Genomic DNA, 140,079 nt, shown 5'->3' with positions numbered 1-140,079 from the left:
TAACGTTCGTCCACCATCTTATGAGTTTTCCATTACCAAATACAAAGCGAACACCTAAATTAGCGCAGTCTCAATTCCACCATACGTGGAGGAAGTTATCATATAATAATCTCGATGCTCTTTCTCTCTCCCTCTCTCGGGGTTGAGTTTCCTGATCTGGCATTTTAACTTTTTTATCGTGTCCTTCTGGTCTCTTGCAAAAACAGAGACATCCAAGAATGATTGCTTAAAATCATGTAATTTTTCTGAAATAAAACTCTACACTCTACACTTGTTATACACGCAGAGTAGTTTCAATTTCTCTGCTTTCTTTGCATTTTTTCTTTTTTTTTCCCTTCTTTTGTACCAGCCAGCACGGGCTCACTGTTGGAATGATACCATACCAGCAAAAGAAGCATGGCAACACCTGTGATCTATTATTTTTCAACTTGTTTGACTGTGTCTGTACCCATAATATATTATTCGTTTTAGCTTTAAAAAAAAAGCAGCAGCAGCAGCAGCAGCCTGGCGGCACCAGTGAAGTAGCAGAGCAGAGGGTTATAAATGTTGTCAACTTAGAGATTTTATTTAACTTTATTTTATTTTTAGAGGGACAGAATGAAGAAAAGAAGCAAAACTAAAAAGAGACTTTGTTAAGGAATTTATCAAATTACGATGGCTTCTTCAGAATTCATGTATACTGGTTGATGCTTTCAGGATTCTGAGTGTGCATACAATTGCAACAATATGAAGGAAACTAATTTTATGACCATAAGATTATTATGTATACAGTAGAGCTGGTTAATTAGGACTCGGCTAAACCTGGGTCAAATTTCGAGCCAACTTTGAATTGGCTCGGATTAGGCAAATAGTTTGGAATGGAACAAGTAATAACCCATCCATCTAGGGATAAATACAATATTGAACCATGCATACATGATATACACAATAAGGAGTGATTATTTTAGGGATTGTCCCTCCAACCACATGACACACCTAAATCATTGAAGCAGATTTAGTATTACAGAGTCATGATTGAAGAAATTAATGGAGAGTTTTCCTTATAAATTTTTAATTTGATATGTAAAATTAAAAAAAAGCCCTTCTATCAGCTCAAGTTTAATCCTAGTTCACTGACTGCTTCTTAATCGGGTCCAGAAAAGAGCGCATGCTGGAGTCATCCGGCAGTAAAATGGTCGTATATTTTAATCCACCGTTTGATCGCCCACCGCACATCTCTCAAAGCGCTCCGACTTTCATCCGCCTGCGAGACGGTGGATGATCCTACGGTGGAGCGCCCCCGAACCGAGACGAGCAGCTACCGCGGAGCAGGGGGTCTCTTTCGTTTTCATCAGACCAGACCAGGCTCAAATTTTAAGGCCTCACCAGCTTCTAAGCCAGTTTCGGAATTACCAAAAAAAATATGGCCCAATCCGATGTTAAGGGAAAATACATAAGAAAATAAAATGAAAATATCACATACAATACAAAATTGTTATATATTTTATCCCCTAGTCTATTAAATATCTGATGATCCGTATGAGTGTGTGTTTAGTTCCACAATTGATTATTTGTTACATAGATCTTGAATACTTATATAGGATCAAAAAATTCAAATAATACTTTCCGATTAGCCATTTTAGATGAAATTCTATATTTACCCAGCTCATAACCTATGTGCACTAGACAACACTGCAGTATAAATCCATTAGGACTGACCATAGACCGATCGTGGTACTTGTAATTAGATGAACGTCAGAACTTAAATTGAAAAAATATATAAGGACCTGTACGGGCATGTGTTTAGTTTTACATCGGTTATTCACTAAATTGAAGAAATTAAAGAGATCTCCGGTTACAATAAAAGCAACAAAAAATTGAAAATTTCAACTACCATTTTGGGTCATTATTTTTTATAACTGATAATCTAATGCCTGAAGTTGTTTTTTTTTATAAAAAAGGGACAACTGGCATATTTTCCATCTGCAAAGGCCATTATTTTGTATATATTGCAGCAGCAAGCACCCAGTATAAACTCACATCCCAGCACACATCATGGCTGAGATGTAAACCTCAGCCATGTCGCATGCGCAAGCATGGCTCCTATGATTTGCTCATAAGAAGAAGAAAAAGAAGAAGAAGAAGAAGAAGAGTCTTCAAATAAATTCACTTTGTATATGCCATTAAAGCAAACATAACAAACTTTAAGTTCCATATGGATTTCATTTTTTAACAGAAATATGCCTGAAAAATGTAACATACCAAGCCTACAGACTGATGCATTCATCAGCCAAGCCGATACCCTGTCGCTAAAGATCTGCTAGGTATGTCCACAGTTTAGTCAGGATGTTATTTCACGAGAATAACTTCGACATACACAGAATCTACAAGTTTCCATGGTATAAAAGTCAGATCATATTCCAGTTCCATGGTGATATCTTTGGGTATAATTTGTTTAGTAAGAAAATAGAGCGTTCACAGAGTTTGTGCTTTGCATGCCCACCAACAAAGAGACATCATCATGAGTGAAAGAACACAGGAACATCATTCATTTTCATTTTATTTTGTTATAGAAAGAAAAACAGAGAGAAGAAGCTTGACTCTGAGTGTACATAAATCTACCAATCTTTCCTTCCCTTCATCATTGCAGCTCAATGATGGCAGGGAAGGGCTTCTAATGCCTTCAGTTTACAATATTCATGACTCTGAAGGCCAGACCCACCAGGCCACCAATGCAGGCCCCTACACCATGATTCTAAAGCTGGATGTAGCGTAGGGCAGCGGTTGCACGCATACATGCGAGTGATTGCATGCACACGCACGCACAAACGAGCGTGCATGGGCAAACAGAGGCATGCAGGCACAAGCGCACATCATGTGTTCAGGTGAGACCTGAATTGAAGTGCTAAGAATCGCTTTGCATAAAAGAATAAGATTTTGAGTTAACTAGGTAAAATAGCAACCATCAGAAACCACTGAAAAATTCAAATCACCAAATTATGAACAAAATCACTGTAACAATGTCCACCTGGTCCAGGCCGTTTCATCATTTAGACCCCGCTGCGTGTTCTAACATCATCAGCAAATGATAGCATGATATTTGTACCATTACACCTTAGGTACGCCTTTTAATCCACACAAAATAAAGTTTAGGCCATGGATCATGAACTCAAAGATACAAGATGCAAATAGCTAAAGCTGGTTTATATAGGATATGGTATTTAGATTTGCATCTGAATAATTTTATCTATGAAAATTAATTAGAAGAAATCTGCAGTTGTCATTAGCACACAGGAAGCAGTGCCCAAAACCATAGCAGTTACAGCAAGACAAACCATATTGGTTACAGCAAGGCAATCATCTACATGTATAAAAATGACAGGGACAGTTTGCAAGGGATAAAGAGACTGACTCAACCTAATAAACATTATGTCCCTAGGAAATCATTGGAAGTTAAATAAAAGTTTCACACGATGTGTAACAAGCTGTAAGGTATAAGAGAGCACTTTGGATGATCCCTTACATCTTTCCAGAAGGGGCCTTGCAGACAATTGTTTCACTTGTTTTAGCTGTAGGATGAAAACGCAGCTAGCTCCGACTCTTGCACTTTTCCATGACTCTAGGGGCTGCAAGCAGACAGACGCATAAACCATTAAATATAAGATATAATATATTAATGAAATCTAATATGATGTTAGGAATGGATGCTCTAAATATTGCATTTTTCAGTTCTTGTTACTGGACATTTAAGAAATAATTAATATATATAAAAAAAAAAAACAAGAGTACAAATATCCCAGGAATAGCTGGAATAACTTATGCAGTACTGTAATAATGAAATCTAAATAACAAATGTTAGATACAGCTATCATAAATACATGAGGACTATATGCATACAGATCATAGAAATCCTTTTAGTTCACAATGATGCATTTTTTTCTAGTTAGCTCATAATTATGTCTTTAGTTAAAGATTGAATAATACAACAACAGAACAATCACCGAATGGTTCATAATTATGCCTGAGGAACTCCACATTCGGGTAATGATGCTTGCCCCACAATACATTAAAAGTAAGAACCTTACATAAAGTATGTCATATTAACATCATTTCATATGTTATTGTTGCTGCAAATCATCATTACAGACAGAACCACTAGTTTATGCCTATTTTGCTAATTGGTCAGATCAGGAGATATGTACCATCATCAGTTGGATGAGCAACATGTTGGAAGATGCGGTACATCTATGATGTTAAAGATAAAGTTTAACTGTGCGGTCGATTAACCAAGTACAAGCAGTGCAGATGCAAGAATCAGTAAAAATATAGGAATGCTATTCACATTTGTATGTACCAATTCCAATTGCTTCTGAGCCTTTCATGATCCTGAGCCTCCTACAAGTGTCGATGAACATACTGCAATTGCCAATGAATAAATAACTGCTTGTCAGATTAATGTAACACCATAATTAAAGACCATCTAGCAGAAATGGATCAGAACAAACAGATAAAGTAGAAAGAAGTAGAAAACCAAATATCCATGTTTCCCATGAAGATACCACACGACAATAAATTAAAAGTATATATATAAAGAAATTTATTCAAGCTGGAGAAGCACATGGTACATCCCTTCAGAAAAAAATTTAAAAAATAAATAAAAATAAAAACAATGTCGGAATAGTCTTAACACGATATTACCTCTATGAATTACAAATGAAATTGATCGAAGCTAAGGTCAACATTGAGGATCTCAGTTAACAAAGGATTCAGTACAAGTAAACTACTGGAACACTTAAATGATTCACACTGAATTTGTTTCAATGATGCTGATTAGTTTAAAACAGCTCAATCATGTTGTTTTATATATGGGTAAGATTTGGTTTACTTTCTACTATCTTGATGGTTAGGGTCCTTTTTACATGCTCACTTACTAACACTATTGTGCCATAAAGACAGATTGGGGGACATAATCAAAAATCACAATTTTCTTATAACAGTGAAAAGCCAACTACTACATCTTTATGACCTTTCCTTCTTCATTGTAACTAGAAAATTCATAAAGTTGCTGAAGATTGTTCTTACTTCCATGGAACATCACCAACAAGCATCCAATCACCATCCTTGTCTTCATATGTAAGGACATATTCAGATCCTTGGAGAAGATCCATCATCCGGCTCTCACCTAGTCCATCTCTGCCGGGTATTCCATGTGAACCGCACTGGCCTAGAATGCCACAAAATAAAAGAAAAGTAAACCCATCCTTGCACAGACACTTGCAGAAGCTACAAAATAATATTAAGGACAATGACAATTTTTACTTCTCATGTGGGACAACCTTGGGTTGTTTAAAGAATATGATGAGATAAACAAAAGCAAAACCACAGGATATTTTGTTATGAAAGCTTCCCTGAAAAGTCTTCAACATCCACATTGAATAAAGGGAAATCAAAATAAAAATGATGTTGAAGCAATATTTTCATAATGTTCTGAATATCCTCTCATCTGAAGAACGATAAATTGAAAAAGAATGCTAAGATTTAACCTCCTGTTATGGAGGTGAGCTCTTTTCCTTGAGTATTCCTTCATAAACCTAACCTGAAAGGTACAAACCGCTATAATCCTATAGACAACATAAGGGAAAGGCTCTAAGAGATTTTAAAAAAAACAAAGAAATCAAATTTTCACAGTAGCTCAACTATATTACTCTCATGCAATAATCTACAAGCCCTTAGAGATATCAAAAGTAATGGAGACAGTAAAGCAATCAAAGTGTACCTTCATGTCTCATCAAGTGCATGTAGGAAAAAAAATAGAAAAAAGTAAATAAAGAAGAGTATAGCCAACATAATGATTTATATGCAAGAATTTTTCATTTCCAATTAGCATGACTTCTCAGTAGGAGGCTGCCATCATGATTAAAAAAAGAGAGAAGAGAGAAAAGAAAGAGGAGAGAGTGGGAGGGCAGGAGTGGAAGAGACCTTATGTGTGTGTGTGTGTGTGTGTGTTTTGAAGCGATAGAAGGGGGGTTTTCCGAATGAGCCTAACATGCCAAACAATGCAAAATGTTCCCCACAATTAAGAAGAGAAACTAAAAAAATTGAAAATTAACACAGGCCTACCAATGGTAAAACAGCTGAACATCTTCTCCAGTGCCGATGAAAACTCCTTATAGTTGGAATATGTTTTGAGGTCAACTTTTCTGAGATACGGGGCTCCATCCATGCTAACCTTGACATAAAGGCAACCTGTCCCTGGTTTTCCTTCAGTATCTTCTTTATTCTTCGATGGGTTTGAAGCCATTGTATTCTTTCGGTAACTACGGATTGGGGGCCAACCCACTACCTGTGCCCTGTTGGATATCATTTTTCTTAGAACAACAGCAATCTGGAGACTACCCAATTGTTAATACAATAATATATCTACACATAATGTTCATGAAGAAAACAAGTTCCATGCTTCAGGAGGAACAAGAAAAGGAGGCGGTGAAATGGAAAAAAAAACGGTCTAGGTTAATTTACATTGTATCCACATATTAGCAAGCATGAAAATTTTGTTGCAAGAACATAGCGCATGCATCTATGTTCAATCCATGAATTCCACACATTAAGAACAGAGAATCAATTAAGAAATTGAGAGCCAACAGGAGAAATGACATATTTAAATTAAGCAAAAAATTGAAAAGACAGTTTTTCAGAATCATGGTGGTGGATCTGTGAAAAAAAAAACAAATCTAATTCAATCTACACCAGAAACATCATAATAAAATAATAGTGAGGATTAAAAAAAAAGCTTTAGAGAAACCACAACATTGGTGTTTTAAAATAGCCACCATGGGAAAGGGCAACTGCATCGAATATAACAAATTCAGAAGAAATCAGCAGTTACAATCAATCATTTCTTTATTTTACAGCAACGACAACCACACATCTCCCAATCCATAAGCAACAAGACTGAAAAATAACAAAAATAACCAGAAATTTTGAATGAATACCTATTCTATCTCTTATTTCCGTCTCTTTTTCTGTGGATTAATCCACCAAAAAGATTAGCAACAAATCAATGCGAAACGGCCATGCTATTAAGAAATACTAGAGCAGTTGTACTAATATATATTCATCAAAACCACCGTAAAATAAGAGATTGCCTCAAAACTTAAATAGGTAATTACCATTTTTCCTTTTTTTCATTGCAATGAAAAAAATCGCAAGGAGATAACCTCAAAACTTAAAAGTAAAAAAAAAAAAAAAAGGTAAGATAACTTTACAACTCACCACTTACTCTCCCCATTGTGAAATTACCCAAGAAGCTAAGAACAGTCAAAAGAACTTACTTCGCAGCAGGGGCGACTCCAGCCCCCGAAGCCAGAGCCTTCTTTTCCTGACCCGCTGCTGCCGCCGCCCCGTTGACATCCTTCACCGAGCCCGCCGGCCCCGAATGCTTTCCGACGCCGTTCTCCCCCCGAGGCGAGAACAAGTTGCCGCCTTTCCCCAACTCCACCTCAGATCCACTCCCTCCGGAGATCATCCACTTGCCGGAACCGTCAATGGCGTCCGAGAACCCCCTCTTCGCGCCGGAGACGAGGCTTTTGGGGAGTCCAAGTGTCAGGCCGGGGCCGTCCTCCCGCTCGGGGGACTGAGATCCCGGGAGACCCAAGCGGAGCTCGGTCTCTTTAATATTGAGCGCCGGCGGGCGGGCTCCGAGCTTGGGGTCGTCCTCAGCGGAGAGGGAGGAAGACGAAGAGGAAAGCCTGTCGGAGCTCTCCATGGAGGAGAGCTCCGAGAGGCCAATATAGTCGTGCTCCAAGCGCGATGTCATGAAAGCTTGCCCGCGGGTTTCCAAGAGGAATTCCGGCGAACAGAAAGCGGACAGTGCGGCGTGACGGAGAACCAATATAAAGGGAAGAAGAGTGGAGGAGGAGAACCAGAAGGCAAGGAAAAAAAGTTGGTGCTCCAAGGGATGACAGAGAGAGAAGCCTTTAATATAGTTGTTTTTGCGGTAAGGATAGTGAGAAAGCTTTGATTTTTTTTATTTTTTTGATTGTTTTTTCTGGTTTAGTTCTATTGGCTAACGATGTTTTGTAGAGGGGAATAAAATAGTATAGGGAAGTGAGGGTTTTAGAGAGGGAAATTGGAAGGGAGGAGACCGACTCTTTTTTGTACAATTTAATTAATTTTTGGGGATTGGTTGATGGAAAATGTCTACCCGTTTGGGGGCAAACCTACCGACAGGGGACTGAAAGTTCCCGACAGCGTTTCTGATAACGTTCCTTCAGTTCATAAATTTCTAATTCTTTAATGTTAGTATAGCGGCTAAATATCTACTTTTTTTTCAACGGTGCACCCTCTGTGTGAGTCTATACTTGAAGTTTGTGTATATATACCAAGGCATTTATATTTTGTTTTCATTATTTTGGGTGCAAAAAGGGTCCAGCCCAATTTTTATATATATATATATATATATATATATATATATATATATATATATATATATATATATATATATATATATATATATATATGTCTCCCTTGTGTTTCTTTATAACAATCCAGAACCTTATCTAAACTGGCCAGCCGAAAAGTATTATTTGGATTTCTTGATCCTGTATAACTACCCAAAATCTATCTAGCAAATAACCGATGTGAGATTAAACACACGCTCGGACAGGTGCTCACATACTCCCTCCATTCAAGCCCTGACGTCCTCATCAGGCTAAGAGTTCAAATCCATTCAAATCTAATCACAAATACCACGATCGGCCCGTAATCATCTTCAATGGATCCATATTGCAGTGTCCCCTAGTCTGCATAAATTATGGGCTAGATCCGCTCTGATACCATTTGTAACAACTCAAAATCTCACCCAACATGGCTAGCCAGAAGGTATTATTTAGGTTTCTTGATTCTGTATAAGTATCCAAAATCTATCCACGAAATAACTGATGCGGGACTAAACACACACCCGTACAGATCCTCACAATATCATTTTTATAGGTTGAAAAATACCATGTAGCACCACTCAATTCCCTGCTCTAATGGGAGTGAATGGCGATACTTACCTCTTTCTTTGTATTGTACAAATCTTGAAGTTGGGTGAGATAAAAAACTAATTAATAATCAAAAAATATTATTCGATAAAAAAAGTTAAAGAATCGACAAGAAAATTACTATTGCTAAACATATGATCAAGATCATATACGATAGAATATTATTCTTAATTAATCATGATCAGATAAAGAAAGCAAAGTTAGATGTATAAAGTTGTATCACAACAACAAAAAAATATTTATAAAAGCATGAATAAAAATTAATACACCATCATTATCTAATTCTTGATCATTTTTTTCTACCGTAGCTCTGAAAAAATATTTCACGAAATAGTAAATAAAAAATAGGATAAAGAAGAGAACCGAGACACAATCGTTCGTTTGTTCCTCAATTAGCAAAATTGAAAACTATTTCTATTAAGCAACACATATGTTCAATAAGAATTCAAGAAAAGAAAGAAATAGGGCGTCATCTTTGGGCGTCTTTCCCTCTCTCTGCTTTGGCCTTTGGGCGTGAGGCGACGACACAGCTTTCCAATCCTTGTCCAACCACGCCTGAATCATCCGTCATTATTGTGTTCCGCAGCGGTCAGCCCCCGCATCGAACGGCTCGCCATCCATGCAATGCCAAGGATCTCCCTCAGTATCCAACCATCCAGACCAAGCCATCCCATGAAACACCAAACACCATTCCGTTCCAGTATCTCCAAGCCAAGCAACCACAATCACACGACTTTCGCTTGCTCTCCGGCAGCCTACAGGAAGTATCCCGTGTGCTCGGTGTTCGGGACAGACATCTGGTCCGCTGTAAGATACGGTGGAATCATGATCCGGACGGCATGGATCCATGCGTGTCATGAGCTCGGCGACAATGGGCGGTGTTTCGCGCCGGAGTTGACGGCAACCGTCGATGGGCTTTTGACTGCCCGTCCATCAGGAACTGCCGGTGACCCACCGGAAGATGAAAGAAGACCATCCACATCAACCATCACAATCGCTAGTTTTTATAACAGTGCATCGAGATGAGCATTTAATAAATAAAATCTGAAAAAATGAGCGGTTCTGAAGCCATGCGGGAGACAATTTCTCTGTAAGAGGGTTGATGATTCGTTTATCCCAATTTTTTTTATTTTATAAATACCCTCTAAAATATCAAATTTTATATAAATATTCTTTCAAATTTAATATATATATATATACCTCTTAAAATACTTATTTTTGATTTTTTTTTTATTTTTGCATATATATCCATGCCGGCTAGCATCATTGAAAAATTAACAATTTTAAATTAAAATAACTAAAATATTTTTAATAAATAAATATATAAAAAATATTAATTAAACAATTAAGATGGAAGGCAAAAAAAATAATTTCAAAATTTTACTTTATTTTATTTTTAATTAAAATAAATATGATTTTTATTAATAATGCTAGATTTATATAAAATAATGTTTTATAAGAATAAAAAATAAATATAAATTTTACAAAGATAACATAAATTTAAATTTTTGAAAGAATATTTATATTAAAAAAAATGAATCGTCACTGATATCATATAAGATGGAGTACATAGGCTTGACCGATTCAATCATATCCCAAACTATTTTGAAATCCAGGATCATACATGATACACATTCATACTTAATCATATATAAACATGTATATCAAAGCACGATTTACTGGTTGCACGCACGCATGCGAAAGATCTTGATGGTCGTGTGAAAGCCCTAATCCTACATCCACACGGCAAAGGAGGATGCGAAGTTCGTGGGAAAATGGTCGGCCTTTCATTAAAGTCCCGTCCGCACGAGTGGGTGGTTTAGGTATATGTCAATCCTATTCGCAACATTTAACGCCAAACCTCGTAAAGTGCGACTCATGAATTGCCCAACTGCCAATAGTTAGGCCCTTTATTTGGCTGAGTTAATTGAGATTGACGTGTACTTATTTGTTTTTAGTCCACGTAGATTTAAAATTCTATTTTCATCCTTTAATTTTGGTGAATACTTTGTATTTAATATCTGTTATTGTGCAGACTTACATATAATTATATACAAAACACACCGACATAGTTTGTGGGGTTAAAAGGACATAGTTTGTGGGGTTAAACATAAAATGACGATCAAATGACTCATGATTTATGTGGGAAAAAAACTGATATTTATTAAAGCGTTGTATCTGAGCCAAAATTATTATCCCATTGATGAGAAGTAATGGGATCTACTTGTCTTGATATCAAACAAGATGGCCCATGGAATGGACTTAACTCAAAACGTTGTCTTCAGTTCAATGCAAGACAAGTAGGTGGCTCCCTACGTCCACTTATGAGCAAAATAATAGAGATGGATTCCCTCGTGCGGTGTCAAAGACTGGGAAAGAGCGGTATGTGGCCGCTGTAGCCTTCAGTGGACCAGCTTGTCGAGTTCCATCCGTGCAGCGAGGACCCATTGGAGCCCCACGGAATAAAGCTCCGTTTGGGATAGAGTCAAAAGCTTCGGCCTTATCTCTATTAGCGGCGTAGCCGGGCGGTATAGCTCACTGTTCTACACTTCTGCTAGCTTTAAGATGTGAAAGAAGTACAGTTTTCTTTGGGCTGGGGGTCTTAGGTGACTGAGACAGTCGCCTAAGGCTTGAGCTGGCCCTGATATCTAAGCAAGGCGGAAAAATTTGCACATATTGACTGTTTCTTTGCACTCGACATAGATTATTTTAATCATTATGAGTATATTTGGACAAAATCTAACGACGATGTGTTTCAAAAAGCTGAATCATATGCCGAATTTTTAAATTTTATAACTTGGTATATTCAATTGAGATGATATATATTTTTTTTTAAATTAGATAATTTTTTAAAATCTATGGCATAGCACGATCCTCTAAGAAGGCCTTGCAGGTGGTGATCAAATCTAAATTTCATCGCTTGAGCTTCGAAATAGACGGATTAAACTAAAAATTTTATTTTCAATAAAAACTTTCATCGCACGTATCTCTCAATTAAGAAAGAATTAGGTGGAGCAATAGAAAGCACAATTGATGTAGAAATACAGATTTTTCTTAAAATTTTAGCTTTTTCGTATTTTCTTTACTGGTCATATCTATTTCTGAAAAGTTGTTGAGAGAAATCCGATTCAAATTTGCAAAAATGGATTTTACTATTATAAATTAAGAGTATGTAATATCAATTTTACTATTTTTTTAAAAAAAATTGAGACATTGGAGTTTACCGGATTAAGAATTTTTTTTTCTCCCAGCCATATCAATGATATCAGTAAAAATTACAGGAATTTGATACCCAAAACCGCTTTCAATTATTGCACCCACTGCACTGACCTCACCCAAGCAAAGCAACAAAGATATCCCTCTATTCCATTCCGTACCCTGAGATGGAGATTCCCTCAAGAGTATTATCGTCATTTTACCGCTAAGGATGCTACGGCTGATGTTAAGGTTCAGAATGCCATCTACTGGTGTCTTGAATCGTCCAAGTCACCCATTTTAGATGGCTATTTGGTTGTCTATAAATTTTAGATAAAGGATAACATAATACTAAACAAATTTCTCATCAGCATCTTGCTAAATAAATTTCATTTACGGCACTAGTTTTGGTTATATGAGTTGAAAATGCAAGAGTAATAGTGAGTGTCCATGGCTTAATTAAGGCATAAGAATCTTGCAAATTCAACTAGAAAGATGCTAATGGTCACCCATCCCCTCGTAGCTTGGTTTAATAGTCCTATGTGGGAGTTGGTGATTGGATAAATAGTTCTTGGAACCCAAACTATGATAGTCCTATGTGGGAGTTGGTGATTGCCACCTAAAGCTAGGGAGTCATTTAATAAAATATTTTTGTAATGATGATAGGAATTGTATAAATCATTTCACAAGAGCCCTCAATGCCTAGGAAATCAGGCTATTTGCTTGTTAATTTACTAGTTTTAAATTTTCATAGGATTCTTATTTGAGGGTGGCCCAGAAAGGCTAGAAAATATGACATTGCCTACCCATACAGGTTTATATTTGAGAGAGAGAGAGAGAGAGAGAGAGAGAGAGAGAGAGAGAGAGAGGAGGGGGGCCATATAGGTTTAGCCAGACACACCCAAATCAAAAATATATTTATAAAATCTATATCTGAATGGTAAGACAACTAAAACTATATATCCATGCTCAATAGTGGACCAAACAAAAAGTTTGGTACCGGATTAGGTTTGGAATGCAAATCCAATTTATAACATGTTATTTCATTACACTTTTACGCTAGTTCTTTAAATAATCTAATATACCTAAAATACTATCTCATGAACTGTGAAATATAGCAAAATAAAATATATAAATTATATCCATAAAGGGGAATCCATTTAACTATGACTTTTGTTATCTAGGTATTGATGCAATGTAAAGATGGAAAGAATGAAAAGATCCTAAATAACCAAACTATATATAAATAATAAATATATCGAATATATTAAAAGGACTATAACAAATAATATGGTTTCGTGGAACAATATAGGTTATAATTTCACTTTTTTCTACTTGAAAAAGGTATGTATGTAAAGTATGTATGTGAATAAATGCATATAATGGATTAGTTTTTTCGATTTTCAGGTATAGTTCTGCCTAAATCCAAACCAAAACTAATAAGATTTCCAAAACCAAACCTTATAGCTTATCGAGTTTGTTTTTCAAACCCAGACCAAACGTTTCAGGTTGGCTTTGAATTCGGTTGGCTTATTTTCGGCCTCCATTGACACTCCTAGCTATGAGGCAATTTTCTTTTATAAAAAATTTATCAAGACCTGTTTTGCGGACAAAATTTCAGCAACAATTTACTTTTTGAATTAACATATACCATGGGGAGGTTGGTCAAGTAGATCATGCAAAATTTAGTGCATCAGTTGGCTGAGCTTCTGAGTGCATCAACTTGTTAGGCAAGGCTAACCACTTGATTGATGGATTCATTCCATTGTGGTTACCATGATTAGTCCATTCATGAGAGGATTTAGGCAGATGTGGTTCCAAGAGGGAAGCTATTAAGTGGCCAATCTAGGCCGGTAGGGCCCTCTTTGGAGGTTGTTTGCATGGCAGGACGATCAGCAGTCCCTTCATCAAGCTAGCCTCCATACCCATAATGTCAGAACGCAACTCACCATTTCCATTGAAAAATTACAATAACTTTGCTAAAAAAATCAAACATTTACAATAACATCTTCATATGTACTATAATAATAGTGACAACAATTCAAGTGAATGTCATTAAAATACCAAATAGTTCAGTTAGTAAAGTCTCAGGGAATTTTTGTTATGAATTGGCACTACTTAAATTAAACAAGTTGTATGATTACCAGCAAATATTACTTTCCAGATTCAAGGTTTGTTTCAGGATTTGATTTAATGAAACTAGGCAAGGCAAAAAAAACTCCTCAAGTTACAAAGAAATAATTGCTGATATTTTATGATACACAAAGGAAAAAATTGCATACATGTTCTGCATTGACATATAGTTTTGCTAGGTAGAAATTTCCAAATTATGGATAAATTTGTTGGTAATTCAAAAGGAATTTTAATGTGCAAAGCAAATTAAATGCAGTGATTATGGATCCATATACTAGTGCACTAATAAAAATATGGTTCATTCATGAGTTGCAAATTGTTAATGGAAATCATAATTATCTTAGTTCATGGATATTTTGGTTTTTTAGAAATTATAAAATTGAATGACCAGCCAATCACCTTTGGTCTAGAAAAACTTTTATATTAGCCAAAATTTAAACTTGGTCAAGTCAAGAGAAAAAAAAATGTAAATTGGTTTTATTGAGTGCTTGCTTCAATAGTGTCATCTCTTGCTACTAGGATAAGGGGATGGGGAGTCGATTCCTATCTGAGTCAGTTATCGAGAGATGGGTCTTGGTTCCTATCTGAGTCAATTTTTTTTTGTCTGATGCAACTTGGTTTGTATCGAGATATGAGACTTGGTTTGTGGTTGGATTGATCTGCTATTGAGCTGGTGGATCTGGTCTAACCAATAATTTCTCTAAGGCTTTTGTCTGCTGGCATGAGATGATAGGTTTTGGGCCTGTGTGTGTGTGTTGTGTTAAAGGGACCCAACCATCATGTAAAGTGAATAAAAGCAAACCCTTTTGATGTGTGGGGCTGAAGTAATATATACACCCTGAGAGAGGGGAGTGAAAGTTAGAGGTAGCTCGAAGAGGCAGAGACACAATCACTTCGCTTGGACACTAGAAAAAAGGTGAAGAAGTGGTGGTAGGCCTTCATTTAGTTTTCCCAGTGGAAACCATTGATTGGAATCAGAACTAGAACACCAAAAGGATCCACCACCAAAAGCTTTAGAAAGTGAAGATATGATAGCCAAGTGCGAAGGCATTAAGACTGGTCCAAAATTCTCGGATGCGCAATAAGGTTAAAAGTGCCTCCCATTATCACGACATACGATATATCACATCGCTTCCCATATAAAAATTTTTGCTCAAATTAATCTTCTACTTAGGCTACCACTCAAACAGCCGAAAAACCCACAAGAAGCTTTGCCACAACCAATTTTGCATATCGACTAGATGAATTCTTTTTTGCCGCTCATTCCTATAACGAGCTACATTTGCAAGTCAGGATCTTCTACGGTTGGTGTTTTGCACTGCATAGAGCATGTACACTCCTCGATATCCCCTATATCATTCCATCGCAAAGTTCTTCTGTACCTTCTCTATTGGGTTGTCTTCTTTCTCTTGACATCGCTAATCGTGCTCATGCAAGATTAGTGTGAGCAGCCGACGTACCAAAAAAAAAAAAAAAAAAAACGATGACGACGTGCTCTATATTAGCATGCAACTCGACACGAGTTTCCATCTTCACGATCAGATGCCATGGAGGTCATCAAGAAATGTATAGATCTTTGCGATACAAAACACACACACCGTAGCGAACCCCCTGCATTTACCGCCACGGCCTCCAAAAACCTCTTAGGGCAGGAACATGAGAAAGGTGCCTCAAATATAGTTGGCCACTTATTTGATCCACCATTTCCTCCACCGAGCAGTTCACTTGCTCGCCACACCTCCTAATTGATAACATGTCCCCATGTCTCCGTCCATCGATCCAGCAAGATCCAAAGATCAATCCTGCCGGCAAGTAGTTGGTTGAGACCTGAAATCGGCAGCAGCCACCTGAAAGAAACCTGACATACAGGCCCTGAGCGGCGCGGCCGCAACAGGGAAGCACATAAAGAGAGCTCATTGATATCTTCCAACAGTTTATGACGAAGAAGATATTGCGGTAAGAGTGGTTTCAGCGTCCAGGAAATCAAGAGCTTTGGTCAATGGCGCGTCTCCATCTTCGGACTTCTTCAGTCAGCAGAAAGCAAGTCCTGGGTGCTGCGTGAGTCGTCGTGTGGGCCGCAGAGAGTAGAGACTGCCTTCGCCTCCATCGCGGCATGTGCGCTGTTCTACTACTTTTCAGTGATTCCTGGCTCGCGCTTTTCTTTGCTCCCATGTGTTCTTGCCAGTGTCACCCTCCAATTCCAACATCAATGTGGAGACAAACACATAAAGATCCACCACACAAGGTTGGCTTGCTGTCAATACTGATCAGCAGACAAACTCCTGAAAGATTCTACCAAAAAAAGAGGGTCACGCAGCCACTGGTGAAACGCAGAGGTGTACAGTGTAAAAAGCCACTGAAGGTGGACATCATCTCCATGCTTTTTCTCTCCTCCCAGTTCTGTTTATTCCAAGGGGAATGCTGCAAAAGATAGAAGGCAATCAGCGCGACGATGCTGATGAAACCTTCAAGGCCAAGCATGTCTTCCGAAAAGCCAATGAGGCTATGAATTGGATGACTGCTTACATGGCCAGTCACTCCGGGATGCCCTGTGGGCTGGAGACAGTGAGGTACGTCGAGCACTTCGGAATATTTTGTTTTCTGACTTTATTACGTGCATTCATACTCATCAAGTATGAATCCATCCGCTCTAGCAAAAAAAAAAAAAAAAAAAAAGATAGAATAGTTTTGTGATGGAGCTGTTCAGGAGAGATGGAGAACTCTTTTAAGTGGAAATAATTTGGAGATTTGTCATGGTTATGCTTTCTACCTTTCTTTTCCTTATGGGTGTAAATGTCTTTTACATGAAGGGATGTTCCTTTCTAGCTTCCAATCTAAGATATGCTATACTTATGTTTTTGATACAGGAAAAAAAAAGTGGCACATCTTGGATTGGAAGCTAGAAAGGAACATCCCTTCATGTAAAAGACATTTACGTACGTATGTTTAAAAGTAAATTGTCATTTGATTCCAGGTTTCTTTATATTTCCACTGTTCCATCAATTTCTTTGGGATGGATGGCAACTTGTAGTGGGTTGTAAACAGAAAGTGTAAATATTTATGTTTAACAGTAGACGTGTTTTTTTTTTTGGCTTAGAACTCATATTACATAAATCTGATAAGAGTACAACCATGAAAATCAAAAAGTAAAATGTCTCCGAATGCTATAGGTATATGGGTCTCAGAAGACCAGAGAAGTCCTCCCGAATGATCTGTCACATACGCTGTCATTCAATCCACTGCGCCATTCGTCTTCTGATAAGCATGCCTTACTATATATAAAGATTGAACAACTACCAGTAAGATGCTAGATGTTCTGAATCAGGGAGTTTGGCCTCACATCACTAGTCCATCTTTGGATTTAACTACTCACTATAGCAGAGTTGCCCTCCAACATTATGGTATTTGCCCTCAAGGAACTCCGCACGTGGCTAAGGCCAACCAAAGCAACCTTTAGCTCTATCCCAGAAACAGAACAAGTGAATAACTGACACCCACCCCACAACAACCAATCTAAAATCAGGGCTTCTAATGATGAAGCCACCACCAACTCTTTTCTACCCTCCAACACGCACCCGTCAAAGTATATCTTAAGAAAGCTTGAGGGTAAAGACTCTCAAGTGATAAATACTAAGTAAGATGCCATAGGAGCAAAAGCAGAGCCCCAAGTATCCCGAACTATCAAAAAAACTTTCGAATGGCCAAAGTGGAAAATCCCGATAGCCTGTGCCCTTGCCCTCTCCAAAACTAGCGTTGGAAAAAAAATATTACAGTTATCATGTGCCAAGGGGGGTAAAACTCTCTTTAGGTTTACTTACAAATGCCACCAGATCACCTTTAGGGGTGTTCCAAACTTCGAACTAAATAAAGTATTATTTGATATGTTTAATCGCTTTCCCATGGGTCGATATGTCCGAGTGGTTAAGGAGACAGACTCGAAATCTGTTGGGCTCTGCCTGCGCAGGTTCGAATCCTGCTGTCGACGAATTTATTTATTCATTTTTTACAATATAAACCTCTACGTCATATTAACTATTGCGAAGGGTTCTTAGGGAAAAAATTTTAATATCTCTGTCTTTTTACACAGTAATCTGATATTTATACTTAATTATACTTGTAGTTATGTGAAAATTCTGACAAATCAGAATTGTTTACATTAAAAACCTTTAAGTATTATATTATATGTTTGAATCCTGCTGCCAACAAAATTGCTTTTATTTTTTGCAACTTGCCTACTTAAGGCATTCGCATGGAAAAAAAAGTCCAGGATCTCATTCTTATAACAATCTAGACCTCTAAGTAATATTTACCATGGCGGAGGGTTATCAGCAAAAAGTGCTAATATTTCTGTCTTTATATAGATTAATCCGATATATTTGCTTATATATATATATATATGGAGTAATGTGAAAGTTCTGGTACATCAGAATTTTTCAAATTAAGATTGGGTGTTAAAGGCAATAATCTCTAGTGTCTCTTTATTTATTCATTTTTTACAATATAAACCTCTACGTCATATTAACTATTGCGAAGGGTTCTTAGGGAAAAAATTTTAATATCTCTGTCTTTTTACACAGTAATCTGATATTTATACTTAATTATACTTGTAGTTATGTGAAAATTCTGACAAATCAGAATTGTTTACATTAAAAACCTTTAAGTATTATATTATATGTTTGAATCCTGCTGCCAACAAAATTGCTTTTATTTTTTGCAACTTGCCTACTTAAGGCATTCGCATGGAAAAAAAAAGTCCAGGATCTCATTCTTATAACAATCTAGACCTCTAAGTAATATTTACCATGGCGGAGGGTTATCAGCAAAAAGTGCTAATATTTCTGTCTTTATATAGATTAATCCGATATATTTGCTTATATATATATATATATATATGGAGTAATGTGAAAGTTCTGGTACATCAGAATTTTTCAAATTAAGATTGGGTGTTAAAGGCAATAATCTCTAGTGTCTCTAGTAATATGTCTTATTTGACTGGGGTTCTTGTGCAAAAGCCTAACACCCCTGTTCTTTCTACAGATTAATGCTACAATTAATATTAATCATAGAGCTTCACACACGAAAAACCTAACATCTCTTTTTTACTTTTATAATTTAGCCCTCTAAATAACCTAGTAAAAAGATGTTTTTGCACACAAATTTTCATACTTGAGCTTTATTTTGTATTTGGAAACGTTAGACCCATTTGGCAAAACTTTTGGAGAGTCGGAAAATATTTTTTTTGACCCTCCAAAGATATTTTTGGATGGTATGATGGTATTTAATAAAAAATCTGATCGCTCTCTTACAAAGCTAAAAGAACAACCTAGTTGAAGAAGTACTATTTTGGAGTTTTTCCAAAAGTACTTACTAGGAGATAGGGGTGGAAGTTGGCTGGGTTAGGCTAAGCCATTCTTCTACCCAAACTTGGTCAGAATTTTTTTTCAAGCTCCGGGCTGGACTTCGGCTGAAATTTTTTTGGATAATCCAAGCCCGAGCCCAACTTAAGCCTAGGCCTGGGTCTGACCTAAACTAGATTGGGCCGACTCAAATTATCTCTTTGGGTCAAAAATAGATTTGCCCCAAACCTGATTGAAATTTACTATTTTATAATATTGCTTTACATGTAAATGAGCTAGCTAAAAATTGGGCGCTCTTCTATAACACAAGTAAATGATACATAATACATTATTCTCAGCTAAAACCATTTTAATTTATCTTTTACTACCTCAATATTCTCTAAATAACAATATACAAGAACAAATTGATTTGAGATTGAATTCGGGCTCCATTTTGGGCTTTGATCAAACTCAGGCTCAAGCCGGTCCAGTAACATATCGGAGCCCAGTCTGAAATATACATTTAAGTTCAAACCTACTTTGAACTCTTTCCGACCTAGAATGAAGCCCGACTCAAAGTTGGCCCAGCTCAAGCCCATTTCTACATCTACTGGTCGGAAAGTTGTTTTAACTTCACGGAATTTTGGTGATAGCGAAAATACCCATAAACAAATATATACTTAATATATATATATATATATATAATATGATGCTAAAAATATATTATATTATGGTATGTTATTAATCTTGAAGTAGTGGCCCGGACGTTTCATTTATTTACACCCAACTCCTGCCTCGGTTACTATTCTTTCGGCTGGCGCAACCGAACCCTAACCTCGGCCCTCCCCTCTCCCACTCCGTCTTCGTCGAGGAGAACACCGGAAAACCCTGACCCTAACCCTAGCCGGCTAAACCTTAACCGTAGTCTCAGGAGGGGGAAAAAAATCAAAGAAAGATGCCGAATCTGGAGTGCCGGATGTACGAGGCCAAGTACCCGGAGGTGGACATGGCGGTGATGATCCAGGTGAAGCACATCGCGGACATGGGGGCGTACGTGTCCCTCCTGGAGTACAACAACATCGAGGGCATGATCCTGTTCTCCGAGCTCTCCCGCCGCCGCATCCGCAGCGTCTCCAGCCTCATCAAGGTTGGCCGCCAGGAGCCGGTCATGGTCCTCCGCGTCGACCGGGAGAAGGGCTACATCGACCTCAGCAAGCGCCGCGTCTCCGAGGAGGACATCCACACGTGCGAGGAGCGGTACAACAAGTCCAAGCTCGTCCACTCCATCATGCGCCACGTCGCCGAGACCATGGACCTCGACCTCGAGGACCTCTACATCCATGTCGGCTGGCCCCTCTACCGCAAGTACGGCCACGCCTTCGAGGTCAGCTTGCTTGTCCCTCACTTCTTGAACCCTGATGATAATGAATAAGATCCGCTCTTCCTCTTTTCTCCGATGTTTTATGAAGTAAAAACCGTTTTTTTCTCATCTTGGATGTATTCTATGGAAGAAAGATCGGATTTTTTCGTTTTTTTTTCAGGCGTTCAAGTTGATCGTGACGAACCCTGAATCGGTTCTTGATTCTCTTACTCGAGAAGTGAAGGAAGCCGGTCCGGATGGGCAGGAGGTGATTGCTAGTTGCTTAAAGTTTGGAACTTTTTGTGCTGATTTTAATGTTCATAAGGCTTAATTGGGCAGATTGACTGCAGGTGACTAAGGTGGTGCCGGCGATGACGCCGGAGGTTAAGGATTGTTTGGTCAAGAACATTAGGAGAAGGATGACCCCGCAACCATTGAAGATACGAGCTGATGTGGAGATGAAATGCTTCCAATTTGATGGGGTTCTTCACATTAAGGTTCCCTAATCGGGTTTTTTTTATTTCTCTTAATGTTTCTTCTACTTGTGGCGCCCTTTTTTTCCCTTTGATCTAGTGTCTTGTATTATATTTATGCTTCTTGACTTGTATGCTTGTTCAATTGCTTCGCAGGAAGCTATGAAGAAGGCGGAAGCTGCAGGCAATGATGACTGCCCGGTGAAGATAAAGCTGGTTGCGCCTCCACTTTATGTCCTCACCACTCAAACTCTTGACAAGGTTGGCATTGCTGTTTTCTTTGATTTAGTTTTTTTTTTGTTGCTTTCTTACAATTTTTAGATTGCTATTTAGGCTGCAATTTCTTAGAAGTTGGATCTTAGTTGCTTCGAGGTTTATGGTCCAAAAGGGTCAGGGAAAGACTGGTTGGAGAAAATATTAGATAGTGCTAGAGAAACACAAACATCATGCAAAAAGATATGAAGTTCGTATGTAAGCCTCCACTTTTCCTTTCGCTGTCAGCTTACTTGTGTGCTACATGTTGTCTCTGATAGAAACAAAAAGAGAGTCAAGTATCAGCTGTTAACTTTGGGCATGAGATATTTCTGTCAAGAAAACGTTCCTGATTTTTTCATGTTGGACTCAATTTAGATTATTCAGAAATATCAGTTGAGCAGACTCAAATCTAGTTTCCATGTTTATAAAAATCAATAAATTTTGGAAGTATTGGGATCTGGTTTAGCCTAGACACTAAATTGTCATAGTTCCTGAAGGCCGTTTTTTTAATTGCAAAATTTCTTAGTTATTTAGGAGTGCATGATGGAAGTATTTATGCACAAACTACTTGCTTTCTGTTTTGTTCCATGATCCAAAACACAGGAGGTGTACTAGAGCTATTTAATAGGATGATTTTAAGGTGAAACTGTTCTTTATTGTTTGATATGTGAGTATTACAACGTGAATGAAAACTTTGTAGATAGAACAGGTTGGCTACCCATGTTTCTGTTGAATGTTCAATGTGATCGTATGTTGGGGTTGCTTATTATTGTAAATGCAATGCATCCTTGTTTTGTATCATGCCATGATGTTATGCTAATTTATGTCCTTCCATTTTCACAAAGTTCAGACAATCTTGTATATTAGTAACTATGTAATTACTATGTCTTCTCAGGCTCGATATGTCAACATTAGCATCCTAAGTTGGGTTGACTTTTGAAACAAAGATTCAGACCTAGCGTCATATCCTTTAGCAAATAGAGCTTTTCATGCTCATTGCTGCGCAGAACCAGATGCATCTTTCGAATTCTTGGTGTGACATGAGTTTAGGTCTGCAAACATGAGGATTAAATGATTAAAGTTGTAAGGTTTTAAAGGACTCAGTTTTAGTGGATAAATCCATTTTGAGAAGTGGTTGTACTTGTCTGGAACATGTTTCAGAAATTTTATTTGGCTTTAAGCCTGACAGAGATGGATTAGAGGGTCATTTAAATTCCCAAATTGTTGGGAAAATATGTCATAATGCATTGATAAATTTTATAGAACGAACAAGTTGAGTATGAAGGGCACTATTAGATGAATGTAAAGAATGCAGTAAAGAAGAGCATTAACTTGAGGAGAATAAATGTTGAATCCACATTATAAAAACTAAAATAATATTCAGTGCTTCGATCATGCTCATAGCAACCTCAGAATGAGTTTTAAATTAAATGAGCTGAAGGTTCCATCTAATCTGTGATAAATAAGTCTCTCAAACAAGGCTTTTTTTGGGATATCACATTTTCTTAAGACCATCTAGGGGCAATGGGGTATAATTTAGACCGTGTCTATCTGATTTCCGGGATTCTAATGATTTGCACAGCATTCAGTGGTTTAGGAACATGGGATTCCAATGCTTTAAAAGATGTTCAATGAAGGGGTGAAGATAGGAAATGGATGCTTAAACCCAAAGTGTTGAAAAATCAAAAAGGAAGTTAAAAAGAAAAGATTCAGTAACATTGTTGAATTGCATAAGTTGGAGGTAGAGTGAAACCTATGGTGGATGTAAAAGAGAGAATATGTTGAACCAACATAAAGCAGGATGAAATGGTGATTTTTGGGATGCTAAATAAATCTATTATTGGCAAAGGATCTGGAGTTTGTGATTTCTGTCAGGGTAATAAACAAAAAACCCATGTTAAAAATTGTAGCATCTTAAAGAATGCTTTAACCCCCAGTAAACATGGATTGAGGATATCTTTTGCAATACAGAGAGATAGGAATAGACAAGCATGTGATCAATAAATTACCAGTTGCCTCTTGTGGTTCTTACAGGGTCTTTACCTAGTTGTTTTCAACAATGTGAATGTGCTTGATTTTTAATTCTTTGTCAAAGACAGGATTTGTGATGGCTGAGGGAGATCTAGTCCATGTGAAGTTTAAAGAATCCTTTTCTCTCTTCATGTTTTTAAATATTTGTGTATTATCTTTCACCTTATTGTCACAACATTGAACCCAACGTTTTGGCGGATGAGTCAAATCTAATCACGTGTTTGTTCATGCCATGTGATCTCTTGCTTTGACTTGGTTTAATGTTGATGGAGGACTGCATGGTGGCTTCCTTTAGGCGTTTATCTATGATCGATCTTTTTTTTGTCTTTTTTTCTTATGACTTCTTGAGTTTGCTCCACATGAAATGCTCACCATGCAAGAGACTATAAGAGCAAAACATTTTAGCTTTATATTGAAATATTAATCTGTCTTCCACAAATTTCAATGTCCTCAGAAAATCTTTCTGATGCAGTGACTGAGTTAAAAATCTTTGATTTCTAATTATTTATCAATATATGCAATATGATTCCTTACTTTGATATTCTGTTTCTAAAATTTTGGTTTCTTGCTTCTTACCATGTGAATTTTGTGGAATATGCTCCATGTTGTTGTACTCATGATATCAAATGGTGAAACGGGCCTTCACTTGATAATTTTGAGACAGCAAGCCAGAAAAACATGGAAGCCTATTTTGAGAACAATTTCTTGGGAAAGGAAGTCATTTGCAAACTCTTGATGGCTGATATATTTTGAAGATCATCGAAGTTCTGTTTTTTGTGGCTATATATTCCTTCGTATATGTCAAATTCCATTGTCTGATTTTAAGGCTTTTTTTGATGACTATTTGATTACTTTTCCTTAAAAGAATGAGGTGCATAAAACAAGGTAAAACTGCTGCCTATTGATGAGGTAGTGACATTTTCAGTGGCAGCTCCATTGAACTATGGTTTTTCCCTTGTCAACAAATTAATCAGAAGTTGCCAACTTACCAAGCTGGGAGGCTGGCTACCCACTGTTTTGCAGCTCATTACTCCAGGCGTTTTATACCAAAAAGGAGAAAAATAGACAAATTTATCAGAAATGCTAATGGTCTTATACATCATTTCATTCAACACCTGTAGGCTAAAAAAAATGAATGAATTGAGTCCTACACATTAAAGAATAGGCGTGCATTGTCAACTAGCTTTTTACCGACATCAGTAACTAGCTTTTTACTGACATCAGTTCCAAGATGCATAAAACTAGTTCCAACAGCATTTTTGATTAGTTATTGGATATGCTCCTTGAGAAATCTTTAATTTGCTTGCCAAGTTGTTCTGAATTTTTCAAGGTAGGATGACAATAGTATTCAAGTTCCGTAGTGCTTATAAAGTCTTGGTGAGCTCACGTGGATATCCATGGCTGGTAAATATGTAGCAACAAAATAGGGTAAATAAGTAACAAAATAGATTCAAATGAAGATAAATATTTGGATCATCTCAGTTATTTTGGAATAAAAATGTGTTTAGGTTAAAGTGAATGTGCATAGGTTAATTGCCTTCCAAGATTCAAAGGTAGGGGTGATTGGAGAACTCACGTGAATTAAGCAAGGTGCTTTCTACCAACCTCATTATCAATGCTCTCATGAACTGCAATTATAAATCCATGATCAGTGAAGCTTTATGAAAAGCCCAAAAGATTTAATTCATACTTTCAATCCAAAACATGGGCACATACACTGAGGGATTCTAAACACAAAATGCTCCAAATTTTACAATACAAGTTTTCTTAGTTTGCTTTATTTTTCCATTGTTTTCTTATTTATTTTTTCTGGCTTCCTTGATCAAAACTCCAAAATGTGGGCAACAATTGTCAATACCACTGAAATTAGCAAAATTGACGGTCTCACGCCCGAAACCTGAAGTTGAAGATGAGTTTTCAGACCTTTGTGACCCTGCTCTTGTTGCAATCCATGTCTAATTTCCTATATCTATCTTCTTTTAAACAAGTAGATGTATAATGTGTAATTATAGGCAGAGACCTGAAACATATCCATTTGTGCTCTTATTTATCTCATTATATTTTTGATGGGCAGGAACAAGGAATAACAATTCTAAATAATGCTATCAAGGCATGCACTGAAGAAATAGACCGTCACAAGGGTAAACTCATAGTGAAGGAGGCACCAAGAGCTGTGAGTATTAATTTTCTGCTAAATAATTTCTTGTTACTTTTCTCCTCCACATCCCTAGGGAAAATTTTTCCTTTTATATATGTACATATACTATCAGTATATCTTTGTTTTTGTGTGTGTGTGTGTGTGTGTATGTATATATGTACTGCTAAAGATGCGTTTCCTATGCTACTATATTATCTTTGGGAGCATGGTCCAATTCTAGTGGTAAACACCATACCAATTCCCATAATGGTATTTGCTAGATTGACCATCAGTTTTTATTTTTTGCCCTCCTCCACCCCCTTGTCTCCTTTGTGACAAGTTTGACGAGGTTTGAGCCTCTTTTCTCATGTACTTGGACTGTTTACCATTGTGGCATTTATATTGGGACTTTCATTCTTGTGTAGGTGAGCGAACGGGATGATAATCTACTTGCAGAACATATGGCAAAACTGCGATCTGCTAATGAAGAAGTTGATGGCGATGATTCAGAAGAGGAGGAAGACACAGGAATGGGAGATGTGGATTTGGACAAATCGGGTATTGGTTTAACAGAATAAAAATCTGGCAATTGGATTAATATTTTTAACTATCCCTTTTTTTTATGGGGGGGGGGGGGGGGGGGGGGCATATCATTTATTGTGAGCGAAACAGTCTGCGATTAGGTCCTTTTATGTCAAACAATCTAAAATGGAATGCTGCCTCCTGCCTCAAGTTTTCTTGGAGGATAATGGCCGTTGTATCGTGGTTTTGCAGTTTTGATGTTGTCTGAAATTATTTGTTGGTACTAAAATGAGGAGATCCAATGTATGACCTCTTTCACTGTTTACAATGAGTTTTTCGTGGCTCCAGTGTGATGAACTGTAAAAAATCTAAATGCTGTGCCCTTTTCCTTTGGCTTTTGTCGCCTGCATCATGCTTTCATACTTCAAAATCAGATTGGCTGGTGTTAATTGCCCGGTAAATGTGCGGAAGTCATGCTATAGATCAGTTTTGTGGACCTGGCAGCTTGGATCAAACCATTTCAGGGATGAGGTTTCAGGTCTGCTCTTGTGCTGCAGTTCAACCCCGAGTCAACCGTGAGGTATTCCAAAACCCTTTCACCCTCATTATTCCTCATCGCCTCTTCTAATCCTCCTTTTATACCAGAGAGAGTTGACATTTTAGTTTCGGTAACCTGAGTTGCTTGATGCACTCTCTTCCCTTCTATGAAGCCAGATACTCGTGGAGAGTATAATCTGTCTATTGTGATGGGAACATGCAAACCATGGATCTAATTAGGTAGGTTCAGATATCAGTCTTTTTAGCCTGACAATAATATTATTTTATTACAGTACTGATGATTGTGTTTGGACGACAGAGATGAACGCACACATCATCCATGAACAAATTGCCAACTTTGTATTTTTGATACACTGATTTTACTATGAACTTGAACCCATCATGGCCATGAAGATCAAATGAATATCATCTCCTGGAGTACATGAGAAGCATGGGGGTTGTAAGAGCATTTGTATTTCTCAGGGGCACAATGGTTCTTTCAGAGAATCCAACATCCACCACAATTAGCGATCCTCCTCAGAAGAAGTTGACAATGGATTGTCTTAGTACAAGTTATGTATTCGAGGACTTGAGGGAATAGAGGTGTTAAAAATGGAGATTAAAGAGAGATATGATTATCTGCAGAGCTAAAACCTCAACCAGCTATGTAATAATATGTTCTTGCAATGCTTGAGAAATGAGAAGCCCAAAAGGGTCATGGTATCAAAGATATTAGAGATTTCTTTTGACATCAAAAAGAACCCATAATTAAGAGTGTTGGAGATCGTGGATTAACTTAAGAGCTTGACTGCTTGCAAAGATGATATTCATGACAAGCATCTCTCATCCTTGGTGTAGGTGTTAAAGCAAGTGTTCTGTTTTGAAATAAGAAATGATAACAATAAATAGTTTCTTTCCTCCATTCTTTGGCTTAAATTGATGTTTACTGCAATTCATTTTAGTCAAGAAGATGCACTAGGGGTCATCTGTAATCCTTTCCAAGGTTCATGTCTCTAACCTTCCTCTCCGTAGCCTCATGTTTTGCCGTGGTCGTAGCAAAGGATCATTTGGCTTTACGGCACCCTGTTGGGGAAAGGGCAGAAGATAATATCCCATGCAAATATTTAATGTAAGCATGTGGACTTGTACGGCATTCATTGCTGAAGTTGTGTGCTTTAACTGAGAAAAATTAGCAAAGTATTGTCTGAAGCTACGGAGACTTTGTCAGCAATCCAAGCCAATTTATGTTGCTGCTATTATGTTACCTGTTCCCTAGGTTGTCCCAATCTTCCAACCCCTCCTTAGCTAATAAATGAAATTTCTTTGGTGGTCACAGTGGGAGTGGGAAGGAGGTACACAAATTTAGTTAACCCTACGACTCTGGCATGGAATTGTAGTGCCCAAGGACCTCTTTACCTCACTAAGAACGGCCACGCAGAGAGCAAAAAATTATTCTATCCATGGACCTCGTAGTAAGTGACACAAGCTAAAGTTTCTTTTGATTACATTAAGGGGTTTTATTTCAGCAACTACCGTTCATTCTATCGATACTTTCGTTTCAGTGGCTAAATATTTTCTTGCATGGTAATAATCTCATCATAAATTTCTATGAAGGATGGAATTGTTCTCACTACATCTTTTTCTTCACCAAGCAATTCCAGAGTACTTCCTAGTCTTTACTTGTGAAGGTGGAAATGTGAATTGAGTCACTTCAATATTATTCGCACGGCACTCAGATTCTTTTCAGTCTTCTAAACATACAATACATTTTCAGAATGGAATGAGCACTTTATGCTTCTGTCAATCTAATCGGTGACGTTTAGTTAACCAGAATCTGTGCCATGCCAACTTAATTTTGAACTAATGATGCCCGGAAAAGGGTGTAATGTGGTTGGATGCTTTGTCTAGAATTGCAGGTTTCTACCTTCCCAAGAACATCAAAGTATAAGTTTCGTAGCAAACTTTTATTTTCTAAGAATTGAGTGCAAATCACTCCATCCAACAATACCTTCCTAGTATCCTTCTCTCTCTTTCGGTGTTGTCGTCTCCCTCTGGCTTTTGAGCCAATGGTGCCCAACTTAGACCTTCTCCTCCTTGCCCTTCTCCATGGCTCTGTAGTCTTCTGCATCCTTTTGCTTAGTATTTTCCTTCTCCTAACATTCCTCTTGCTTGCATCCTCTCTTGTTCTCTTCATGATCACATCTATTGATGCTTATGAAACTCTCCATTCAGCTTCATGGCTTATTCATGCCTTCAAGGCCAACTTGCAGTTGGGAGTGGTGCTTATTCTCTGCATGGTGATTAGCCGAATCATCGATTCTCTGTTGGTTCTAAGGCCCTGGCTTGAGCCGGTTTCTTTAAAAGCTAAGCTGTGGGCTCGTCGCAGTCTTGATCATGCCAAGAACCTGATTTTGGAGTGGAGGTGGCACCTCTGAATGGATGCATTGCAACTGAACCTGGGAAGAAGCAAGAGCATGCCATTCGGATTAAGTACTTGTCTGAAAGGATTCGAAGGCATGGTCGCAAGTCCAGAACTCAAGAAATTGGATGGAACAGCGAGCCTACTTCGTGTTCATTGTTGTTAGAGTTGTTTTTTTTCTTTCTTTTTCCTTCCTTCCTTCCTTTCTCCTTTTCTTTTGTAAGGATACATGATACGAAGATCCATCAGATCAACACATTTCAGTAACTACATCATCAAAGAGAGCAAATTAAAGTGAGTTGAAATAAAATTCCTTTGGAAAATTCTAAAGCTTGTAACTTCATAGAGTCCTTCGCTTGTATTGCTATGGAAATGGTGATAGCTGTCCCTTCTCTCTATGTGGCCCACAACACATTCCTTTTCTAACATCCATGCGTAGATTTTGCAGTCCCCAACAATTTCGAATCATAAAAACTAAGTAATGACTTCTTGAGGATAAATATCAATTCGCCGCATGCTCATTTTGAAGTTAAACAGAAAAACAGCATCTGTTATAAATGTTGTTCCATTTCTCCTTAGTTTATGAGAGGAGTAAGGAGAAATGTAGCAGAATCTGTACAAATTGCCTTGTTTTAAGATTAAGATAGGGAAAATGGGGCCAGTTATCGCACCCCAAAGCTCATGAATCACAGGTCCTTTCAGGCTTGGATGGCTCTCAGCTGAAAGGATTCAGTCATGTCTCTCAGTTTGGGCTTTCACCCATATGGGCCACTTGAGTGCTGGTTGCTTGGCATTTTCTACTCTCCTGTTTTGAGAAATATATTCGCATGGGTGAGGATCAAGTGAGGCTTTTACCAGCTTGAAATCCTAAGGGCACGTTTGGTATCATTGCTGTTTTTTATTGTTGTTTCTCTGCAGATTAGTAAAATGTCGCATGGAAATTGATTTCAAGATAGTTTTTGCAGAAAATAGATGCTACTTTTTACTTTTATTTGCACTCTGTTTTGAAGCCAATAAATCCTTGATTCCAAAAGCTCTACAGAATTTACAAACAATTTAAAGAAACAAAACAGTTTCATCATACATGTCCTTCAGCCTAGTTTACTTTTCTTATCGGATTTTCGACAAGGAAAACAGAAAACATAAGCAATATGAAACGGACCCTCAGCCCCTAAGATCTTTTGAGAATAGCAGAAACCATTTAAAATTTCAAAGGTAATTTTGCTAATAAGACTGCAGTCAAGTGGCTGCCGCCTTCTTAGATTAAGAGGAGGTTCCATGTCTCAACCTTAGGAGGTGTTTTTTAGGTGTTCGACAAAAGCTTCCTCTTTCTACGTATTTTGTAATGTTCGACATCCATGATAAAGGTGACGAGTGCTACCCGGTGCAGGTTCCCTCTCCATAATATTCAGGTTCTCAATCGCCATTATCGCATGCTTGAGAGGTCGCAATCCAGAAGCAACAGCTAGCTATTGGTAGGAAGACAGACTATGCTGGTGGAGGCCGGTGTGGGCCAAGTTAGCAAGACTCGCCCGCGGCGGAGGCCGGTGTGGGCCAAGTTGCAATCGAACGCCGGAGGAGTGTTTGAGATGGTCGGTTTGAAGACCATGGTTAAGCCTTCACTATCACTTGCGGGTTTTAGTGAGATGGTAGCGCCTACGGTCCTAACAGTGGTATTAGAGCCAACGACACGAGTTCGATTCCCAGGATAAGCGATTAAAAAAAAAGAAGAAAAACTCCCTTGCTGTAGGGTGGGAATTGTTGGCGAAGGTCGGTGTGGGCTGAGTCAGCAGGGCTTGCTTGCTGGGAGGGATTGTTGGTGGAGGCCGGTGTGGGCCAGGTCAGCAAGGCTCGCCTACGGCGGAGTTCAGTATGGGCGAAGTCGCAATCGAATGCCGGGGGGGCACTTGGGATGGTCAGTTTAAAGACTATGGTTAAGCCTTCACTATCACTTGCAGGTTTTAGTGAGATGGCAGTGCCTACGGTTCTAACAGACTGCTTCGCGTGTAAATAGCCCAGTGAAGCTGCAGAGTTCTACCGCCCTCATGGTGTGCATTTGTTGCCATGAGGTGACTTGCATGTATGTTAATGGCTTCAAGATCGAAATATAGCAGGAAACTACCAAGTCCACCGTTAATAGCCTAATTTGTGCCGGCTTATATGTATTCGACGTATCCTTCGTGGCTAAGAAATTAAGGGTCGCATCATATTCCTCTCTTCATGCATTAAATTAAGCCATTGTAATTCTAATCTCGATCAGTTCATGCCATTAATCCAGCTCTTTCTTCTCCTTGATCGGGTCGAAGTCTTGGAGCCACATGGCGCTAAGATTAAATGGCAGGGACAATTTATTGGGGTCGACCCTCTTCGTAGATTTTTTACTTCTTTTTTTCTTTTAGATTTTTGAGAATTGCACTTCTTGTAGAATTCTAATCATGATCTTAGCAAGTTTGGAGGAAATAAAGCCTAGAGTGTTATTAATATCTCTGCCATCTACTGCACACGTAGATCAACGTACGTGTTCGATTTAGCTTGATGAATAAAACCCAATAAGATCGATCCGAGACCCAAGGACTGAAACAACCGAACAACAGTGCATAAAAGCAGGAAAAAGATTAAAGCAAGAACAGGAGATCAGGAAGAGTTATTTGATTTTAGTAGCAGCCCTCTGCAACGAGGTCAATATAGCACTCAAGTGCTAGAAAACGAAATGCTTTTTGGCCAATACCAAAGGTGTCATCTGACTTCGAACTCTCCCTGTTCTACTAGAAAGATGAGCATGCGCTCTTGTTTTTGGTGAGAAAGTGGACCAACTACGAATAGGTTCGGTGAGAAGGCCGTAAGAAGCTTGTACTCACTTCCCCAGAGTTGATTAAAATTATGTAGAGGGGACCTATGCCACTTTAGATAAGATTTATCTACGATGAAAGACTTCTTTGACTTAGAATTCTAAATTTTCTTCTCATTGTCTTACTTCCATATTGTTATTCGAGTGGGATATTCTCTCTCTCTCTCTCCCCCTATATAATTCATATCACATCAATTTATATGACTTGACGCTTGGACACTTCATGTTTCAAGGTGAGTTACAAGCAAGAGAATGAAGTATTAGAATAGGTAGCATCTCAACTTGCATGACATTTACAGTCATAAGAAAATTTGTTGATCAGTGTCTCTCGACCAGAAGTGGTACTAGAAAAAGTCCCACTCGTAGGACATCAATGCCACGACAAGGGGAAGTTCAGCCCTGACAACTGACTTAAGAATGAAAATAGAGAGACTGGAGATCAGTTTTTCATGTGCCAAAGCAGGGTGGCTTCTTATCAGGAAGGCTTTTAATATGTTCCAAGCCAATTCCAAGCAATGCCATGCAAGGTTCATCAAAATGAAATGTTTATTTTGTAACATTGAAGAGAGAAAAATACAACCACATGGGACAAGATAGCAGTTGTGCAGGCAGACCAATTCAAATAGGATTGAAATAGCTCTTGGACCTACTAGGTGGTGTCACAAATGAAAAAGATGCAAATTGTTGTCCAAGAGACCAGACGAGGTGGGATGAGGCTTGATGTGTACTTGTATGTCACTGTTTGCACTTGTGGTACATTTCATATATGAGAATTCGTGCGGGCATATATTTAGTCCTACGTTAGTTATTTGCTGGGTAGATCTTAGATGCTTATACGGATTAAAGAATCTAAATAATATTTTCCGACTAGCCATTTTGGATGAGATTTTGGGTTGTTACACCATGTCCTGCATGCTACGACATCCAACAGATATTATGAATTCAATGCCCTACATGTTGCATGTGAGGCAATTAGATGTGTCATTCAAACCTTTTTTGAAAATGGAAGATGTGGTGCATATTGTAGCTGTTTTGATAATAAGTGTTCATGATTAGAACCTCAACCATGCATGAGTTCAACTTATTTTTTCTTTTAGAGTATATTATAATTTTAGTCCTCCAAGCTTCAACAATGTTCGTAAATTGTTCTTATAGTTTAAAAATCTTTAATTAGATTCCTTGATTTTCAAGTGTAATTTAACGTAGGGCATTGTAGTCGTCCAATTCTGGAAGGACCCACTGATGACCCTGTTAGGAGAAAAATGGATTACCCAAAAAATGTGGATATATCGCCGGCACGTGATGACGAGTGCAACGACAACAATCCTCAGGGTGCCCAACCTCAAGGCGCTCGACTTCAAAGTGCCCGACCTCGAGATGCCCGACCTCAGAGCTCGCAGCCTTACAGCCTTAGTCTTAAATTAAGCTGAGTCCGATCGACCTTAAGCCCCAACAGAGACCCAGTCAAAGGATGAAGCAGACCCCTCTACTCCGAAATCAAATCCTTCTCCTCCTCATCCGGAATCCAATCCCGAAATTTCCGCCCCAGCGACTGTCAACGATTAAATGCGCACGATCTCAACGGACCTCCAGCCAGCCCAAAATCTCGGGCCATTCACGGTAACTCATTAATTCACACGATTACGTCAAATCATTACGGTAACTCATTAATTCTTACAGTCACGTCCAGTTACAGGTAATACTTGCATCCCTCTTATAAAAGGGGATTCTTCCTTTTAAGAGAGGAGGATTTTTCTCTCACGCATTCTCTCTTTTCTCCACAAAAAACCTCTCTAACTTAAGCATTTGAGGGCCAATGCCGAAACCTCCGGCCACCGGCTTCTTGCAGGTCCTCCGGAGAGTGTAGCCCATTGCCGCATCCCCTGCGAGAGCTCCTCCTCTTTGGGCTGCAGTCACCCCCGGGCCCAGTTTCCAGCAGCACACCCAATCCCCCCGGTCCTCCTCCTCCACCACCTCCTACTCCTCCTCGGCCTCTTCTCTGTCTGCAGAGACGACAAGCCAGCTCCCTCCTCCTCCTCCTCCTCCTCCTCCTCCTCCTCGATGTCTTCCACGTTTGTAGTGCCTTCTCCCCTTCTTCTTCTCCTCCTCCTCGACTTCTTCCCTATCTTCGATGCCTAGCCCCCTCCTCCTCCATCCTCAGAGATGACCGAGCTGCTCCTCCCTCCTCCTCCTTCTCCTCCTCTACCTCGGCGACGACCAAGGCTCCCCTCCCCTTCCCTTGGCGACCATCGAGCCCCCTGGTGATGACCAAAGCCCTCCTCCTCCGCGTGCGGTCCTTCTCCCTCCAATCTGCTTTTGCCGTGGTGCTACGTCGGCTCCGACGAGCTCTCGCCCTTCCTCTGCCGTTGAACCCATTGTCGCCTTCTCCCGATCGAGATTGCAGTGGCATAGTCTTCCTCCTCCTCCTCTCTCTATCTCTTATGATCCCATCGGTGGTGGCCATGCATGATGAGCAGCGATGACGTCGGCGAGGGGTTCTAACCCTAGAAGAACCCTAAGTTCGAGGCCGATGAGGGAGAAAGGTCCATTGCAAAAGTACCTAAACTTTGAGATAATTACTAGACCTGCCACCTTTTTTTAATTCCAAGTCATCCACCTTGAATTGGATGGTTAGGGATAGGGCAGTGGTAAAAAGACCAAAATGGCCCTCGAAGCACCATGGCAAAACTCAACAAAAATTTTCCATTCTGCCCCATCATTACCCATATGCCAAAAATCGAAGGACTTAATCAGAGGTTCTTAAACTATAAGGACTATTTAAAATTTTTTGTGAAACTTGAAGGATCAAAAACATATTTGCCTCCCGGTCAAACTTGCAATCACACAACCTTCCTCCTCTTCTCTCTATCTCTTGTCATGCCGGCAGCAATGATGGTGAGGAGCGGCAATGCCGGCGAGGGGCCAGACCCTAGAAGATTCCCAAGTTTGCTGAGGAGGGAAAAAGGTCCCCCAAAAAAAAAACTAAACTTTGAAATAATTACTGGACCTGCCACCCTATAAGCCGTCCATGTTGAATTGGAAGGCTAGAGATAGGGCAGCAATAAAAAAAATAAAATGCCCTTCAAAGTACCATAGAAAAATTTAACAAAAATTTTCAATTTTGCCATATCATTACCCATATGCTGAAAATCGAGAGACTAAATCAAAGGTTTTTAAATTACAAGGACTATTTAAAAATATTTGTGAAACTTGAAGAAGCCAAAAACATAATTTATGCTATGTGGGTGATAATGTGGCATACGGGTGCTGACGGACAATTTTGAACGGAAAATTCTACTAAATATGCATTGGGTGCATGTCACATCATCATTTATATAACAATTCAGGACCTTACTCAAAATAGCTAGCCGAAAGATCTTACTTGGATTTCTTAGTCCCGTATAAGTACCCAAGATATTCTGGGCGAATAACCAATGGAGGACTAAATACATGCCTGCACGGGTCCTCACAATTTATATACCACATCATTAAAACTATTATTTCATTTATTATAATATATTATCATATGTATGCTAAAATTAGTGCCGGTAAGGAAAATAACATTACGTGTGCATCATATGCAATTTACCGATGTTGGAAATTGGTCGGAATTGGCTGGAAGGACCACATTAAATCACACTTGAAAATTGATAGATCTAATTAGAAAATTTTAAACTATAAGGGTCATTTAGAGATATTAGTGAAATTTGGAAGATTAAAAGCACAATTTATCTTTTATTTTAATATTTTAATTTACTCATAAAATTGAAAAAAATAGAGAAAAAGACTGACATATGTTTATGAGCATCGGTGAAATGCTAGGGTACAATGACCCTAGGATCAAAGCACTACTTTTATCCTTAGTAGGCATAACTGATTCTTGTTTCGCATTTTCTCGATCTAGAAAGCAGTTATGCCTACTAAGGATAAAAGTAGTGCTTTGATCCTCTCTCTCTCTCTCTCTCTCTCACACACACACACACACACACACACACGCACACACGCACACACGCACACAGAGTACAATACAATATGGAACCACCATTCCTACGTGTCCATGTCCATGCCCATGGAAGATAAGAATAAACTGTGACATGGATGACTCAGAACGACGCATGCATGATGCATGCAACAAAATTAGCTTGCACGTAAGAATAAGTATCATACGGTCACAATTTTTTTTTTTCTGGGCTGTATAAGATCATATATAATATAGGTAAATAAGTGTCTACAAGTAATGGTGCAATGGAACGATAGAATGGACTCGTGCTAGTCTTTGGGTGCAGGAACCACGCACTGGTCGGCTACTCTATGGAGGGCCACTTACATTGCACCGTTCCTCTCATGCAAACGGCTGGAGGGCCACCTGCATTGCACCGTTCCTCTCTTGCAAACGGCCAGGGCTCCGGGCCCCACAACTCCCTCCAATTGGAATCCCTTCTTTTCTTTTCTTTTTTTTTCTCCTTTTTTTGAACTTCTCTTTTTCCTTTATTATTATCTTTTAATTCATTCCTCTCGCCTCTCCGGCTTTTTGCGCTCTCTCACTTCCTTTTTGCACGTGTGGCGACACGGGTGGCTGACCCTCCGCACTACCCTGTCTTTTTATTTCTTTTCTTTTTCTTTTAGCAAAAAAGAGTCAGCTCTCATATGGCTAACTCTTTTGAAAAGATCCCGGGAGAAGAAAGAATTATATGATATATTCCAAAACTTGTTATTTTTTTACTGTTTTTGAGTGAATTCGTATCCAACATGTATAAGACATTCGCTTCAGTAAAAAGAAAAAAAAAAAGATTCAGCTCACAACGAGGTCTCAAATTTTAGCTACGTCCATATATATCACTAAGAGGGATCATCTCTTAAACTATTATTTCAGTAAAGGTAATGGATCTTATCTATCCAATCTAGCCTAATCGAGTTTATTTGTACTCAAAATATTCACTATTATAGTTATCATTATCAGATATATTTACGAAGAAAATAATGAAAAAAATTGAGATATCTTTTTTTTTAAAAATGCGTTAATAAAATGAAACACCATTCTTGATATGATAGACATTAGCATGCAGATTTCTAATGTAACCTACTTCACAGAAAAGATGAACTCAGGTTGTTATTGCCTTGTATGCTCCTTGTTCATCTTAATTTTTGGTTGGCATACTAAATTTTGTTGAAGTTTTCATAAAAGATGTTGCTGAATCCATTACCTACGTCGCTTTCTTAGGTGCATCAGTCAATTTTCTCTAAGAAAGAACATGCACCCATCCGATAACCTTTTAAAAATCAAAAAAAGGATGTCCTCTCTTTAGCTAATTAGCTTTTTAATTGATTATATTTTCACGTGGTCCTAATGTGGAACACAAGTATGGGGACCCTTGACATGCTTAGAAGAGAAGCATTCTAGTTAGGTTTTATGAGCCTAGCCTGTTAGACATCGAAAAATAGCTAAAGTTCTAATATACTCGAATGACGAATCGCATGACTACCATACTTGATGTGGAGAAGCACATCAAGAAATCCCAAGTTTATTAAGTAAATAATGCAGTGACCTTAATCTTGGGTGGATTCTTCTATTAGAAATATGATTGTTAGTTAGTCCTTATGCTCTTACGAACGTGGATTAAAGAGACATAATATCCATTACCTCCTTGCGAATTGCAACAACTCATGTGAATCACCTTGACAAACTCAGACTGGTCCTGAATGGCAATACTCTTGCTTAATAATATGGGTTTGTGCTTATAAGCATTTCCCTAGTTTGGACATGATAAATGCACCGCAGGAGTACTATAATATTGCATGGTTTAAACTTGATATTAACACTGTAACAACCCAGGACCTCACCCAAAATGGCTAGTCGGAAGGTATTATTTGGGTTCCTTGATCCTGTATAAATACCCAAGATCTACCCAGCAAATAACCGATGTGGGACTAAACACACGCCCACACGGGTCCTCACAAACACATTAACTTTTGTTGGTTTAGGCTAATAGAAGACTAGGCATGGAGGACAGGAACTTGAATTGCAAGTTAATTTAGCCATGCACTTGATGGTGAAAGTGAAATTTATTGTGATAGAAGGGTAGAAAAGTTCATTTACTTGAATGGTAGAGGAGATTGATTTCATTGCGGTGAGAAGGGGGAGGAATTAGGAATTATAAGGGGAAGAAGATGAATACGGTCATCGATTTGAGATTAAGAGAATCTTAAGAGCTCAAAGATGGAGGAGGTTGGAGAACATGAACATGAGATTAAGGGTGAGGAAAAGAAGACCATTTATCCATTTGTCTGATAGAATCATTTATCTTAATCAAGAAACAAATTTGGTGGGGAGGGGCATGTGGGCGCCACTCACAGGCAGAAAGACAGAGATAGAGATAGAGATAGAGATAGAGAGTTCATTATTAGTTAGATTAGTGGAAAACATGAAGGCGTAATTAAAGAAGGTTGCAACGCAAACCATGTATTATTGCTGACAGATAAACAATCAATTTTCTTGGAAAGCTTGACAACAACTACCATCTCCATCAATGTTAAACTGTCGGATATATAACTCGCAATTTTGTCATTAGAGTACATGGACAAGCACTACAACCAAACCAGCAAACTGACCAACCAAAGAAGAAAGGCAGGCTCACCGATCCTTCAGTCTTCTGATTACATCCAAAAAAAAAAAAATCTTTACTTCAGCAAAACTCTGCTTTTCAGAAAAGAAGGAAAAGAAAGAAAAGAAAAAATCACAACAATCTAAAAGCCATATGTTTGTCAATTTAATGCTTTAAGTTTATGCGCGCGCGCGCCCACACACAAAACTCTTATGATTCTTTCTAGACCATTTGGAGAGCTTGTGTTGGATAAAGAGTTTTTTGTGTTTACATTCTTGTGCTTTATTCTACTATCAGACTAAACTTCAGAAGTCAACATTGCTGATGATTTTTGCTTAACACTGTTTCTGTCTGGGCTTGTTGTGCACACAGTGGCCCTTGGTTACTAATTATATGGATTAATGGTTTGTTAGTGTGTTTCATCATATCATTACTCATATTATATTATATTGCTTGTCTTCGAAAACAAAATTACAAATCTAGTGAAAAAGTCGAAATTATAGTGGTTGTAACTGCTCAATTGTTCCCTAGTGCATCATGCTTGCTTGATATTGATACCGATTGTTTCGATTACCATATGAGCCAGACAAAAAAGCAAATAATTAAGTTAAGCTAGTGAAATTTACTTTCGCGCAGCATGTCGGTAGGTACAGCCATAATTGGCTATAATTGCCCAAGTTGCAAAAGGTTTAGGTATCTACCAGAAGTTTTGCATGTGAATGCACATAAGAATCCACATTACATACATTAGATGAATGACTACTAGGACAACAAACTCCATAATTGTTGCTTCAAGTTTTCCAGGTCCATACAAATTTCTAGGTTATTTGCCTTCCATAGAGTTGAGGGCATAGTGTGGGGCTCTCTTGCAAGGACATGGAGAAATGATAATTTACAATAAATCCTAAGTGTTTGGTCAAACTACTCTACCAATAAAATCTTTGAGGATTCAGCTAACTTTTCTTGCATATAAAATAATTATGCAAACCCACATCCTTTGTGGCTGTACTAATGCTTGAGAAAAGAGACCACGCACCATGGTATCGGTAGGGCTAAGTAGGGTTTTTGCAGGAACTACTGATGGTGGTTTATAAAGCGAAGAAGCTTGTAGAGGAGCCATTATATCTATATCTATATATTTATATAGATATAGATATATTGTAATTTGAGGAACCTAATGAGCAAGCAAGCAATGAACGGTGAAAAAGATGGCATTATGCTCTTCTTTGCGGAAAGTTGGCAGTGCTAGTTTCTAGAAATGAATAAGAACTAACCATTTGATTTTCTAGTTTTGCTATATAACGTGATGCTTGAAAACATGTCAGGACTTCACGGTCTCGCATATCAGTAGGTCACGAGCATCCAGGGATTTGTGTTGGTGGTCAGAAGTAATCTCAGCAGTGATTCCTACGAATTTTTTACCATGACTTGGGGAATAGTTTACCATACTTGATACCTTTGGGCTTTGGTGCCGATCACTCCTTCAGTCCTTCCCTGTCTACGTGCTGGCTTTTAGCCCCATATATAAAGAAAAGGAAAGACTCCTTGCTAAAGAGTGATCAGAATCCCTTTCAATAATCGAGAGGCTTTTGAGAGAAAAGACATTAGAAAGTAAAGGAAGAAAAGGAAAAAACAAAGCGAAAGCCAAGGCAAAGGTGAGGAGCCTAGCTTGGAGACTGGTAGCAACTAGCAAAGGAAAAATAAAAGGAAAAGGAACTCTGCTTCATGGTATCGTCCGATCGAATATGCTAATTAGTAGTCACAGCATAGAGAGCAAAGGGAATAAGGAAAAGAAAAGAGGAGAGCAAAGGAGGAAGGAAAGAAATGAGTAATGTTTGCATGACGAAAAGAAAAGAGGAGAGCAACGGAGGAAGGCAAGAAATGAGTAATGTTTGATTTAATGAAATAACCGTGTAACATTTTAGGATCCCACTCAAAGTAGCTAGTCAGAAGTATCTAAGATCTACTCAGCCGCCACGATCGGTCTGTGATAAGTCCTAATGAATCTGTGCCGCAGTATCCTCCAGTCTACATTATGAACCGGATATGTTCTGATGCTATTTATAACAACTCAGAATTTCATCTATAATGGCTAACCGTAAAATATTTTTTAAAATTTTTTAGTCATATATAAGTACCTAAGATCTACTCAGCGAATAATCGATATGGAACTAAATATATATCTGTATGGAGCCTCGCAAACTATGAGTCCTGCATTCATTTTTAATTCTCAAAGTAACTGGGAAAGGGGATCGAGGTGGAGAGAGAGAGAGAGACAAGTGCTACATAATATGGTGTGGAATATGACAGTCGCAGAAGAAGACAAGGGAGAGGGCGTCTTTAGGCTGGAAGGAGTTGCAGTAAAAAGGGGTTGAAAAAAAAAGAGAGGATAAGAGTTGTTGGTGGCGAAGATTTTAAGCGGTGCATGGACCCAAAACACTCACTCCCAAAAGAATCTTGGTCCTCTCTCATAACGCACTTCTGGATCGACCCTTCGGCGCTTTGTTTATGGGCCCATGGGTACAAAAAGCTAAGGGGATTTGTGACTAAAGTTGTGCCCTTGTAGTTGTTATGCTCGCTTATTAGTATAAAAATAGCAATTTCTACCATGATGTTCCTTGTTCACCTACAGTCAATTATTAGACCTTGGTTTTGAGTTCTACAATTATTTTTTGAGGATAGACTTTTAAAACCATAGAACACATCAAATCCATCATCAGAATGATTAGTATTAGCCAACATGCATGAGATAACTAAGAGATTCATTTTCATTAGATAAGAGTATAGTGCCGAAACATGTCGGATGAAATGGCATGGTTCTGGAAGACCGATATATTCAAATACTTATACATCAATTAAAGGGTCATCCTCCCTTGGATGGCTTTCTCAGATTTTTTTTTTTTTTTTTGAAAAAAAAATTCTCGAACGGTGCATGGTAGGTTTTGAACCTATTTTTGCTGCAAGGATGAATGTAATAGTTGATAGACTTTTGAGGCTTTGTGGTTGGAGTGATGATGTGCATAACGGTCCTCTTGAAACTTGTCATACTCCAATTATGAATATAATACTCTGCCATGTATAGACCTCAGCCTCATAGTGGCCCTAAACCTAATTTTGCTTAAGGTAGGAGGGCTAGGATACTTATATGTATTTCTCTAACATAGAAATATAAGCGACCTAATTATTGCACATAGCTGATATAACACTAACTGACACAGCCAGGGGTAGGTGAAGAAACTGTTTTTTTTTAGATAATGGCTTATAAATTTTTTTTTTTGGAAAATGCTTTATAAATCACTTATTTAAAATAGTTGAATATGAAATATGTATTTTGGGAAAATGGCCTATATATATATTTCTCTTTGGAAATATTTGTGAAATATTGATTGTATAAATCTTATCTTTGTTAACTAAATTATTTTATGTTATGCATGTATAGTTTGTTAAAAGTTTCTGTTGTACCTACTTGATCCCTCTGATTATATATAGTTACTTACTAGGTTGTGAACTCATTGTTTATCTCTCTTTTTTAGAGTCAAGAGTCAAGACTAAAGAGCTGGCAGGTAGTGCTTGGAGTGTAAGTTTAGAGAGAGACTCATGAACCTAGTGAGGACCCAACCCCACTGCTTTCGCTTTTGCTTTTGGAACCTCCTCCTAAGAATGTTATTTTGTACAACTTGTTAAATCAAGGAGAATTAGTTGTTTTGTTGGTCAGTAGTAGATTTGTTTTAATATTTAGCTTATGGCATAGTGGTTTTATCTTGGATGGTTTACAATTATTATACTGACAGGTTGTGGCTTTGCATGCTTGTGGGGATAAGCTCTATGTGTGTGCAGAGAATTACCACATCCCTTGGCTTATGCAATTTAATCAAGAGTGTGACAATAATGTTTGATATCAAATTTTAAGTAATTTAAATCGTTTTCTCAAAAAGATCAAGTTATTTTTTTAGTGGATAATTTAGTTCTTATTTTTTTAATATTTTGATTGAAAAATAAATTTTTAGATCAGTAGTCGTTATAATTGTCCTGTCTCATCGAAAAGTCTATGCCATTGCTGAACTTGTTTTTCGACTTACTAATATGTATGTTGGTTGTAGCATGAACCTCAAAATCAAGTGTTGGCCAAAGTGAGAATACTTTCAAAGCTTCATATTTGATCTATTCCAACTCATGGAAAGTGTAGCTTATGGTCAAAAGTATGACTTGCTAACTTTATGTGCTTGTAATGGAAAGAGAAAGAATATGGAAATTCTGAGCATAGTGCAAGCACTTACATGTTTCAAAATATGATAATAATGTAATTTTGAAAAATCAAAAAAAAACGAGAAAGTGTTTGCTCTAAGAAGGCATATAAAAAAGATTCAATAAGCTACCACTGGAGAAGAACAAAGAAATCAGATTAGCCATCCTAGAAACAGTGAACTTCTCATAGTACCATGGACTATGGACCGATATTTCCCACCATTTAGACTGTACAAAATTATCTTCTTTTTTATATAATTAAGACTTTATATATATCAAACTAAATATATACGAATGCGATGTGGCCTCATAGTCATAAGTTTTTGGTTGTTGAATAAGATTTTTTTTCCTCCAAGTTTATTCTTTTAATTCACTAGTGATTTATTCTTTTCAACTTTGACAGAGTGGTCAGCAGCACAAATTTCCTTGGAACTCATGGGTGATGCCAATGTTATAAGAAGGTTTTTTTTTCCATTTAGTAATTAACCGATGAGTGATATAACTTATCCTGAGTTGTTGGGATTCTACGACGTAAAAAATCAAACTGCAATCTGTCATTTAACGGCATTACCTATGTCTGAATCCTCTACAATATATGACTGCATGAGAACATCTACCAATATCATGCTACTATAACTAAGATGAAGCTTTTGTTGATGACAAGGCCTTGGCGTACTTCATAGTTAATCTACTGACATTAATTATCATGAGCCTTGGAAACACCCCATCAACTGCTTCTACTTAAAAAAAAAGTCAAGATCTCAGCTTCTTGGATACCTGAATACATATGCTTCAGTATTTGGAAAGATGTAATCAGTGGCCTTCCACCTTTTCGGAACAGAATTAAGTTTGTCCTTGGAAATGGATTAAATGTGCCCTTTTGGAAAGATGCCTGAATCCCTGATGCTCCTCTTTGTGTTACTTTTCCTAACCACTTTCAGGCCTGCCATCTAAAATCTAGAACTGTGTCCAAATTTTATTCTAGGAAGTCTAATTCTTGGAATTTCAGAGACCATTCTCATTTATCTCCATGTCGTTTTGAATAGTTTTCAGGTTGGAAACAACTTGGACAGCATCCATTGGCAATTGACTCCTTTGGATGATTTCACTATTTCTATCTATGTGATGACCCGTGCGGGTGTGTGTTTAGTCTCACATTGGTTATTTGTTGGGTATATCTTGAGTACTTATATTGGATCAAGGAATCCAAATAATACTTTCCGGCTAGCTTTTTTGGGTAAGGTCCTAGGTTGTGACAAATGATATCCGAACGGACCCGGCTATGGCCTATGTGGACTAGAGTATAATGCAGCACGGGTATGTTTGAGCTAACTACGACCTGATCATGGTGTTTGTGATTAAATTTGAATGAATTTGAATTATTAGGGATGCCGGGGCTTAAATGGAGGAAGTATGTGATGATCCGTGCGGACGTGTATTTAGTCTCACATCAGTTATTCGTTGGATGGATTTTGGATACTTATATTGGATCAAGAAATCTAAATAATACCTTTCGGCTAGCCTTTTTGGATGAGGTCCTGGGTTGTAACAATGTATCACTTACTTAATACCAAGGGCATCAAATGAGAACTAGCCTGAAAAATCAGAATCCCCTTAACAGTAAGTGTTGCCTTTGGCTTCGTCTTCTCAATAAACTCAATACAAGAGAAAATCTCTGAAACAAAATTGGTATCTACTTGGGTGGGTGCCCCTTGTGCGATGATCTGGTTAAATCTATTAAACAATCGCTCTCTTTCCCTTCAACATTTCTAATAAATTCTGATAAGTAATATGGGCCTCAGCCATTAGGCTTTTTCTTCTCAAATAAAAAGAAACATTAATTGTCTGACATAGTTAGATGGTCCTGAACAAAACTACCTACGACTTCCACTTGAGGCGGAAACCTATGGTTGCAATGGTACATGGTCCTTGCCAACATGAAATTATTGCTGAAAGAATTGTGTCTTATGAGGGGTAAAACCTCTTTCTGAGAGAATATAAGGTGCAATTCGTATATAACATTTCTTTATTTGTTGATAGAGTGCTAGAGAGTACCTACAGGAGTACTTATTCATGCAAATGAGTGCATGAATATGGTGTGTAAGGAGCAGCACTGCAGGGATGTAACTTTTATTCAAGCCCAAGGAGTAAGGACAATGAAAGTGAAAAAGGAGAACACTGCATCATACTTTCATTTAGCGTTTCTGATAGTTTTCTTTGCCATTCTCATACTTTTTCTTCTGCAGTCCATAAGCTACCTAAAAATGCCATTTCTCGGGTTCAATTTCCAGAGCCTGTAGAGCCTGTTAAGACATAATCCCATTTATCTTGTTCATAACTATCGAATTGAGCATTGTTACAGCATGAGCCAGAATATAAATATATACACTCTTAGTTATAGATTTTGTTTTTGCCTGATCTCTACCTTTTTACATAACAGGCTTAAGCCCTATTTGACAAAGCTTTTGGTGGGCCAGAAAGCACTTTCTGACCGTCCAAAAGTATTTTTGAATGGAATAGAGATTTTTGATAAAACAATGGAAAGGTATTTTAGCTTTGGCAGAAAGCTAAAATAGCTTCTTTGGAGAAGCTCCAAAATGGAACTTCTTCAGAAAAGCACTTTTAGTTATAAAATTTTTTTGGACCAAAATACCCATGATAAAATATTATAATTACAGAAAATATCCCTTTGTACTACAGAAATCTGCAGGAGTCCCAACAAAGAAAATGAAAATCCAAAACTTAGCTCCTAAAAATATTATATTATTAATATATAATGATAATAATTATAATATTTCATACTTTTATTATTGTATTATACTATTAATATAATATTATATTACATTATATCATAATATATTGATATGTTATGTTATATAATATCAAATTATGTTATATTATTATACTATAGTATACAATATTATATTACTATATTATAATAATATTATATTACATTATAGTAATATTATACTCTATCATATATTTATGTATTAATATATATTATATTTTTATTATGCTCTGTTGTATAATACTATGTGATACCTTATTTATTTGTTCCAGTGTGGCCTCAGACCTTGTCGTTTCTAAATTCCTTTTTCATCAATTGAAATTGTAACAATCCAGAACCTTACCCAAAATGGCTAGTTGGAAGGTATATTTGGGTTTCTTGATCCTGTATAAGTACTCAAGATCTATTCAGCAAATAACCGATGTGGGACTAAACACACGACTGCACGGGTTCTCACATACTTCCCCCTTGTAAGCTCTGACGTCCTCGTTAGGCTAAGAGTTCAAATCAATTCAAATCTAATCACAAACACTACGATCGGCCCGTAGTCAGTCCTAATGGATCTGTGCTACAGTGTCCCCTAATCTACATAGGTTATGGATCGAGTCCGCTCTGATACTATTTCTTACAACCTAAGACCTCACCTAAAATGGCTAGTGAGAAGGTATTATTTGAATTTCTTGATCATGTATAAATACCTAAAATCTACCCAACGAATAATCAATGTGGGACTAAATACATGCCCGCATGGGTCCTCACAGAAATAATTAAAGAAGAGCAAAAAATGTTGCTATCTCCAACACTAAGCTAACCCTAGTTTCTACACAAATATTTTTTATGATTGGGTGGATCACGAGACAAACAAACGACCATATATATTTATTGAGAGGTGAATAATATTGTAGACTTTTCAGAAAAAAAATAATAATATTGTAGGCTGGGTTATTTTTTATGTGGCTGAATATTCGGAGTTTTTTTTGGATGTTCCATCTTCTCTTTGAAATATTGTATTTTTTGATTCCGTTGAATGTATTGGCAGTAGGAAAGAATCATTCTTCCGTCTCATGAAAAAAAATAGCATTCCTTTTGGCCGAAAACACTGCCACGACCTTTCCCGTCTCTTCTTTCCACTTTGTCATAAAGCAAAAGCAGAGATAAAAAAAAAAAGCAAAGAAAAGAAAAAGGATAGCGAGGAAAAAATATTAAAGAAAGCAGAGGTTGAGACATAAAACAAAAGGCTTCCCCGTCCCATGTAACCAGGTTCCTCTCCACAAAAAGCCTGCTCCTTCTTCTCCCAAAACTCATCTAAAGAAGCAAAAGAAGTAAAGCATCCATACATTGACTTGGAAGAAGTGGCAGAAAAGTGCCGAAAGAGGATTGAGATCTAAAGACTTCCAAAGTTTCAGTCATGAATAGAGGAGTTTTTTTTTGCTGAACATGGAGGAGTTTTTCAGAGCTCTCTAGTGCAGCAGATGATGTGGGGGAACCCCTAGCTGGTGGAACATGAGTAACCTGAGGCCACCTCCTCTACAGACCTCTCTTCTTTTACCCTCTTTCCCCACCACCTCCTCCTCCTCCTCCTCCTCCTCATCATCATCATCTTCTTCGGTGTTTCCTCTAAACTCACAACCATCTAATTTTCTCCCCGTGACCCCGTGGCATGATAACCAAGAACTTCCTGAGTCATGGAGCCAACTGCTGCTGTAATCTCTCTCTCTCTCTCTCTCTCTCTCTCTCTCTCTCTCTCTCTCTCTCTCTCTCTCTCTCTCTCTATCTATCTATCTATCTATCTATCTCTCTCTCTATCTATCTATCTATCCATCACACACACACACACAAACAATATCCACCCACCCACCAACCACTCCCCCATCCTTCCCTCTCTCCCAAACTCCTGTCCTTTAATTGTGTAATTTTTTTAGAAAAAAATCCTGTAAAAGAAAATTCAATCAAGACTATTCCATCTATTGCTCAAGTTAACTCATGTATATATTTATGTAATTTTACATGGTATGCTGATAGGGAAAAAAGAGAATTCAGAAAACACTTAATTCGGTTTCACAAGGTTTATGTATACTAACTTTCTTTGTGTTCACAAAACTTAAAAATTCTCTCTCTCTCTGTCTCATTTTCTTCGTTCATTTTGCCTCCAAATCTTCTGCTACTATCTGGATACATAGCTTCTGCGGGTTACTTATATAGAGTAAATTGATGGACAAATTACAGGGGAGTATTGAAGGAGGAAGACAGTTGCAGCTTCACTCCTTTCCCAGGTAAGAGGATGGAGAATTGGGAGGATCAGTTGTTATACCCATCATCAAGTACACATATGGTTGATGTAAAACAAGAGATCTCTGGGAGTGGATATGAGTACAGCCATGGGAGTGAAGAGATTCAGGCAGCTAAGTCTCCTTGGAGCCAGGTCCTGCCAACTTCCTCTCCTAGTTCTTGTGCCACAAGCTTCAGCAGCAACGTGTTGGACTTCTCAAACAGCAAGGCAGAAAGAAAGCATCTCCAACCAGAGAATTCATCCGAGGTAAGGGGGGAAAATTCACATATGTTTCCTTAAGACTTCCTTATTTTTTTGCTAATTATATATCGTTACTAATTCTTTAATAAATGCTTATTACAGTGTTATCTCTGTTCATTGTGCTCAATTTCTTTGTTTTATTTTCATCAGAACATGCCATTGTTTTATGTGTTGCTGCATTAGAGGCTGCCTTGTGGCTGCATACATACTGAAATTGGGCTGATTTTATATATGTTTACTTATAGATATATAGCCTTTGATTTGGGGTTATGCTATTATCTATATATCTATGTGTGTATCTATATATATTTATATAATCCTCAAGAAATGGCTATGCTATATGTCTAGGTAAGACTGCAGTGCTATCATTGTGGAACTTTATGCTCTCTTGTGCGTTGATTGTTATCCTTAGTAGGATTCTCAGAGATCCACAGATGGGTCCTCACCCTTCTTTCTTCTGCCTTTCTCAAGTGCAACAGCACAACTGGTGCAGCCTTCAAGAAGGCCAGAGTTCAAGACTCCTCACCACAATCACCTTTCAAGGTTTTTATCTATTCCTTCATGCTCTCTCTCTCTCTCTCACTGAACAGTGTGCTACTTTTTCTGGTGTCATGCTCATACCACTTTATGGTGTCGATATAATTAGCAATTCAGATCATGAACTTAAAAGGGCTCGCACTTGTTTATTTCAGGTGAGGAAGGAGAAGTTAGGAGATAGGATCACAGCTCTTCATCAGCTAGTTTCTCCATTCGGGAAGGTATTCCCATTTGCCCATAGATAACAGGCATTTTAGATCTTCTTGATAACACCACCACCTAGATTAACAATTTTTCATTCCTTTCCCATATCTTATATAATTATTTCTTTCCTATTCTCTTTTCTTTTGGTGTTCCAATAAAGATCTGACATGGCTCTTTTTGCAGACTGACACTGCATCCGTACTACTAGAAGCCATTGGCTATATCAGATTCCTCCAGAGTCAAATTGAGGTCCCTCTCTCTCTCTCTCTCTCTCTCTGGGTGAGTGCACGCGTGTGAGTGCGTGCGTACGTGCCGTGTGCGATTGTGTGAACTGAAATGGAACAGATATCGTTTTGAGAATGTCTAAGAGCACGCATAAAGTTGCAACATTCCCAACACTCAAGAGTGTTGTTTACTGTATCATCTTCTACTTCTAGTTATCGCCTTATCGGTGTCTTGTATTGTCTTGTGCTTCGGAGACGGCACTCCTTACCCACTTCTTATCCCTTCCTTTCATGCAGGCTCTGAGCTCCCCGTACTTTGGTGGTGGAACAAGGAGCACGAGGGAGTCTGTAAGTAACTATAAACACCATCCCTTCTCGTTCCCTGTTCCCAATGCTACCCTGCCCCATCCCCCCCCTCTCTCTCTCAGACATCTATGCATCTAGGATCACCAACTGAAGCTAAGAAGCTATTTTTCTCTGATCCTACAAAGTTTACACATGCATGATGGGTCTCCCCATCTTTTGCATCAAAAATATATATAAAAAAAGAGGTCATGCACATATCAAGCTCCTTCTTGTGAGCTCTGAAGTGAACTTACTTGTTTTATGCCATTCTAAGTGCCATTAATTCTTTCCAGAAGACCCTCGCCAGGTAATCTTCATTGAATCCATGACCAACTTTAAAAACAGACTTAGCCTTACACTTGACAGCCCTTTGTGTTCTGCTTTCTTTACAGCAAAAGGTGTTGAAGGAACAAACTTTCAACTTTACATTCCTAATCCCTCTTTCCTATATTCCCTTCAGCAGTTGTTACACGACACCTGTATTAAGAGAAGAGGAGCAGCTGATCAGGTACCATTGAGTAGCTGTAAAGTAGCTTTTTCTCTATCAATCAATGGCCATGATTGCATGTTAATGATATCTTTGCCATGGTCGTCGATACCAAATTAAGATGTTAAATTTTTGTTGCATCATCTGTGGCATCAGGATGCTGATGATGAACCAAAGGACTTGAAGAGTAGAGGATTGTGCCTGGTTCCAGTATCCTTCACTTTGCATGTTGGCGGCGACAATGGAGCGGATTACTGGGCTCCTCCTGCTTTTGGTGGGGGGTTCTCGATCGACTGCGCCGAGTCCGCAGCATGCTCGGGCTTAATGAGTGGATATTCTATCATGAGTGGTCGCTCTGCCAACCCAAAGGTCGATTGCTCTTGATGCTATATATGCACCTAAATGAAGAGCATCGATCGACTTAATTTAAATCAGGATGGCAGGGTTCTTAATTATACTTCAATGATTCAGAAAGGCTGGTTTCTTCACCCTCTTCCTTACACTATGTTGTATGTGTAATTCTGGCTATGTAAGCATCAGGAGATGGTTTCACACCTCTCTGAATCAAGAAAGGAGTCCAATCATCTCTTTGATTTGTAGCAAGCATGCCACTGAATTTGCTTAATTTGAAGCGATAGCAGGAAAGGTAGGCCACTGTTAGTATTGGTATTATTTTATATTCATACAGAGCTTGATTAATAGTTTGTGAATTGCATAGTGTGAGCAAGCATCATGCAATGAAGAACTCACAGATCTGTTGTCTATAGAATTAGACTTACCATATGTGAACATGCATGGTTATAGCCCAGAGGTTGCAGCCGGCCTCTGCCATTGGGAGGTTGCAAGATGAACTCTAGGAGGTGTTTTCCCAAGTGTTTGAAAATATTCTTCAACCATTTATGTTATATGATCGATGGCATACCCGCAATTATTCTAAAGGAAAGAAAAGAAAAAAAAGGATATTCAAGCAAATCATAAAGTAGTACCTATTGTCTTTGTTTTCTTTTAAGAAAAAGGGAAAAAAAAGAACATAATTGATTGCTTGAAGCCTATCATGTACACCCTGCATTATCTAAGTTCTTATTTTTAACAAACAAATATCTTTTAAAAAATATCTTAGCTTTCAAAATCGATAAGTTTTTTATAAAGAAATTCATGATTATTATTTTGGGATCAAGAAACATAGCCTTGTTCTTCGTTTTTGTTTATGGTTTGTATATAACACAATTCGTACTATATAGAAAAATAAATAACATGGAACATAATTTATATATGTACTTCTTTTAGGGGAAAACAAAAGAAACTTGCATTGTAAGTGCCTATTCATTAGTATTTTTTTTTTAAAAAAATATATATATCAATAAGTAAGCTTTTTCATATGTTTGTTGCTTTGTTTCGATGGACGTTCGAAGCCTGAATTACACTTTATCCAGAAGTATGCAGTTCCAAGTGTTTGCTTTGGTGTAAGTGACTTTGACATGTTCAGCACATCTGTTTAAACTTGACTTTGGTCTAGGGAACTCCAAAGCTACAATGGGATGGTGGATCACTTAATGATAATATTAAGATTGATATAATTACATTTCTTGTGCACTTTCTACATGGTAAATAATATAGTTTGTGTGAATATTTCTAACACTTATTGAGGGAAAAAGAAGGCGACAATTTTATCAACTTTGATGCACAAACATGATATACCTTGATTCATATGTATGATCTAACAAACCCGAACATTTCTATGAAGTCGGCTAAAGTAAAGATATTCTCTCTTTTTTTTTGATGTAAAAGGAGGAAAAAAGAGCCATCCGGTTTTTATTTAGATTAATCATATTTGCAACATAGATGAGTTACATTGTCAAGGGAGAAGAGAAACAGATGCGAGAAAAAGAATCTAAATGGCTCCAAACCAAGTATTTGATAATCAGGACATAAAATATTGATGCTCATAAGAAGAAGCAGTGGAGGAAAGAACTTCATCTAGACCAACAAGCAAAAACATTCATTGCCTGGAAGTTTCAAGTAATTTGCAAATAAAGATATTCTCAACCAAAGTATTTTGAATAATTGAGCCAATCAAATTTACCCCTTCACCAAATCCTAATTCCGTAACTTCATATTTTTGCTGAGTGTCGATTTGCACCATGCCATGGGCCGAGAACAGTTCTCCTTTGGGCTGCCATTTCTTATGAACGGCGTTGGTATGTGGAAGAATATATATTGCTTCCACAGACAAAAACAGAAGTACAAAAAGCGCAGCAACCAACTAAGAGAAGCTAAGCTAAGCTCACGTTTGTCGGCACGTAAGCCGTCCAGGGATCTGGAACGACCGATCGACGGATGCAGGTACATCCAAAAAGTCTGTGTCAGCGAGAGCCCGGGTCACATCATTTGATAGCATCAGGAAGGCTGTTGACAATTAAGTCCCTTTGAATATCCACGTCAATAGTTACGTATTGGTCATTGTTTAGCCGTTACTCTATTCCAGTGAATGCCTAAATGTTAAATAACATTTGATCATTGTTTATTATTTTCATTGTTCATCTAAACTGAATTAATGATGTTTACAATCTTAATTTTATAATTAATCGCGAAAATATATATATATATATATATTTAAGACAATGGCATGAAGATGATTGTTTAGCACTTTCATTATTCATTTAATTAATATCATATTTTTAATTTAAATTTTCTTATCAGTTGAAAGATCATATTTTAAAGAGCAGCGGTTCGAATAAATAATGGCATTAATTTACTCGTTAGTACAATTATGATTATTAATGAATAATTGCAAAAATCATTTTTAAGGAAAACTTATCAAAAAAATAAATATATAAAGTAAATACCATTTTATGAAACTGATGAAGACGGCAATGGTATTTTTCTTTTTGTCTCCATTCATATGGGAGTGACGATTTTGCCAATGTAGGAGATTTTGCCAACTTTGAACTTTGCTGATCAGCATCTTCTCTTCTCTTTCAAAAGGAGATCATCCTGCACCCTTAATTTGCTTGTAAGAAAAGATTGGAATTCACCATGGACGAGGAGAAGATGTCCGAACAACAGCTCAAGAGGAAGGGCGGTCTCAAGACCATCCCATTTATCATGAGTAATGATCTTTCATATGCCTTTTCAATGGTATCATTACTTAGTACACTCTTTGAGTTAGCTCGAAATTTTTTTCGTTTTAATCAAAAGCAAAAAAGCTTATAGGCACACGCAAACATGAATTTCTAGTGTATTTCATTGTGTCCTGTGGCCAAACTCGATGTCTTTTTGCTTGAAAAGAGAGTGGTTTAATTACCAACGCTATCTTGATGACAATATAGTGCGTAATTATGTCATATAATGTTTCCAAAAGGATTGTATCGTATGGTTTGCGTGAGAAAAGGGGGAGACGTAGACGGTGTAGGTGTTGAATTGCTGATAATCCTCTGCACCTTTCTTTTGTAGCAAATGAAATCTTCGAGAGGGTTGCGAGCATTGGGCTTACAGCGAATATGACCATTTACCTCACAAAAGAGTATCACATGACCCCTGCAACTAGCGCTATTGTTCTGTTAATATGGGGAGCAGTAACAAATTTCTTACCCATTTTTGGGGCTTTCCTTTCTGATTCTTACTTGGGTCGCTTCCGTGTGATAGCAATTGGATCAGTTGCATGCCTCAATGTAAGTAAATTATATTTCACTTGTTAATGTGATCTTTGAGTTCATTCGTTTTTGATTTCATTCACAAGTGATAATTGATCAGTAATGGGACATTCTCAATATATATCACGAGTATACCTATCTAATGCTTTGCGACAATACGGACAGTAGGCCTCCTCTCCAGCGGAGTCTGAATCCGCTGCTCATAAAATTTTATAGCAAGTTCAGAGCATTCATTAGTTTCTCATGTTCTTTTGGTAGGGGATGGTTCTCCTATGGCTAACAGCAGAGCTACCTGGAGCAAAGCCCCCTGCTTGTGACCTTGCTCTCCACAAGTGCCAGAGCCCGAGCCATTCGCAGCTCGCTCTCTTATACTCTGCTTTTGCCCTGATCTCCGTAGGAACTGGCGGCATCAGGCCATGCTCCCTAGCCTTCGGCGCAGACCAGTTCAACCGGCCGGACAACCCTCAGAATGAGAGGACCCTGCAGACCTTCTTCAACTGGTACTATGCTTCAGTCGGGGTATCCGTTATCATCGCAGTGACCGTCATCATCTATATACAAGATAAGAAGGGATGGAGAGTGGGTTTCGGTGTTCCAGTAGTGCTCATGGCATTATCTATCATCTGCTTCCTGCTTGGTTATTTTCTTTACGTCAAGGTGAGGGGTAGAAAGAGCATGCTCACCGGCCTTGCCCAAGTGGTCGTCGCAAGTGTCAGAAATAGGCAACTAGTCTTCCCATCAGAGGCTGATGATGATTGGTGGTATCATCGTGAGAAGGGTTCAAAAATCATGGTTCCCACTGAAAAAATAAGGTATAAGCATTATGAATTGTAGCTTGAGCTCGCATGCGATCTCATGACACTGCTACTAGACCCGAGATTTGAATTCAAATACTTTTTTTCAGGTGTCTGAACAAAGCCTGCGTCGTCAGAAATCCTGAAAAGGACTTGAACCCCGACGGCGCCGCCGCAGACCCGTGGAAGCTGTGCACTGTGGAGCAAGTAGAATACCTCAAGTCGATGGTGCGAGTGATGCCAATTTGGTCAACCGGAATCATGGCAGCAGTTATCATAAGCCAGCATTCGTTCCCGGCGCTGCAGGCAAACAGCATGGACCGGCACATGAGCTCCAGGTTTGAGATCCCTGCAAGTTCCTTCGTCGTGTTCGGGATCACCACCTTGACGCTTTGGGTGGCCATTTACGACCGGCTGATCGTCCCTCGCCTGGCGAATATCACCGGAAGGCCTCGCGGTCTCACCCTCAAGCAGCGGATGGGGATCGGGCTGGTGTTGTCGTGCGCCGCCACAGCCGTCGCAGCCACCGTCGAGCGCACTCGGCGAAGAAGAGCAATCGAGCAAGGGGTGGCAGATAACGAGAAAGCGGTGATCGACATGTCCGCGATGTGGCTGGTGCCGCAGTACTGCCTGACTGGCTTATCCGAGGCTTTCAATATAATCGGGCAGATCGAATTTTACTACTCTGAGTTGCCTAAGACCATGGCCAGTATTGCGGTGGCTCTGCTTTCGCTGGGGTGGGGAGTTGGGGACCTGGTGGGGGCTTTGATCGTGGTGCTTGTCAAAAAGATCAGTGCAGGGAATGGAAGAGTTGGCTGGCTTGATAGCAACCTAAACGAGGGCCACTACGACTACTACTATTGGATCCTTACTCTATTGAGTGTGGTTAATGTTTTCTACTTCCTTGTTTGTAGCTGGGCGTATGGTGAGGAGGGCAAAAATAGATTCGGGGAAAAGGACGACTTGGTGGAAGAGCTGGCCTCCAAGTCCGGGGAGTTGTCCATTGTCCTTTGAATTGTATGCTTTTGGTTTGGCTCGTGTAAGTTCCATTCTGGCCATGCTTTAGGACTAGCAGCTTGCAATGAATCTCCTTCTGGATCCAAGCGGCCCTTGCAAGCTTGTTACCTCTCTCTCTCTCTCTCTCTCTCTCTCTTGCTTCCTGCATTTTTAGTTGTTCCTGAATTTTTAGTTGTGGTTGAAGCTGAGTGGAAATTAGGGAAAAACCCAAAGAAAATAAATTGGACATAGAATACTTTATAAAAGAGGAGCTAGTTCTAACTCAGAATTTCGATTAGAATTTGTTTGGTTGTACTCCAATCCTAGATGCGTAGCAGCTTTGGTTCTGGTTTTATGTGGATTGAACCTAACTTGATTCATTTGCATCTGACCAGACATTTATGATTTTCCTCAAAGAAAAACAAAAAAAAAAAATCAGACCTTTATGTTGGGTTCAAAGCATTCATTTTAGTGACATAAGCCACAAGCTGGCATGCATGCTTATTTGGAAAGTGGAATAGATATATGTCCTGTTCTTATTTTACTTTCTTTGCTGGTAGATAGGTCATCTACCTTGCCTAGGCAAAAGAAAGTCAAAAGGGAAGACATTAGATATGTCATTGTATTTTGATATTTTCTTAGCAAACCCTTCCTTACCTTTTTGTTTCTTCCAAACAAAGCAAATAGCCGGTTTGGAATTGTTTTATTATAGCCCCCTCCCATTTCCTATCCATCACAAATTTTTTCTTGGGCTTTCCTACTCCCTTTTGTAGATCTTGCATAGGGAAAATTATTGGAACCACCTCCTTAGGGTTTTTTTCACTTGGTACTTTTCGAGTTTGAAAAATTTCAATTCGATATTTGAAGTTATTTAAGTGGTGAAATATGGTCCTGTTGTCTGTCTCTGTTTACTAAAGTATCCCTATTCTATCCTGTGATGATCATGTGACATGAAGCACCCTTGAAGAAGAAGCCCAGGTCTGTACCTCCAAAAATACAAGAATAAGATAGCCAAAGCAGAACATCGCACCAACCAATCTTGAGAAACAAAACTAGAAGCCAACTTATAGGAAAAAGATTTCTCCCTCATCATTGTCTTTTTCTTTCCATCCAACAGTAGCTTCAAGTAGGTTGCAGTGGTTAAGGATGATGCTGGCCTCCTTGTCGAGCATGAGAATGGTAAGGTCGGTGAGGGCCTTGAGTGCATGGCATAGCTGATCCTGGTCGAGGGTCTTTAGGAAAGAACAAGGGTGATGAGGACAATCTCAAGAGGCTTCTTCAACTACAAATCAAGGGTAATGAGGACGATCACATCCCTCAAGCATTGCAAACGACAAGGAGGAAGATGACGATAGAGGATAGGTGGAGGAAGAGGACTATGGCAATTCAATGACAAGTGGAAAGAATGCAACAAGTTTAACACTGCATTTAATATTGCCGACTCTTGAGGCACAGTAAAGATAGGGGATAAAATTTCATCTCGAGGTCTCCACCGGCGAGAAATGGTAGGAAAGGTGAGAGGAGAGCTTGGGAGAGGAGAGGTATTTTTTGGGAAGAAACACCAAAAAAAAACAAACAAAAAAAAACAAGAAGAAGAAGAAGAGATGAAGAGGACGTAATTATGTTCTTTTAGATAGCAGACTTAAAACACTCGGTAATCAAAATATTCATGCCAATCATAATAAGCTACTTGCAAAACCAATATTGTTCATGTTTTGATTAACATTAAAAGTCATCTTTATTGAGCTCAATGGCGGATGTAGCAATAAAGACATAATAGTTAATGAATGAAACAAAATTTGTTCATGTTTCGTTTTACGCCATGTTCCAAGGAAACAAAATTTACGTAAAATTTTACTATGTCGAGCTACAAAAAAGCCTGCTGTAATGCATGGGTATGTTATCCTGCCAACAGTTTGACTTGTTTGTACCCCTGGTTGCTAAAGCTTCAAATGATCATGATAAGAGCAACAGTAAAATTGTTAACCATAAGGTGAATAAGTTTGAAGACTCCGTGTGATAAATGAAGTGCATTCACTTTCACCAGCCCCAAACAGCCAGCCCAGGAAAACAAACAAATTTTTTAAATGCTGAACACGATTTATCTCGTGAGAACATATTTTCCTTTTTTTTTAAAAAAAAGAAAGAGTTGGGATTACCCTAACCTATGAGAACATCCTTTATTACGACAATTAATTGTTTCATAACCCCACCACTGTCACAATGTTTACTCTTGCTTTCCTCTGTGGTGCTAAAAATTAATACTATTAATATGTACAACTTTTCAGTCATATTATGCCCTGTACCAGAATGCAATTATGAGTTTGCTCTGACCTGTACAATTTTGGGAGAGCAAAAGAGGACGAAGAAGCATGCACTGGAAGGAGGAGGAGAAGACGGGAAAAAGGTTACGAAGAGGATGGATGGGGAGGCATGGAGGATAGAAGGCAGAGAAACATAAACGGAAGGAGGAATAGCAAGAAAGAACCTGGGCTCTTTCGATGGTGTTGGAGAGGTCAGGTCAACCTCCGTGATGGATAGAAGACGGAAGGGACAAAATATTAATTTCCTTAGCCATCGTGGGGTTGGAGGGAAAATGACTTTCTGGTCTCATTTTCGAGAGTCAAAAAGTACTTTCTAGCCCACCAAAAATATTTTGGATGAAAAATAGTGTTTGGTAAAAATTTCGGAAAACTGTTTCAGCTTTTCTAAAAAGTTCTATTTTGGAACTTTCCGAAAACGCTGTTTTCAGCTTTATCGGAAAACTGTTTTTTGACCAAAATACTCCCATTTAAATCTCACTTTTTTCTCCCAAAACTCTCATCCCGCCATCTCTTCCTCTCTTACCCATCCCCCTCCCTCAGTCCCTCTCCCTCTCTATCTTCTTCTTCCTCTCAATGTCGCCGCCTTTGTTTCTTCTACTTCTTTTTTTTTTGAGGCAGCTCGTGGTTGCCCACGGTGGCAGCCACCACGCCAGCTACCACCTGTGGCCAGCGACCCCTCCGCAGGTCGTCGCGATGCCACCCGTGGCACGCGGCCGGCCTGTGGAGCGACCTGGCTCGGCTTGGGGTGGCCGGGCCTCCGCCCTCTACGGGACCGCGACGTTCCAGCCGTGGGACCAGAAAGGCGAGCTGCAGTGAAGCCCCCATGGCGGTCGGTCGTGGGGCTTCACTGCGCCGCGGCCCGCCGCCGACCATGCCCAGGCCCCTCCCACGGCCGCCTCGGCCTCGCCTTCTTCCGGCGCCGCAGACCTTGTAGGAGGATAAGAAAGGAGAAGAAGGGAAGAGAGGAAGGAAGGAGAAGAAGAGAAGAAAAAAGAAAAGAAAAAAAAAGAAAAAAAAAGAAGAAAAGGAAAGAAAAAAAGAGGAAAAAAAGAAAAAGAAAGAAAAAGAAAAGAAAAGAAAAAATAAATAAATAATTCATAAATAAATATGTATATAAATAAACAAATAAATAAATAAATAAGATAATAAATATATATATTTTAATGAAATAAAAATAATAAATAAATAACTAAATAAAAAAATAAATAAGAGAAGAGAGGAAGGAAGGAGAAGCAGAGAAGAAAAAAGAAAAGAAAAAAAAAGAAAAGGAAAGAAAAAAAAGAAAAGGAAAAAAAAGGAGAAGGAAAAAAAGAAAAGGAAAAAAAAAGAAAAGAAAAAAATAAATGCATAAATAAATATATATATGAATGAACGAATAAATAAATAAATAAGATAATAAATAAATATATTTCAATAAAATAAAATAATAAATAAATAACTAAATAAAATAAATAAAAAAGAAAATAATGAATGAGTGGCAAATAATCTGATCTAATAAATAAATAAATAAAAATAAATATTAGTAATTATTTAACCAATTTTATCACCTAGCTAGAAACTTTATATGAATTATTATAATTCATTTTAATTATCTCAAACAATAAGACTTAATTGCAATATTAGATATCATTTAATTCCTTAATTTTGTCTCATGACTCTGAACGTGATCCAAAATTGCACATCATAATAATTTAAGATGATGTGGCTACTCTCAAATTATCATGACATTTTCTTTAAAAACAGTATCAAAATAAAGCTTTAATGGAATAAGTACTTTATATGAATTATTATAATTCATCTTAATTATCCCAAGTAATAACTCTACAGGATTTACCCCTTTATGATAAAACTAATGCATTAAGTATGATAGTTAATGAACTTTAGATGTCTAGTTGAAAAATCCAAAGAATAACAGCCGGATCAGCTCCAAATCGGTGGTGGAGCACTAGGCACGTATGTCTTTTTGACAAGTTTTTCTTAGGCACTATTATTCAATGGATAATTTTACTAGATATCCAACAAGATTTCATCATAAATATCATACTAATAACATTATTTTATCCCATCATTAACCTTATATAATGGCTTTCCTTTGGGGCCGGATCATTATATATGATGTAGGTGTTCAATTTCATGAGATGGTGATAAAAGATCTTTTATTGACTAAATTAAAGTATTCAAAATTTATAGAATGCTTTGGCTCGTTACCACAAATATGCAAAAATTTAATTATCTTTATGTCTTTTGCATGTATTACTCTTGACCATGAAAATAGGAACAATTTAAATAATCATGATTCATCATAAGAAAGCATCTAAATTAATTATTTACGCAATACAATTCATTACAGAAACAATACATAATTATCAGTGTACTGTTTTGTAATGAAATTTGAGTATGAGAACCAAATAAATATATTAGAGGACTTGTATGTAATAAAACTTACTTCTGGGGACCATATGTAAGTTTCGGAAGACCCTTTTGTAAATAAGATACTATCAGGGTTCTCTTAAACATATTCAAGAATCTTTATGTAATTCAGATTTCCTCTGGGAATTAAATAAAAATTTCTGAAGCCCCTTTTTTTGAATTAACATAGGGCAGGGTTTAACTATAAAACTTTCCTTTTTTTAGCCAAACGGATTTGGGTTCGCGTTTCGGGTTTCAAGCCCGAACCCGAAACCTCTTGTCCTTCATCTTCTTCCCCAACCGATCCAAAGAGGGAGAAGAAGAGGGAGCCAAACCGGCGCCGGCGGCCGCCTCCTCCCTCCTCCTCCCATGCGGCCGGAGAGGCCTCCCACGAGCGGCCGCCGGCGTGAGCGCACGGTGCCGCGCCGCTCTCTCCGACGGGAAGACGACACGGTGGGAAGAAGACCCCCTTCATCTCCTTTTCCTTTTTTTTATGGTGGCGCGGCCCGTCGGAAACGCATGGCCGCGCCTGGCTAGCGGCCGTTTCGGCCACCAGGAGGAGGAGACCACGGCGCCTCGCCGCTGCGAGCCGGCGGCGGCCGTGGCCTTCTCTCTCCCTTTTTTCCCCTCGGCCCGCGTCGGCCATGGCGGCCACGCCTGGTCGCAGCCTCTGCGGGCTCGCCGGGGCGGCGGGTCGCAGCCTCTGCGGGCTCGCCGGGGCGGCGGGTCGCAGCCTCTGCGGGCTCGCCGGGGCGGCGGGCCGCAGCGCCTGCCGGGGAGGCGGCGGCCATGGCGGCCTTGGGCGGCAGTGGCCATGGCTGCCTCCTCTGTTTCTTTAAAAGAGGCAGTGGGAAGAAAAGCATGGGTTTAGTCCCACATCGCCCAAACCAAAAACTATGCATGCTTATTTTTGTTTTTAAGCAAGTCGCGAGGACCAGGCTCGTAGGCGACTTTTTAAAGGTGGATTCTGGTGCGAGTACATGTACCGAACTTGACCGTGCTCGAGGTTGGAAGTCCATCTTGGGTTAATTGTTAATGTACCATCAATATTATTATGTCCATAATATACATATGATATTATATTGATATTATTTACTATATTATAATATATTATTAATTTTAAATTATAATAGAAATATATAATTATATTTTATATTTATATAATGATAATATTTAATATATTACTTTTATTTATTTTATTCATGATTTATAGAAATAATAAATATATTTTTATTGAATATATTAATAATTAATATATTGATAAATATATTAATATTTTATTATAGTATATTTTATATGATTAATAAATATATGATAAGAGCTGCTAAAAGTAAAATATGTGACAAAATTATGGCGTTATTATATGAATTAGCATATTGACTTACATTTTTTATTCTTGAGAATTAAAAATACATAAAAAATCCATCTAAAATATATCGGGGGTATTTGTGGTATTATATGATCGGTGATCTTAGATCTCCATACTATACCAAATAAGTTACTCATGGATACCTAAAGATTTTTAATTACTGTACTATGGCTTACCAAACATATTGATCTTAGATCACTGGGGATCAAATCACCCCAGCATTCAAATCACTGAAGATCTTAGATCACCATGGTGATCTTGTTGGGGTTACCAAACACCCCCTAAGGTGTTCGCATGAAGACGGTAATCATTATTTTACATGGGTGAGAATTTTAATCCCACATCGGCTGGCCAAAAATCTTATACATGTTTAAATAACATGGCTTCTCTACAATGCAAAACATCATGAGCCAGAGGTAGGATCTAATACTGCAATATAGAACATTTTGCACAGCGAAAGAATTAATGAAGTATAATTAATATTTTACTAATCTCGAGCCATGCTTGATTAAGCATTTTTAAAATTAGCACGCGCCCACATGAGAGAGAAAAGAAGACTAAGCACCCGATGAGGAAGAGACATGCGAAAAAAAGAAAGAAGAGAAGATCCGGAGCTTCCAATTTATGCAGGACTTGAGTGCCTTAAAGTGATGGATCCATAGATTAGGAATTCGGATCAATATTTTTAAAATTTATTTTTAATTAGTTTCCATCAAGATTTATAGATTAGGGACTTGAATCAATATATTTAAGGTTTATCTCTAATTAATTTCCATCCATCACAGAAACTATCAGATAAGATAAATTCTAAATAATTTCTAATCAGATTAGATTAAGTAACTATTTAAACGATATTTATCTTGATGTGGGATAAGCTTGATCAAGTGGGCCACATCAAGTCTTCTAAATCAGGAGACATGCTAACAATAAATACCAGGGTGTGGCAAGCTGTATTGCAATGAACCTGTTCCTCTTGTTCTACTCCTCAGAGATCCTTTATTTATTTATTTTTTTCCTGCGACACATTGGGTTGTAGGAAAAGATGGAAGTCTCTCACGGTCAGGAGGAACAAAGCCAGCAGCACACAAGGGAGAAGGGTGGCCTCAAGACGATGCCATTTATCATTGGTGATGATCTCTCCTATGCCTCCTTTTCCATTAATATCAGCATGCATGGACTCCTGCTCTCAGCACCTTCCTTGCTTTGGGACTTGGCCAAAATATGCATGGATTCTTGTGTTCATGGATGTGATCTTGTGCTGGTGCATAAATATGGGTGCAGTTGATTTGTAACTTGTGGTTAGATTGCTTTCAATCATCTATTTTGGTCATTGAGCTAGTAGGTCCTATTATTATAGAACTAGCATGGGAAGAATCCCGGGGGAAATCGAGGTAAGGACGGAATTGAAACTAGGCCACTGGCATCCAATACCCGGGGACTTTACCAACTCAATCAATATGCAGGGCTGTTCTATGCTTCCTTGAATCATCTAGTCTACAAAAAGCACTAGGCTAAAATTTTTATGGTATTTTGCTAGAACTAAATAAAGTATTGTGTTCGATTGATGATAACTGTATCCATCTCTTCTTTTGCAGCGAATGAAGTCTTTGAAAAAGTCTCTGGCCAAGGAGTTCTGTTGAATATGATGATATACCTCAGAAATGAATACCACATGAATGCAGCAACCGAGCAGAGTGTTCTGTTCGTACGAGGAGCATGTGCAAGTTTCCTGCCCATACTCGGGGCTTTTCTATCTGATTCCTACTTGGGTCGCTTCCGAGTGATACTGATTGGATCATTCGCATGCCTGCTTGTAAGCAAGTCATCCATTTCTTCATATACTGGTAGCAAGTCTATTGACCCCACACAAATAATTAAGCCTTTAGGACTCTTTAACAGAAGTAACATTACCCACTAGACCAAGGATCCACTCTTTCGGATGGCAGCAGCCTTAATCAGCAATACTTTGCAGTGGGAACATGTTCTGCATAACCCTGCTCCAATCTGCTTGTATATTTTGCTTCAGAAACTCCAGCCCACCAGTTCCCTCGATCTAGCTCCAAGTAGTTTACTTGCTCGTATTATAAGAAAAGCATGATGCTGAATCATAGAAGTCTTTGTGTGTGCTCGGTCTCCTCTGACTTAGTTGTTTCACTGCGAGCAACCGCAACCTTCTGCCCTTTGGCAGCCAATTATATTCTAACATAGAACCAGCAGTTAAATGATGAACAATAGGATCAACAGTTTAAAGTCAAGATTTCATTTTAGCGATGACTCGGACTCGTACTCTATCTTGATGTGTGTATTGTAACATCTTTGATGTTCTTTACTAATTCATTGGGTCCTTGTGTGCCATTTCTGAAGTTAATGATGCAGAATCAGATGAAAAATTACATCTGAATTATCCAGATCATCCATATGCTTCAATTTATCTGCTCATCTCTTTCTCATCATCTATCCTTTCCCCTTCAAAGATGATCCTTGAGTTCTCCTCAGTAGCTAGCTTGCATTTGGATTAACCTTTTAATTTGTGAGATTGCCATGTCATCAAGCAATTGGAACGCTTTGGTCTTATTTACCTTCTTGATCATTTCATTGAGTTACTATTTTACAACTAATTATATCCATGTTGTTCTGTAAGGGGACTGTTCTCATTTGGCTGACTGCAATGCTGCCAGGAGCAAGGCCCCCTGCTTGTGACCTTGCTTGCCAGTCCGCAACCCCATCCCAGCTTGCCCTCCTGTTCTCCGCCTTTGCCTTCCTGGCCATTGGAGATGGTGGCATCATGCCATGTTCTTTAGCCTTTGGTGCAGACCAGTTCAGCCGGATGAACGGCCCTGAGAAGCAGAAGATCTTGCAGACCTACTTCAACTGGTATTATGCATCCGTGGGCTTCTCGTTCATGGTGGCATCAACTGCTGTCGTGGCCATACAAGATAATTTTGGATGGAAGGTAGGCTTCGCTGTTCCGCTGGTGCTCATACTGTTATCTGCAGTCTTCTTCGCCGCGGCCTCTTCTCTCTACATCAAGGTGGAGGGCCAAAAGAGTCTGCTAGCCGGGTTCGTGCAAGTGGCTGCCGTTACTGTGAAGAACTGGCGTGTAGTCTTGCCCCCCGAAGACCGCAGATGCAAGTTATTATCACGAGGCTGGCTCCAAACTCACGGTTCCTTCAGAGAAGTTGAGGTACCAAAATCATCATCTTTATCTACTTATTTATTTCTTCGTGGGGTGAATACTAAGTGGGAGCTCACGATGGAAGAGTTACTCATCTCAAACACTTGGAGATGTACCTCTCCACGTTTGAACATGGGACCTCTCTTCTTGAAGTGTAAGGTCATCACAACTTGGTAGTATTATTGCTCTCGAAAACAACTCGATAGTAATAGTTCCTCACTTGCATGCTGTATCATAATTAATTAAGAAACTTCATTTACCAGCCTTTTGTACTGTTCATTGGATTTTTTTTTGTTTTTGTTTTGTAGGTTCTTTAACAAAGCATGCATTATGCGAAATCCAATAGAGGACTTAAAACCTGGTGGATCAGCATCAAGCCCATGGAGTCTGTGCACTGTGGAGCAGGTAGAGGGTCTCAAGTCAGTGATCAGGGTGATTCCCCTATGGTTATCAGGGATCATGATCCCATTGGTCCTCAACCAGAGCTTCCCAGTGCTGCAGGCGAAAACAATGGATCGACACGTCTCCTCAAAGTTTGAAATCCCTGCGGGCTCCTTCACTGTGTTTGGAATCCTCACCCTGACAATATGGTCAGCCGGCTACGACCGTTTCATCGTTCCGGTGCTGAAGAAGATTACCAGGAAACCGGGGGCATTTACTCTCAAGCAGCGAATGGGGATGGGTATAATAGCAGCAACCGCATCAATGGCGGTGGCTGCAATGGTGGAGGCCGTCCGGCGGAGAAAAGCAATCGAGCAAGGGCTGGCGGACGACATGAATGGGGTGGTGCGCATGTCGGCAATGTGGCTCATACCGCAGTATTGCCTTTCCGGCTTGGCCGAGGCCTTCAGCGTCATCTCGCAGATCGAGTTCTACTACGCTGAGCTACCTAGAAGCATGGCAAGCTTTGGGGTAGCTTTGTGGACACTGGGGGCAGGATTTTCCAATCTGGTAGGACTTCTGGTCGTGAAGATCGTGACTAGGACAACCGGAAGGAATGGAAGGGGGATGTGGCTTGCAACCAACCTAAACAGGGGCCACTATGACTACTACTATTGGGTCCTTACGCTCATGGGTGCAATTGATTTCTTATATTTTCTTGTTTGCAGTTGGGCTTATGGCAAGGAGGGAAAGAATAGGCTTAGGGAAGAGGAGGGTGATGAAGAAGAAGAAAGAAGAGCAGCTCTCTAGGTCATCCAGGGAGTCGACCGTTGTGCAGTGATGGTCTGCTTTTTTAGAACAATGAGGACGGGGCTTGTCATGTTTATGATAAATCAATTCACCTACTACATGTAGTTGGGTGTAGTTTGTTTCTGATGGTTTCTTGTTCTCAGCTTTAACTCTGTTGGAATGCTATCTGCCCAACTTTCTCTGCTGTCAAGAGTCAAGTCTACTACGTGGGGAGTTGTGACCCAGATACGCGGGGCAAACAGTTCGAAACAAAACAAAAACTGGGTTTTTCCAAAAAGACTAGCCCATATAGGCTATGGGTCGGATCCGCTCTGATACTATTTATTATAAGTCATCACATACTTCCCTATTTAAGCTCTAGCGTCTTTGCCATGCTAAGGATTTAAATGTACATGATCAGCTCGTGGCCAGCTCAAATATACCTGTATAATTCTTTTCTCACATAGAAAAACACATCCGAGAGAACCTGCCATTCATCAATAAGAATTCAAATAAAAATCCCACCAACCAAAATCTATAAATGCAGTTCTTTTGTCATGTAGAAAAATGTGTTCTCTTGAACCTTCAATTCATTAACGTGAATTCAAACAACTATTCACTCGCCACATACACGATCAAACAATCTAGAATTTGCAGAGAGACTTCACTATAAAAGCACAAGTATATGAAGTATTACCTACACTGTTAACCATGCAAAGCTGCCGAAATGCAGTGCTCATAAATGCTCAAGATTGTCATCTGAATCAACCTATCCTCAAACCAAACTGCATAAATGCCATTCCTTTGTCACAAAGGAGAAAAAAGCATTCTCACGAACCTTTCAATATTCATTAATGAGATTTCAAATAACCGTACCTCCGACAAAAATCTATAAATGAAATTCCTTTCTTGCATAGAAAAATCATGTTTCGCGAACCTTCGATTCATTAATATGCATTGAAACAAGTTTCCACTTGTCCAAAAATAGATCTATGCAAATCTATCAAAATATGGTGCCAATATATGCTCAAGATTGCATCCGAATCTACCAAATCTGCATGGTTCTATGGATAGATCCCACTACCAAAATCCATGAATGCGATTCCTTTCTCACATAGAAAAGATGCATCGTCGCGAACCTTCGGTTCATTAATATGAGTTCAAACTGTTCTAGAATATGTGGTGAGAATTTGCCTATAAAGGCACAAGATTGGGAATCATTATCTCCAATGCGAATAGCTCATCAGCAAAAAAACAGATGTGGAAGCCAAATTTTCCTCCTCCTTGGGCTCTTGCTATTCTTGACATCATTCGATCCTGTAACTCTAGATCTCTTCTAATATGTCCCATGCCATCCATACCTAAAACTAGACTCCTTTGTCTTTTCTGCCTGTTTCCATTATGGGAGAGCAAAAGCCTATATGAGCACCGAGTGCAGGTGTCCGCCAGCTTTTAAGACTCATCGACACTACCGTAGATGGGGTTCGGCAACTGAGAAGGGGATTACATTGCCTTTTCGCCCCTTTTCCATATCTTGTGTGTGAAAACCATGAGATATGTGTTTAGTCCCATATCGGTTATTCATCGAAAAGATCTCGAGTACTTATACAGGACTAAGGAATCCAAATAATACATTTTGGCTATCCATTTGGATGAGGTCCTGGGTTGTTACAAATGGTTTCAGAGCGGATCCGGCCCATGGCCCATGTGGACTGGGGGACACTGCAGCATGAGCTCATTGAGACTGACCATATGCCGATCAGGGACGTCAGAGCTTAAACTGGAGAAATATGTGAGGACCCATGCAAGTGTGTGTTTAGTAGTACATCGGTTATTCGCCGGAATGATCTTGAGTACTTATATAGGACTAAGGAACCAAAAAAAATACCTCCCAACTAGCTTTTTTGGGTGAGGTCCTGGGTTGTGACATTCTGTGGCACCTTTTCTTTTTTTGTTATCAATGAATTTTCTATTGTTTTCTGATAAATATATAGAAAAAAGTTTTTTTGTACTTTTCTGCAATGGTCAAGTCTCTATGAATGGTTTATGTTTATACCTTCTCTGGTGGTTTTGACTTTCTTGTGGGGCACAATAAAGTATGAACAACCCTAACCGTAACTATAACACTAACCAAATATGATAGGTCGGAAGCGATAGGGTTCACGCGATGGCGTCCAACTCCAATGTCCGACTGAGGTCCGCAAGTTACAAACTTTATGTAAAGTCTATCAATTGTTTGACGACTTCACCTTAATTTATGTTAATTTTTAAGTCCCTTATTGGACGTTATATTATTAACGTGACGTAAAATTGATAGTAATTGATGCATCCAATTTGTAACGTTGAAGTAAAATTACCTATTAATCACTAAAAACTTAATTACCTATTAATCACTAAAAACTTAGAAAAATTAAAGAGACACCCCTCCAAGTTTGAGCCATTTACACTTAGACCCTAAAAGCTTAAAATGTGTAAATTAGCCAGCAAAACATCAAATTTATGGCAAGATAAGCCAACCATCTATCTCCATTACAAAATATTATCTCACAAGGGTCACCTGATAACTAAACTTTTATAAAATTCTAAAAATGCATTTCCCACTAACTTAGCAAGCGGCTCTTAGTTTGGCATGAATTGAAAGAGAGTGCTTTGAGATCCATGTAGGTGGATGAATAATACAAGATGGAGTACTTTGAAATCTATGCAAATGGATGAATGATAGAGAATGGAGCGATTTGAGATTTGTACAGGCATATGGGGATAGAGTGCTTTGAGATCTATGCAGGCTAACAAACGATAAAGGATGGAGTGCTTTGAGATCTATGCAGGTGAATGAATGATAGAAGATGGAGTGCTTTGAGATCTATGCAAGTAGATGAAAAAGGATAGAGTGCTTTGAAATCTATGCAAGCAGATGGATGACAAAGGTGGAATGCTTTGAGATCTGTGCGGGTGCATGGATGACAGAAGATCAAGTGTTTTGAGATCTGTGTAGGTAGATAAACGACAGAGTATGGAGATCTTTAAGATATGTGCATGCAGAAGGATGATAGAGGATGGTTGGCTTTGTGATCTGTGCCGGTGAATGGATGATAAAGGATGGAGTGCTTTGAGATCTAGCCAAACAAATAATAGATGACAGAGTACTTTAAAATTTATGCAAGCAAAAGGATGACAGAGGGTGGATGGCTTTGAGATCTATGCTAGTGAATGGATGACGGAGGATGAAGTTCTTTAATATCTATGCACATGGATGAATGATAGAGGATATAGCGCTTTGAGATCTATGCAGGTGGATGGATGGCAGAGGATGGAGTGCTTTGAGATTTGTGCATATTGATGAATGATAAAGAATAGTGCTTTGAGATTTATACAAGCGGATGGAAAATAGAGAATGGAACACTTTGAGATCTATGCAAGTAGATGAATGATCAAGGATGGAGCACATTGAGGTTTGTGCATGTGGATGGACGATAGAGGATGGGCACTTCGAGATCTATGCAGATGGATGGATGATAAAGGATGAGTGCTTCGGTATTTGTGCAAGTGGATAAATGACCAAGAAAATAGAACAGTGAGATCTATATAGGTGGATGCATGAGAGAGAATGGAGCGCTTTGAGATTTGTGTAAGTCGATGGATAATAGAAGATGAAGCGTTTTAAGATCTATGTAGGTAGATAAATAAAAGATCTATGCAAGTTGATGGGTAATATCATGCTTTAGGTGCAAGCTGATAGATAATAGAGGATGGAATGTTTTGAGATTTGTGAAGGAGAATGGATGAAAAACGAAGTGCTTTGAGATCTATACAAGCGGATGAATGATAGAGGATGGATCACTTTAAGATATGTGCAAATGGATAGATGATAAAGGATGGAGTGCTTTAAGAACTGTATAGATGAATGGATGATAGAGGATAGAGCACTTTAAGATCCATACAGACGGATGAATAATAGATGATGGAGCACTTTAAGATCTGTGCAGATAAGTGAATGATTGAGGAAAGAATGCTTTGAGATTGCGTGAAAGCCATGATCCGGCCTCTCTAAGAAAAAGTATTTTAGTTTTAGGTTGTTTTTTTTCTGCAACAACTTAAGTTTAAAATGGAATCAACCGGATAAAATCCAGCAGTAGTTGATGGCGCATGCCTTGTGCCAGCGTGCGCATTGAACTGCAATTGGTAGTCACTGCATTGTTCCCCAAACGGTTGATCATATCCAATAAATTGCAGTCTATTTGTCGAGCTTTCTTTGCTTGTGCATAATACTTTGGCAAGGTAGGCAAAACCATCCTCCTAATGGTTACCTTAAGTTTGAAATGAATTGATATTCTTAAGTGAACTGAAGCAAGTACAATAAAAAAAGGGCATTGCTTATAAAATTTTTTATTATAAATTTCTTCTTCATAAAAAAATGATTTTCCTATCAAGTTAAACCAAGCGGATGGGCAATTAACTATTTAACTGTATTTATAGCTATATTTCTTTTACAAGCATATCTGACCAAATTGTAGCCTCCAGACTATGACCCTAGAAACATCATCATCACTGTCCTTCTAGTAATTTTTTCAGCGCCTTTTTGTTCACCTGAAATAGAAAATGCAGTGAGTTTGACAGCAGGGAAAATTGATATGTAGATGTAGAAATCAAGAATCTGACAGAATATATCTCACCTTTCCCATGGCATTTCGAGGAAGGGAATCCCATAAGAACAATTTTGTTGGAATCTGAAAATTGCAATTAAATATTCACCAATAAGAAATGGATCTTATATGTGCAAGGCCTTATTTACTGCACAGCACTAACAGAGGTGCAAAATCAAAGAGATGCATATAGATATGAGAAATATTCTGAAGAATAACCTTGTATGGAGCTAGTTTCTCCTTGGACCAATTCTGCAGTTCCTCTAAGCTAATAGCCGGTTTCAGTTCTTGCTCTGACCTTCTCCTTGCATCTGGCTGAGGCACGATTATAGCGCATACAACTTCACCATAGGCCTTGTCAGGTAAGCCCAGAATGCAGCACTCTGAGACAACCTCGTGCTACACAAGAATGATCATAATTGTGTCAAGTCACCATATTGAGGGCCTGCTCAAGTAATCTCTGACAATTTCAGTATGACCCAATTCTTTTCATTACCTATCCACAAGTCGTAGATGTTATTGTCATTTCAAATGCATTCTTTTTTTCTTTGCAATTGAATGCATTGCAAGTATGTTGCTTCGATAAGAGCAAGTTATCTGTGATGCATTTTGTTAAAATCGGCATTCCATCTCAACCACCGTAAACTGATCTGCAAGCCTGATCTTGCAAAATAACATAATAATGCTCATTTTTAAGTATAATGAAAAAAGAATCTTTTCCAGAAAACCTCCAGTTTGATTTTGAAGATATCAAGCATGAAAATTTCCAGTTAGACTTGACAATGCTAAAAGCCAAGAAGACTATAATGCATTTGATTAAAATCAACATTCATCTCAACCACCATAAACAGATCTGCAAGCCTGAATTTGCAAAATAACATAATAATGCTCATATTCAAGTATATAATGAAAAAAGAATCTTTTCCAGAAAACCTTGGTTTGCTTTCAAGCGTATCAAGCATGAAAATTTCCAGTTACGCTCGACAATGCTAAAAGTCAAGAAGACTATAATCATTCATATCTAACAATTGCAATTATAATAGAGTTTCTGCAAGTAAATTACAGAAATCATCTATTGCACAATTTGTGACAGAAAGGAATATGGGGTGAATGTTATGAATGGCTACTTTTCGAAGTAAGATTTGGAGTACAAAACTGGGAGGTACTTGCCTCTAAAAGCACTGCTTCAATCTCTAGTGCTGAGAGCTTATAACCACCAACTTTCATGATATCAGCATTCGTACCTACAAATGATGAAGTACAAACCCATAGGTGGATGTTATCATTTTCTACTGTAGAAGAATATGAGACTTTGACATTCAACTAATTGAATCTTAACAAAAAATATAGTAATATATCTTTTGAAGAATCACAAGAACATATCATCGAATCAAATTCTCAAAAAAACACATTTCCTCATTCCCAAAATATAACTCTGATAACCATGCCATGGTGCCAAAATTTGTGGTTATTAATTAAAATCATAAATTTATCACTGATTACCATGTAAACATTATGAACCACATCTGGACATACGTTTGAGTTGGTTTGGAAGCATCCAAATCATGAATAAGATCGAACCACTATCATATGATTAAAAAAAGCTTCTAATACCAGAAAGGGAACCAGGAGGCGGACTAGCTGGCCGACCATGCCATTTAGAGAGCCTCTGATTTTACATGGACTGATATTGATAGTCCTCAGCTAGCTTTACTTGTTCAGGCTGATGACGTGGGATGTACTTATGTAAGACTGAATCAAGATGGGTCATACCCCTGCTTCGGCCCAAAAAACAAGGGAAAAAAATGGAGAAAGAGCTTTTGATATGCTTCATCGAAGAATGCCTCGGAAAATTCTAACTCAAGGCTTTTATCAATTTGGGAGTTTCTGATAACGATCACTTGTTATACCTTCTTGATGCAGAACATGCACCATTACCATACACTAAGAAAAGTATTCTGTTTCCTCACTTTTGGATGCATTAAAAATTTTAAATAAGAACAATCTTATGTTGCTCGTTGACTCGAATAATTTTGAAACTGGATTTACAATGCTAAGATGGATCATGTCCATATGCCAGGCAATGATTACTAACAAATTAGTAAGAATGGTCTCAAATGCCCTATGGAATACCAAGTGTGAAAATAGGCAGGTCCAAATGCCATAATTCAACAGTCAAATGCATTACACCTGCTACACAGTAAACACAAGCATCCCCCTCCCCCCCACCAACCCCACAAACCAAAAAAAATGCACACGAGTTATGATGATTATATATATGACTGTATAGAATTTACTTAACTGAATAATAAAAAACGATTAGATCCATTAAAAGAGTTTGAAAAAAATAATGCAACATTAGTACCTATCCTCACATGATTAAGAACAGATAAGCTGTGTTAGACTTTCAGTTATTTTGTGTATTTAAAGGCTGCAGTGAGGAAAGTGTTTAGAGAATCCTAGATGTTTTAGAACTCCTCAAAAGCAGGATTTTAAATCTTAGCAGGTAAGGAATCATTTTGATTAGGAAAGATAACACTTTGATCGATTGGAAGTCATATTTTTTGTCGATTTATCTCACAACAAAAAAAGGAAAAATAATATTGATTAGTAAAGAAAAATGAATCATCATATTGGATTATACGAAACAGAAAATCAATCTTTTCCTCTTTCCAGCTTCGTAATTTGAGTTCTTGTAACCATTACCCTTTGGGATACATCAAAGAGTCTATCTAGATCGCTAACCCCCCATGCCCTATGAAGCATTTACAGCACAGGTTGAATAACCTACACTGTTTTTTTTTGGTTCATTTTGCATAAAGCTTTAACAATTTCATGCATTTTTGTGTAAACTCTCTAAATTTTAAGCACAAAACATGTTGTTGGATAATCCACAAGGAAGAGTCACATGGTTCTTCCAAGCTTCAAGAACACAGATAGAATGCTTTTGAATTCAGCTTTACAGTGTAATCACCTCTGAAAAACAAAAATCAATAGTGATATACTGGAAAATAGTGTTGCAGATTTTTTTCAATAGAAATGCTAAGCAAGATTTATAGGACATTGCAGCTACAAATCTGTAACATACTTGTTCTTCCATTCTGTTAGGCATGCTGCCACAAGCAGAAGTGTGAACCATAAACAAGCAGAACAATAAATTGAAAATGATGTTAAATACATGGGAATATATTTTTCTTACGTCCCAAGATTATATAGTATCCGTCCTCATCCACCATAACTGTATCGCCAGTCTTGAAAAATCCACCATCAATAAATGATTCCTTTGTTATCTAAAACCAAAAATGGCAAAAGGGCAAAAAAGAAAGTGAATAAAATAGCAAAAAAAAACCCTAAAAAACTATTGCTTATTATTCCAAAGCCTAAATCACATCTTTGAAAACAAGTCCAACTTATGTGAGTTTGGAATTTCTTAATCCCATCGAATTAGCTCACAACCACAGGTTGCAATCATACAAAGAAAATTACAGAGGATTTCTGTAATGTCATAACATGACCACATAAGAGTTTTTACTACAAGAAAACACAAGATTTTGCAAACCTTTTTCTCTAAATAACCATAGGAGTACGACCAATTAGAGTTACCTGGATCAAACACTTCAGGAAAGGACCAAAGTTCAAATTCAGAAACTCCTGTCATCTAGTAGAGGTACGCAACCTCAGGCCTATATTGCAGTTTGCAACTTACGGAGCAACTGTTGTGTGGCAGTGAAACAAAAATCACTATTGCAGGCAACACCTTAGAACTCCAACCTTAAATGGTAGCAGGAATCTAGGAGTAACGAACTTTGTTGGAAGGTATGATAAGTTTGTTTTCACTGACTGTCAAGTGGCACATGAAACAAGGATCTGAGAGGAACTGACAGCACTATATCAATGAGTTTGGCTGGAGTTGGAAAGCTTTCGGCATGAGGGAACAAGACGAGTTTTAACGTACAAAATTGCATACATCTGCAGGGAACTAATAAAATACTATACAACCAAGAGAAAGAAACACAATCCCCAGATATTAAGTGGGATCGTTGAAAGAACAGTTATAGTCATATACCTACATGATACGACAACATACATTACGATATCTTATCTACCCTTCCTCCATCCTCTTCAAGCTCAAGTAGAATCAATCTTTAAGAGCTTGCCAAGAGAATTTTGAAAGAAGCTTCTGGTGCCATTTTCTTGTAGTCCGTGAATAGCTTAATAGATTGTAATCTTCTATTCTTTCTTTGAGTTTGCACAAGTAATCTATGGAATCTAAATCTATGAACTGGATGAACATTCATTAGTTTTTTCTTGGTAAGGGGATGTCAATTTTTATTTGGCTTTCAACAGTCACATGAGCATTTTTTTTCATTGTGTCAGTACTGCTACTGGAAGTCCCTATTCATAAATACAACACTAAAGGATTACATGTATGTGTCTAAATACCTTAGGCTGCTTCCAGTATTCCTTAAACAGTGAAGGACTTCTAACACAAAGCTCACCCACTTCGGTTGTTCCAGTTGCACTCCCATCTTCTGGAATAATCTTGACCTGAGCACAAATCCAGGGAGATAGCACCGAGCGTTTTAGATATATTATCTAGAATCTGAAAGATTCAATAGGGAATAAGATTTTAATAATGGTGGAAAAAATAGTTAATTTGAAATCCATGCAATAACCATTCAGCATGTTACATGTAGCTAAAGATACCTGCACATTAATAAACAGAGATCTGGAATTATCCCATATTATTGACTATTCAGAAAACATGTGGCAAACAATACTGAGTGAAGAAAAAACAAGGGACTGTATAACCAAAAGAATGTACCAGGGAAGAGGGGGGGGGGGGGAGGGAAGATATTAAGAAGTTACATAAAGGATGTTACAGAGCAGGGTGAATTCGTGATCTAACTACTTCACATCAAGATGACACCAAAAGTCAATGACCAACAAAGGATTCAACTACAACATCAAAGGTGTCGGTTTCACAGTCGACATAAAAGAACTCACAAACGGCTCTAGGTTTGATAATCAGACTGGGACAGGATGAGGCAGCCATCTGATTCCCTAAGGGATCCAACTAAAAGCCCCACCTCCACCCCCCCCCCCCCCCCCCCCCCCCGAAAAAAAAAAAAAGCCTGACTGCATGCATGCAAGACTTACAAGCTCAAAATTTTTCAAAGTTGAGAGCATTAAGTTAGCAAAATAAAAAGCATGGCTGATACAACAAAAAATCTGCAATTGTGAACTGTAATGATGAAGACCTCTGAATGAGAACTGAAATAAGAGATGCCCCAGAAAGTAATCAACATACCTCTACTCGAGGAAGAGCTTTGCCAACTGTGGCCTCCCTTCCGAATACCATGCAAGGGATTGGATAATGCCATGAAAAACTGTAAATCATCATGTCATCAGTAAAGAATATATGACCAAAGTTTAAAATATGTAGGACAAGATAAGGCATGTGTTATGTGTTAACTTGGTACATCCAACAGCTTAGCCAAATAGTTAAAATTTGAATTCAGATTACATAACCAATGATACTGACCTCAGTCATGCCATAACGCTCCAAAAGACGATGACCTGTTATTTCTTCCCACTGTTTCAGGACTGGATATGGAAGTGCTGATGACCCACACATCTAGAAAAAAAAGGCGGGGGTGGGGGGTGTAATACTTACATTAATAATGAAATTTATCCATTTATCGTTAAAAGACAACAGGTTTGTTTTCCAATTAAGTCAAAAGACAGAACATTCAAAGAGCTGAAATTTCAAGAAAAATTACTGCTGCATTTTGATATAGCTACAGAAGATCTACAAGACAGAGATTCAGATGGTGTCGAAGCAATCTCAAATTGAGTAAGCATTCAGATTAAGAGTTTCAAGGTTCTTAGAGCTGTCACTTTTCAGATGTCTCATGCTTATAGTTCCAGAAAATACAATCATAAGATTCTATTGTTAGCTCCATCTTACTTTGAAGAAAATAGAAGCTAACATTTAATAATTAGAAAGAAAAGAAAATAAGAACAAAATAGTGTAAGAATTAATCAATGTTAAGATCTATGCCAGTCCATTTGAACAGAACCTTTTTCTTCTTTCTTTCTTCAGCAACACAGTCCTAGAGAAAAGTCGGCACTCGGCAATTTCAATTATATGTTTGCACTTTTGAAGGAAAAGGCATAATTCTGTTGGTAGATAAGGAAAACCTACCTTGCCTTTCTTCCTCCGTCTAAACTATTTTAGTATTTCCAAATCTAGGGGAATCTTGGAATCTTGATGTGTGCCATGAAGTTGCACTGTAATGAGTCATACTTTGATCCATAAACCAAACCTCAGACAACCAAACAAGGATTGTATGTCAAAAATTAAGGATTTCCATTCAAATAAAATGAAAACTGGTTATTGCCTGTTCCTTTATGTACCTACACACAGAATAATGATAAAAGTAGCTCTTAATTTTGGTTGTTTCATATTAAACTTTACTAAATAACAAATAATTAAATAAAAAGGAACTTTTCCTCTTGAACTATTTAATTAAAGCAATCACACACTGTTTAATATTCGTGATAGTCACAATATAGTAAGTTGAATCAAAATAAAAGCATTAACTTTGAAAGCTCACTAAAACAAGTTTAGATTATTATTCATTTAGTTTGACGGAATATGGCTCTTTGATTTATAAATTTGTGTTGTAAAAATGAATGCAAACTCCAATAGCAAACCATGCATCTTCTCTCTTTGTTTTAACTCTTTCCAAGTCTAACCTTAAAGCATAGCTCCCAAATGGATACGCTTAAGCAGCATTACTAGCAAGGTAGGCTACCGATCTGCCATCCAACCTTCCAGCAAACTTGCCTATGCCAAGAAAACAGCACAATCAAGAGACTCAGTCTGGTTGCAAATGTACCATGGCATTCTCAAACTTCAGAGGAACACAACTTGACCCTAAAGCTTAACTCCAAATAGATAGAATAAGACTTGTTGGTCATAGTTAAGGTATTTATTACAAGGGAAATGCTATAGGGCTCCTTGTCAAATGTACAATTACGTAATCACCACCAATTTCAGTTGTTGTCAGGTGCTCCCCTCACGTGGACTCTCTTCCAAACCAAAGTTTGTCGTCTCGGTACAGGATCCCGTACAAGTATACATTAGCATAGTATCGGTACGGTATGATATCCATACCAAATATTAGTATCGAATCGGTACGGTACCGTACGCTCCGTATTATCCGGTTCGGGCTAGTACAGCATACCATGTTCCAAACCCTTCCCCACCTTGCCATCGGCCACCACCGCCACCTCCTTTGAAGAAATCTTCCACTCCTCGCCACTGCTGATGCTGACGAGGAGGCGCTAGAAGAGTATACCGAGGACCTCTCCAGCACCTTCTCCTCTTCCTCCACCACCACTGATGGACGTTACCTATCAATCTCCCTCCGCAGCTATCCAACCATTCCAGACAACAGCTACTTACAATCCCTCACCCCCCCCCCCAAAAAAAAATCAGAGATCATGTTGGATCTCCCTACCCTCATCATGCTTAGAGCGGCGATGGGACCATAGCCACCATGGTTAGCAGAACCGTCCCGAACCGCCCGATTTAAAGCGTACCGAGCCGTACCGACGGCGGACTAATATAGTTCAACAAAAACGAGAAATCGGGACGGAGGAAGAGAAGAAAAAGAAAAGAGAGGAAAAAAGAGAGTAGGAAAGGGAGGGCGGCGGCCGGCCGATGGAGGGCTAGGGAACCACGCGAAGGGGCTCCTCCTCCGGTTCCTCTATTTCGTTCGAAACAGGGGTCCTTGAGGAGGCCCCTTTTATTTTTGAAAATCCTAAGTGAAGTCGGCAAGGAGTTTGCTAAATTCGCTTAAAATTTTCAAAAATAAAAACGGGTGCCCTCCGGGACCTCTGTTTTCAACGAAACAAGAAAACCAAAGGCGGAGCCCCTCCTCCACCCTTCGTGCGGCTCCCCTGCCCTCCACCAGCTCCGTCAGATATCTGCCACCCTCTTTCTCCCTCCCTCCCTCTCTCCCTCTTCTCTCTCTCTTCCTCTCTCTAGTTCTCCCTCTCCCCCACCTCCTCTACTATGTCAGTACAGGCCCAGCACAGAATGGCACAGCGGCGTACCGACCCATGTCGCCGAACCCCGATTCCAGTATAGCAATCCTTGATAGCCATGATATCACCGAAAGAGAGAGACAAAAGATAGTTTGAACTTTGAAGAATTTTTTATTATCAATTTTTTATAAAAAAATATGAGCAAGTAGTTGTCAACCGGTTACTGATGAGTTCACTTTTCTACCCTTGATGCATCAATGGCTAAGATCTCTCCTTTGGTACAAATGATTATATTAGAAGCAAGATTTGCCATCTCGGTACCGAACCCTATACGATGCCACGCAAGCACTGTATCAGTATGGTACAAAACGGACATGTTCGACGTACCGAATATCAGTATGCCTCCCGTACTGTATACCAGTACCGAACTGGGCCTCGTACCGTCTGGTACAGGCCGGTACGGTGAACGGTGAACCATGAACCATGATTAGAAGTGTGCCATAGCAAAATCCTTATTATAATCCATCAAATTTTATGCCTATTTTGAACTACATATATACATGTGTAAGCATATGTTTTTACATATTAAATAGTACAATCTAATTATCAGTCACTACATTGAAGTACAACCACATCCTATAGAACAGAGTACTAAAGCTACTTAAATAGCATTTTGAATCTAGCCTTAAATCCTTAAAAGCAGTAATAATTTGCTGGCACCCCAATATGCAACAAGTATTATAAATAACATAGACTAAAACAACTACACTGTGCCAAGCTTCATACATGCACATCATTTGAGAAGTTAAGAGAGGATGAGCACTTCAGTTACCATGAGACGTAATTTACTTGCAGCAGAAGCAGAAGCTACTTGTAGATCTAGGTCCATTTTTTCATAGCCTTGTAGCAGTCGAGTATACATCGTTGGAACCTAGAAAAACACAGAAACTCTCAAATTGATTCAACATCGAGTTGGTAATATATCTTTAAAATAAAGTCACCAAAATTCATTAATGGTAAAATATGCAAACTCAAAGAGATTATAATGGAACTCACAGGTCACATATTAGAGATTACATCATTTCCATAGGACCACCTTTTGATATTATCTTTCATAACTCAAGCATTTGGGGAAAACCTTTTATGCAGTGAACCTTACCAGGATACAAGGTCCACTATAAGTAAATTCTTTAAGAGGTAATCAGTTGTGGCATTAGGGCGATTACTGCATCTAAAGGCAGTCCATTTATGACTTCCCATTATGTTTTGGCCTTCTTTATCGACTAAGAAATGACTTAATCTCTTAATTTAGGATTGTTTCACACTTTCAATAGTCGAAGCAAACAGTAACTAAGGCAGGGAAACAGGCAAGAATTTCATCCAGCATTCTAGGAACAGAAATCTTATTTATTAGCAAAATGGGGAGCTTACTCCTGTAAACAAAGTAATAGCATCATCTGCTATACTTCCATCTTTTGGGTATGATTCCTGCCACCTCTGCCACACACCATGAACACTAAACTTTGGCATGAACTCAACCTGCAATAAACACCAGCAGAACATAGACATCAAAGATGAAAACACTGCATCATAAAACTTTATCTGATTAAACCTATGTACTGAACTGTTTTTTATGATGTAACTTCACAACAAATGTTTGACTAATAGAAATCAGAAAATCCAGAAAGGATAGTTCAAACAACTGCAATGAACTAAATCTCCAAGCAACATTTATCTTCTAACGGAAAAAACCATGTTATTCTGTAAAGACTATTTATCAAAAAGTCAGATTAATTACCACAGCTCCCGCATAAAGAGGTGCAAGTAAGGCATTAAAGAGACCATGCACATGTAAACCGGCGGTTAAGGATTTCAACTCATTAAAAAAAATGAATAATTGCAATAATCCAATAAATATTTTAATATTTATTACTTCACAAACTTAAGTACCTAGCCTTACATCAACTAATTAAATTGCATTCTTGGTGGATATGGTGTAAGGGTAGACAATGAAGAAGCCGATCCGAACATGTATATTCCCATACCTCTGTCAGAATTTGGACCTGAAAGCAAGCCAAAAACAGGGGTAACATCACATGGCAAATCTTTTTTCACACAATCTGTAAAACCATTCAATCTTTCGCAATTCTCATTCCACTGAAACAAGAAAAGCCTAATTCATACCAATTCTATATTACAGAAAGCTGTGCATACCACAAAGAAGCAGAACAAACACAAAGGCACGAGGAAACATTTGGGTCCCTAACTAGTCAAAGTGCAAGCAGGATCCAGATGTTTACCTGAGAAATTATGCTTTTGTATGTGTGCACTACACCTTTTGGTTTACCAGTTGTACCACTCGTATAAAGAATCAGAGCAGGGTCATCTCCTGCATAATAAGAATTGCAGTCATAGTAAAATTCATGAATAGCTAGTAATATGGAAGCAAAATATACTGGGATTCAAATATAGTTACCATTTTCTTTTTTTGTCTGTCAAGAAATTACAGACAGTAAAGAGCATGGTGGCTATCATGAATATTCTTTTGGTTTATCGTTCATGCCTGATTTGATTATAAAACATTAAGGTACATCATTTTGTGATTTGACATGAATCAATGAAGGGTAACAGTTCACCCAACAAATGGAGCACTATGAGGTCGAATTTATAGTTAATCTTATGAAAAATAAGGGTATGTTAAATGAAGCTGCTTATATCTAAGAAGATTCAGTTCTTCTGTCAATGCTTCTTATATATACTTACATAAAAATGGTAGAAAAAATATCACAACTTCATAGATTCAAATGTAAAGTTAAATATAATTAGGGTAAACCTCTCTATAACTTTGGATAAATATAATGCATGCTATTAATTTCCAAATGATTTATAACTGTGAAAGGTTGTAATGGTCTAATTACTAATAGGAAATTTGGACATGAATTTTTCTGATGATTGAGTATAGGAGAGGCTTGACAGCTAGAAATCAACCATACATGGATTACCTTCAGCTATTCTTGAATCCTCGATTTCCCCAATCAACTTGGCAACCATGTTGTCTGCTGCACTACCTGACTGCTCCATGCTGGTGATGGCAGGAATAAGAGATAAATGAGAAGAACATTTAGCAGCCACATTCTCCAAAAGTTGTTGATGCTCTTGAGTGCTCAGAATCATGGAAATGTCCTACAAGTAAGGATATCTTAGCATCTGCATATTGCACTATATACACTCCACAAGAACACATATGCAGAGAAATGCAACTAAGAAACATACAGCTCAACCATACCATAGAGATAATATGAATTTAGTTTCACTTCAGCAACACTCAAGGTACGCTTTTGTAATGTTTGTCTCAGGGAACAACAAAGTTGCCGAATACTATAAAATCACACAAGATTTTCGGTATCTGCTCACTTCTAGGAGAAGGCTATATTTAAAATGGGTCATTAAAAAAATAAAAATCCATGCCTATATCTAGAAGTCTAAATCATTTTGGGGGTATATGTTAGCAATGGTTACAGAGCCTGTTAACAATATACCTTTGATTAATGAATATGCAAATCGATCTCCATCCCCCCCCCCTTTCTCTTGCAAGAATGCTTCCCAGATAGAAATGTAGTTTTACCCAAGCCCAGCAGGGTCATAGCCAATTTTGAAGAGATATGAACTGCAGGTGGGAATATGTTTTAAACTTTAGCCTTCCATATGATTTTCACCCAGCAACCTTGTTCCTAGCCCTATTTATTTTACAACCCAACCAGGAAGATGGTTGTGCAAGTGCTAGATATCCATCCTCCACCAAAATAGTAAAAATCAACAAATCAGCATCTATGATCAGGAATCCAACAAAAAGTCTCATAAAAATATGGGTACTTTTCTTGCCAGAATGAGATATTAAATTTTTAACTGAATGATGTGAATATGATAGATCCAATTTATTATATCATGGCAGCAGTTCTCTGAGCCTGAAGAAGATAAATAATACATGTATAATCACGAAGAATCTCAAACTGGAACCTAAAAAAAAAAAGGCCAAAGATTTCTTCCACTCCATCTGAAAGTTGGATGTAATGAAGGGGAAAAAAATGCAAACATTAGAAGAATATCCAGTGCACAAGTAGGTTTGAGCACAAAGCTCATTTGGCAAGGGGAGTAAACAAATGTGTGCTAGGACAAACCGAATCATTCATCACATGAAAAAGCTCTGCTTCTGGGTAGCTCAGTGCAAGTGGAACTGCAACACCTCCACAAAGCCAAGTTCCTAGAATCCCAGAAACAAATTCAGCAGAAGGTTTAGCCACAATTCCTACCCGAGCTCCATCAAGGTATCTCATTCCATTGGTGCCCTGAACATAAGAGTATTAATTAATGCACCCCTTGAGTATCTGCATAATTTGAAAAATCATTTGATCAAAAAGTTTTGGATTAAACACAAGTACATTGTAAAGCATTATCAATGTCCTATAAGCCTTTAACCGTATATTTAGCATTACGTTTCCACCTTGTGTTTTAGCTGAACTCCAACAACATGCAAAGTTTGTTGAATGCTCTAGAAGATTAAAGATACAGCGAGAACTGATGAGATATCTAAAAATATTAAATGCAGGGGGAATAGAATGCAAAAGTGCTTCCAGGATCTTGTGTGATGGCCACAAGCATTTGAGATTTGCAGAAATATTACTTAAAAATAGCAATCATGTTCTATGCCACAGAATGTTGGCCAACATAAACAGGGTCCATGCATTTACATGGAGTCTCAGAGATGTGAGAAAGCTGTGGTGGATGAGTCATCAATGAATATGATACAGGTAATGTTGCAGCTGCATGAACTATGGATAGTGATGAATCACAAACCACGCTGGCATGTACATGTATGTTGAGAAAAATACAAGGAGACCCTAGTAAGGAGACATGCTAAGGTAGTGAAGAAGGGACCGCAGGAAAGAGGAAAACCCAGGTAACTAGTGTCACAGCAAAATATGATTCGGAAAAGCTTGTTTTAGATAGGATGTAGCTCTCAATATAAATGAATGCTAAAGAGTAATAGATAAAGGCAAATTGATTGTTAGGTAAGGCTTGTTGGTTATAGGTATCGAGTCAATATTCCTTTTATGAGGGCTATGGGGGCGAGGGAACAGATTTTCATAAAATTTGTATACAAACAGCACATCCATAATATCTTATATACATATGCAAAGTATTTGACAGTAAATCTTCAACATCTACATAGCATGGGATGGCAAGCAGAAGGTTCATAAATACAATATATATATATATATATATATATATATATATATATATATATATATATATATATAAAATAAGTTATCATTTATATAAGTGGTAGTAATATGTACCAATTATGCCACCTGCAAGGAATAATTACACTGCATTTTGATCTGGTCCATATTAGCTTAATGTAAATACTACAGATAACTTAGAGCTACAAAAGGAAAGCATCTAAAAAATTAGACACAGATATAGGTGGCAATATATGTGTGTCTGTGAGCATAAACTTTAGGAACAATTACATTGGATTTTGATCTGGTCCATGTTAGCTTAATAGAAATACTACAGATAACTTAGAGCTGCAAAAGGAAAGCATCTATGAAATCAGACACAGATATAGGTGGCAATATATGTGTTTTTGTGTGCATGAAAATTAAACTTACTTTAACATATTTGTTGTGCAATAAGTTGGAAACGTTCAATGCAGATGCACCGAGTTGAAGATAGCCATAACTCTTCTGTTCGGCTCTTATAGCAACACGTTCATTAGTTGCTGAAGCTTGCATAAGAACTGTTTTGACAACTTCCATGAATGTATTAGATGAGGGTCCTGCAGTATTGGGTATAAAGCTAAAAAATAAGATATCTCATATGATATTTGTTATTTCCTATAAGAGAAGAAGGATAAAGTCATGAATGTAAAAATTTCCTAATCATCACTACAAGTAATTCAACCCTCCAGCTTCTTTTCACAATCACTTGTTCAAGATATGAAATGATTCTTCTTGTTTTAAATACTAATATTGATGGTTTAAACAGCAGCACAGCTATTGGCTTTGGCCACAACAAGTCTACCGACCAGTTGGGAATTTACTCAAAAAGGCTTATATAGGCTTGTTGGTCTTCACAATGAAATAATCATTAGTGCAGAGTTACAAAACCTACATGAAATAGTGTTGGTTGAAAGCATTTTGCAAGATAAGGAGACCAACCTGTATGAAATATATATACCATCTTGATTTTTATCAAAAAATGATCTTGAATAAAAGAAGTTACAGCAGCTTTTGTTAGTAAAAAAAATTATAAAGTGATTTCATAGAACCTTGACACAAAAGATCATAGTCCCAACCTGTAACTGCTACTCAAACACAATCCATATCTAAAGCATCCAATGATGACCAGAAACAGTTGATTTCCGTCTGTACCCCCAATTTAAACGAGCCTTACTAGAACTATTAGGACTACAAGAATACTTTGGTCCTCTTAAAACATCGAAATAGCAAGTTAAGATCTGATTTTACTCAAATTTCAAACTCAACGAAAAAACTAAGCAGCACTGATGATGAACTGTAACACATAACCAATCCCTGTATCGGCCTTAGTTGTTTCACTTCAATGAAACCATCATGCAATCCCATCCATAAAGTTTTCCCTCGAACATATCAATTAGTGTGTATTTTAATTCATGTAGACACAGATATGCTATCCTTCTTCCAGAAAACATTACAAAAGAAATTAAAATTTTTTTGCATAGTTGTTACGTCATCACCATCTTCTCAGTAATATCCTATCATCGGCAAGATCACCGCCATAGCAGTACCCGATTTCCCATAAAAATATCAACTTTATTCTCGCGAGACCCTCTTACAGTTATCCTTATATTTCTTATTCCATTCTTGACAAAGCGTTAAAAAAAAGCTAAAAGCCTTAGTGAAATTTATTTTTGAAGAAAATCCGAGACTAGAGAATTGCCCTCCATCAGAATAAACGACCGCTATCAAATCGCCCGAATTATCAACGATCCGATACTTCAATTCGCATTGTGTAAAAGACGATGCAAATCTTGATGAAGGTTTTCTTAAAAAAGAAAAAATTGAAATAATAACCAAAATTCAAAGTACAAAGATCATCAAGAAACAGAAACCAATGCAAGACTCGTCTCGACAAGATAAGAACTCCGAACCCGCTTCAACTTCCTGACGAAACCGCGATCGAGGGAGGGAGAAAACTGCAAGAACAAAGATTGAGGCCAAGAAAAAGGAGCTCACCTGAGAAGAGACGAGATCGGGGGGTGAAAACCCCAAGAATTCCCGGGCGCGGAGAGGCTCTTCGTCCATGGGAGGAGAGGAAGCGAATAAGAGGAGGGAGAGAGCAATTGGAGGCTTTGAATGAGTTCATAACAACCGCACCCTCTCTATTTCCAAGCGCCGCCGCTGGTCCCTAGTCCTTCCCGTAAAAACAAAACAAAAAAAAAAGAAAGAAAGAAAAGAAAAGAAAAGAAAAGAATAAGAGACAAGGAGGAGAAACACGATCGCTTCCTCGCGGAGGAGGAGAACGCCAGGGACGGCGATATCCGAGGTAAGAGGGGTACAAAAGATCACAGCCTTCTCCTCAAGATTCGTTTTGGATACGGTTAGACCGTGATTAAGGGAAGCAAATGGGCCCGCCTTGCGCTTCTTTTCTTGATGGCGAGCGACGGAGATGGCTTGCATACAAGAGTGCATCGGACGGCTGAAATATGAAGCACGGGAATTCTGTGCGCGAGTTGGTGGATCACGCGAGAGAAGCCACGTGTCTACCCCATCTCAACCCAGCCTTGACCTTCCTTTCCCGATTTGTTGGATTTGCGTCTCAAGGCATGGATCAAGCGATCCCAACCGAGTCGGGTCGGGTTCAGGTCTAAATCCTTCAACCATTAGAATCAAAAGAGAGATGAATTGGAGCATAATTTTTCCAAAAACTATGAAAAAAAATAATCTACTAGCGCAATATGAAGTTAAAAACTAAATAGGCTCAAGCAAGTGAATGTACTAGCTTGAGTCAACAACTTTGCTGCGGGTTAGATTTGAATCAAATATTTGTGATCTATTGGTAGGTCCAGTCTGACTCGAGTTAGCTCCTATACAAGCTCAACTTGATTGAACTTGACTCGACATGTTGATTGCCATCCCTAGCTTCTTTTTTTTTTCATTTTTTGAAAATGGATTGACACCTCTAGTTGCTAGAATGGATGGGTTAGGATATAAAGATCCGTACATGCATATATTTAATTCTATATCAACTATATACTAAGGAGATTTTAGGTATTTGTATAGCATTAAGAAATCCAAATAACATATTCTATCTAGCCTCTTTTTATGAAATCCTAAATTGTTATAAATAAGATCAAAGTAGACCCGACTCATGACTCATCTAGATTTGGGGATACTGTAATACTGGCCTATTTATAATCACAGGCTAACAATGATGTTTGTGATTAGATTTGTGATACTTGTGATTGGATTTGAATGGATTTTGACCCTATGTTAGGCAAGGACGTCAGGTTTTAAACGAGAGGAGGCTGCGAGGACTCGTATGGGCATGTATTTAGTCGCACATTATCTATACACTAAGTAGATCTTAGGTGCTTATACATGGCTAAAAAATTCAAATAATATTTTCTAATTAATTTTTTTAGATGAGATTCAGAGTTATTACAAAGAATTCACTTCATCAATGTGTTGAAATCGCTTTCACATTTTTGAACCCAATTTCTCTTGCACCGAGAACTCATTTCGAGTCGATACAAATTACTTCGCGGAAATTGAAAATTCAAAATAACCTCCCACGGGTCCAAGTCTTTTCAAGCGTCCGCTCATGACCAACCAAAAAAATACCTTAAAGGATTTTTGTTTAGAAAATCTAGTCATTTGCATGTGCCACACATGTTTATGAGTAGCACCAATCACTTATCATTAATAGTTAATATGCAATAAAATACAAATTAGATTCAAATATTCAACAAGTTTAACACAACTAATAATAGTTAGATAATATTTGAAAGGTGTCGTTTTCTGCAAGTTTGCATTGCTGAAAATATTCAGCAACATTCTGAAGAAATTTGATGTTCTACATGGCAGCTTAAAACTTTTTTGTTCCCACTATATATTCAAATTACAGCACCTATTCACAGACCTGAATTCAGTTAAAACCATATATGAGAAAATGTCATCAAAGCTCAAATAAGCATCAGATCAGCTGATTCATTTCAGCTCCCGTCAATAAAATACTTGTCAACCAAATCTTAGCAAAAAATAATAGAAAAAAATAAATAGCCATTGTCCGTCATCGTTTTCAGAAGAATCAAGGGTGTGCAATAGAAAGATACAAAATCAGAGCCAAATTTAACCCACTAATTAAATACCAAATTCGGTCTAAATTTTCAGGGATCCAACCACTTCTGAAGAACAACTCCAAGAAAGATGGCACTGGATGAATTCCAGCAAACATCAGACCCGGCGACATCTATAGAATCCCATTTGTTCGCTAAAAAAGAAAAAGTCAAGTAGAAGATGAAGAAATTATGAGGAAGAATGGAGGCGCATGACTTGCTTCAAAGAAGCTGTCAATGTAGAAACTATTGTTGTAAGTTATACATGAAGGATAGCATTGTGAATCACTGAATATCTGGAACAACAACACTATTCATCAGAGTGATTAAGATATAGTCAAAATTGCCATAAAAATAAATCTAGGAATGACATTATATTTGTTTAAACACTTGATTTTGGGTAACTAGCCAAGTTAGTAACAGACTAAACTGCAGCATTCTTTTATCATCCTGAGACAACTAAAGGGATTTCCCACAACTAAAGAAGTAATAGGTTGGTCTGAGGTGGATGGATCCACAACAAAAATAATAGAGTTGCAGGTCGATAGGTGGTGCTTATAAAAACAAATTGCATGACGGAGAGCTGAAATATTAATATTAACATTGAAAATAATACTGAAGCAAATGGTGACAAAATCATAAAAGAAAAGTTAATGATCAGTATTTTGTCAAAAAAAATTCAGATTTTTTTTTTTGTAAAAAAAGATGGGTGGGTCCTTGTATTCTCCATTCTAACTATATAGAAGAATTGTGCCAAAAAAAAAAAAAAAAAATCTATAGAAGAAACTTTAATTTCAAGTCCCTGTCTTCTTACATTTCTTGAATTCATGTACTCATGGTAGAGTTAGTGGCACCATTGTGGGGGGAGAGGGAGGGAGGGAGAGAGGGGGAGAGAGAGATGGGGAGAGAGAGAGAGAGAGAGAGAGAGAGAGAGAGAGAGATCCATGCCATGGTCACAACTCACAAGGGAGAGAGATCTGATTGTTTAAGGTGCACTAGCAGTTTGTTTTACTAGGATTACACAAGATCATCAGAGAGGTCAAAAAGCTTGGTCAAGCTGCTGATGTGGACTTTTCTCGAAATAAGATTAATTTTTATAAGCTAAGCATCCAAATGTAAATCTCGCCATCCACATGTCCAGCTCATGTTGTAAATCTTCAAGCCTGAACTACACCTCGCAGAACTAATGCAGGAAAGGTCGGTCCAATCTTGATTAAATGCCTCAATTGCAGCAGCCTGCACTTTTAAAACCATTCTAAGACACTGACGAGGGCCAATACAAGCAAACTAAACCCAAGGACAGATACATACAGGCTTATGTAATCATCAAAGGAATTCAGACATCTATTGGAACTCCTGAAGGCAACATAGAGCTTGAAATTCACTACATTTTAGCTCCTCACAAGCCCTTTAAAGCAGTGAGCTTCATCACTCACTGCTGCTTGTGTCCATCTGGATGAGTTCGATACTGCAGGCTTTTGGAGAGGGATATATATCTGGTTCCTGGATCATTGATCCCTACCGTACATTCATCTTCATCAAGTGCGGTGAAGTCAGCTGGGTTTCTATTAACAACACAGTTTTCAAACTCACAGTGACTTGTCGGAGGCTGATCTCCTTTATCCTTACTGCTAGATCCAGACTGATCCATCTCATAAGTTGTGAGAGAGGATGAAGAATGTGCAAAGGAGTCTAAACCAGAAACCATCTGTTTGGAATTTATACCCATGTATATAGATGTCCTAGTGTTTCCAACTTCAGTATGAATGGCTGAGCAAGAGTAACCTGTTTTCTCCTTTTCAATAATACTGTGCAGTGGCAATTCAATCGGATGCTTGGCCTCCAAGCCCTGCAGTGCTGGACGGTTGCTTGATTGAGTAACAATTTCTTTGTTCAACAAAGACACAGCATAACTGATTCTAGGAACTGGATGGTGTGGTTTGCTAGCATTCCATGGATGCTGATCTTGATCAGAGTATCCAGCTCTCCATGGATGCCTAGGCATCTCTTTTCTGAATTCCTCACGCCGATCAGTACAATTTAAGCCGGACTCTAAAATAGATCCTTCTTGATTTGTATAAGATGCACCCGAACCTGCTGTTTGATCCATTAGCCTGAGCAAATGCAATGCTGATATGGTTTCATTAGCATATAAATTCAGTGGCTTGATTGTTCTTGAATGACATGTGTTTCCTGCCTCCACAAAAGAATATGTAGCTGCTGAATGTCTATTGATTGATGACTCAGCTTGTTCTTTGCCAAGTAGTAGTTGCAAACTAGTAAACTTTGACTCATGTGAATCATGGAAATCAGTCTTTTGACCAACTGTCTTCATACTTTGGTCAAGCCATGAATCATGCGAATCCACATTCACATAATTAAAGTCAGTATCATCCCTCCTGGTGATGCTTCCAAAGGCTGTGCCATTTAATGGTGCTGATGTCCCATCATGGTCATTCCTGCTAAGAATCTTAGTTGCAATTGCCTGATTCCTATTACATGAACCTGAGGTTTGCATCTTCAGGTCCAAGCCAAAGTTTTGAGGGGAATAACTTATGTTGGAGACAGTAACACGGTGCTCCAGTCTACTAAGTGGATCTCCACTGCACTCTGAAAGTTCCAGGAACTCTGTTGGTTGCTGGTTCAGATCAATATGAAGGTTCTGTTTACAAAAATTAGAAGAATCACATGCTTTTAGTCTGCAATCAGCATCGCTGTTATTTCTCATGGTTGTATGGACAGCCTCTACTGCTTGATTGAAGTGAGATTTTTGGTGGGAAAGGTTTTTATGTACCACATCCAATATCATGCCTTCATCACATCCTTCATCACATCTTTTTTCTGAATCATTGCCATCCCTCATGTTTCCAGTCATTTTCGACAGATTATGCATGCTTTCAGCAGCAACACCAGCATTCATCAAACATCTTTCATGCTGATGTTTGGCTAAGAGTTCGACAATATCCATTGGGATGTCATCTAAACCTTCCTGTTCAAACAAACTTCTGGTCTTTTGTTTCTTTATTACTTTTTTCTTCACCTGAAAACCAGAGTGCTCAAAAGTATCAAAAGAATCCTGAACATATACATCAATCAGTGCCATACACGAATATTATGCAGCATTTATTTAAATGTAGCTACAAATGAAAATATGTGTGTTGTCTCAAAGCTAAAAACAACATACATCATCATACAACTGCTCCCTAGACTCTATGTCTCAGAATTTGTGTGGTAGAACACATACATATAACAATGAGGTTCCTGATTGTGAGTGTAGTCAAGCAAAATTGAGCTGAGCAATAGATCTGACATCTGAAAACTATTATAAAGCCCCTATCTTCAGTATTGTGTTAGCAGCTCTATACCTAAATCTAGCAGACTTATTCTAATTGAACATGAATTTAATTATAGTAAAGAACCATATTTATTTAAAGCTAATTGAGGATAACATTATGCATTAATACTTTTTATTTTAGATGCGGCAGCAGCCTTGTGTTAATTTATATGTTACTGATATGCACAACTCAATAATAGGATACCAAGTAGAATGATGATACACCAACTAAAAAGTAGATAAGATAATTAGTAGAACAGTAACAGAACATGGAAAAATATCTTGAAAAAAATAACCCTAGTAAAAGAAATGATAAAATAAATAGATACACACATGCACACACATCAAGACTAGCAATAGGAAGAGAAAATCACATACCTTTAACCTATCTTCAACTGGAGGTGCTTTATTTTTCTTCTTACTCAAGATAGACTTCTTATTGGTCCCTTCCTGAATTTCAGGACCATGATGCAAGCTCTTCTCAGAGACAGTGCATCCCGTTGATCTGTTATTAACAATTTTGGCAGGGAGAAGTTGGGGTGATTCATCTTCAGCAACGAAATTATCCTGTTGGGCCACAAGGCAAGGCCTCCCAGGTTTTAATGGAGGCATTTTGTTTTCCTTTTCCAAGGCACTTTTTTTCTTACATCTGCTTACCCCTTGCTTAGAAGATGAACCTGAAGATATACCAACTGTAGCATCAAGGTGCTTGTTTTCTGAATGCCCTTTTTGTGCATTAGCCTTTTTAGAGGCTTTCTTCAGCCAATCCATTAGAGAATTCCCCTCATCTTCATTTTGGGAAGCCTCTATGCTTGACATTTCTTGAATATGCATAACTAGATGGCTTTTATTATCTGGATGTTGAAGTTTCCAATTTGATGTGTCTGGGCTTCTTCCGTTACCATTCTTATTTTGACTGCCTTTTGCATCTTCACTGGAACCATGAACCACTGTAGACACGGATAACTGCTCGCTTCTTATGATGTCATCCAAGAAACGCACCTTCCGAGCCTTTTTATGGTGAAAGCTTGCATGCGAATTACCAAGTTCACTGGAATGATCCAGGTGTGTGGTATCATTAGGCAAATCCATGTTACTGTCAAATGCTTCTGAGTGCCTCTTGTTCAAATGCATTGAATCATGATCAGACATGTGAGCTGAAATAGCAGCTAGAGCATCAGCTTTTGGAATGTTGATATCTACTCCCAGTGCCATCTTGCATTTGTTCAGAGCAATAATAGGTTCTGCTGTAAAAATAGTAGGTTCACTTGACTGATTCTGATTTTCTTCAGATCTACCTGGGGCACCTTTTGGTATTTGAAGACCTGTGAACAGTAAGGAATAGGCTTTAATATCAACTCATGAAGTCTAATAGCTGAAAGTGATCAAGGGCTTTGATTTACCTTCTTTCGTCAGGTCACGGTTTGTTGAAGCATTTTCTTTCTTGCCAGAACACAGTAATGGGCTACATTCACCATTAATGACATTAATAGAAGAATCTGCTTCAACCAATTTTCCATCTAGTATTTTCTCTTCTGATGGTTGTTGAAAGCCAGAAAGCAAATTTGTTGCATCAGCATTTACTAGAGAAGATGTGTTGCAAGTATTCACCTCATCATTCTGGACTTTTATAACTGCTCCATCTGATATCACATCTTCAGGAGTATTGGCCTCACTAAGACATTTTTGGCAATTCCACCATCTAAATTTAGTAACAGGTAGCGGAGGAAGCGAGCTGACAAGTTCACCCAATGTCTGATGACGCGGCAAAAATAAAGGCCAGCAAATCTTTGCATCTCTCCTCCGAACCTTGGCAACATAACCACTGTGCTCAAGATAGAGATAATTCATTAGACAAATTAATAGATACAAAAATATTTAAATAACTCCGTAGCTACTTTGAAGATTAAATGTATGGAAGGCTCAAGCCTTCCGGTGTGTTTCCTCCACCAATTCTAAAATGCATAGAAAGAAAGTAAAACAAAATAAAATAAAAAGGCATGCCTATTGCTTATCATTGAGTACAATATCCTTAATAGAACGTCAGATTTTGCAAAACAAGGTGCTAAAGAGTAAGCTGAAAAATGAGGTCAAGAAAATGCCTCAACTGCCACTTTCCTAATATCTCCTATAAGAAGCAAGTAGTGGATAAAAGAAAAAAGTGCTTTCCAAGGAATATCATATGTGGGAAACTGAAATCTGACAATAAAATGCAGCATGTGAAGTACCACTATTGCAATTCTAATTTAACAATATAAGGGAACTGTATTTATATTTCAGAAACAGTGAAGAAGCAATTGCATCTGATCATAAACAAACTGAGTTGGAAGAAAGATGTCAGCCCTAGTCCAGCACCACAATATCTCCTTGAAATCAGAAAAATTCTCTACCTGTTTTCAGAAGAGTCAAAAGAAGATAGCGGTAATGACTAGGTAACTAGCTTGCAGCTCACCGAATAGTAAAATGCTCGCATTTGTTTGCTTCTTCGTCATCATCATCCTCAACTTGCTCAATGGATCTCAATTCTACCAGTGACTGACAAGCATTAGAATCAAAAGCAGGTTCTTTTCCTTTGAGGTCTAGCTCCTTTACAAAACTTACTTCCATCCCATGAAAATGACATAATAATAACTTCAGCACATCCTGCATGCATTGACAAGGACAAGGTTAGCTTCTATTGGCTGAGAGTTTTAGGTATGGAGATTATCCAAATCCATAATTAGCTAGAATATCAATTCAGACAGGACTGCTAGCTTCATAAACATGATCATTTCTAGATAAAACAACACTTTATCAAATATTTAACAGATCTAATCTAATGAGGATCCATGTAATGCATCTTCAGCTGACAGTTTTTTCAGTGGAAGGCACTGTTCCCCTCCATTATCTGATATACATACCATGATCTCTATAGGAAGGAAACATGGTCTTCAGCTGACAGTTTTTTCAGTGGAAGGCACTGTTCCCCTCCATTATCTGATATACATACCATGATCACTATAGGAAGGAAACATGGTTTAACGCCAAACACTGCAAAAACCTATGTTTGACACTTTGCATCTTTTACATGACAAGCAGTGAGTGTATTCCAATAAAAGTTCATGACAAGATACCACGAGGAAAGATAAACAACAATCAAATTCTTAATTGAGTCATTAAGCATCATGCGAATGAAAGAAGAGTACATATCTTACAACTTCCCCTAAGAGAATAGACTTTCAACGAACTATGTTAAACCAAATGATGACATTCATTTGCTTTATGAAAGAGTTATGATTTCAGTAGTGTGTGCCATCTAACCAAAATTCATGATATTTTAAAGATCAAATGCTAAAATAACTAAATCACAGGATCATGATATTAGACTTGCTGAGCAAACTATATCTATAGAATTCATAATGAAACATAGATATAACATGGATCATGAATATCAAAAATGAATGCTCCAACAAGTCATCAAATAATAAGCAAAATGCACCTTGCTCACAGAAGAAGTACATACTGCCAGTACAAAACTGAAAAGGGCATAAAAACACTTGCACGACTCATGAGCAGGGATCTATAGAAGCATTAGCTAATAACAGTCTATAATATTCGAAAGAAACCAGATCAATCAGATACATTCATGACACCGCAAGTGGCGTGCATGAAACCAATAAAGCTTATAGAAGAATTGAAGAATCAAGAGTCCACCTCTGCATGCTCAAAATGAGAAAAATCATGTGTAAAAACGAGATAATAGAACACATATTAAGGTTTATATAGAGATGATATCATGTTTTGATCTTCATGAAATAATGATGACGAGAGCTTTTTTAAATTTCTGGAAAGTAACACAGCTATCAGCTTAGCTACTATCCCATCACCTTCAATCCCATTAGAGTCATATAAAATCATGCATACAAAGTCAAGACAGAAAGCTTGAATGGTCCTAGTCCTTATAAATCGTATTTCTCCCATAAAATTATGAAGTTAGAAAGAAAATACGCCGTTTTCATGCGACACCACAACAAATTCATGTTTTGTCAGAAGCCCAATCCTTGAAACGAAAAAACAAAAAAGAACCCCATAAAATCACACACAAAGCCCATAAACAAACAGTCACTACAAGTTACCTGTCGAAAAAGCTCCTGCAAACAAGCAGTCAGCAGAAGTTACCTATCAAAAGAAGTTCCTTCACTGCATCTCAGTACTCGGCTGTAAATCAAGACCTCAAAGCAACCAAAGGCAATGCGAGAAGCCAAACCGGTCAATTACCAACCTAATTCTATGAGAAAACCAAAGAATAGAGGAGAAAAACCCGTTGGAAACTCAAACTCCACTCTTAAAAACCGAACAAAAAGAAACCAGCAAAAGCTATCAAATCCCAAACGAATCAAACACACATGGAAATAGCTCCGAAGAACGATAAAAAAGGAAACTTTAGTACCTCAACTGGAGCGAAATTTAAGGGCGGAAACTGCAAGTAATTCCTATAACTTCTGCCGCAGCGATTCACCTTCTACTCCGCGGCCGAAGAAGCCGCCTGATTGGGGCGAAAACCAGCTGATCGATAGGGAATCGAAGGACCAAAAGTATTTGGAGACGAAAAGAAAAAAAAAACTATTTTTCCTCTAGGGTTTGGAAGAGAGAGAATCTTAGCGTAACAAATGGGGAGATATTTCGTCCACTTGATTTAAATATGTAAGAAATCTGGGCCATCCGACGTCATCCCGACCGTATCTCCCTACAGAATTCTGTGAGCGAAGTAAAGAAGGGGAAGAGGGAGAGAAAGTGGGGAATGCGATGCCACAACCACGTCCACTCCAAAGGGAAACCCTAACCTTTAGCAAAAAAAAAAAAAAAAAAAAAAAAAAGGGAAACCCTAACCCTAGATGGAGAGGACTCTAACCCTAACCTTAACCCTAGGAGCTATTTGGGTTTAAGATTGGCGCTCTCCTTAAAAAGGACAAAGAAAAGGGCTGCCGGGTCCATGACGCTGTACAGGACACAGAATTTTTGTGGGGAAAATCTCGGCCGTCCGTCGGGTGGGTCAGTTAAAAAAAAAAAGGGAACCACCTGGTCCGTGGGTCCCACATCAAACGCGTGACCCCAGTAAGCGGCGGTTTGCTAGATTTCCAGATTGCGATTCCTTTGTTCCTTCTCAATAAGTTAACTATTTCGTGAACCTGCGTTACTCACGCTTCAATTTCCCAGGTCGACGGGTCCTACTTTTGGGTTTATTTGGGCGTCAAGGTTAAGTAAAAAGTGGAACAGGTACATCTGGTCTCGAGTGCCACCGTCCAAAACATGCAATACAACGTAACGAGGCTCCGGATGGTAAGCCAGATGGAGAGGGGTTGAAATGATCACCTTTGAAATGATGCACCCAAAATGACTCACCATCATAGCAAAGACAGCCTTTTTGTTATTCAGATAACTCAACAGCTTGTGAATGTATAATTTGGAAATGATCATGAAATCCTTTTCATGCCAGAATGCTTCTTTCTGTGGATGCACTACTTTGTGTTTGTGAGTTGAACTGATCAAACTTATGGGCGATTCTGAGTCAGCTATAGCTAGGATTGTGTTGTTCTGGCTAAATTAAATAACTTTGGATTGCTGGAAATGAGAGTAGGTTCAAAGGGCAGATAAAACCTGCCTTCTTTTACTGTACCTTTATTTTCTAATCAATGAAAAGCTCAGTGGAGCCATCCACCTTCCTTGGGGAACAAAATAGTGGTGAGTGTACTATAATAAGTAGAAACAGCTCAGCTAATGGTGGTGGGGCTCTATAGTTTGTGGAGGCCATTTAGCTTTTTTCTTTTTAGTCATACAGACTACAGGTATAGTTGAGGTACGAAAAGAGAGTGGTTGCTAGCTAGGAGATGCAGAGATAATGTGTTCCTGTTCTTTTTCTCATTCTCGTTTTTTCATTTGACCAGAAGCTATAAATACAGAAGACAAGGGACTTTTGTCTGTGATGATCACTCTTGTGATAATTGTTGCTTATGGTCTCTCCCTGTCGTTGAGGGAGATCTTTGCAGAATATAAATTAAGATATGAACCAATTACCATGATGCACTTTTGAACGCTAATACTTCAAGCATGATGATCATCATTTGTTGTTGTTGTGGTGGTGGTGGTGGTGGTCGTTACTACTACAGTCGTCATCATCATCATCATCAATATTATATGAATCTAAGAATACATGCAGCAGACCATCTACCAATAGCAATCCACTTAAAGAAATGTTCGTCAAATTCGCCTTCATGGATATTTGTCAAATCCGAGGAGATTACAGAAATTTGGTCATTGGCATGGGCTGGCGGTCTCCATGTCCCTACCAAGGTAAGAATCTAAACATCATCATTGTCTGTCGCTGCCATTAATTTTTGTCATCATATAGAAACTAAGGTTTGCTATTTGTTTTATTAATCATTTTCTATGGTTCTTCTGGGTGCCACTTTTCTAAGGTATTGACATCAAGCAGTCATATTCACAATAGGAGACATAGATATAATTGAAAAAAGAAAAGAAATAATAAGGATAAGATATGCAAAATATGTTATTAGCCTACTGATAATCGAACCAAACTGCATAAGAAAAGGAAGTCTTTGTTTTTTTTTTTTTTTTCCGTGATAGGTTGGTGCTTGAATAGAAGGTCCCATTCATTTTATATTCTGCGAGATATCTAGGAATAGGTCAATTAAATGGTTAGCGTGGGAATATGGCTTCCAAAGGTCTACTCAAAAGGTAGGGTTTCAAAAGGAAGGTCTTGTGCCCCTACATGGACTACTGTTATCTTTTATTCAAGAAAGAAATGGGCTGAAATATTGTACTCTCCCTTCTTTTCCCTTTGAAAGGAAAGCTGTGATGTTGGTGATGCATATATACCAACTGCAAGATGAAGAGTCCATATCAAGTATCAACACATCCACAACAGTTGAAACTTTTTGAATTTGAGGAACGATGTCCCTCTCCCTCTATCCCTCTCTTTAAAAAAAAGAGAACAGACAGATTGGAACAACTCATTTATTGAATTTGAGAAAATTAACAATAGGATGGGAAAGATTTCTTTTTTCTCCAGAGCTGTTTACATGGATAGTTGGACCACATCTCAATTTCAGAGCAATTCAAGATAATTTGTAGTTCTGCCGATTCGTACATAAAGTATGAGCCAATAAGCTTGGTTTTCTTGAATCATTTCCAGGTTTATCCCGGTGCGGTCATAAAACTGATTTTGTGGCAGAATGATCGAGAAACTCTCAGTTATCATACAAGACAATAACCTTCAGTGTCTCATCTTTTATCGAAATGCAATAAAATTGTAAACTAGCTAGAATGAGTGCCACAGCTCTAGATCTATTTTGGGCAGCAAGGCTGTTCTTTCTAATTTATGGGCATCCTGCATTTAGATTTAAGATATTAATGATTTCTATGTCGATAATTGTTGCATGATGTTGTAGTAGTGCACTTAATGATCTTACAAGCAAATAAGTGAACTGCTAAAACTACTGCTACGCATTGAACAAAAAGGATATCATATAAATCCAGTCTCAATCATAGATGAATACATAAATCTGTTAAACATATTAAAGTGTTTTGATAGTTGGTAAGAATCACACCTCTTGGGAGAACAAATGGCATGTTTAAAAAATTAGTTCTCTGGATGAAAATTTTCTAGGGACCTCTATGCGGTATTAGTATGAATGTAGTTTTGATTATTTAACTTATGAAGATTTATATATATATATATATATATATATATATATATATATATATATATATATATATATATATATATATATATATATTATCTAATTGGCTGCATCCCTCCATTTGAGAGGAGGTTCTGACTTCTGAGTCAAACTATATATGGGAAATGGTTCCATAGTTGTGACCAAGGTATTTTAAGGTGGCGACCCTACGTTTTCTCTAGGAATATTAGAAGAGGGGAAGGTTTGCTTCTAAGATATACGAGGAACAAATTAAAAGTTAGAGGATCTATGATCCATTCTCAATCATTTATCATTTGCAGATGGAATTCCATTGCTGCTGCAAAGGAATGTCACAAGCTGACAGCATGATGGACGATTCTTGGCTATAGACGTGTTGGCTGAGATTAGAGCAGGTATTGGATTCTTGGCTTGAGATTGTATAGACAACTCTTACAGGCAATTCCAAAGTGGATTTCAGACAAAGATCTTCAAATGGGTACAATTGCTGACTGTCTAACAAGCTTGCAAAGTAATAATATCATAAAATGGACGATTATGTTAGGAAGCGTACTTATTAACTGTTATAACAGAAATAACAGTCCTCTATATGTCCGATTCGATCCTTTAATGACCATCCAATGGCTGCTATTAATTTTTAAAACAGGATATAATGGACGACGACGAGAGTACGGCATCACTGTTAAGTGTTTTTTCTTTCGCTTCTTATGAGAGAATATATATTATGTTGAACTTGTATGAAGACAAACAATTTTACAGCATTATTCCAATTTAATCAATAGTAGAAAAAAAAGTTAATAACAGCTGATAATCCTGTTGTGTAGTGGCTGTTATTTTAATTTTTCATTTATACATTTAAGTTAATAAGGTAGATACAGATCAGATCTAATGCAGTAAACTAATACAGTAATTATGGAGGGATTATTTTTTCTCAAAAAAACTATTACGGGATTATATGCATGCAGAGCTGTGATGTGAAGTAGGAAAACTGTACAGAAAATTGAAGAAAATATTTAAAGTATGGTTTACTGTTCTGTATCCGTTTTGCTTCTACTTCTTTATTGTTTTTTGAGTGGATAAGGAGGGAATAAAGGCATTCCTCCCAATTTATTAGAAGAAATCAGAATTTACAAAAATAGAAGAGTCGAGGAAAAAAATTAAAAAGGAGTGCAACGTACACGATACGAAAGCATGCTTACCTGTGCAGTTCTGATGGGATCTGATGCATTAGTACTGCTATCATCGCACTTGCCTTGCTTCATCTTCAACAATTTAAATTATAGACCTTTAACAAAATATTGCTCTTTTGTCTTTCTTTTTTTTCTCACTTAGACCCTCTCCGATCTACAAAAGACATGGTTCACCAACCAGCCTTGGCTGGTTGCCAACCCTCTCCATCTTACTAAGGTCAGCAATGCTCCGTACTTATGGGTTCCCACCCCATACCTAAGAAGAAATAAACCTTGTTCTAATATTTTTCTCCTTTTTTCTGTTTTTATTTTTCAGCAATCTAATTGGGTGCTGAAGGTTCCAGTAGCAGTTTCACTAAACGACGTTTGTAGTTTGCACCAATTGCTTTCACCGCAGCAAAAGTTGGCGGAACTTTGTATTAAAAAAAAGAGAGAGAGAAATTAAATTTAGTATATACTATCCAGAAAATAAAATATCGCACTTTATGCAGCAGAGCATACTGGCAGAGAGACAGAAGTCCTCGTCGGAGCTACCCCAATATTTTTATGATTTGATTGTGACTAAGCTTATAGGTTGTATCTATTCTAAGAGGCTCTGTAATGGAGCCGGCTCAAAAGTAAAATTAAAAAAAAAAAAAAATATGTCTAGCAGCTTTGAGATATGTGGTGATCGGTCATGCATGGATCCACAAAAAAAATTTGTGTCACCATGCATCCTGTTGGGGGGAAAATGGATCGTTCAAAACACGTGGATAAATCGCCGACACTTGGTAACGAACGTGACGGCAGCGAACATACTCTTCTGGCGTCTGACCTCAAGACGTCCGACCTCAAGGTGATCAACCTCAGTGCACCCGACCTCAGAACACTCGGTCTCAACACCAATGACCCCAGAGCTCATAACCTCAATCTCGGCTAAGTTAAGCCTGACCAACCTCAAAGCCAAGGAAGACCCAGTCAAAGAGAAAAGCAGACCTCCCCACTCCACCGAAAATCAAGTTCTCCTCCTCATCCGGGGTCAAATTATGCGATCTCCGCCTCAACGACTGTCAATGTTTAAATGCACACGATCTCAACGAGTCGCCAGCCAGCCCAAAATCTCGAGCCGTCTACGGTAACTCATTAATTCGTACGATCACGTCCAATCAGTACGGTAACTCATTAATTCGCATGGTTATGTCCAGTCACAGGTAACCCTTACATCCCCTCCTATAAAAAGGGGAGAAGATCTCAAGGCAAGGGGGGCTTCTTCTTCTTCTTCCTCTAGACATCTTTTACGTAATCTCTATCTTTTGTCCACAAGAAAATCCTCTCTCTGACTTAAGCATCGGAGGGCCGGCGCCGAAACCCCCGGCCACTGGCTTTTTGCAGATCCCCCGGAGAGAGCCGTCCGCCGCCGCACCACCCGCCGGAGCTCCTCCTCCTCGGTTCGCGGTCACCTCTAGGTCCAATTTCCAGCAACACATCCATATAAGTATTACACTCCACGGTGCATCAAAGTTGCTGCACAGTCGACCTAAATCACCCTGAACACAAAATTATCTATCTGTTCTCTATTTTGTTGCATAGTATCCACAGGACCTCAGCTCAAGTTCTGTAAGGCACCGTATGATCGAGAGAACTCGGATATCCTATGCATGATAAAAAGACAGGCCAGCTCGGATGCTTTGCTTCCATTATCCTTGAATATTATGCTTTCGATGGGAAAGCGAGGAATATGAAGTCAAGGGAGCGACTGCATGATTTGGGGGGAGAGGGATTATCTAATCCCAAGATTTCAGGGATAAAGTAAACCACATCAATGAAGGAATCCATATTCCTCAAAATTCTACGAGCGGGAAGCGCTTATTTTCTCTGCTCGCCTCTCTTCGGTTCTCAACTTCCGGTGAGGGCTTAGAACTACGAGGATAACGGATACAAAACATCCTAACAGGCCCTCAACAAATATATCTTGTTCCAGAAAATCTTCCTGCTGGAAGCTAGCAGCCAAAGCACCGAGCTCAAATCCACTTTACCATTGCTCATCCAGTCCTGGAGCCAGCAGATCAACCACATCCCTCTTTGAAGAACTGCTGGAGATTATTCCTGCGTCTTGTGTGACTTTAAAATTCAGCGCTTTACACGAATCTCGTGTTGTAGTCAAATGTTGCATAACTTTAAAATACATACATACATACATCCATTTATGTATGTACGTATGTTATGTGTTGCGTGTATGTTATGTATTGTATATGTATGTATGTATTTATTGTGGTCAGCATTTGACCGAACTCCGTAGGGGTAAAACAAAGAAGAATGTCTCATAGATCTTACGGTTTTATATTTCAAAAGGAGCATCATTCGATTGCATTTCACGTTGATATTGAAGCCACATGTTTCAAGATGGGGTAAGGAAACCACTTGTTTGATCAAGCGCTGCATTTGACATGAATGGAAGCAAAACTTTTGCACCAACAGCTGACTGACAGGCAAGATCACCGACAGTGAAAACAAGGAAATCAAAAGTACTCGAACCAAAGGCTGATGCATTCTGAAAATTTATCCTCCATGACCGACCTCTTGATTGGTCAAGCTTTTTAGATATGAACCATTAGTAAGTAATTTGTTCAATATATCATCTTTTTATTTAAATAAAATATTCTCCGATCCATTTTTAACCAGCTATACCTGGCATAAGCACCCATGCAGGTATGGAAATGCCAAAAGCTGCTTCAGATATTTACACACATAAAATGGACTATCCATTTAAATAAAATATTAGCCCATCCATTCTTAACCAGCTCTACCTGGTACAAGCACCCATGCAGGTAATGGAAATGCCAAACTGCTCCAGAAATATACACACGAGGCATAATCATATCTCCCCCCGATAACCACCTGAGCCAAAGTAATCCCTCCTCGAACCTGCAATAGCCATGGTCTTCTGATGCTCCAGTTTAGGACAATCTCGGATGCGGTGGCCAAGTCCACCACAATAGGCACAACCCTTCACCCCGCTTGCATTGGTGATGCCATCCTCATCTTCCATTGGGTCATTGAGCTCCGCCAGCACCGGTGGGATTCTTTGCTTTGCTTCTTGAAGAAGGTGCTTCAGATCAAGGAGTGTTGTCTCAGTTTGGTTCTTGTTTATGAATGTTGTTGCTATGCCAGTTTTTCCGCACCTCCCAGTTCGGCCAATCCGATGCACATAGTTCTCAATTTCAGCAGGCATATCGTAGTTGATCACATGCTGGATATCAGGAAAATCGAGGCCCTTGGAAGCGACATCGGTGGCAACCAGGACATCCTTCTTTCCTGATTTGAAGGATGCGATGGCATATTCTCTTTCTTCCTGATCCTTGCCCCCATGAATGGCAACAGCCTCTACTCCCTTCAAAAGTAGATACTCATGGATGTCATCAACATCAGCCTTGTTCTCACAGAAAATCAGGACAGGAGGTGGGGTCTTCTGGAGGCACTCCAGGAGGTATACAATTTTAGCTTCTTGTTTCACATACTCGACTTCCTGTATGACATCTAAATTTGCAGCCCCAGCTCTTCCCACATTGACAGTCACAGGTTTCACCAGGGCACTTTTTGCGAAGGTCTGTATCTTTTTTGGCATGGTGGCAGAGAAGAGTAAGGTTTGTCTCTGGGCCTTGAAATGGTCAAAAACCTCCCTGATGTCATCTTCAAAGCCCAAGTCAACCAGCCTATCAGCTTCATCCAATGTCAAATACCTGCAATAGGGATCAATAAGAGAAGGATGAGATAGGTCAATGTCAGCAATCCTACTGGACAATCCATTTTGAGCAAAGAAAGATGGTCTTAGACAAACACTCAGCCTCAAGCCAATGTTTTATTTTTCCAGGTACTTTCATAAGTAGAAAAAATGAATACATGAAAAGTAGTTCTCAGAAGAAACCCAAACTGCTTAAATTGAGCACTAACAAGTTCCAAGCATCAGAAGATTTTTCATAATTATACTGTCTCTCACAGGTTAACAACAAGCTCCAGTGATCCAGACACAAAATATGTGACTCATCAACTTATGACATGGAGATGGTAGAAATACAACAGAGTTTCAGGAAACGATGACACACCAGCTCAACTTCTTGCAAATCCTACCATACCCATCTTCAGGTTACCATGAGTCTGCATCTTCAGGCTCCAAAATATTCAAGAATACGGAAAAAAGAAAAAGAAAAAGAAAAAAGGAGAATGCACTTCTAATTCTTAAATATACTGTCATATTCACCACATGAAACATATAAAATGAAAATTTGTCTGCAAATCATGCTTTTTGACACACCAAGTGACGATTCTAAAATGGTACTTATATATGTGTTAATCTGATATGAATTACAAACTTCATTGGATAAAATAGCAATATATAAACTCTCAGCACTGAAGCATTTTATTTGTTGGTACCAACAATGGCTTCCAAGGATGATGATGAAAACAAAAGAAGGGATAGATAAATGAATCATATACATTGTCCAAGAGAAATTGATCAGAAGTTTCACAGTGATAACAGATCCTGAACTTGATGGGCAAGTTTTAGAGTGACATATTGGTTTAGGATTATAAACCAAGCATCTACAGTCCGAAAGGACCAAGTTGATGTGAATATCACAGTGCTATCATGGTGCATATACATTAGTTTAGGCACATACTTTGTAAATTACACTGCATGTACAGTACAAAAGATTCAGAAAAATATAAAACCGCAATGGTGCATGACCGCATGTACATTAGCTTAGATACATACATTGTAAATTATACTTAATGTAGGTCATCAGAATGGAAGAAAAGAAAAAAGGGAAAATTATTAAGGTATAGACAAAATGAAGGGGCAGATATAGGAAACATAATGGACATGTGCTAGGGGACACGCGCGCGCGCACACAGAAAAGCAACATTGTACTTGCAAATGAATATAGGACAAATCAATGCCTAAGAAAATTTTGAACATGCAAAGGCACATACATTATGAGAAGATGCACACTAGTTAACAACAAGTTTTCCAATAAACAAATATTATGCTAATGGTTTATGCTTGCTCAATTTTGGTAGATGCAATAAGTACCCAAAAGTATTTAAAAGAAAAAAAAAACTATGCCAAGTGAAGAGCTTGTACAAAAAAACTTTCAACTCCACTGTCACATGTCGATCCGTTGCCACAAAAAAAAGACACATTCACCCATATCATAATCAACATCCTAAATACATCATCATATCTTAAATTAATCTAATAATTTATAATAGCAGAACCAGAAGTTACAAGAATTGCATTTATCTACCTTTCATATTTCCTGATATTTTCTTCCAATTGCTAATATACCCATTATCCCTTAAAATAGGAAGATAAATGAGGGTTTCTCTGTTTCATTTGGATATCTCAATTTTCTAACATTACCAACTCAGCTTTAGTAATTGAGGACCAGCTAGAAAAACTAAAACTCATAAAATGGTTTCCATATGCTAGCTGATTTTAATCTAGTTCTCCCATAAAAAGTGGATGCAAGAATTGAGGAATAAATGCTGCATCACCGCTTGAAGTCGGTCATTCTCAATATTTGTCAAACTACATTTTGACACGTGGAAGTACTAGAGTTCGCTTTGGGTTAGCGGGTAATGTGAAGATGTATGCAAAAGCGCTCACTGAAGGTTAATTCTCTTGTTTTATGGCCAGCTTGAAATAATACATGCATCCATCTTCGCAATTTTGGAACAACTCACTTCCATAAACAACTGCAAGCAATGATTGCCCCTGGAGGTCATTAATTAATCCCTTCAAATTCATGCACTACTGTTGCAATTAGACATACAAATTAAAGCTATAATTAGCAGTTCATCTTTTCAAAAACAATGTTTCTGCAAGAAAGCATTCGTTATAAGGGAAAGAGCTTGTAATTTTCTATGTGAAATTTTTATTTGCCCAAACCACTTGCATTTGGTTTGCAGCCTTATACTCAAAAAGAGAGAGACTGAGCGAAGGGGAGAGAGAGAGCATCTAAGATATGTCAAAAACCTATATTTTTACCTCACATAGGATTTGATTAATGCATGACACTTGATCAGATCCAGTTTGAGGTTCTAACCCCTAGATTCTTCAAAGATGGGTCTAATTGGGCTGTATATTACTTAGCATTTAACAATTTGGTAATTGCCTTCCAAACCAAATGCCGATGGGTATCTTTAACACCAGCTCACAAAAAATTCCCAACTAAATGGCCAATTGGGTAAATTCCCACTTAAGATGTCTCCCTTCTTTTTTCTCTCATACAAGGATCCACCTACAAGACATATCACTGGCAGACAAATTGGCAACAACATCCTTTGAGACATAAATATAGCAATGATCATGACAATGGTGGAATTTAAGCAATTAGAGCATGGATTGCCCCTATACAGCCCTTTCCTCTACACTCTGTCTACTTCCTCTGTTTCATCTTAACAAGATGGCTGAGCTTAAGGTGATCCTAATTGAAGAAATTTTGTAATGGGACCTAAGGTAGGGGCTGACTTATGTAAATAGGCAGCTAGTCTCACAAACAGACTCCTAGCAAGGGACTAATGAGAAAAAGGAAGAGGCTGGAAGGGGCTAGGATGGATAGGACTCCCATCAAGGACCCCAATGATAGGGGAAATGGGACCAAAAGTTGGATGCTAGCATATGTCAGTAGATGGCTGGTCTCACAGAACAATTCATAGTAAGAAGCTGAAGCCAATGAAAAGAGGAAAAAGCCAAAAAGAAATCTAAATAGCATGCATGACACCACTTGTGAAATTTTTAGCAATTTAATACCCACGACCACAGCATTGCTTAAAAGGACATATTTAAGGTCAAGAAATTAAAACCCATGCAAATTTTAGATACCACTAATTTGGTGTGAAAAAAGATTCCTAGAGAAGGTGAGGTCTTAATTAAATATAACACAAGAGCATAAGCATTAGTCTTCATGGTGATCTCGAATTATAGAATCACTCCTCAAACTCCTTTATTGATCCACAAGTAATAATTTAGCAAGGAAAACATATACCTCTCCTTGCAAATGACAAGAAGGGTATCAATAGTCCAATTCCTTGGCATTTGGAGAGAAAAAAACTCCTCTAACCATGTTAAGAACTTCATATTGGGAATAGATGGATAAAAAGTAAATAGATAGTCTAAAACAGGTTAACTGATGCATTTCTAATAGAATTTCAAGTTACACTGATTACTAATGGCTCGTGGTCAACACTGGCTGAAAAAACATATTTTTTGCTAAGTTTCTTGACAATAGACACCTGCAATGACTAATATTTCTAATCATGCTTTGATACATTACTTCAGAAGTTAATGCAACAAAAGAATATGGACGGAAAAGTAACATTGTTGACCTTCCTATATAGATTCCTCTTGAATCTTTTTAGTCAGAAATTTTATATTAAGAAACCCTAGCGAAACAAACTTATCACGATATTTGTGACAGTATCTTGCTCAACTCTACTTCAGTGTGCAAGGAAAATGGTCTGACATTTTTAAAAGTTTTCAGACAACTAACTTTTGATTCTCTGATTTGAAGTGTAGAAGTAGCAATTGTCCATGAAATGCTATGCAAACCAGAATCTTCTTCATTTACCAAAATTTAACAATACATTCATAGAATGCACGACAAGATCACTGCAGTAACAGTAATGTTATCAAAAGAAGAGTAGGCTGCAGTGAGCATACCTGCAATTGTCCAGGTTCATCTTTTTCTTGGCAAGCAAGTCCTTGAGCCTCCCAGGCGTGGCCACAACGATGTGCACCCCTTTTTTCACAACTTCCAGCTGAGATCTCATGTCAACGCCTCCGATGCACAGCAGCGGTCTCAGCTCCGGGTACCCGTGCTCCCTAAGCGGAGCCAAGAACTGCTCCACAACCTCAAAGGTCTGCCTAGCGAGCTCCCTCGAAGGGCAAACGACGAGGCCAAACGGCCCCTCCCCGGCAACGATCGGCATCATGACCTCCTCCTGGAGGGCGACCATGATAAGGGGTAGGACGAAGACGAGGGTCTTGCCAGAGCCGGTGAAGGCGATGCCGATCATGTCGCGGCCGGAGAGGATGACGGGGAGGCCCTGGACCTGGATGGGTGTGGGCTGGACGATGCCCTTCTCCTTGAGCTTCTTCAGGATGGGCTCGGGGAGTCGCATGTCCCTGAAGTTCTTGATGGGCGGGGGGATGTCCTCGCCGTCGACGAGGATGTGCCACTGCTTGCGAATGGCGTCTGCGTGGCGAGCGGGCATGCGGCGGATGGCCGTGGGGGGCTTCCAGCCGGTGGGGATGGGTTCGGTGTAGGTGATGCCCTTGGCGAGCTCGCGGACGGACATGAGGGTCCTGCGGTCGGAGAGGTGCTCGATCATCTCCTTCTCCTGCTGGACGCGCTGCTCCATGGGGCTGATCTCCGGGAGCTCGCGCTTCAGCTGGGAGGCCTTGACGAGGAGACTGGGCTTGGCCTCGGGGGCGAGGGAGGGCCGGTCGGGGTCGTCGTCGGCGGACGGATTGTCACCGCTACCGCCGCCGCTGGCGGAGGAGAGGCGGCCCTTGCGCTGGAGGATCTTCTGGGCTTCCAAGGCGCGGCGCTTCTTGACGGGGATATACTCGACATAATCGTCGTCCTCGGGGTCGTCGCCGGCGGTAGCGCCGCCGGCAGGAGGGGGTTCGTGGGGGATGGCGGAGGTGGCCATGGCGATGACGGTCGGTGGATCGGAGAAAGGGTTTCGGAGAGGCTGAGGGTAGGGCAGCAGCGGAACCGAGGCGCTGATCCGATTACAAGCTTCCTAGATTCAGTCGGTATTTTTGCCGACTTTGACGAAAATTATTTTTGGATTTCTTAGTTAATACTAAATTACTCGTACGTCCCTAAGTTGTTAAGTTTTACATTTTTGAGTTCATTACCTTTAAAGTTGGTAGCAAATACCGATTTTCTATGCAAGAAATAGTTAAGGGCTTGTTTGAAAAGTTCTAAGAATGTTTTTTTTTTTTTTTGGTACAACAGGGGCTCATATATTGAGGATGTGAATGCGGCCACCGGTGGGCCTTCCAAATGAAGCCACTCTAGTGTTGAGTCGCATAAGAGGCCAATCCAGTTAGTGGTCTCGTTTGCATTCATGTAGATGCGCATGATCTGATGGGATACACACTTTCCTAGTAGGTTACGGATTCACTCAATTACCGTGGTCGAGTCTAAGTTCCCGCGAGTTTCGACAGTTGAACGGCTTGGAAGTTCCTAAATTAAAAGGTTACTAGGCCAAGAGGTGACTTAGCTCTTCAACAGCTGCATCAGATTTTCCAAAATAAGGAATACAGAAAATTCTATAATTACGAGACAGATCTACATGGGCTTTGAATACTTCAGCTTTATTAGAGGAAATATTAGTATTTGGGATGTGTTCTTTGCATCTGAGTATTGATACATGGATGCAATCTCACCGACTTGACCTGCCAATTACGCATCTATATTTTATGTTCAAGATTTATATATTCAAGCTGGTATTTCAACAAGTTCATCAAACATGAATGATCTTAATATCCAAGGAGTAGGCAGACAATTTTTGGGTATGCAGATGCGGATTGTTGCTAAAGATTTTAGCATTTGAAATACTTTAATTAAAATATAAATTCTACAAAGAACTGAAAAGAGTTGTCTCATGGTTAACCTTTTCTTCCAATGCATCGTATTTTACCTATGCCTTTTGGTTCACGTTGTTTCACCTATCGGTTCTGTTCATATTTTCTGTTAGTACGAGCAATCCCCTTCCTACATACTATATACTACTACTTTTCCTAATAAGAAGGAAACCAAATTAGAGCTATTATTATTCCCAAGCCCATCAATATTAAAATCCATTCTTCTTTAAGTCCACCATATTTTAAACATTTTTTAAAATCTAATTAGAGTAATTCATATATTTTAAGGTTTTAACGAATTATGATTAGTGTTCTATTTTGAATTGAAAAACTAGAAAACTAAGCAGCCTTTATATAGTTTAAGGATTTGAAAGGTACAAATCAAATGTTAACTTGCAGGAGGGATAAATACACTAAAATCATAGGATAACTGCAAGAAACCATTTTTCTTTTTCTACCATGCACGCAGGCAAAAGAAAAACTGAAAAAAAGGAAAAAATTGGAAACCATTCAAATAGTCCGAATAATCTCATGCATCTGCAATTGGAATCAATCCACTGAAGAACACATGCAACAAAAAGAAACACCCTTTCCAGCCCCTAAACTTATAGCAAGTATTATATTTACAGATCCCAAGGCAAGCATCATGTTTTTGCTTGCTTATATCATGGCATCAATACCACTGATTAGTGCAATTAGACGGCCCAAATGTCAGCATGCTTATGGTATGATGCATATCTTTACCTGCAACAGAAAATTTAATTGTAAGACCCAAAAATGGATCCATCATAATATAAGACTTCAATATCTAGAGGGAATTGGCAGAAGAAAAAAAATCATATGAGGCTACAAGATGGTGTGGAATCAATATTTTCTTAAATTTTATAAGATAAGAGTAGAAACTACTGAACCAATAGTACTTGGATCTAGAGCAGCCAGCCAGCCGCTTCTCTCTGAGACCAAAATGGGCAGGCTCCTGAAAAAGCTATGCCGTGCAAAGAAATGATTTTATTTATGATACAAAGCCCTCTATTCGTAAGCCTTCTGTTGCAATCTGCGTAATGGTTTTTTCCTATCCAAGGATGCCTGGTGGGACGATTTACATCATCGTGATCGGTACAAAGCTTTAAAAGAGATGGGTCAGGGAAGGAAAGACAGGGAAAGAGGAAAGAGGGGGTGGGGTTTGGTGTTTCAAGAGTGAGGTCCAGCTAAATTTTGCTCCTCTTTATTTTTTGTTAGTGGTCTGCTTTCTCTGTTTGGGTGGATAGAGGAACCAACTTAAAGCACATGCAGCACAAAATTCATAAGACAGCTTCTGTTTGTGAATAGTGAGGCTGTGTTTTCTTCAAGGTTAAAGGAGCGCACAATGGAATGAAGGTTCCTTCTATTTATTCCACATTAACCCACCAAATATTAGAACAATAACAATTCTATTGTGAGGGCAAAATGTATATTTTAAAGAGTTGGTAGAGCTACTTTTTCCACGTAACTCGGAGTAAACAATTCCACCTATAGGATGCACTACTTTACTCCAGGGTGAAATGTGTTAGGACTAAGTTAACCCATTTATTCTGGGTTCACTTATTCTGCAACAACCAAATGATGTCCACTTTGAAAATTTGACAGTTTTATATGATGATCAGTTAGTATGTCCTACATAAAAAAAAATGTCAAAGGGAACACACGTCTGGTAATAGTTGAATAGACAAATTCTTAGTAAATGCGACAATATACTTCATTTTCACGATTACCATTTTTGGATGTTGTCCCAGGTACTGACCATATTCTCAGATAGACTTCAACTTCCAAGAGAAAATTAAAAGATCTTGGAAGTTTAATGATACGTAAAAGATGTAGAAGGAAAAAGATTAGCTGATCTTTCTAGTTCCATTTTACTGAAAGGTGTTGATAGAGGTGGATTGGCAAGAGAATTTACCTCTGCTCAGGTGGGAGGAGTGCAATTTCGATTTCTTGGAGTGATTTGCCTTTAGTTTCTACCACATTCCTCCTCACAAAAACTGCTGCTATGAGGCAAACTGTTGCAAAAATAGAGTACAGGACTTGTGGCCCCAGTTGCTCCAACAGTTGCAAAAACAGCAAACCAACAAAAAAATTCAACACCTGAACATATCAACATCAAGACAGCATGCATTAGTTTTGTGATAAAAAGAAATTCTAGACAACTGCTATAATTAAGAAAACTATCCTCTGCAACCATGAGTTAAAACCAAAGAGTAACTATTCTCTCCAGATTAGTACTGAAGTTGCTGGTTCTTGACTTGGTATGTCATTCAGTACCTTGGCATGATGAGCAAAAGATATTGGCATACTCAAAAACGGTTTTGTGAGGCAAAACTTAGACCAAGTTTTTCAACAGCATGGCTGGGAGAAAAGCATTTTTGGCGACCAACTTCCACCTCAGGTTAGATAGATCAAATGTTGGAGAGTAAAATTCTGATAGTTTATAACCAAATGCTGCCTTAGAATTGGACTGCAGAAGTTTCATCTAGTTTTTCTTTTACAATATATTCTTCATATGGAATATAAGGCAAGCTGCACAGTTCTTACCCAATGAACACACATACATACAGCCATAGCCTTTGCTCGGATTCTGCTGGGGAAAATTTCTGGTAAAAGCAGACCTGGGACTGGGCCAGCTCCCAATGCAAATGACAGGACAAATCTGCAAGAAGAAGTAATTAGATTCATACCAAGTCACCCATTAACTATATATGGAATAAGCTGACCTAGGAAGCAATAAAACTTGTCATTATGCTACTAGTAAAATCTTGAAAAAAGTATTCACATAGCCATAGAAAATTGAGTGCAACGCTTTATATTAGTCCTACCTCTTATTCTCAATCACCATCTCTTCAAGACTCACTCTCCACTTTTTTTTAACACTAATTACCAAAGTCAAGATATGTATGAGCTTTTAGTGACACAAAAGAGGACCAACTGTTAAAGAACTCAGATTGCTAGATGAAAAAGGAATGCACCAGTAGAAGAGTTGACCACCTGCTGCTTTATCCTTGATATAAATTAACAACCAGTTATTGCTCAGCAAGAGGCTCTTAGCGCAGTCTCAGGAATTTAGTTGTAAATTAAAGTTGAGGACGAGTCAAGATGACAATTTGAATGACGGCTGAACCCAATAAAGAAAGACTACACAAATTATGGACTAAACTGCCAGTCAGAATGGTTGATATAGGAAAGCATCTACCGCAACAATGGCTTACTGGCATGGTATCAGTTGTGTTCTGGATATTGTCATGCCACAATCCCGGTGTGTAGCAATCACCAGCATGGCATGGTAAATACTGTGGCTGGCCAGCAAAGCACCAGTGCACAAATGACTCAACCCTTGATATGGACTGAAATTTGAGCTCAAACCCATATAAGTGTGTTGCTTCAACCACCACCAATGATTGAGAGGGATTACTTCTAGAAGTCATTGTCTATGGAATACAACTTTCTATAGGAGAAGAATGATAACACCTGTCATATGAAATCGAGTACGTTTCATATGTGCAGATTGGTCTTTTTTGGGTCCTATCATGCTCCCTTCTGCTTACAGTTACCTTGGCAAACAACTGAACACCAATTCAAAGGGTTGATTTTGGTAGTGTCAATTGTATAACGTTCACTAACTGCAGTCTATTGATTATGCTTCGATCTATTTAGGACACAACACAAATAAATGTGACCCGTTGGTTGAGATATGGAATAAAGAAAGAAATAAAGAGACCACATATGCAGCATGCTCCATGAGCTGCAACAGTGGGCAATAAGGTAGTTCATGCCCATAACATGCGTGTAAACGAGATGAACATGCAGAAATGGACATTCTAATAAGGTGGTTCATACAAGGAACAGAAAATGTAGCAGTGAATGCATAAGATGAAAATCAAAAGAACCACTTAATGTGATGATGTGTAACGAGAGCAGCAACAACATCATATAGAACTGGTTCTTAATATAAGATGATGAGGCTAACAAATGACATACATACCTAAAGAAAGGGGGCAAAAGTGTTTGAAGAAGAGAGACAGATATACAAATGGATGTGGTAATAGACAAATTGATGAAGCTCACTATAATTAAGGAAATGATCAAAGACTGAGACAAATACCTTCAAACTTTTAAATTCACAAACCTCCACATATCAATAAACAAAAACTGTTTATCATGATTTTTGACACAAATATTCATCTACAAGATATTCCACAACTTCTACTGGGTTGGGCTCAGTGTCTAGGTGGTTTTGCTGTATGCTTTTTAAGGTCTTGGGTGTAGGTCTGTGAGTCATTCTTTTACCAGCGGCTTGGCCCAATGAGGTGAAGCAGTAAACAAGGCCCATTAATGCACCTTGTGGTTAATCTAGCCATTTTTATAAATTAAAAAAAAATCTACAAGATAATCTGCTATGGCATTAGTTTTCAGAATGTTAGAAAGTGAAGCACCACTTACAGGATTAGACATCACCATGAATATAACGTGGACTAAAGTGAGGACTAAAAAATAGATTCAAAACTAAGAATTACCTAGGATGTAAATTTTCATTTCAAACACCCAAATGATAGATAAATGAACTTTCTTGCAGAAGAATGCTAGAATGAATCAGGCATAGCAACGAAAGAACCAAACCCTGGATGCTCAATCTGGATCAGATACACAACTCTATGAATTTGCACTAGGAAAATTTACAAAATATATTATAAAGGCAATGGATGACAGAGGTACAATCGTTGAAATCCCTAGGAGATTCAGAGTTGCAGATTCAGGAAACACTGCTGCAAGAAAAGGATGTTGCGGAAATTATGAGAGGCTAGAGTGTCTCCACCAAAGGTAGTGGGGTCGCGGAGGGCCGTGATCTATAGCCATCTTATCTCACTGATTGTGCTCCTGGGAGAGTAGGTGAACCCAAGTAAAAATGGGGAGAGAGGGTTTGCATCCAAGCAACTGCGAGATAGAGAGGGGTGGAATCTCATAGCATTAGAGAAGGGATGGCTAGGGAGGAGAGGGAAGGAAAGGCCCTGAGCGGGTGAGGGGGCGGGGATGCGGAGAGAGGAATCTCAATCATTTTTCTTTTATATTAAACCACTGAACCATACTTTATTTCTATGAAGCACAGATGCAAATGCAACATATGGAGATGCACAATACAGATATGCAAATATGAACAATCTTGAAAAATAGGACATGATTATGGTTATACTATGGTAATACACACAAATCTAAAATACATAGAGCATAACGAGCCATCATATATAATCTATATGCTATAAAATAACATGAACATTACAAACTCTAAAATCAGACATCCGTCGGGTTCATTATCAAAGTCATTAATCATTAAAAATGGCGAAAAATCCTCCCTTCATCCTTGGAGGTAGCCAAGAAGAAAACATTAAATAGGGGAGGCAACAGGTCAAGTCGACTCGAATACGAGTCTAGTCAGATACCTATCAACTTGAACCCAACCCGTCTATTAAATGGGTCAGATCCAAAAATGAACCTAAACTCTTTCTTAAACAGGTAACTACCTGACTCGCATAACCCAATTAATAAACAAGCCGGATTAGGTTAAACTGGTTAAATGGGTTTGAAACAAGTTAGACAGGCCTTACATGGCTTAAATGTGTTAAATAGGTTAAACATATTGGGTGTAACCTTTGTCGACCCTGCCCAATTATTCAACAGGTGAAAATGGGTAAATGCGTCAAGATTTTAAGCATGAACATGAAACATTTGAATGAGTTTAGTTGGGTCAAACTGTTTATGATCCAGAACTACCGAATCTGAATCTGCTTATCTCAGGTCAATTGTGGGTTGGGTTGGCTGGTGGAGTCATAAATTACCACCCCTAGTATTTAACATATCTCATAGCCAAATCCAACAAATATTAATACCCGATATACTGGAATAGACACGATAATGACAAACAATCTGAAATACTAGGATTTCAGAAGCATTGCAGCAAATACCAGGATTAGATCAAGGATGTCTTGGATGGGTTTAATTTATCTATGCAAGAGCATTTCAGTCATACAGTCCTTGTCATATCTGCCCGTGTGCATAATGTATTACATGTAATTATAGAGCCAAAGCCACTGTTCGGAGTACCATCAAAATTTATATGTAATTGAATTTCATTTTCTAACATATAAGCAGCAACTAAACCCAGATAAGATGAGTGTTTAGTGCTTACGACAACATTCCACCGACTGATAAGTATAAAGCCCCAGAGATAGGAATGTAAATACTAGCTGCGGTGGCCTGAACTCCCATTGACGCAGCCTAATTCAAAAATATACATCATCAATCGGCATAAGAGATCTTACTATAGATCAATGACTAGTCTATTAACAGCATCTCTTCAATAAATAGTTTACCATGCCCATAAAGCTCCCAAAAAGTAGCATCTTTCTTCCTAGTTTATCCATCAAAACCATCGCAATTATTGACCCTGGATAAACAAAAGTAATGGAGAACCTTCATTCCTTGAGTTGAAATCATTTGCATAACTTAAAGGAAGTCAAATCTACCTGATAAATTTGCAAATCCTACACACATATTGGCAATGTCTGAGGGCACCCCTGCACTTTTAAAGACGGTCGAAGAGAAATAGAATACAGCATTTATGCCGGATAGCTGTTGTAAAGCAAATAGCGTTGATCCGATAAAAACAACTGGAAAAAAACACTTAAAATAAACATAACTTCTTAGGAAAAACAAAATTACTTGAACTAATACGATAATAACTAAACATGAAACAAGATTATATATGAAAGGATCTATGCAATGAATGAATACCTCTGAAATGGCGACCATGAAGCAATTCTAGAAAACTTATGTCTACATCATCCCCTCTGTCTGAACGTAATAATTCTGTCATTGCTGGTTTAACATGGGGTCCTCCCAACAGTCTTTCAAATTCAGCTTCAGCTTCGACAATTTTGCCATGCTATACAGCATTAAAAGGACAGAAACTCTTACTCAATGGTTGTCAAACAATAGCTAAAAATATGCTGTTGTATTCAGTGACAACATTAATAGCTTCTGAATAATTATAGTTCTTCATAATAACCCAGAAGAACTAACTATTAATCTATAAATGCACTAACGTGCTATAGAAATTATATTATAGTGACAGCAAAAAAATGCAAGGGATTTGAGTATACAGCATGGCAGGCAAGTTGTACATATAGAGCTCTAAGCCTGCAAAGCTGTAACTATGATATCCCCTGCAGACCAAGGGCATTCCTATGAAGATTTATGGTGCATGCCCTAAAGGCTAAACAGTTATGATCACAAATATGACTAGATGTTCCACAAGATAAAAGCCTATCTTAAGAAATTAGAGTTATGATAAAGCTGAAGGACCTTATAGAGCCAATGAGGACTTTCGGCGCAACATTCCATGCAAAGTGCAAGTAGAGCACCAGGAATGACGGATACCCAAAAGCAGACTCGCCACCTATTAGAATACGCAGAATGGGATACGAGTTAGGAAAGTTGTGATCAAAGAGTTGATATTCAAATATAGGTATATAACAGTAATCTAAGTTAAGGCATGTTCCTTACCATCCTTCAACTTCCTTAACTGGGATTCCAATAAAAAGAGCACCTATGAGTCCAAGACATGTTGCAATCTGAATAAAACTTCCATAAGTGCCCCGAACAAAAGAAGGAGAAACCTGACCATTTTGACAGTGAAAAGAAATAAATAATAGAGATTAGGAAACTATTTGAACCAGACGATACTGCTCGCCATTCATAAAATTGGAGTTCAATGATCTTCTATACCTCTGTCACGTAAAGAGAAGCAACAGGCGGACCTATACCCATCCCTATTCCAACTAAAAATCTACCAAAAAGCATACCCTGCAGACTGGCCGCTGATGCACTGCAAATGCATATATCGATAAAGACACAGTTAGATGGTTCCACAAAAAATATTTTGATTACAATTCCAAAAGTACAAAACAGTTGTTTTCTTTCCTTTTTTCTCTGACAGCAACACAGCTTGTATTATAGTAAATGCAAGATTAAATAGTATACTACTGATAAATTGTTTCCTTGAGCAACCATGGAGAACTCTACAGTATATGGAAAAAGAGATGGGTGCCTACTAAATCAAAAGGAAGTCAGGATATTGAAATGATACATAAATGGTCTAAGATTTATATTAAAAGAAGGGCTTCTTTACCCAGGCATAGGACCTCACAGGACTGCTGCTCCACCAAACCAATTAGACAATGAGTTTGTTACCGATCCCAAAGCATAAAATTTTCAACACAGATATACATTGAATAAGAAGGGGATAAGAATTATGCGCAAGGAACCTTTAAAGTGCAATCAGATTACCTGATAGAAGTTCCAATTATCATAGGCAATGCAGTGAGCTGGAATGCCCTACGGCGCCCAAAACTATCAGCAATCCAACCACTAAACAAGCACCCAATGAAGGCACCACCCAGACTCATGCTAACAACAAGTCCTGCATTCAACTCCACCACTCAATCTACATTATCAGAAATTCAAAACAACCAGCCAATCATATATTACAGAGATCTGAAGATCTCTACAAATTGCCAGTACCTTCCTCCAAGGCATTCCCTGCAAAACCAAGATCTGCAGAAATGCTCTCGAGCGGCTCATTCACGACTCTGTAGCACAGAATCCAACCAAGATCGCAACTTTATTTACTTTTCTGCACTCAAAACCAGAGCTTGCAAAGAAGAACAAAGGAAATCTCAGCAATCAACACGTACCCGAGGTGGTAACCAAACAAGAAGGACGAAATGATTGCGACGCAAATGTGAGGAAAGGAGAGCTTCCACGAAGGATTAGTTGTAGTTTCCCCCATGGCATTCAATAGACGGGCTGATTACAAAAACTCATAGAAAAATATTAACTTTGGAAAATTGATCTTAACCATATGAATCCATCCAAGTGATCGTGGGGTGAATGCATGCGAACCTGAGCTGAAATCGCTGCGATCGACGGCGCTCGTGAAATCTCTGGAGGACGTGCGCTTGTGGATTGTTGAATTGGGATTTATCCGCATCTCGGATCGCCTTCTCCGTCTATCAGAAATCTAAAACAAGTCCACACTCCAATCAGTGGTAAAGACATCTAAATAAGAGTTGGCTAGATGATGACAATAATAGTTATAGTAAACCAACCAATCGACCACTGTGGCTCGATCTCCGGGTTCTCGAATAGAATAAAATAAAAAGAAGAACTAAAATAAGAGAAAAAAATAAAAAAATATAAGGAAAAGAAAAGATGTAATGAGAGAGATACCTAGGACGGCGGGGGCTCGTCGTGCGATCCATGGAGATACCCTTTTGAGCTGGCAACTGATGACTAAAAGAAAACTTCTATTCTCTTGCCGAGAACCCGGGCGAGAGCTACTCTCTCTCTCACTGTACCCTTTTTTTTCCTTCGATCCTCTTTTCTTTCTGGAAATTGGAATCGGAGTCGGAGGAGGCCTGATCTTTCGTGGCCTTTCACCCTCGCGATTCGGAGAGGGGGGGGGGGGGGGGGGGGGGGCGCGGGGTTCTAAACGTGGGTTGCGGTGGGGGCGAGAGGAGCCGGAGGAAGGGTTAGACTATAGCAGCCGGAGCGACCCTCGATGGTTGCGAGACCGCGTTTCCTTTATTCGAGGTGGAAAAGTCCTTAATTTCGACGGAGTTGAGGGGTTTTCTTCGTACGCTGGACGCGTGTCGTCGGGATAATGATTGGCACGAGACATGCATGGGGCCTGCGGGTGCAGGACATGAATGGGCAGCGGTGGGGAAACATTAGAAGAATCAAACAACGGAGTTGTTTTTTTTTTTTTTATAAATAACAGAGCTTTTTTTTTTCTTTTTTGATACACTAGCAGCTCACACATGACGAGTGTGAAAACGGCCAATAAAATTAAAAAATAAAATGATGCGCAAAGGCATAGGCACAGCCCCGTAGTCTATTCAGAAAAAGCCTTCCGAGTGATGAACCGCGAAGAAAGCAACCTAATTTGCAGCATCGTTCGCCTCCCAATATACATGCGTGGCTTAGTAAGAGTCAGCCTCCTCCAATGCCATGCGAATATCGTGGAGCAGCGGCCGGTCCTCAACTGAGCATCCCTCTTTTCGGATCCACTCGATCACCTTGGTCGGAGGTGATCGAGTCCCCATCGAGAAGGATGCGACCCGCACCTAGTACCGGCCTCGCATAGGAGACACCCTCCCAGACCGCCCAAAGCTTAGCGGTCACCACTGACAAGTCAAAAATCCTCCGCTCACCTGCCGCTATAAGTCTGGCGTCATGATCCTTGATGATAAATCTCACACCTCCACAGCTCCCGTCTGTTGCTACACTGCCATTGAAATTCACCTTGAGAAAGTCAGGGGGTGGGGGCACCTAGAATACCAATATCGTCCTAGACGCTGCAAGAGTAGAATGAGGGCCACAAATGTCTCTGTCCAACCCAATAAGTGAAGCCTCAATAGTGCCGGTGACCTCCGCCGCATGCCGTAGAGCTCGGTCCGCCACCACCCTCGGATGGGGGCTATCACCGTCGAAAACCCATGTATTCCTCTTCAGCCAATAATGATAGGCCAGGTAGGTATCACGAGTCTCCCTCTCCTCCCGTACAGACTTCCGAACCGAGACCTCCAAATGTCGTAGGAACTCCTCAATGGACGCCCACATCTGCCTCTAGTCAAGCTGAGGTGAAGCACATCTCCATATCTGACTAGCTCTCGGGTACAAAAAAAAAAAAAAAAGACATGGTAGATGGGCTAGTTCTTTGCTGTCGCATTGTTCTTTGGCAACAGAAATTAATTAATTAATTTCACCTATTAAATATATAGTTAAATCGATTCATGGGCTGGTGATATATCGGTGCGTACAATTCCGTTCCTAGCCATACCACGTTTTTGTTCATTTATCCGCCGTTTACGTCCTAGGATCATCTGGATTTTTAAAATCCGGTTCACTCGCACACCATTTTGTCCAGCCACCCAAACCATTGTGAACGGACGTAGGTCCAGCGAACTAATAAGAACTGGAAAGGATTCGAATCAAAAAGGCCCACTGGAACCTATAAAGCTAATGCCATCTGACATCAAACACGACCGTCATGCATGAACCTTATTATTTCACACAAGGAAAATAATGGTGCCAGATCGCAGCATACCAAGCCGCTCAAATCAGTTAGTTATATGTGATTAGATCCTTATTATTTCATCCCATCTAATTTTTGGGCGACATCCGTTTTTTCTCTCTTTTCTTATACATGTATATGTCTAAATCATTTAAATCATCCTCCTATCAGCTTAGCCTTAATTGGTACTATCTTTACCGTTTGACGAATTACTTCATTTCTTATGCTGTCTTCTATTAGTATACATCCATCTCAACACTGCCATTTTGGTCATACTCCTTTTATGCACAAATTTTTTTAAATTATTCAATATTTTATACCATAAAGTATAGTTGGTTATATAACTATAATATCATTTTTTTTAAAAAACTTGGCAGGTATCCTATAGTTACATAACATTCTAGTTGTACCTCTCTATTTAACAATCTTACTTTAATCCCATGAATAACATCCTCTTCAATCTCCTGTCCTTTATAAATAACTGATTGTAAAAACCTAAGTGATCACTCTTAAAAACTTAATAATTACTTTTAAAAGCTTCATGATTCTTAATTTTTACTCCACCTTGATCTTTATTTCTAATTTTACTAAAACTACATTCCATATATTCTATCTTGATCTTATTTAACTTGAAACTTGGCTTATTATAATGCACTTCTCTATGATTTCAACTTTCCAGTAACTCCAATCTTAGTTTCATCCAATAAAACTACATCATTGATAAATAGCATGCATCAAAAAATATCATTTTAGATATATCTAGTAAGCCTATCCATAACTAGCCCCCCCCAAAAAAAAGATTTAAGAGTAAATTCTTGATATAAACAATTAAAAACTCACTACTATCACCACCCATAGATCTCACACTAACAACTTCTCAATTATACATATATTTAATCATATTAATATAACTAATGAAAACTTCTTTTTTTTCTAGCATCCACTTGGTGATATACTTTCTCTAAATTAATAAACATCATTCGAAAATTTTGTTTCTTTTCTTTGTATTTCTTCATTATCTTCTGAAGAGAAAAAATAACTTCTACAATCCACCTTCCTTGCATCATATACGGTGATCTCTCTTTTTTTATAAATGAAGTATGGTGATCTATATTACCAAAAATACTTAGGGCATAAAGTTTGTTTATTCTACCAACACACATACAGTTCAAATAACGAGTATATCTATCTCATGTGCAGTACAAACCAAGCACCAACCTGATCATGTAAACTAGCCACAAGCATAAAGTAACAAACTTTAAATTTATGAAGCAGATCTGCATTTTTGTTTATGCATCATATGCAATGGTAAAAACCCATGTAGTGAAGATCTGGAGACATTTACAAATAGGTTAGGTATACAATCATCAGTCATATGACAAGAAGGAAGAAGTGAATCTCATGTCCATTTCAGCATACGGCATTGCGTCCTACCTAGGAATATAATTCTCAAGGCTGAAGAAAGAACTTTTCCAAGAGCTGTTAGTGTGAATGTGGTTACAAATTCGAACCAGCAAATATAGAGAATACGCTCAACCAAATAACAAAACAGATTAATCTAGTTGGTTCATACCATGGCGCTCTTAAATTTTAATCAGCAAAAGCAGCCAATGGTTGATTAATCTGCACCAGCTGAAGAACTTAACATCTGAATCTGCTTGAGAAAAGAGATGGATGAAAATTAAGATCAGAATGCACCTCAGATAAAGTTAAGATCAGAATAGTATAACACAATAACTAACATCACTGGTGAAGCAGATATACCCTGTTCACAAGCAAATCAACTTGCTCTTTGTACATCTCTTTCATGTCAACAATGTCAGCTCGGAGTTCCTCCAACTACAATAGGATGTCAACTTCTTAAGAACTTAGGACTCATTATGCATGTTTCATAAAGCAAATGGAAGAGTCCCATCAACCACAAAAGACATGCTAAATTGAATATATTATGGCACTGAATAGAAGCATTCAGAATTCCAGTACAATTTGTCCCTTGAAGTGTTGAATAAACTTGATAAAGCATAGGTATTATGAACAGACAGAAGATATGTATCACATTGCATGTAAGCAGTCATATATTATTCCACATTAACCATACCAAATTCTTAGACTCGTCCATCAGAGGGACTCAAAACTCCAGATGCAAACTCCAAAAACCGTACTCCCTAGAAACTTCGACATTTTCCAGATGATTCATGTATGTAACATAAACTTTTCACAACTATCATTATGACTGAAGAAAATTTCATTAAATTTTACAGACAAGTGAAGAATTCAATCAACTGGAGATAGCTTCTGGCAAATCATCCATATAAATGCAAATTCTCTATTCTCCATATTGTACATCTGGTAATTCTCATTCACCAATAAATAGTAGATATCAAATCAGCATGTATTTCAGAACTATTTAAATCCTTTCCAGGAACATGAAACATCTATTAAGTTAGGCGGCTGAGACCTGATCTAGAAAAAAAACAATAACAATATATCATAATTTTTAATTGTGTACCACACCCACATAAAAGTAGCATCTATGCCTGGCGAAGAAGAGGCTTGTAATAAGGAACTGAATGACATAACATTTAACAAAAAATCTAGGTGATAAAGTTGATTTATACAGGTGTAGTTGCACAATTTTGTAAGTGAACACATATATAAATAGTGCAAGAGAGATGCAAACCTCTTCATCACGTTCACCCATTAGTTCCAGTGCAGAAGAGTGTCTTCGCCTTAAGGCTTCCAGCTCTGCTTGTAAGCCAGGCAAAACAATTGCTTCTGCTTGCAGCTTTTCACACTAGACAGAAGCCAAATTCCAGCATTATTGTTGTGCATCATACAAGACAGAAAATATCCATGAAAACCAGGACATTCACTGTATGAACTTTACCTGCTCTGTCATCTTTACCAGTTCCTCAGAGAGAGAATCACGAATAGATTCCAATGAGACCTATTCAAGCAAAATTAGAAATGGTGAGATCAATGCAGCCAGAGGTTCAGAATTTGGAAATAGTTTCACCATGGGGAAAGATTAAAATATGCACAAAGCACAGAATTCACTGAGCTTGCAGAGAATTAAAAAAAAAATAGGATCAAACAAAGCCAAGGCAGTAACAAACACAAAGGAAACGTTTTCCATACCAAGCGTGACATATATGATGAAAGTTCACCATCCTTCTGACGAAGTGCTGCTTCGAAAGCACTTGGAGTCATGCTCTTTAGGAAATAAGGGGACATGCTTGTTTCCCCAGATGTTCTCTTTTCAGAAAAAAAGTTGTCAGATGAGTCCAGAGATGCTTGCAAGAAAAGACTTTCTTCCAATATACTCAGACTCCTAGCACTTGAAAGCTTACAGTTGAGGGCATTTCCTGCAAATAAAAGAAGGAAATGAACAAAACCCAAATGGGTTAGAGGAGTTAAAAAAAAAAAACTTCTATTATAGTTTGGAAAAGGTGTAGAATCTATTAACCATTTTCAACGAAAGGGTTAATAGGAATTTCACGATTGGCAATAACAGGAATTTCACAAGCAGCAATTTTTTCCAGTTCTGATCTGGCGGTTCTCTCCCTTTTAAGCTCCTACAAAATAGCACAAGTTCAAATAAAAGAAACGGCTGTCATTTATAAACATTAAATTAAACTCACAGGTGCAATGATTGGCGCCACCTCACAACCATCTAGTCAACCACAAATACCTTCAATTTTTATGGATCAAGGTATATTTTGAAGTTTAAGGACACTTCAAAATAATGTGGATGCATGCACATGATCGCTGGGAGATGAAAACTTTGTTGAAGTTATGATAATGTGGTATGGAAAAGTTTAATATACACATTTTTAAAAGAACTACGGAACAACACTAATAAAGAATGAAACTGAACTGATTTTTGTGGTATGATCATGTGCAATGAAAAAGCTAGAGAAAGCTTCAGTATCAGGCTATGATGTATGTAATGGTTGGTAAAATTAGAGAAATAAGGAATTATAGCCAGAAATCAGGAGAAGGGATTCCAAGAAGGTGAAAGTTAGCAATATAACAACTGAATAAATTTCAAGCTGAATACTACATATAATTAGCTGAATAAATTGCCAATTATAAAATTCAATCTTCTTATTTTCCAACAAAATGCATCATCTGATAGCAGATAGAAAGTTTGGTCAATAAGAAAAGAACCATCAGCATGCATACATCTTAACTAAGTGAGTCCAATAACAAAAGAGTTTTGGCCAATATTGGTCAAATAAGCAAATACAAATTATTGAAGCCAGTGTGCTTTTAATACAAAAAGAGAAGTGCCATGTTAAACGATTTTATATTTGATGGAAAAACGATGCATATAATTGACAAGCGACAGCCAAATGTTACCGTCTCCAGAAGTTCTCTGTGTCTCACTTCTTCTTTCAACTCTGTTTTGTGTTTACTTCTAAGCACCTTAATTTCATCTTCAATCTGTTTGGCCCGACCCTCTTGAGTTGCAGCTTCCTCCATTGCAGCAAGATATTCTTGTCTGCTTTCAGATGCCCTCTGTCTCTCCTTTTCAAGTGATCGGCTAAGCTGTGTTTGTTCCATTCTAAGACAAGTGATCTGAAAAGTCCCATCATTGGTTGATCAATGCTTAGCTCCAGCACTTTCACAATCGAAGAAAGTGGACAGGGGAAAAAAGAACCTGAGTTTCTAAAACTGCAATTCGAGATAGACTTTGAGATAGACGTTCATTCAGTGCTCGCTCCCTTTCCTCTGCAGCCGCAGCTTTGGCTTCCGCCTCCTGTCAATTCAAGTGACTACTGATTAGAAACCATAGTTGCTGGACATGTGTTTCCCATGCAACTAGGTTCTTCCGGGGACACCAGGTTGGAAGCTAATTTGATCAGGTTCAAATCCAACAGGAAAATTCCTTGCAGAAAATAATTATGAAAAAATCAGTCAAAAGGTGGTCCCAAACTATGGAGGAAAGCAGAAAAACTTGTGGAAAACCACCAAAAACCAGTTTTCCAAGGTTTCTAAATATTTCAACATAAATTTCAACGGTCATTCTCTCATATCGTTGTGTACCCATATTGGGGCATTCTCGCCATACATTGCTTCCTAGTTACTACTGCTTCAAAAATAGATTTTTGCACATTTTCCTTAATGTGGCAGCAATGAAAGGAAAAGGCAGGAAAGAAGGAACTGAGCAATGAACAATTTCTCTGAGAGATAACAACCTGCAAGCGAGAGTTTAGGGCTCTCTCTACACCAGCCCAGGCTTCTGCTCTTCTGGAAGTTGTCTCCTATTAAAATTGAAAATTCCAAAACACTAATAAGTGAACTTTAAATGTAAATTTGAAGAACTAGAGAATCATTTATTTCAATGTTGATGAAACAATCTCTGCACCATGCTGATCATGCAAGCAAAAAAGGTGCCTCCAAGACAAGAAACAAGCAAAATATTTCAAAATATGTAACCTGCATTGCTTCTATCTGCCTCAGAAGTGGCCTAGTTGAGTCAGGAACTTGTGTGATCAACTCATTGTAACGAAGCTCACTTGCCTGGATATCAGCTAATCTAATTAAAGCTCGAATCCTTGAAAATCGTGTCATAACTAAATAGGAGCATTTAAAAGAAAGAGAGACAAAGTATCACACACTTGATAGCGCTTTTGAAGATCATCAATATCCCTTCTAAGCATTTCTTCCCGGAAAGCTGCCTGCAATAGTTGACCCAGTTGTAAATGAGTTACTCTCCATGACAGATTAATTTAACATAGAAGATAGGGTTAGTGGAAAAACATGGGTCAAAACTAGGTCTAAACAAACTACAGAAAAACTACAAATTCTCCATACAAATGCATAACAGGTCCTAGTAACAGATAAACAGAGATAACTGGGTTCAAAAAGTACCTGTTGCTCTGCTCTGCTCAGAGCTTGCCTCAGCTCCTCAAGTGTTTGAACCAGCAGAGCTTCACGTTCACTACCCTCCCTCAAACGATTCTCAAGTTCTGCTCTGGCTTCACTGTTGGCCCGTGCCTCTGCTAATGCTTCAGCCTCCTTGGCTGCATTAAGTGCATTGGTATAAAATTCCTTCTGAGAAGCAAGTTCTGCTAGATTTCTCTCTATGGTTTCTTGCAGCAACTTTTCAGTTGCTGCCTTGTCTCTTTTAATACTCTCCACCTTTGACTCCTCCACCTAGAATAACCCATGAATGAATAATTAAGAATTGCATGTAAAGCAAAAGTGGTATTGAAGCCTGTAATGTCAAAATTAATAGTTATGTTGAACAAAATCTGAACTACACATGCACCCTAATACAGATAGATTTAAATGGACAAAAAGGCTTCTACCACATGCATTCTAAAATAAAAATGGAAATTTCAGAAGACAAAGCTGGGATTCAAAGAATCAAAGGATCATCATTTAGAAACTTTCAAAAGATAAACAAACACATACCAAAGTTTATTGAAATTTGAATGAAGCTTTCCCTTGGAACTCTTCAAATTTTAGAAACTTAATATGTGCCTCTGTATCTTATAACTCCAGTTCCCTGATATACATCTTCATGAATCTTGAAACCAATAACAGAATCATGCTGCTTCCATATCTTAACTTTAGATGCGCAGGGAGCAAAAACCGTGGCAAGTTTAGAGAAATAATGATCCTTAAATCTTGAAAAAAACAGCACTGCTGAAGAAGCATTTAATTCAATTCACCATAAAAGTCGATGTAAAATTTAAAAGTTTATTTAATGATATTACTTTCATAATATTGGTAGCATCTAGATTCAGGAGAGGAAAAATAAGGTTACTTTATACTCAAGTTTAAAGTGATTATATGTAAACATAATAGCAATTTCTAGTTATAAGTTTAAGAAAGCTCAAAAGGCATATTGGAGTAGGTGCATGAGCTCCAAGATGGGTTCAAGAGGAATATGAGATATCCAACATAGGATTGTAGGATATTCCTAAAATGAATCTTAGGATCCAGTCTGTCTTGCCTGGTCGACATTATTGTAGAGAAAGTTATAATTAACTATTGATCTCGAAGACATCAAGAGACAAAAAAGCATTCTCTCACATAGAACACCTTACAGTTCATAAAACCTCATTTAAATCGAAACAAATTCGTTATTTCAAATTATGAGGAATATATATATATATATATATATATATATATATATATATATATATATATATATATATATATATATTTATGGGAGGGAAATTTTTCCAGAATATAATTTACTAAATATCATCTACTGAGCGTACAGATTAATCACTCAACTACCTGAAACTTCGAGTTGAGCCTTTGCTTCTCTTCCTCAAACTCTCTGATCTGGCTCCAACAAAACAGATCAGAAAATAACATTAAAATTAGTATTCTATAAGCAAGAATGTCAATGATTTGACAAAATGTTAATGATGATTTGAAAAAAAAATGAGAAGAAAGAATCTAATTGCATGCCTGTGTCCTTAGTTTCTTGATAGTTGCTTCCTGGGCAGCTTGCTTTTTAGATAGCTCTTCACCTGTTCCAAAAGTAAAACAAATCCATGTAAGGAACAGTGCAAAATTGCAGAATACATCCATCTAAAACCACAAAGAGATGCCATGCATCAGATAGCAAGCAACAGTTGAGACAAGAAGACAGTAAAATTATGTACATTGTCTCAAATATGATTCACATGGAATGTAGAGATGACTCTCATCTTACTTGAGACTCCATTATGTTGCAGGCATCATCTACCGCTTGGGTAAAAAATCGACAGAATAAGCTTCCTTAATCTTAACACCATGATGGCTTTTTTGCAGAAAAACAGTGATATGGCACACTATAGGGTTTTAAATCTTTTCTAGTTAATCTGCCACCTGGAAAATTCATGATGTGAACTAAATTCAAGGATCCGGGTATGGGGTACCACTGTATCATAGAGAAGGTGGATTGCGTATCTCACTGCACTGCTTGTGAATTCTTAAACTACTTTGGCTAGCCAAAAGGTTGTTTCAGCAAATTTCTTTCAAGAACTCTAAACTATGCTTACACAATACCTATATAATTTAGGTCCACAGAAATGGAGCAAGGTTTACCAAAATTTTCTTGAAATCTATACTCATTCCAGCTCCACAAGTTCAAGAGATAACTAGCTGAGCATGCCTACTTCAGTTCACCTGATGGTGGAGAATGGTGATGGTGGGTTGGGAGGGAGGGTTGACCTGAAACATTTATAAAAGAACCAGCACGTCTGACCTCATTCTCATCATATGAGAATTGCAAGTTATTATTATGAAGTCAAGACACAAATCAACAACAATATTTTATCCAATAAAGTTTCTTATATTTCCAGGTCTATTGTATTCTAATCATTTTATCGATCTTCTGGAAAATTTTTTAAAGAAAATAATTGGTGGTATAAATATCAGTCTCATTAACCATCTCAGTCACACGTTTGCCAGATTTGGACAATTTCGGCCAAACAAACAAGAATGAAAAGAAATCAGAAACAGTAGGCCTCAAGCTCAGCTGCAGCATATTCTGAAACTATACTAGCTTTTTCAAGTAAATTCCAGAACTAAATAATCAAAACTCAATCATTAGGTAATCAGTGTGTTACTCTTATAAGTGACATACCTACATATATAGAAGTTTTAGATGATTATGGTCGTATCAACATATATAGATGTCACTGAGATTCCTATGATTATCTTGTATAGGCTATTCTTCCTCGATTTATTTTCTTTTTTTTTAACCAGCTTTGAAAAATTATTTCCCTTACTTCCTATAGATAAAATTCTTTTATACTGCCAATGTCTATGTATAACCACATTAAGGAAGATAAACTAAGTAACCGCAACACTGAAATAAGTATTACCCTAAATTGCATATAACAATTTAAGAAATAATGTGCAAAATTTGTGGAAAAAATATTCTAAGGTCAACAAATTGATTTGTAGAAATAGTATGCATATGGATCCTTTCAGATCTACCTTCAGCCATAACTTGATTGATTATCTCATCTTTCTCTTTCAAAAGAGCAGCTGCATCACTTTTTTTACTTTGTTCTCTCCTTAATGTATCCCTTTCCCTGGAGAGAGCATAAACCTGTAATTAGCAATAACGATGTCACATCAAACAAGATGTTTGCATGAAATATTCACAACTATGTAAATTGTATCTCAAAGTGTGAGCTAAACACATGATATGCTGAACAGTCGGTTCAGCTCGTACCGGATCGGTGCCGCTGACCCAGAAGGATTCGGAACCAAATGGTTCCGTACGTGTACCGGTGCGAACCGGCCCAGTTCGCACGATACAAACTAGTACCGTTCGCCCTGCCCCGTGCGGGATATTCAATGCCACAGAGTGGCATTTAATGCAGACGCGCGCGCGTCCGCTCAGTATTTTTTTTTCTTTGCTGGTACAGTACCGGTTCGATTCAGTACTGTACTGGTACCGTACCGGTATCGACGCCCACCAGTACATCGGTACAATCGGTACGGCAGATCTTAACTAAACATATAAACCTCTGCAGACTTGCATTGTTATTCTCAGTTACATCAGAAGTATCAATTTTGATATAAATTTGCTAGATGGAGCTTGAAGTGCAAAGCCAATAGGTCTACTTGCCCATTCTTAATGAGCATTCTCCATAGCAGATTAGCAGGTAATAGTCTTTTCCAAAAAGTAAGGAACTCTTACATCAAGAGAACCAACTCTTCCATCGAGACCATACATGTGACTCATTTAACATTCAAGGCCAGTTGAACAGGAAAATTTTCATTGTAAAAATTATATAAGTGCTATAATAATGATAATGATGATAATATTTATTTTTGATAGTGGTATAATAATAGCAGTAATAAAGATGTCACACATTGATTCAATTCCATTATTCTTTTCACCAAGCCCTGCAGAAGATTTTTAGAGAGGAACGATAACTGATATTCATCCCATGTTATGAAAGCTATTAGCCATGAGAGAACAATCCTTTAGATTTATAGTCCTATCCTGTATTTGGAGCAAGGAGGACAAATATCCTATGGTAACTTTCTAAAACACAATTAATCAGTCAAGCACCTTCCCAACTACGAGTTTCTGTTTTGCATTAAATTTATTAAAAACAGAAATTAAAGGTGAAATAGACCCTCCAGTTTATCTTCTATTTAAGTGAATGATGATAGAACAACATATTTCCAGATAGCAACATGTTGCAGTCCCTTAGGTCTTTCTAAAGAAAAAAAAGGGGTGTGAAAAATTCACAATTTGTTTTAAAAACATAAGTTTATGAGGAGTTCTCCCTTTTGTACAGAAAGCCATTCTTTTATTTTCTTTTTCTAAGTGCCAATATAGAGTCATTAACTAACTTTGGATGAAAATTCTCTGCAATAAAGATAAAATTAGAAAGCAGTGGGTATTGACAAGAACCACCTGGTCTTGCTAAAATTAGCAAGCTACAGTCAATTAATGTTGCCTCTATTTTGCTCTCATTGACAAGGGAAGAAAAAAACAGACTTGGCTCCACAAACAGAGAGACCAACTTCTCTTCCATCGCTAAATACCCTCCACCAACCTCTAGGAAGGAGCAAGATTGTTCCATGGCACATGTTACAAGCTAGAAGCAGTAGGAGGAGGTGGAGATGGCAGAAGTGCCCCGATAGAAGACATAGGAGATGAAGGGTGAAGGAGCATGGAGGCACGGTCACTGTACTTAGGTCAAAGATGGCGATCATGGCATGGAACACAATGGGGATGGAGGAAGCAGCGTGCTCTAGGTAGGAGAGATTGGGAGGTAAGAAATGCCAAGCTCAACAATCATAGGGGAAAAATTCTTTTCTCCCTTGGGACCAGGATATCCTCCTGTAGTTTGAAGACAGGGTTTTGCTTCAGAAACAGCAAGTTGGGCCTGGCCTAGTACATATCATCAATGAAGCAAGGCCTAACATGAAACCTATAGGGCCAGTTGGCTGGTTAGAAAGTCTACCTTGTCGGTCGCAGTCTAACCTCATGCAATCCAGGAACAACCCTCCAAAGTTGCTTGGACTTGCAAAGAGTCTAGGCCAGGAAATAAGATAATATTTTTTGATTCAAGGAGATGTGCCCAATTCAAAGGCACAAATAAACCCAAGTGCAAGATGAAACACATGCACATGGACATGTGTAACATGTGACCATGGATGATATATGCATATATGCATGCATGAATGCATACATGCATATCTGTGTGTCTGTAAATAGAGGACAAATCACTTAAATAAGTCAGAGAATCACATTATCGGATTATATTATATTTATGATTTAACTCCATTTCATATTAAGTATATGTTAAATTGAACTTTGAGACAAAAGTTAAATTTATAGACCATCTCCAGAAAGCATTATCCTATTCTTGCACCATTACCCAAAAAATACAGAGCAGGTAAATAAAGCAAGCCTAATGCAAATTGAAGCCACCATAACTTCAAAGTCATGGACAAGAAATCATTACAGTAACACAAACTCAAAGACATTAATTGTTACACTTCAAAATAATAATTGGAGATAGGATTAAGAAAAGGAGTAAATGGTGAGAATGAAATGCACCTTCCTTTCAAGAGATGCCACCCTTTGATGATATTCCTCTCGTAATGCATCGATTTCTGACTCTGTAGATTTTCTCTGTCATATAGTAATCAGCAGTTGACATATCATTCAAATTAAATAGGTGTTAAAAACAATGCTTTCATATAATCATTAAACAATTCCTATTTTACTCAACCATAATTGCTCTCAACTTTTCGATAATCCAGAGGTACCTAATATTAACTCAAACATGATAGAAATAGACAAAGTGAAAGAACATGTGATGATGGATGGAACCTTTGGCAGCCAGTTAAAACACCGGTTAGCTGAATTGCTGCATATAGAGGGATAAATTACCTCAGTAAATTATAGATTATTTATTTTGTTGATCTATCTGGTTCAGTGGTACCTTCAATTATACAATGTACTGTCACACTAAGCAAAGCAACATACTGTATAGGTACGCATAGCCATCAATAGTTTGCCTTGTAATGTCTCACAATCAGCAAAATTAATCATAACTAGTGAAGACGTGGACATAAAAACATGGTTTTTGTGGTTAATAAAACTTTCTAAGATGTAAATAAGATTAAGGAATTGTTAGACAAATATGGATCCCATGGGTTAAGTTTCACAAGAAGTGATGAATCATCATAATGAAGCAGACTAAGCTAATCTATAGAATGTCAACTTTTAAGAACAACTCCACCAGTTCCAACTTGTCCACAAACTAGAGTGAAAATATGCAAATTGTGAATGGAAGAAAATAAATCAGTGTCAACATTTCAGTCATCCTATCTGTAATCCTCATAACCCTTGTACGTGCATTGAACTTGCCTCATCACTTAGTCTAGGTTCAAGCATACACAAGCAATTACTTCTAATTCAACTATATTGGAATTTTATATTGCTTCGCCCTTCTTCTTAAACTTATAGATTATATGGTAAATATAAAAACTAAAAGTTAATATCTTTCACATTCCCTGTGCGCTCCTTCACTTGCTGATAATGGTGCGTGCAAGCGTGAATTTTCTGTACAGGTTATTTCTTCATTCAATAGTTCACAGTATATCTTGAACAGAGGTGAAAGGATTTTCTCATCTGCAAAATTGAATTTCAGGAGATGTTTGTTCAGGAAACCATTTTGGTGGCACAATCAAAAGTCCATTTGAATGAGGATAACCAATGGCGGCATTGAAACAAAGGGGCAAGGCAAAACATGACTATGCATACATCAAACTGCAGTTAAGAAATCACAATTTCCTGCAACCATCAACTGATAACATCTGCTATAGTCTTAATGAAGAGAAGACATCAAGCATCAAGGTCCATACCTACCTTCAGGTCTTCAATGGTAGATTTTAACAGTTCATTCTCATTCATCAGCTTTGCAATTTCATCAGCTTTCGCCTGCAAAAGCATCAAAAACATATATATAAATATATAAATCTGAGCCAAAATTTCTAATCATTGTAGGATGAAATAGAGTAATAAGAGCAACTAAGACCTCTCAGAAGTTTGCTCTGCCTGTTCAAACATAAAGTTCAAAGGCTAGTTCACATAATCACATAGTTTTCAAGTTTTAATTAAGAAACATTGTCTTAGACATATTAAACTACAACAAGTTACAATAGCTTCTATTAAGAGAAAAATTTACTATATAATTGAGAGTGCATCTGTGAGTGAATGGACTTGCTAAATAATGGATGATTTTATTTCAGCTTTCAGAGGAGCAAGATTAGAAGCACAATATGGAAGATGAACATCTTGTGCTAGATCACTAATTCTTCTATCTGGTTGCTTGGGTAGTTGGCAATTGAATACTGCTAGAATAAAAATAATTTTTTCATAAAACTAAAAATCATGGATGAGCTGCACTAGCTGGAGCTGTTCTACCTAATCCAAAAATAGGTTTTTTAAATAAGTTGGTCCTAAATCCTAGTTAGCTTACATTGGCTTCAAAAGTGCACTTGAATGAAACAAATAACAGGGCAAAATATTTAGAAGTGATAACTTCAAAATGTCAACTGAACTAAGTACCAGAGATGCAAAATAAAATACACGAAGTGTCTCAGAAGATAAACATGGACTTTCCAAATATTGTCATTGGCTAGGTAATTAAACGCTACCTGGGCTTGCCTAGCAGCACCTTGTAATGCAGCTTCCATCATTTTCATTTCCATTTTCACCTTCTCTACTTCCACAAAAGAATCTGTAGTATCTGGCAAATTCAATGTTGTACTTGATGATTGTTTCATTTCATCAGGTTCAAGATCCTTTCCTTGCAAGCCCATTTCCACTGACTCATTAGATGCATCAGTATCATGGGATACAGAGTCAGTAGGTACTGCTCGGTCCTGCTCGGAGCTGATGGAATTTGCAATGCGGTCATCAGATTGTTTGTTGGCATCTTCATGCGTTGGCATGCCAACTGGAATCACACCTGAAGACTCTGTGTCGAGGCTCACTTGCCCATTATGTAAAACATCAGCCTTATCAGGAGAACCTTTATCAGCTTCTGCCTCATGTTTGTCGTGGTTTCCCTGTGAATCATTTACATGATGCAACTCATTTGATGTAGATGGAACAATAATCTCAATTTGTTCTACACCATCTGAGCTCGTGAGCTTGGAATCGCCTGCCCATAATTCATTGATTGTTCCCACCTCAGCATCTTCCTTCTGTTGTGATGCGAGAACAAAATCTGCTACATCAACACTCCTAGCACTAGATAAGTTTGTCTCAGCCTGTGAATGATCTGATTTAGCATCAGCTCTGTCATCATCAAGTTCTCCAGGTGCATTAGATGAAATATCTACTTTATGAGGATCCACATCTTCGCCCTTGCTTTCAGAATCCTCTTTTACCTTCTTGACAGGAGAAGGTGTTTCTGCCACAGATGTCGATGAGATCCCATCGTGCTCTTCAGTTGATGAAATATGCTCTGAAGATTCTATTTTTATTGATGATTCTGTTTTTCCTGATGGTTCCACTTCTACTGAAACTTCAGGAGCACTTCCATCTCCTATATGGCCCATGAAAGCCCCCAGGTCAAAAAGCCCTTTCCTTTCCGATGCTGATCCCCATGCTTCTGAAGCTAATGGTCAGGGAAAAGAAATGCATAGAAAGTCATTGGTCCTTTAAAATGCTTTGCGAATAATTTTATTATGTTTCAACAGCATTCATCAATGGAAAAGTAGTAAACGGAAAGACAACAAGGATAAGGTAGAATAATTTAGATAAGTAACTGTCTAAGGCACTAACTTTTACAGATTCAAGAAAATGCTACAATGAGGAAATTTGAAGTTTTGGCAGTTTGCATTGTGGGAAATCAGAGCATGTACAACAGTTTCACTGATTTTAATTAGATTTTTTAACAACGGTTCAATTGATTTGATTAGAAAGCATTGAATATGAGCATTGCCCAATCAAGATTAGCAGACTGATACAATGACATAATAGATCATATGTAAATCCACTGAAAGATCAAGAAGTTCATGATTCTGCCCTCATCTTCATCATCTTCATGTACAATTAACCAAGTCCAAAGGAATCTCCTTACACTATTGTATCTGAGAAACTTTAATTCATTTCCACATGCCATATAAAATCCATTCATATGGCTAAATTGCACGTCCACATTTGAATAGAAGGGTACAACTGGCTTGATGTAACACTCGTAATTATTATTCTAGCTGCCTATCTTTAAGACTTCAAAATGGTTTAACCTTTCATAGATCCCCAAGTACAGAACGAGTATCATTTCAAGCAAGGTTGAAGCTAACTCAAGGATACTTGATCAAGAAACACCACCAACATCACAATTTTGAAATTCCAGGCGTCCTAATCCTTAGCAAATTAGCAGTTTCATAAATTTACAAACACATGCACGTACAGGAAAGAGCATTACCTTCAGCTCCAGCTTCTGGTTTCTCCTCCAAACCAAGAGCGCTATCGAAATTCTTCTCGATGTTCTTCACGCTCTCGCTCAGTTTTGTCACCGCTCCCGCAAGATCCGGGAAGCCTCCCAACGAGACCTTCCCTATCCATGCCATTCTCTAACCGAGACAAGAATCCCCCTCAATCCAGAGTCAAAATTCCAAGATTACAGACCTGTCAAGAAACAATATTACGTTAGACTAACATTAGAAGACTCCAAAGAAGTTGTCAACAACCATATTTCCTGGATTCAAGCACCATTTGTTCATTAGAAACCAAGAACCAACCGGATCAAGATTCCCTTCATTAAAGATTTCGAAGCAACTTGAATTCCGTAGAATCATAGAGTTTAATTTTATTCAAGAAAAGAATCTAACTGGCTTCTGGCAGCATTTACGGGGGGAATTGAGTCAGTTAAACATGAAAAGATTGAAAGATCGGGCATCATTGCTATAAAATAAGGAAAAAAAATTCAAAGCGGTAGCGAGGTAGAGAAGCTCTCGGATCAAGAAAAGAGGTAAATAAAATCCACGAACCTCGAGGAAGATTCAGCCAAGATCCGGAGATCAGAGATCCAATCCAAGTGTTTGCTTCAAGGAAATCGAGTCGACAGCTCGGAGATTTAGGGTTTCGATCGCGGAGGAGCTGGGTCGAATCCGCCGGTCTCCACCGACGAATTGAAGGCGGAGGAAATGAAAAGGAAAGATCAAGAAATAAACAAATAAATAAATAAAATGAGCTCAAAGAGAAAGAAGGGAAGCTCCTCATGCTCGCCGCCCCGCCGAGAACAATCCGAAAGTAAGGATCGCACCGAGTTGGGTTACGATTTATCTGGACCGTCCGATTGGTAGATCCGGTTTGCACGTCGCCGATTCTTTTACACACTAGGCAGCTTCATCCAACTTAAACTGGAAGAGTGTGTGGGAAGGCTGATGAACCTGTTCATTAGCATCCCTAAATATAACCCTCTGGTTTACCCTTTTCCAAATCCAATTGAGCCGTAGTGACTCAATCTAGGTAAGGACCCATATTGGGCTTTACTAATGCATGAACTATCCTGCACATTAGATGAACAGGGTATTGCACCATCCGATTGGGTTGAGCTTGAGCATGAAATATATGGATTCTAACCCGACTACATGCAGCATGAGCGCACAAATTGTCTCGTAAATGTATAAATGTGCATATCTATATTTCTGTACTATTTATACTGCATATATATCGTATCTCTTATATTTTTCATAAACTTATCATTTATATTTTGAATTTTATGTTATTAATTAATTATTTTGAGAGCATAAGAGAAGTAAGCATTCAAAATAACAAACACATTTGAGACTAGACCGATCCCGCCATACTTAGTCTAACCAAAATTCGATCTCCGCTCAACATGGTGCATATGAATCCAAACTACCCTAGTTATTGAATGGGTATGGTGTAGATTCAAATATAAACTCAAAACCCTCTAATAGATTGCATCTCTACTTTTAGCCAAACCAAATACACGTCGATAATGCACCTAGTGTATCCACTTTTAGCACTCTACTTATGTAAAGCTCCTTAATCACGGCATAGATACTCATATTAAAAACACAATTAACAGAGCTCTTTCATTAAGAAGAAATTGATTAGCTTATTAAATTGTATTAAATAAAGAATCTTTCATTATTACTACCAAATTAATATAAAAATAATGATATTATTAATAATCATGTTTGTGTAATGTATGTTGATATAAATAAAAAATATTTTTTATTAGTACCGTCTCTACCTATATCATTGGATCATGCTCATATTTTATTAATTTCTATTGTATTTATTGTTGATTGGAGCATGATCTTCTTATTTTATAATAATATATTATTTTACCATATCGATATATATATATATACTATTAGAGTTTTGTATAGTGATAGTATATCATAATATTAATATCAAAAAATTATTTTTAAAGTATAATTAGGCCCTTATATCTATTTGTGTTTAATTCTATCATATCTATGCTATATTGCATTTCAAGAGCACTTGAAGAAAGAAAAAAACAAAACCTCATCCCGCGCATGGCGCAGGTTATATGCTAGTGATTATCACTGAAATGAATCTATCGTGGGTGTAACTGCAGCTGTGGTTGTTGCTGCTTTGAAGTTGAGAATTAGTTCATCCAAGGGTCCTCCCCACCTCATTGTTGTGAGGAACGAGCACCCTCAGCGAGGGATCCACTTCACCACTGCCAATCACCGCAATGATGTTGCCTAACTTCTGCTAATGAGAATTCGTGGTGTGGTTACGAGTCTAACTCCAATTCAGCCTATTAATAGTACCATTAGGTGCCAACACTGTCACCATTCGATGATGATGATTTCTGCTATATGGTTGGATCTCCATATGAAGGGGTCTCATGCTGCCCCCTTTTTGTTACCTTCTCCTCTTCTCTATCCTCCTCCTGTACCACCTATGAGACTGCTGTTCTTGTCTATTCATATTATCTCTTTCCTTTCTTCCAAACCCCATCACTTGCTTTCATGGACATAACTTTCACATCAGACAACCAAGTTCGTATCAAACCCTTGAGTCTACATCAAACATAACTCCCTCCACATCAGTTATCATGTAGGCATCTCCAGCAAGCCCTAATCCGAATAAGAAGGAGGTGGACCACATTGCAATAATATGTAAAAAAATGTAGGATTAATATTACTACAATTCAACATGTAAGAAGGTATTTGCAATTAGATATATAAGGAAGATTCTTTTCCATAGTGATGTAACAAATCTTTATGGTTTTTTGACTTCTTCAATCATGATTGAGTGGTTATGATAAATTGAGATAATATTAAACTCTTAAATTTCTAGATTTTCGAACAGTCAAAAGTCAGAATATAAAAGATAAATGAGAGCATATGGAGACATCTCATTATTTTCGTAAAAAAAAAAAAAAAATTACTCAACCTCACGTATTCCCAAATCTAAATAAACTCCTCTGACCGTTATACCCCTCAACCGATTCTATAATTTCTCTCTCTCTCTCTTTTTTGGGGCTAAATCTCTCTCCACTGAGTCCACTCGTTAAGCGAATCTCTCTATGCAAATCTGGAAGCTCTCGGATTGCTCTCCAAGCCAGCGACGCCTAAACAATTTTCAACCCTACACGTGTAACGCGTCCCGAACCTGAGAGGCTTTTAGCGGGAAGGCTTATTACTTTTTTAATCACAAACGTCCGTACAGATACTCAGAAACACGGAATCGCCACCGCCCAAACCATGTTTTTAAATCCATCCGACGGCCGACATGACGTTTAAGATTTCTAATACGTGATGTGACGCGCGATTTAATATTGGTCCTTCACGGAATTTTATACAGACTCCCGTCGCTTTCGTC

The 140,079-nt window shown here is 38.2% G+C and overlaps 9 protein-coding genes, 1 non-coding gene and 1 pseudogene across 15 annotated transcripts; 5 read left to right on the top strand and 6 right to left on the bottom strand.

Moving 5' to 3' along the window:
* Positions 1–3,199: 3,199 nt before the first annotated feature.
* Positions 3,200–8,079, bottom strand: LOC103709490 (auxin-responsive protein IAA27-like). 2 transcript variants are annotated; one of them, XM_008794855.4, is made up of 5 exons: positions 7,311–8,079; positions 6,100–6,329; positions 5,062–5,203; positions 4,322–4,395; positions 3,200–3,605 (listed from the first exon to the last, which is right to left on the bottom strand). In XM_008794855.4, exons 1-5 carry the CDS (start codon positions 7,793–7,795, stop codon positions 3,568–3,570), a joined length of 969 nt encoding a protein of 322 aa, XP_008793077.2. In that variant the 5' UTR covers positions 7,796–8,079; the 3' UTR covers positions 3,200–3,567. The 2 variants fall into 2 exon arrangements, with proteins under 2 accessions (XP_008793077.2, XP_008793078.2); XM_008794856.4 differs by having other exon boundaries at positions 4,334–4,395; positions 7,311–8,067.
* A 10,175-nt stretch (positions 8,080–18,254) lies between these two features.
* On the top strand, positions 18,255–18,336 carry TRNAS-CGA. The gene has a single exon. It is a non-coding gene; the product is annotated as a tRNA-Ser (tRNA).
* Positions 18,337–20,475: 2,139 nt separating this feature from the next.
* Positions 20,476–26,812, top strand: LOC103709489 (eukaryotic translation initiation factor 2 subunit alpha homolog). Its single transcript, XM_008794854.4, has 6 exons — positions 20,476–21,071; positions 21,229–21,315; positions 21,398–21,544; positions 21,677–21,781; positions 25,881–25,979; positions 26,369–26,812. Exons 1-6 carry the CDS (start codon positions 20,643–20,645, stop codon positions 26,519–26,521), a joined length of 1,020 nt encoding a protein of 339 aa, XP_008793076.1. The 5' UTR covers positions 20,476–20,642; the 3' UTR covers positions 26,522–26,812.
* Positions 26,813–47,138: 20,326 nt separating this feature from the next.
* LOC103709487 (transcription factor bHLH68-like) lies at positions 47,139–50,946 on the top strand. Of its 3 annotated transcripts, none has more exons than XM_008794853.4 (8): positions 47,139–47,607; positions 48,131–48,440; positions 48,906–48,977; positions 49,127–49,192; positions 49,359–49,424; positions 49,697–49,747; positions 50,137–50,252; positions 50,388–50,946. In XM_008794853.4, the coding sequence occupies exons 1-8, from the start codon at positions 47,408–47,410 to the stop codon at positions 50,413–50,415; spliced, it is 909 nt and encodes a 302-aa protein (XP_008793075.2). In that variant the 5' UTR covers positions 47,139–47,407; the 3' UTR covers positions 50,416–50,946. The 3 variants fall into 3 exon arrangements, with proteins under 3 accessions (XP_008793075.2, XP_008793074.1, XP_008793073.1); XM_008794852.4 differs by having other exon boundaries at positions 47,141–47,607; positions 50,208–50,252; XM_008794851.4 differs by having other exon boundaries at positions 47,141–47,607; positions 50,205–50,252.
* Positions 50,947–53,267: 2,321 nt separating this feature from the next.
* Positions 53,268–55,793, top strand: LOC103709533 (protein NRT1/ PTR FAMILY 1.2-like). The gene is made up of 4 exons (XM_008794944.2): positions 53,268–53,340; positions 53,685–53,902; positions 54,143–54,696; positions 54,789–55,793. Exons 1-4 carry the CDS (start codon positions 53,268–53,270, stop codon positions 55,690–55,692), a joined length of 1,749 nt encoding a protein of 582 aa, XP_008793166.2. The 3' UTR covers positions 55,693–55,793.
* Positions 55,794–62,818: 7,025 nt separating this feature from the next.
* On the top strand, positions 62,819–66,262 carry LOC103709532 (annotated as a pseudogene).
* Positions 66,263–70,487: 4,225 nt separating this feature from the next.
* On the bottom strand, positions 70,488–86,398 carry LOC103709486 (malonate--CoA ligase-like). Its single transcript, XM_008794847.4, is given in 18 exon segments — positions 70,488–70,708; positions 70,795–70,848; positions 70,984–71,163; positions 71,935–72,008; positions 73,964–74,054; positions 75,208–75,312; positions 76,076–76,111; positions 76,113–76,154; positions 76,310–76,402; positions 79,655–79,753; positions 80,254–80,361; positions 80,621–80,673; positions 80,816–80,885; positions 81,123–81,211; positions 81,825–82,005; positions 83,001–83,168; positions 84,495–84,661; positions 86,100–86,398. Coding segments are annotated over 18 exon segments (1,782 nt in total). The 5' UTR covers positions 86,230–86,398; the 3' UTR covers positions 70,488–70,666.
* Positions 86,399–89,140: 2,742 nt separating this feature from the next.
* On the bottom strand, positions 89,141–96,376 carry LOC103709485. 2 transcript variants are annotated; one of them, XR_604459.4, is made up of 6 exons: positions 95,965–96,376; positions 93,988–94,178; positions 92,939–93,360; positions 91,914–92,860; positions 89,513–91,241; positions 89,141–89,437 (listed from the first exon to the last, which is right to left on the bottom strand). XR_604459.4 is itself a non-coding variant. In XM_008794845.4 (5 exons), the coding sequence occupies exons 2-5, from the start codon at positions 94,140–94,142 to the stop codon at positions 89,634–89,636; spliced, it is 3,132 nt and encodes a 1,043-aa protein (XP_008793067.2). In that variant the 5' UTR covers positions 94,143–94,178; positions 95,965–96,376; the 3' UTR covers positions 89,141–89,633. The 2 variants fall into 2 exon arrangements, 1 of the variants encoding a protein (XP_008793067.2); XM_008794845.4 differs by having other exon boundaries at positions 89,141–91,241.
* Positions 96,377–103,041: 6,665 nt separating this feature from the next.
* On the bottom strand, positions 103,042–109,251 carry LOC103709484 (DEAD-box ATP-dependent RNA helicase 35). Its single transcript, XM_008794843.4, has 2 exons — positions 108,143–109,251; positions 103,042–104,162 (listed from the first exon to the last, which is right to left on the bottom strand). The coding sequence occupies exons 1-2, from the start codon at positions 109,135–109,137 to the stop codon at positions 103,298–103,300; spliced, it is 1,860 nt and encodes a 619-aa protein (XP_008793065.1). The 5' UTR covers positions 109,138–109,251; the 3' UTR covers positions 103,042–103,297.
* A 1,217-nt stretch (positions 109,252–110,468) lies between these two features.
* Positions 110,469–119,728, bottom strand: LOC103709483 (probable plastidic glucose transporter 2). The gene is made up of 15 exons (XM_008794842.4): positions 119,393–119,728; positions 119,066–119,183; positions 118,858–118,969; positions 118,685–118,752; positions 118,451–118,583; positions 117,890–117,989; positions 117,668–117,780; positions 117,467–117,560; positions 116,897–117,047; positions 116,629–116,772; positions 116,476–116,549; positions 116,292–116,380; positions 112,649–112,763; positions 112,017–112,201; positions 110,469–110,824 (listed from the first exon to the last, which is right to left on the bottom strand). The coding sequence occupies exons 2-15, from the start codon at positions 119,151–119,153 to the stop codon at positions 110,821–110,823; spliced, it is 1,470 nt and encodes a 489-aa protein (XP_008793064.2). The 5' UTR covers positions 119,154–119,183; positions 119,393–119,728; the 3' UTR covers positions 110,469–110,820.
* Positions 119,729–122,482: 2,754 nt separating this feature from the next.
* LOC103709482 (golgin candidate 5-like) lies at positions 122,483–137,601 on the bottom strand. Of its 2 annotated transcripts, none has more exons than XM_026805564.2 (20): positions 137,238–137,601; positions 136,673–136,875; positions 134,892–135,859; positions 134,101–134,172; positions 132,784–132,858; positions 130,191–130,305; positions 128,673–128,734; positions 128,496–128,543; positions 127,116–127,400; positions 126,863–126,922; positions 126,681–126,764; positions 126,440–126,505; positions 125,902–126,000; positions 125,601–125,819; positions 124,705–124,813; positions 124,377–124,603; positions 124,126–124,185; positions 123,919–124,032; positions 122,981–123,077; positions 122,483–122,892 (listed from the first exon to the last, which is right to left on the bottom strand). In XM_026805564.2, exons 2-19 carry the CDS (start codon positions 136,815–136,817, stop codon positions 122,982–122,984), a joined length of 2,904 nt encoding a protein of 967 aa, XP_026661365.2. In that variant the 5' UTR covers positions 136,818–136,875; positions 137,238–137,601; the 3' UTR covers positions 122,483–122,892; position 122,981. The 2 variants fall into 2 exon arrangements, with proteins under 2 accessions (XP_026661365.2, XP_008793063.2); XM_008794841.3 differs by having other exon boundaries at positions 123,003–123,077.
* Between the last annotated feature and the right edge of the window lie 2,478 nt (positions 137,602–140,079).

Source organism: Phoenix dactylifera, chromosome 11, assembly GCF_009389715.1.
Source record: "Phoenix dactylifera cultivar Barhee BC4 chromosome 11, palm_55x_up_171113_PBpolish2nd_filt_p, whole genome shotgun sequence".
NCBI classification, from domain to species: domain Eukaryota; kingdom Viridiplantae; phylum Streptophyta; class Magnoliopsida; order Arecales; family Arecaceae; genus Phoenix; species Phoenix dactylifera.
Note: the sequence above shows the minus strand (reverse complement) of the source record. Positions and strands in the feature narration are given on the sequence as shown.

Bases quoted from the DNA above. Each gene is read 5' to 3' on its own strand.
- LOC103709533 (XM_008794944.2), top strand. From the start codon at position 53,268: ATGGACGAGGAGAAGATGTCCGAACAACAGCTCAAGAGGAAGGGCGGT. The intron at 53,341-53,684 runs GTAATGATCTTT...TTTCTTTTGTAG, and splicing joins GACCATCCCATTTATCATGA to CAAATGAAATCTTCGAGAGG. The intron at 53,903-54,142 runs GTAAGTAAATTA...TTCTTTTGGTAG, and splicing joins GATCAGTTGCATGCCTCAAT to GGGATGGTTCTCCTATGGCT.
- LOC103709487 (XM_008794851.4), top strand. From the start codon at position 47,408: ATGAGTAACCTGAGGCCACCTCCTCTACAGACCTCTCTTCTTTTACCC. The intron at 49,193-49,358 runs GTATTCCCATTT...CTCTTTTTGCAG, and splicing joins TAGTTTCTCCATTCGGGAAG to ACTGACACTGCATCCGTACT. The intron at 49,425-49,696 runs GTCCCTCTCTCT...CCTTTCATGCAG, and splicing joins TCCTCCAGAGTCAAATTGAG to GCTCTGAGCTCCCCGTACTT.
- LOC103709490 (XM_008794855.4), bottom strand. From the start codon at position 7,795: ATGACATCGCGCTTGGAGCACGACTATATTGGCCTCTCGGAGCTCTCC. The intron at 5,204-6,099 runs GTAGGCCTGTGT...GTGGCATTCTAG, and splicing joins GTTCAGCTGTTTTACCATTG to GCCAGTGCGGTTCACATGGA. The intron at 4,396-5,061 runs GTAAGAACAATC...TGGCAATTGCAG, and splicing joins GTTGGTGATGTTCCATGGAA to TATGTTCATCGACACTTGTA.
- LOC103709482 (XM_008794841.3), bottom strand. From the start codon at position 136,817: ATGGCATGGATAGGGAAGGTCTCGTTGGGAGGCTTCCCGGATCTTGCG. The intron at 126,765-126,862 runs GTGTGTGATACT...GCTGATATCCAG, and splicing joins ATCTTCAAAAGCGCTATCAA to GCAAGTGAGCTTCGTTACAA. The intron at 124,033-124,125 runs GTAAAGTTCATA...GCTTCTGTCTAG, and splicing joins TGGTAAAGATGACAGAGCAG to TGTGAAAAGCTGCAAGCAGA.
- LOC103709484 (XM_008794843.4), bottom strand. From the start codon at position 109,137: ATGGCCACCTCCGCCATCCCCCACGAACCCCCTCCTGCCGGCGGCGCT. The intron at 104,163-108,142 runs GTATGCTCACTG...TCCCTATTGCAG, and splicing joins ATGAACCTGGACAATTGCAG to GTATTTGACATTGGATGAAG.
- LOC103709485 (XM_008794845.4), bottom strand. From the start codon at position 94,142: ATGGAAGTAAGTTTTGTAAAGGAGCTAGACCTCAAAGGAAAAGAACCT. The intron at 93,361-93,987 runs GTGAGCTGCAAG...TCTTGAGCACAG, and splicing joins TGCGAGCATTTTACTATTCG to TGGTTATGTTGCCAAGGTTC. The intron at 91,242-91,913 runs GTATGTGATTTT...TCTGGTTTTCAG, and splicing joins CAGTTGAAGATAGGTTAAAG to GTGAAGAAAAAAGTAATAAA.
- LOC103709489 (XM_008794854.4), top strand. From the start codon at position 20,643: ATGCCGAATCTGGAGTGCCGGATGTACGAGGCCAAGTACCCGGAGGTG. The intron at 21,545-21,676 runs GTTCCCTAATCG...ATTGCTTCGCAG, and splicing joins ATGGGGTTCTTCACATTAAG to GAAGCTATGAAGAAGGCGGA. The intron at 21,782-25,880 runs GTTGGCATTGCT...TTTGATGGGCAG, and splicing joins CCACTCAAACTCTTGACAAG to GAACAAGGAATAACAATTCT.
- LOC103709483 (XM_008794842.4), bottom strand. From the start codon at position 119,153: ATGCGGATAAATCCCAATTCAACAATCCACAAGCGCACGTCCTCCAGA. The intron at 116,550-116,628 runs GTAGATTTGACT...TTGTTTATCCAG, and splicing joins AGGATTTGCAAATTTATCAG to GGTCAATAATTGCGATGGTT. The intron at 112,202-112,648 runs GTAAGAACTGTG...TGATATGTTCAG, and splicing joins TATGTATGTGTGTTCATTGG to GTGTTGAATTTTTTTGTTGG.